Source organism: Diadema antillarum, unplaced genomic scaffold (assembly GCF_040938485.1).
Source record: "Diadema antillarum isolate AM-2024a unplaced genomic scaffold, OU_Dant_1.0 scf00000127, whole genome shotgun sequence".
In the NCBI taxonomy this organism is placed as follows: Eukaryota; Metazoa; Echinodermata; class Echinoidea; order Diadematoida; family Diadematidae; genus Diadema; species Diadema antillarum.
In genome coordinates, this window is record NW_027271016.1 from 1,538,586 (window position 1) to 1,667,500 (window position 128,915).

General features: G+C 39.3%; 1 protein-coding gene and 1 pseudogene across 1 annotated transcript; both read left to right on the plus strand.

Moving 5' to 3' along the window:
- The first annotated feature begins 18,972 nt into the window (after positions 1-18,972).
- LOC139720373 (dual oxidase 2-like) lies at positions 18,973-67,953 on the plus strand (annotated as a pseudogene).
- A 6,126-nt stretch (positions 67,954-74,079) lies between these two features.
- On the plus strand, positions 74,080-110,998 carry LOC139720352 (dual oxidase 2-like). The gene is made up of 32 exons (XM_071631720.1): positions 74,080-74,413; positions 84,753-84,875; positions 87,373-87,480; positions 88,191-88,283; positions 89,147-89,308; positions 89,956-90,137; positions 91,209-91,431; positions 92,200-92,363; positions 92,915-92,990; positions 93,466-93,562; positions 94,121-94,268; positions 94,818-94,914; positions 95,392-95,585; positions 96,312-96,490; positions 97,182-97,300; positions 97,726-97,884; positions 98,380-98,499; positions 98,998-99,131; positions 99,474-99,737; positions 100,489-100,705; positions 101,267-101,360; positions 101,883-102,055; positions 102,229-102,352; positions 102,717-102,973; positions 103,436-103,666; positions 104,315-104,458; positions 104,915-105,196; positions 105,517-105,746; positions 106,125-106,283; positions 107,004-107,159; positions 107,690-107,818; positions 108,770-110,998. The coding sequence occupies exons 1-32, from the start codon at positions 74,344-74,346 to the stop codon at positions 108,890-108,892; spliced, it is 5,031 nt and encodes a 1,676-aa protein (XP_071487821.1). The 5' UTR covers positions 74,080-74,343; the 3' UTR covers positions 108,893-110,998.
- Positions 110,999-128,915: the final 17,917 nt, after the last annotated feature.

The following is a 128,915-nucleotide window of genomic DNA, read 5'->3' on the forward strand; positions in this document are numbered from 1 at the left end:
CACTAAGAGATGCAAGTAGAGCGAGCAATCAGTCAAGTAGAGATGTCTATGAGACTCTAGCTCGAAACCTCAAGACATTGAATCACTTAGGTGCCTTGCCTGGCGGGATAAACATCTGCAGACTAAATGACGGTTGTGGTATTGCAGAAACCCTAGCTGCGCATGCTGCCAAATTAGTAGAGCAGATAAGCCGAAAAATTGTGCAAAATTTGACTGAAGCATGAAACTTTCACCAGTGTTAGTACATGTTATAAGATTCATTTTAAGATCGGGAGGTAAGTCTGAATTGACCTCTGATTACCTCCAAAGGTCAATGACCTCAAAATTTGATAAACATTGATATTTTGCGTCATTAATTAATGTTAAATATGGTAATGATGTACTAAAGACTCATTTTTCTTACAGTGGAATTGTCTTCATGTTCCATAGAACCCTGACAGGTTTACTTTTGACCTCTGATGACCTGCAGAGTTAAATGACCTCAAAATATCAGAATATTGATATTTTGTCATTGATTAATGATAAACACGGCAATGATGTACTAAAACCTTTTTTTAACAGTGGAATTGCCTCAATGTTCCGCAGATCCTTGACAGGTTTTTAGCTTTGACCTCTAATGACTCCAGAGGTCAATCACCTCAAATTATCAGAATTTTGATATTTGGTGCAATTGGCTGATGATAAACATGATAACGATGTCCTAAACATTCATTTGTGTTACAACTGAATCGTTTTCCTATTCCTCAGATCAAGAGAAATTATTTACACGTCTCTGCCTTTGACCGCTGAGGACTGTGACAGGTCAATGACCTCAAAATATCAAAATATTGAAATTTGATGTATGTTCAATGGTTAACTGTATACCTGGTGTGCTATTATGCATTATGCTATTAGCATTTATGCTACAAGAAGTGTCTTCTCATCCCACAGAACATTGGCCATTACGGTACCCTATGTATATCCAACTTTGACCTCCAAGGACAATGTGAGGTCAGACTTTTAGAATATCAAAATTTGTGTAGGACTGCAAATATTGATGTTTGGCTTCATTGGTTTAATCCTGAATGTTTAATCATGTACAAATCACGCCTTGACGTTATAATCAAAGTATATGTATGCATATTCCACAGAGCATTGGTTCATAGTAACAGGTCTCAGGAATGTGAGCGGTCAATTACTTCAGAAATGAAGCTTACGTGTCTTCATCAGTGATGGCAGTGACCTCAAATATAATATTTATGTTAGGGTTAGTTATGCAGACTAGCTTGCATGAAATTATGTGCAACATTATCCAATTTGCACTGGACAAAATTTGTACGCTTAAACATGGAAGGTGGGGAGAGGAGTACCATATTTTGGGTTGATGCTTAATGGTTTGTAAAAAGGCATATGGCAAACTAAGTCCCTTGAACTGGATGAAAGGATGACAGATGCTAACTAGAAAACAACAGGCCCACCTCATCAGGTGTACGTCACAAGCCAAACAACCCGAGTCGTACAGCACATGAGTTACGCAGCCCACGAGTCATACATCCCGTGACCTAAACACTAGACGAACAAGGTCAATGAGCTCGACATCAAATATAATAGGCCCAAAAGCTGAGCGGTCCGCGAACTCGACACTCGACGAAAACAAGGCCCACGAGATTAATATATGTATTACATCAGAAAGCTTTATCTATTCAGTGTAGGTCTTGTGGACCTCCCCCTCCCCCCATGTGTCGGACCCTTATGGGCCTGGTTTGCCTATACTATAAGCAGGGCTCGACACTAACGGTGACCCGGTGGCCCGGGGCCACTAAAAACGCACATCGGGCCACCAAAATTTCAGAAATGAAGATTTTGGTGGCCTGATCGGGCCACCAAAAAATGTCGGATGTTTGCCTTTGGGCCACCAAAAATAAAAGTTAGTGTGGAGCCCTGCTATAAGTGTCAAGCTCATGGGCAATGCTACCTAGTTTCGAGCTGGCGGGCCTGTGTCGGTCAGTGTCAAGCTCGTGGGCTTCATGGTTCCGATGAATAACTCATGGTCCTGGAGCATATAAGTGACGTCATGGACCATTTGGAAAGCGACATACTGTGAGGCATAACATGCATTCCACATGAAGCAACCCTGTGTCTTGCAACTTGCTATTGTCATCCAATTGAGTTTGGGTCATTACGTCAGGCAATTTTGGGCCTTTTTTTAATGACCTCTTTAGGTACCCTCAATTCAAAATAGGAGTGGAACTAGTATTTACTCTAATTGTCTTCTTTATGCTCGATACTCCTTAACACTTGGGCCTGGCCAAGAGTTGTGCCCCCATGCCCAAATATTGGTTGTTTCCAATATGCCGCCATCCGGTTTGCATCCAATGTGTGAATCAGGGTACGCTGACAGCGGGTAATATCACCTGCATGATCCGGTTAAGACTCTCTGCCAGCAAGTGATGATTCAGTGTAACCTGCTGAAATTGGTCTAGATCTATACCCTTGATCTCTTTCAAGACAGGGCAGCATCTGCGTCTTCAGTGAAGCACGCGATCGGCACACAGGATCTCCTCCACGACTTAACTGGATAGACATCCTGAGGTCAGCCCAGCGTTCTTATAGGTGCACAGCCACTGAATGCGATCAGTCATCAGAGTCTTGCAGTGGCAATATCTAAACAGTTTGGGTGAAGGCAACCTTGTCTCTATGATGAGTGCATTGCACATAGAGTACAGGATGCACGAGATGATATAAGAAAGCTTCTTTTTGATTCGCGGGATAGGCTACAATCCTTTCTCAGGTAGAGGTTCTGAATTATCGGGTCGTGCTCAGTCTGCACACAGTGAGCTGAACACCATATCAAGTATGTGTGTATAATGATTGTGTGTAATGATATGGGAAAAATGCATGGAAAATCAAAATACATGTTTATGTATTTTACGTGGAATCAGTTCCTGTCTGTTGTCTTGGCAGAAATGCACCAATCTTGCGATGCTGTTGTTTATTATTTTCCCTCTCCATCACGGGTACATATGGAACGTGTTGATCAAAGTTTTTGTGATGTCGGAAAATGCGAGGCTGTATTGCACGTGGCCTTCAATTTGTTTTTCACATTATATTGGCATGTGTAACAGACTGTAACTCACCAAGATGCCTCTTGAAATGTTTTGAAAAAAGTTCTGCCTGATTTCACATGAGCGGATGATTATCAGTTGTCTTTCTGCTATCATCTTGTGTGAAACAAAGTATTGTTTCTATTCAAAAGATAGCGTGCCAATTAATCTGCACTTATTGTTGGTGCTCTATAGGCCCTATAAGACAATCAAACCCACCTTCAGCCTAGACATTCGTAGGCGTTGTGGTGTAGAGGGGGATCTGAACATCTCTCATGAAGCGAGACTTTTCTTTTGTTTTCTTTTCCCCACTAACAAATAAGTTTAGCAGGAAACATAGAAGCATTCGCACATACTGTTTACATTTCCCATCACATGCTTTTAAATCGGAATTTTCATGTAATTTACACATTTTCCTGGAAAAGAATTACCAAGAACTTTTCAACACAACACATGTTCAAAAGAAACCATTTGGTTCATATATAATTTACTCTACGGAGTGATTCATAGGGGCCTACTTATCACCGTCCACGTACTCGAACAGTTTTCGCTAAAGATACAAGTATGTTTACAAGACTGCAAACATTAGAATGATTTGCCCCTTAACAAATCAGACTACATCTCTTGAAATGTCTTCAAACGTAAATTAAAGTAATTCCTCTTAAATGATTACTCTCTTATCTATATATATATATATATATATATATATATATATATGTATACATATAATACACATACTGTCCTACTTTAGTGGGGGGGGGGGGGGTTCCACAAATTGCTCAAATCCGATTTAGTGATATTTTCCTGGAAAAAAAATATGGCTTAGAAATCAATCCTGTGAGATATGTCATTGGAATCGCCAGCGCAATATTATTTTGTTCATTTATAAGAAATAAATCGCATTTGTCACTTGCTGCCTTTTGCCAGGGTGAGGCGGTACAGGTTTGACAGATCTGCGAGAGCATTATACAGTGCAATTAATATTTCTTCACCGGGGACATGGTGATGTGCACTTTACAATTTCATGTTCAATTCTCCTAAAGAGTACACCTTAAGTGGGGCGGCGGAATTGTGTGTGTGTGTGTGTGTGTGTGTGTGTGTGTGTGTGTGTTTTAAGTGTGGGGGTGGGGTAGGGCTCCGGGGCAGCGTTTTTGGCAAGGGTCAATGGTCGATTTTTTAATTATGCTTTTTCCGTTTTCAGTATGCACCAGACCAGATTAATAAATAGGACCATCCAATGCTCTCTATAGAACATCATCATGTTTACCATTAATCATGATGTCAAACATCAATATTCTGATAATTTGAGGTCATTTAACTGTCGAGGTCATCAGAGGTCAAAGGTGGAACTGCATGTGCTCTTTGGAATATATGAAGACAACGTCATTATTGTGTAAGTTCCCTAAAACTCCTTACTACTTTCTCCAAGCCGGCGACCAATTATTGTACAGAGGCGGATAGATATTGGATTGGTCTGTCACCTTCTCTCTGTACTGGTCGGGGGTTAAATACTCACATAGACACCAATCATCACCAAAATTCCAAAAGTAGAAGAAACTAAATATTGTTCCACAACACCAAATGCAAAATGCGTTAGAATGATAAAATTTACATGGATAACACCAATGCTACTAACGGCATATTTATTCCAACGACCTGCCTTCCTGTAGGTCTGAAACAAAAAAAAAAATTCTTCACAAACAAGTTTCTTTCCTCTCAACTTAGTTCAGCATTCCACTCATCACTTAGGAACGTCTTTACGGCTTTTGAGACCATTTCATATACCGTCTTATTCTATGGGAAATGGAGGGATTTAGTAGGGAGAAATGATGCTAGTAGGTGTGGTCACTTATCTCGACATCGGTACGGTCGACGAATGAGGTCCTCGTCTGCATGTCATTGTCGATCTCGTCAGTGTGGCTGGGCCGTCCGTTGAGTGGTATGCTGTCGCGCTCTCATTAGACTCTTCGTCACCATCACTGTCCACTTTGTATCAGTCTGACAGGGCGCTTCAACATCTCCGATGACACCAGTTGACTATTTGGAGTTTGTAATTGCACTCCAAATTGGCGTAAACCAAAGTTTTGTCTTATCGTGACGCACAGTTTCTCCTCATGTGCTGCTGCTCGCGGATTCAGTTACGACAGTCAGATCCTCATCACATTCACAGCGTCGATAAAGATTAGTTGATTGACTTGGAGAGGGCATGATGTACCAAGGAAGGGGAACTCCTGTCTTTATCTCTGTGGTCTCCAACTATTCTCAAAGTTCCTCAAAGTTCCAAAATGCTCTGCAGCCTTTGCTTCACTATATAGTGTGAAGCCACTCCCATTGTGCTTGCCACTATAACTGATTTCTCGGCTCAGACATGGTTTTTTTATAACTAATTTTACTAACAAACTTCCTTTCTCTAAAGCATGTCATTGGCTCAATCTTATATTGGGGCGTGGTGTTCACTAGAAATTAATTTCTTATTGGTCAAAATGTTCAATTTGCTCCTCCTATTCGTTTCTGTGAGAATTCAATTTGTAATGATTCATCTCAATTTCTGATTAATTCGCCACTGTCTGTTAGTTTCTTCATTCACTTCTTCTCTGTAACCACTGGTAAAGACTTTATTGTTTCTTGTATATCAAAATGACAAACCAAATGGATAGTGTGTCCTTATAACAACCAACGTCATCGTTGTTCTGGGTCGTTGTCCCTGAATTTGTCTTTGGAGTTCCTGTTTGACCCACTTCACTAAACAATAAATGCTAGAATAGAGGAATACATTCTGGTAGGAGGGCCACCTTCCAGCTCAGAGGGTCATTTATGTTTGGGGATCAGAGGGCAAAAACACGTCATCACGTTATGTCCCGTAATTTGGCGCGGGGCTTTGGGGATGGAGAGTGCTGACCACTAGCGGGGAAAGTAGCCAATGTCAAACTCATAAATTCCTTTCACCATAGAATTTTCTTGGAAGAGGGGGGTTTGAAAAAAAGGGAACAGCTGGAAGGAAGATACTAGTAAACGGTTTTAAAAACTCCTAGAAGAGGAGAATACTTAGCATATTGGTGTCACAGGGTGTCTAGGAAAACGACTGCAGTGATCTGTTTTCTTTTACTCTCTATCCTATTCTATTCTATTCTATTCTATTCTATTTTATCCTTTATTATAAACATGTGCTAGTAGCCATCTGGGCTACAATTGTGTTTGTTTTGTACATTCTTTAAAGATCACCAGAGGTCAAAGGTAGAGCCCTGTCTGTGCTCTTCGGAATATGAAGACAATTCTTTTGTAAAACAGATATGCTTGTTTTGTACATCTTAACCATGTTTGTCATTAATTAATGCCACCACAGATCAATATTATGATATTTTGAGGTCATTGACCTCTAAAGGTCTCCAGAGGTCAGAGGTAGAAACCTGTCTTTGCTCTTTGGAATATGAAGACAGTTTCATTGTAAAACAGATAGCTTGTTTTGCACATCTTAATCATGTTTATCATTACCTAATAACATCACAGATCACTATAATGGTATTTTGAGGTCATTGACCTCTAAAGGTCATCAGAGGTCAAAGGTAGAAACCTGTCAATGCCCTGTGGAATCAGAAGAATTGTAGTACAAATGAATATTTAGTGCAGCGTAACCAACGTCTAGGCCTATCTTTCACAAATGCCTTCAAACATAAATATTCTGATATTTGAAGTTCATTGACCTCTGAGGTCATCAGAGGTCAAATCAGACTTACCTCCCAATCTTAAGATGAATCTCATGGTATGTACTAACACTGGTGAAAGTTTCATGCTTTAGTCAAATTTTGCACAATTCTCATGATTTTGAGGGCTTAACCGCTCTACTAAATGGCACAAAACCTGTTATGTGCGGTGTAGCAGTTCACGTGTGGGCAGGGCGAAATCAAGGGCAAAGAAGCGAAGTGCACACCTCAAACTTGATGAAACTTACTCGCCTGTCAAGAAAAGACTTAGAACAAGTTTCGCATCTCCATCCATTGAACAGAGTAACGCTAGCACATGTTTCTTTTGTGATAGAATTATCAGTTATGACCAAACAGTTTGCAATGCAGCAACATTCAATCTAGATTCCAATGTTCGAATGATGGCGACAGAACTGAGAGATGCAAAACTCCTGGCTAAATTGTCAGTACGTGATATGACGGCATCAGGTGCTGATGTATATCACAAGAAGTGCCTGACTGCTCTCCACACCAGATACAGATCGTTTGTAAGAAAAAAAGAGGGAGCCAGTTCAAGTGAAACCATGCAACCAGAATCAGTAGCATTGGCCGAACTGATATCCAACTTGGAAGAAATGAAGTGTAAGGATGATAGTTACACTCTGATCAAGTTATCCGATCTTACCAAGCTTTACAACGAACGTCTGATACAACTAGGAGGCAATATTTCAAAGAAGATCAATTCAACTCACCTTATGAACAAGCTTCTCAGACAGCTGCCACAACTTGAGGCACATAAAAGCAATCTTGAAGTGGTGCTGACATTCAAAGAGGATATTGGTGAGGCTCTACTGAATGCTTGTAGACAACGCTCAGATGACGACGCAGTCATTCTCATGAGAGCTGCGCAGATTGTGCGCAAAGATATTTTGCAAAGGCAATATCATTTCAATGGATCCCTAGTTGAGGAATCATACAACAACGCCCCACCATCATTGACAGCGTTGATGCAAATGATCCTTGCTGGAACAAGTATACAGAAACAGACGGCGATGAACAGAAGCTTGAGCGTCCCTGTACAATCCTTGACCCAACTTGTAACGTTCAACACCGTAAAAAGAGGGAGGGCGGAGACTGCCGCAGGAGGCTTACGTCACAACTTGGAGCGTGAAACATCACTGCCCCTTTACCTGGGTCTCCTCATTCATAGCAAAACAAGAAAACGGGATCTCGTTGACGTTCTTTTTCAACGTGGTTTGTCTGTTTCCTACGAACGCATACTGCAAGTATCCACAGATGAGGCCAACAGAGTTATCGAGATATACCGACAGGACGGGGTGGTGTGTCCGACTGCATTGCGAACTGGGTTGTTCACAACAGGAAACCTAGACAACATAGATCACAACCCATCATCAGTATCAGCACGAAGTTCATTTCATGGAACCGCGATATCACTGACGCAACATGTGTCACAGGACAATCGAGGTACCATTCGAAATCATGAGAATGTTGCTGAGAGTGAGAAGAAAACGCGTCCCAAAGCCATAACCGCCTTGCCTGAATCTTATTGTGATGCCCCTCCTGCAGCATTTCCATCTCATCTTCCTATTCCAAGGAAACCCAAGACTCCGCCCACTCCAAGTGTGTCCATTGGACTACAGGACAAAGAAAAAGAGTGGCTTTCGTTTGTACAAAGTCTGCTGGAGATGAAAGCTCATGAGCGTGAAGAGAATATCTCCTGGTCAGCGTACATGGCACATCTACAGGATGAAGCTCCTCGGCCACCTGCAATTACTGGGTTGTTACCTCTTTTTCGAGAGAGTGCTCACACACTAACAATGGTGAAACATGGCATGAACCTAATCAAGCAGGCAACCGAATTAGTTAACCCAAGACAAGTTCCGGTTCTGACAGTTGATCAACCCATCTATGCTAGAAGATCCAGTGGACATGGCCAAGCATGTATGGTGAAGACAAATTTGTGGTGATGCTTGGAGGACATCATGTGGAGATGGCTTTGCTAAAGGTGATCGGCGACTTCCTCGATGGGAGTGGTTGGACTAGTGTAATGACCAGTGCAGGTGTATCAACAGAAGGAAGAGCTGAGAGTCTTCAGAAAGGTTCGCAAACATCGCGGCCACAATGGGCACACCAAGTCACCGCGGCATCACTGTACGCTTTGCAGCGAAAAGCATATAATGACTACCAAACGACATGTGCAACTGAGAATTTGCGAACATTTGATCTTTGGAGCCAGAAGATGGCTAGAGAGTATCCCCAGTTTTGTTACTGGAACAAAGTCCTGCAGTTGGAGTGTCTTCTTTTGGCATTCATTAGATCACAACGGGAAGCAAACTACTTGCTGTATGTGGAGACCCTCACGGCAATTATCCCATGGATGTTTGCCATGGATCACTTCCATTACGCCAGATGGTTAACAGTTCATGTAACGGACCTTCAGGAACTTCCCAACAATGCCGAGGACGTCTACCATGCATTCGTCGAGGGGAATTTCGTAACTCAGAAGTCATCACACAAGTTCTCCTGTCTGGCACACGATCAGATACACGAACAACAGAACTCCATAGTGAAAGGTGATGGTGGAATCATTGGGATCACCGAAAATGAAGCAGCTCTTCGCCGGTGGATGGTGGCTGGCTCAGAAATAGCAAGAATAGTCAGTGAATTTGAGGACCAGCTTCAGACTCAGAAGGAAACTGATGTCCGCCACCACGAACAATTGCCTAGTTTCCAGAAATCGTTTGCATCAGACCTCAGCAATGCAATCGATTCGTTCGAGAAACTAGGAAAACCTTTCAAAGAAGAGAGTAAGGACCTGTATGTGCTTGACAACAAGGTCATCATGCCTGATGAGGTGATTGCCGCAATGCGATCCGTTGAGGAAACTGACAAAGCACAATTTGCGGAATTTGTTGAGAAGAGAATCCAAGACCCATCTGTCGATTTCTATGAGAACATCAGAAAGAACAATCTTGCACTGTTTAAATCAAAGACAAAGAAATCACCTAGAAAGTCTCAGACAAACATCGCAAACGTGAAAAGTAATGTTGAGCTGTTCTCTCGCATGTACATTTCATGCCAAGCTAGGGATGGTGATCTTGACGCTTTCTTTGAACACGAGTGTCATGGTTGGCCCCCGGCACTGGCTGAAAATATCAGCACAATGCGCCCGGCAACCAGAAAAGCTGATCTTGTACCATGTCTGGAAGCCTTAGCACCACGACCTCATGATACACCCAAGACAGAAGTTTTCATTGTCGATGGGGCTGCCTTAGTACATCAGTTAGATCCCAAGAAGGTCAACAGTGTGGTGAATACATTTGGTGACTACGCAAGGAAGCAGTTCCTTCCATACATTGCTCGAAAATTAAACGAGAAAACAGTGAAGCGTGTCGACGTGGTGTGGGACACCTATAGAACGGACAGTCTCAAAGGTGGTACCAGGCTTCGTCGTAGAACTGGCACACCTCTCCATCTAACTGAACAGACATCCGTGCCACAAAACTGGGGCAGCTTCCTTCTTCTAGATTCGAACAAAAAGTCATTGTTCAGTTTCCTTGCAGCTGCTCTGCAAATGATGATGGTTCCAGACGGAAAGACACTACTTACAACACATGAAGACGAGGTTAAATCAAAGCCCACTTCTGATGTTTGTCAAATTCAACCATGTACACACGAAGAAGCTGATTCGAGAATGCTGCTCCATGCTTGGCATGCATATCTGAAGGGCTACCGAAGTATCACCATTCAAGCAACTGACACGGATGTGGTTGTGTTGGCTATCGCAATGGCGAGCAAAATGGAAGGTTGTGCAATGTGGTTGGCATTTGGTCATGGTAAGAACTTTAGGCACATTGCTGCTCACACTATTTCGACTCACATTAGTCCTGAACGCTCATGGGGGCTTCTCTTCCTGCACGCTGTTTCCGGATGCGATACTGTTTCTGCTCTCTCTGGCATTGGCAAAAAGAAAGTGTGGGACACATGGAATTCCGTGCCAAACTTGACGGAGGTCTTCAGTCGTCTCTCAAATGCACCAGCAGAAGTGACAAACAATGACATGGACAACATAGAGAGGTTGTTCGTTGTCCTGTACAGTAGAACCTCCCCTCTTAAGAAAGTGAACGAGGCTCGCAAACAACTGTTTACTCAGGGAAGCCGAAAACTGGAGAATATTCCACCTACAAGGGAGGCTCTTCGTCAACATGTGAAAAGGGCAGTTTTCCAGGCTGGTCACGTATGGGGACAGTCCCAAGTTGCAAACCCAGAGCTGCCTTCGCCTGCAGATTGGGGATGGGCGAAAAATGACGATGATGTCTGGCATCCATTCTGGACAGTAATGCCAGAAGCGTCAAAAGGGTGCCGAGAGCTGGTCAAGTGCAAGTGTAAAAAACGGTGTGCTGGAAATTGCAGATGTTCCGCAGCCAATCTACCATGCACAGAACTATGTGTCTGCTCAGGACAATGCTTTCGTGATGAGCTGTAGAAGATGAGATCGAGAAGGAGTTCCTTGTTCTCATTTGAAAATGTGACTGAAGAAGATATTGTGACAGCTGTTAAAAGTATGCCAATGAAAACTTACTCATATGGAATGGACACTATACCAATAACATTGGTAAAACCTGATATGCGTATAATTCCAAAACCACTTCGGAATATATGTAATCTTTCATGCATTTGTGGTTGCATTCGAGAACAATGAGAGGTCTCAAAAGTTATGCCAGTGTATAAAAGTGGCAGTCAAAGTGAGATGGGTAATTAAGAACCCATATCTATTTAATCTGTTATTACAAAGGTAATTGAAAAACTCAACTTTAAGCAGTTGTGTGATTATTTGAATAGAAATTATATCATAAACCCAAATCAATCAGGCTTCAGACATGTCCATTCCACTATGACTACTTTCCTTATTGTGTCAAAGAAGAAATGCTCCATAACTTAGATAAGGATGAAATGGTTGGAATGGTCTCCACTGACCTCATAAAGACATACGAAATTTTGTGAAGAATTCATATTATGTAAGACAAGAACAGAAGTTGGGAAAAGAACTCTTTCTATTCAAGGAGGCCAGAGTTGGAATCGGTTAGCTTATGATTTGAAATGTAGGCTCTCTCTGTCCAGTTTCAAACGAGCTCTTGAAATATCTCTTCTGCAGCCTAAGCAACTGCTCAGGATTGTTAGCTTATGATTTGAAATGTAGGCTCTCTCTGTCCAGTTTCAAACGAGCTCTTGAAATATCTCTTCTGCAGCCTAAGCAACTGCTCAGGATTTTTTTTCTCTCTTTTAGGACAATGCTTTCGAGATGAGCAGTAGAAGATGAGATTGAAAGGGAGTTCCTTGTTCTCATTTGAAAATGTGACTGAAGAAGATATTGTGACAGCTGTTAAAAGTATGCCAATGAAAAACTCATATGGAATGGACACTATACCAATAACATTGGTAAAACCTGATATGCGTATAATTCCAAAACCACTTCGGAATATATGTAATCTTTCATGCATTTGTGATTGCATTCGAGAACAATGAGAGGTCTCAAAAGTTATGCCAGTGTATAAAAGTGGCAGTCAAAGTGAGATGGGTAATTAAGAACCCATATCTATTTAATCTGTTATTACAAAGGTAATTGAAAAACTCAACTTTAAGCAGTTGTATGACTATTTGAATAGAAATTATATCATAAATCCAAATCAATCAGGCTTCAGACATGTCCATTCCACTATGACTACTTTCCTTATTGTGTCAAAGAAGAAATGCTCCATAACTTATATAAGGATGAAATGGTTGGAATGGTCTCCATTGACCTCATAAAGGCATACGAAATTTTGTGAAGAATTCATATTATGTAAGACAAGAACAGAAGTTGGGAAAAGAACTCTTTCTATTCGAGGAGGCCAGTGTTGGAATCGGTTAGCTTATGATTTGAAATGTAGGCTCTCTCTGTCCAGTTTCAAACGAGCTCTTGAAATATCTCTTCTGCAGCCTAAGCAACTGCTCAGGATGTTTTTTTTTCTCTCTTTTAGGACAATGCTTTCGAGATGAGCAGTAGAAGATGAGATTGAAAGGGAGTTCCTTGTTCTCATTTGAAAATGTGACTGAAGAAGATATTGTGACAGCTGTTAAAAGTATGCCAATGAAAAACTCATATGGAATGGACACTATACCAATAACATTGGTAAAACCTGATATGCGTATAATTCCAAAACCACTTCGGAATATATGTAATCTTTCATGCATTTGTGCTTGCATTCGAGAACAATGAGAGGTCTCAAAAGTTATGCCAGTGTATAAAAGTGGCAGTCAAAGTGAGATGGGTAATTAAGAACCCATATCTATTTAATCTGTTATTACAAAGGTAATTGAAAAACTCAACTTTAAGCAGTTGTATGATTATTTGAATAGAAATTATATCATAAATCCAAATCAATCAGGCTTCAGACATGTCCATTCCACTATGACTACTTTCCTTATTGTGTCAAAGAAGAAATGCTCCATAACTTATATAAGGATGAAATGGTTGGAATGGTCTCCATTGACCTCATAAAGGCATACGAAATTTTGTGAAGAATTCATATTATGTAAGACAAGAACAGAAGTTGGGAAAAGAACTCTTTCTATTCGAGGAGGCCAGTGTTGGAATCGGTTAGCTTATGATTTGAAATGTAGGCTCTCTCTGTCCAGTTTCAAACGAGCTCTTGAAATATCTCTTCTGCAGCCTAAGCAACTGCTCAGGATTTTTTTCTCTCTTTTAGGACAATGCTTTCGAGATGAGCAGTAGAAGATGAGATTGAAAGGGAGTTCCTTGTTCTCATTTGAAAATGTGACTGAAGAAGATATTGTGACAGCTGTTAAAAGTATGCCAATGAAAAACTCATATGGAATGGACACTATACCAATAACATTGGTAAAACCTGATATGCGTATAATTCCAAAACCACTTCGGAATATATGTAATCTTTCATGCATTTGTGATTGCATTCGAGAACAATGAGAGGTCTCAAAAGTTATGCCAGTGTATAAAAGTGGCAGTCAAAGTGAGATGGGTAATTAAGAACCCATATCTATTTAATCTGTTATTACAAAGGTAATTGAAAAACTCAACTTTAAGCAGTTGTATGACTATTTGAATAGAAATTATATCATAAATCCAAATCAATCAGGCTTCAGACATGTCCATTCCACTATGACTACTTTCCTTATTGTGTCAAAGAAGAAATGCTCCATAACTTATATAAGGATGAAATGGTTGGAATGGTCTCCATTGACCTCATAAAGGCATACGAAATTTTGTGAAGAATTCATATTATGTAAGACAAGAACAGAAGTTGGGAAAAGAACTCTTTCTATTCGAGGAGGCCAGTGTTGGAATCGGTTAGCTTATGATTTGAAATGTAGGCTCTCTCTGTCCAGTTTCAAACGAGCTCTTGAAATATCTCTTCTGCAGCCTAAGCAACTGCTCAGGATGTTTTTTTTTTTCTCTCTTTTAGGACAATGCTTTCGAGATGAGCAGTAGAAGATGAGATTGAAAAGGAGTTCCTTGTTCTCATTTGAAAATGTGACTGAAGAAGATATTGTGACAGCTGTTAAAAGTATGCCAATGAAAAACTCATATGGAATGGACACTATACCAATAACATTGGTAAAACCTGATGTGCGTATAATTCCAAAACCACTTCGGAATATATGTAATCTTTCATGCATTTGTGATTGCATTCGAGAACAATGAGAGGTCTCAAAAGTTATGCCAGTGTATAAAAGTGGCAGTCAAAGTGAGATGGGTAATTAAGAACCCATATCTATTTAATCTGTTATTACAAAGGTAATTGAACTTTAACCAGTTGTATATGATTATTTGAATAGCAATTATATCACAAACCCAAATCAATCAGGCTTCAGACATGTCCATTCCACTATGGCAACTTTCCTTATTGTGTCAAAGAAGAAATGCTCCATAACTTAGATAAGAGTGAAATGGTTGGAATGATCTCCATTGACCTCATAAAGGCATTCGAAACTTTGTGAAGAATTTATATGATATAAGGCAAGAACAAAGGTTGGGAAAAGAACTCTTTCTATTCGAGGAGGCCAGTGTTGGAATCGGTTAACTTATGATTTGAAATGTAGGCTCTCTCTGTCCAGCTTCAAACAAGCTCTTGACATATCCCTTCTGTAGTCAAAGCAACTGCTCAGGATTTTTTCTCTCTTTTTTTCTCTTTCTGTCTCTATTTGATATTGTCGAAATATTATGTTACTGTAGCTTTTTGTTCTATTTTCGTTTTTTTCTTTTGCTCTACTTTTTAAAAATGTTTCGTTGTTTTTGTTGTTACCTGACACTTGTCACTTTCTTTATTACTATTTATGTAGTTTGTATCTATTTCTGCTATTTTTATGTTGCTCAGATATACTCGGATTTGCAGAAGAACAGCTTTGCTGAAGCAAATTGCCGTAATTAAAATAAAATAAACTGAAACTGATGCCGAAACTGAAACGTATGGCTGCACAACTGTTGATTATATGGCCTACACAATGCATAAGAAACGTGTGCAGCAATGCTGCAACAAAATTTCCCTCTATATGCCATTTGGCACTCAAGATAGGGGATTTCATGATTTTCGTCTGGGCGGCCATATTGAAATTCAAGATGGCGGCCATGCAGCTTGCCGGACATTTTCAATTTATCCATTATTCAATCCAACATGTTAACATACTTTTGTGTGCTAAATGCCAATGGCTCTTCATTTACAACTCGATCAAGATAGGGATTTTCAACACTTTGTCTGGGCGGCCATATTGGAATTCAAAATGGCGGCCATGCAGCTTGTCTGGCATGACAAATTTGTCTTTTATTTACTTTTTTATGTTCACATACCTTGGTGCACCAAATTTAAGCTCCGTTTGTCATTTAGAACTCAAACTAGGGCTTTTCAACGTTTCTTCTTGGCGGCCATCTTGGAATTCAAAATGGCGGCCGTGTGGTTTGTTAGACATCAAATATCAATCCATTATTGAACTGAGAATGTCGAAATACCCCTGTGTAGCAAATACCAGTGCTACAGGTCACGTGGAACCAAAGATATAGGGATTTCGTCGTTTCGTCATGGCGGCCATATTGGAATTCAAAATGGCGGCCGACCCAGTGGTCAGATCTCTTGGATCCGGCAATTTTTGAAATCAGCGCCCCAAAATACCCCTATATGCAAAATTTCATACTTTCCGCCGGATGTGAGCATTTCGACCAATTTTTGTTACATATCTGCCCCACTATTAAGCATAATTTTGAAACAAAAGTAAATCCCATCCAAGATTATGTGCAAAGATGTAAACCTAAGCTGTATGTCGTGAAAATATTTCAAACTGTACTCTCACTACAAAGCTGATTTTATCATCTTTCCGATCACTTCCGACAAGTGAAACTAATATGGTATAATTTTCGAGTATAGTTCTTTATTCATTAATATGTTAGATTAGTGTAAAGTCATGTAAAAACGAGTAATTTTGATTTTCATTTCATCAATTTTTGTACAATTTTTATTCGCACATCCCCGTGCCTGTACTATTAATGTGCCGTTTGTTTTCTAAGAAGGGACGGCGAAAAGCAATTACCATCATAAAGACATATCTTCCTTTGAGAGTGACGAGTCATGATGCAATGCCACATGAATCAATTGTCTTCCTATCTCTGAGGCAGCTCCAGTTTAGCACATACTTCAATTTTTTCTTAGTGGCGGCATGAAACATGGGATCAAAGGGAATGAGACTGTTGTTACTCCATATCTCGAACCTCCTTGTTACTAGTAAATATTATGCACGCCAAAGCCGCAAAAGTACGGGTAATGGGCAAATCGGTAGCTAGGGAACTACAGTTTTGCTACAAAAACCAATAGAATTTCATTTAAATGAAAATCAACAGTCTGATTTACCAATCTCTGTTACCAAGCCGCCTTTCAATGTATTCTCCATCATCAAACCGAGCGACAGCTATCTGCACCGTGGACGAGGCAAAACTGCAGGAATTTTGTCACAAACATTTGCATATTCAGAATCTGAACTCGAAAAGTCAACCCAGAGCTCTTTCACGCTACTATCCGATAAATCTCTCATGTTTGGGAAAGGGTTATTCAAAGAAATATAGTTGTGTTTAACTGTTATCCACTGTAGATGAACGACAAAAGCTAATAGAATCTGTATACAACATCGTGCAAATAGAGCTGAGTATAGCGTCTGCTCGAACTCGCATCATTCTTGAGATGACGTCTCAGGACGTACGCGCGCCGTTCGCGTGATTTGACAGCATTTTAAGGGGCGTTCCCAGAGCTGTAGCTTCTCTCAAAATAGCACTTTCATTCGTCAGAATCATCAAAAAGTAGTCGTAAATGCGAAATCAGCACATAACATTACATAAAATTGGCCTAGACATGAAAATTAGTCTGATTTGGGCTTCAGGGCCCCATGGCCAATTTTATGTAATGTTATGTGCTGATTTCGCATTTACGACGAAGGAAGTGGGCGCTGCATACCAAGCTTGAGCTGCTGGGTCCATCCCAGTCGGCCTTCGTCAGCTTAACTATTGTTGTCTAAATTTTCCGTAAATTTGGATCTTATGGAAAAGGAGTGAAGACTCACCCCATCCTTTGCCGTGTTACTACACTCTGCAACGATGCATCGTCTAGACATGGTTTACAAGGTGCAGCTAAGATCTCCTAAAACAATATTTTTCTTGCAATCAAACGTTTGACAACCCAACGTCTTGCGAGCAATCAACACACGACAGCAGCGGGGTACGCGCACGGGTAAGGCCGGGTATACGCGGTACGGGTGCCTCGAACATTGGCTAAATGTTGTCAGCTGACGTCTGCTAAGAAAGCTTCATTCTTGAGATGACGTATGCGGTCACGTGATTCGCGTTTGTCGAAAGTTGACTTTTTTTAGGGGCGGGGCTTAGGAACTTGAAAATGTGCAATATCAGGGTGGCAAAAGTGGTTTCTCTCTCACATTGGTGCTTTCTACAAACAACTGGTGAAAGAATATCAAAGAATAAACACATCTTAGCCCTCTCAGAGCTCAAAATTGTGGATTTCAGGGCCCCTTTAAGGCGTTGGGATATGCTTGCTGTGTGTGGTGTGGTGTCTGACACCACACCTCTCACTCCCCTCCCCTCATCAGGGTACATCTAAGGCTTCAACCCCCCACCCCCCTCCCCCCTTCGGTGGTGTGGGGGGGGGGGAGGGAGGGCCCGTTTTAACAAATTGAGATCAGCATAAAGATAGTATTTGCCAAGTTTTGTGAAAATCGGTCATAGATTTTTCAAGAAGATGCTGACTATGCAGGAAAATTGCCCTCCTACCCTCACCCCCCCCCCATAAGGGCACCTTTGGATCCGCCATAATCAAACATGAAATCTCAGTCATTAATGTCTTCATATAGCCCTAAATAGGCTCTATCTTTTTTGGGTTCGACTAAGGAGATTAAAAGTTCAAGACCTTAGATAGGCCCTACTCTGAATAAGCCTCAGCGCCCACTCCTCCCCCCCCCCCCCCACCCGCCGAAAAAAAAAGATGGCGCTCATTTTAACAAATTAAGATTATATTACCATAAAAATGCCTCATAGATTTTTAAGAGGATGTTAAAAGTGTAGAAAGTCCCCTTCCTCCTCATCAATTCCCCCTCCCGATTAGGGCCCCCTGGATCCGCTATAATCAAACAAGAAAAATTCAGTATTTAATGTCTTCTCAGCACTAACTTAGCTTTATCTTTTGTGGTTCGACTAAGAAGATAAAAATTCCAGACCTTATACTCTATGGCTTCAGCTCCCCCCCCCCCCCCCCTTCGCCGTGGGGGGGGGGGTCTTTTTAAGAAGTTAAGATCATATCACCATTAAGATACTATTCGCCAAATTTGGTGAAAATCCGTCAGAGACTTTTCAAGAGGATGCTGAAAATGTAGAAAGTTCCCTTCCTTTCCCTCCGCCTCCCGCCCCCCCCCCCCCATGCATACAGGGCGCCCCTGGATCCGCCATGATTAAACATGAATTTTCAGTCATTAATGTTTTCATAGCACTAACTTAGATCTATCTTTTTCGGTTCGACTAAGAAGATAAAAATTCCAGAGTTTAGTTACTCTAAGGCTTCAACTCCTCCTCCTTCCCCCCCCCCCCCCAGCAAGGTGACTTATTCAAACAAATTAAGATAAAGATGTCATCTGCCAAGTGTGGTGAAAATCCGTTTTGGAGTTTACAAGAAAATGTTAACGGTATAAGGTTCATGAGCAGTTTTGTTAGAAATCGAGATTATATACACTGTATTCTAAAGGCCTACATACCATCGGTACGTTATACCTTTGAAGTACATGATTTTTACATTTCCCGGCAGCGTTTTTTACAATTCCCGGCAAAAACTGAACATTTTTCCAAATCCCGTTGATGTAATTTTCGAGATTTTTACATTTCCCGGCGAGATGTTTTACAAATCCCGGCGTTTTTACAAATCCCGGCAAGACGTTTTTTGCAAATCCCGGCGTTTTTACAAATCCCGGCTCCACAGGGTCACATAAGATGTGTTATGTATTGGTAATTGACATACAACATACGAACGGCAGCTTCTTAATAATAAGTTCCACCAATGCAAATGTTTGCAGTGTTATGAAAACAAATAAAAATGCAAAGCAAATACAAGTACAAATACAAATACAAATACTAATAAAAATACAAATACTAATACAAATACAAATACAAATACAAATACAAATACTAAACTTTACATGTAACTCCAAAGCGGTTGATTTAGTTCTAGGATAATGATCTGAAGTTTAACGTGATACGTCCTCGTCCCTCGTATTGTACACTGCCTGAGTGAAAGATGATATTATTCCAAGTGCCATCATGGACCAACTTAAAAATTTCTCCTCCTCCTCCTCCTTCTCCTTCTTTTATGGCATCTTCACCTTTTTTCTCTCTCTCTTTTTTTTTTTTTGCTTCCGTGTAAAGCGACTTGAGCATTTATTCGGAATAGAAAATGGCACTATAGAAATTGTTGCATGTATGTATGTATGTATATATGTATGGTCCAACTTTGTCTAAATGAAGCTTGTTGTCTTTCTAACTAAGATTTATCTAAATTATGTTACCACCTATATGCCACCAAATAGTCATAGATTCATCTTGATGGTGATGTATTCATATTCTGGCAGGTTTTGGTGACGTGTGCACAGGAGACCGGAAGTTGGAACCGCACGATTCCAGCGGTTGGTACAACAACAGAGCAGACCCACTGCTGGGTAGCTATGGTAAGAGATCGACGTCTTGTCTGCGTGTCCTTGCACTCACCCATATTTCTTTTTGTCCGAAGAGGCACTACACCCTTCACGTGTAGTCGACTGTGATAAAAGTATGAAGCAATCATAATTCAACAGTTCACATATTATTCATTCGGACACACAAGAAAAGAGAGTTATGGAATCTTTATAAATAAAATGTAGTATCTATAAAGCACGTCGAGGGTAAAATTGGTAACACTCACATCTCACAACGCCCTGACTGTTTCTTTATGGCAATAATCTTGTCGAAAAACATTACTTCTGAATTAGCGGTAGATGAAGAAACTCGCCCTTTAAAATGCAAAGTCAGTATTGCTATAATATAAGATATACGAGATTCGCTGACAAACAAACAAACAAAGAAACAAATTAAATCATGCATGTCACTTTTGTTTTCTTTTGAAGAACCGCCATGAAAAAGTATATCATAGAAATGTATGGGGATTGTTCGATTTTTGACTATTCTAAACACAAAATATTCCTTGGATTGGATGTTTTTGGTCACTCTCCATAAGTCTATCAAACATAATTATCACCATTCAACAAATACAGTCAAGCTTAAAGGCTCATTGTGACGCGTGTTTCCTGCACTTGCACCAACACTCACAGCGCTCACCTCACCTTTTTATACCAAAATATAGGTTTTCCCGGCCAATTTCGCACTTTTGTCAGTCCATTTGATAAAAGGTTCATTCAATTTAGCGAAAATCCTCGTCACTGCACATTCTGTCATTCAAAATTGCAAGTTGGTCGTTCAATTTAGCATTTCGATCAATGAAATTTGCACATGTGCCATTCGAATTCGTAAAACGAGAATTCAATTTGGCACGTGCTCTTCAGTCATTCAAATTCGCCAACACTGGCCGAAAGGGGTAATTCAGTCATTCAATTTCGCGTATGGGCAGTCAAATTCCTAACATGTTCATTCAAATTAACGTCATGTTATTTCTTTTTTGAAAAGGTGATAACATTAAGACTTTTTGTTTCATCCACTCACTGTTAAGCAGTAAAAGTAATTTTTACCATACATAACTCGGGTTTGTTGTTCTGTAGCGCCCCTTTTCTTTCATATATGTCATTTTAGGCCTACATGTACCAATACTACAGATTAAGTTCATCTTCTTACAGTCATAACAGCACAAGTTAGATACAGACGTATTTCTCAAGAAGACAGAAAAAGAATTATAGAAACATTTGATGATCATAACCTTGATTTCCAAGAACTGGCCGACACACTCGGAATAAAGCACTCAACGGCCAGATAAGTTGTGGCCACATGATGCACTAAATCTTCAGACTGGAAGAATCACTAGGCACATTGAAGAAAAAAAAAAGTGTTGCCAAAATCTCTCAAATAAGTACGAAAATATGAAATGTAATGACGCTTGCAAAACAGTAACTGTGTTGACAAAAAAGAAGAAGAAAGAACCAAAGCATAAACATGCGTGCTAAATTGACTGCAAAAGATGTTAAATTGGATGCGCAAAAATGAATTTGAATGAACGAGTGCGGCATGTCCGTGATCACGTGACTATATCATTCTAAATTGAATGAACGAATAACGAAATGGTGCTAGTTTTACGAATTTCAATTGAAAAAGTGTTAATTAGAATGACGCTAAAGGTAATTTGAATGCTCCAAAATGAATTTGAATGAAGAGATCATAAAATTGAACTACCGAACATGTCATCTACGCTAAATTTTGCTAAATTGAATGCAGCAATTAGGAATTGGACTGACAAAAGTGCGAAATTGGCCGGGAAAACCTATAATATATTGTTATCATATAGCACTGCCAACTAGCGTATAACTTTGTTGCTGTTGTTGTTGTTGTTGTTGTTGTTGTTGTGTGTGTGTGTGTGGGGGGGGGGGTTTCGGGGGGGGGGTAGCTATGTACAAGCAACAAACATTTTTTACGTTTTATTCTTCTTCTTTTTAGGCTGTCGTATCTTCAAGCTGTATGCCTACGACTGCCTTCTGCACTCCAATCCCACTGTACATTCTATCACAATTTAGTCGGATCACTGTATTGTGCTTTTATCCGGAATAGCTCTACATTAACGTTTGTTGTTGTTTCTTTTTTTTTTTGAATTCCGTGCTCGATTAGAAGCTGTAATGTGATCAGAAAGTTTTGATTGTTAACGAATCCTAATTTGGAAATGATTTATAAAACGGTAATAACTGATAAATCAACTGATTGATTCATTGGTGCCGTCAAGCTTGCATCGTTTCATTTTGTGTTGTGGACAACTGTGCTTTATTGCACTGCGTTTAATAGTCAAGATGTTAACAACAGCCTAAACTAAGCTGTTTTCAATATGTTAAGAAGTAGTATCACTGCGGGAGCTACTTCGTTGTAGTTTATTACTTTGTTTTCACTCAGGATATAAACTTGTGTAGAGCTCTTTTTTCCACGGTGGAGATGAATGATGGGCAACAATGTGAAAAAAATAAACAATTAGTGAATCTACCACTATTGGGCAATGCTTGAAAAATAATGTTCACATTTGTTTTTCTTTCTGAAAGCTGCCATTTACATCATCTTCAATTCTAACAAAGACATATTAATATATTATTCCTTTTTGATTACAAAAAAAAAGAATCTCTTCTTCTCCGTCGCTTGCCGGTGGGGTACACAGACGGGACTTACGCGCCGGCGGGACCTGACCGGCCGAACCCGCTGGACATAAGCGAGAGAGTTTTCAAGGGGGAATCCGGTAAACCATCTTACCAGAGGAAGACTGCTCTTCTGGCTTTTCTAGGTGAACAAATTAATCGTCTTAATCTCTTTTTTTAAGTAGGTAAATTAATCAGTCAGTGGCTATTATCAATTCTCTACTATTTGTTATAGGGTTTTTTTTCTAAGAAACGGGAAATGAGAATCTGATTTTCAACTTCTTTTGTCAGATATCTGTTTATTTCCCCTCTTCCGTTTCTGAAAAGTTATATCTGCAAATACGCACACACGCACAAACTTATGTGCATATATGTATATATATATATATATATATATATATATATATATATATATACATAAATATCTATTCTATGTGAATGCATATGTATTTGTATATATACATATATATACATATATAGTGAAAACTTTGAGCAAAGAAAATGGGTTTTCGAATCCCGATGAAAACCCATTTTCTTTGCTCAAAGTTTTCACTGTTTATTATTTGTTTCTGGTCAGTTTTCCCTTCTTTGTTTCAAAATACATATATATACACACACATATATATATATATATAGATCTATTCTATGTGAATGTATATATATATATATATATATATATATATATGATGAGCTTTCAACAAAAAGGCGCTAAATCCATTGAAAAATGATGGATTTAGAGCCTTTTGGAAGCAAGCTCTTCATATTAAGAAAAGGGAATAAAGACATGTATGCATACATACACACTCTGTACGAGTTTGAATGTAAATAAAACCACTGTTTAATCTCTTGTAAGATTGCATTGTGCATACTGTTTGCAAATTTATGTAGTGCACCTTTTTTGCCCACAAAATATGACATGATTTGAGCAGTCATAAAATCGAATTTGTGAATTCGACAAACGTCTACTCTATCACACTCGTTAGTTGGTGAGTCTTGGCAATGCCATTAATGAACTGATAGTAATGATTGTATAATGATAATAATAGTGAACAATATTGATATGAACATTGTTGCCAATGGTAACCTCAGTGCTGCTGCTATAAGTTTAATGAGCTTTACCGAATTTTGCATACAAAAAAGGAGTTTATGTCTGCCGTTTCCCTAGGGATGCGCAAACTGATCTTGGATGTACATAATAGTATAGTTCTTTTCTCGAATCCTCTTTGTTCTCTGCTCTCTCAGCCCAGCATGTTTTCAATGAGATCGTAGACGCCAGTCAAATCACATGTCCCCTGGAGTGGATGAACATTGACATTCCCGAGAATCTTCGAGATTATTACGACGGCGCGACACAGATTCCCTATCGTCGTACTCGCTATGATTTCGATACGGGACATTCATCCAACAGGCCACGGGAACAGGTCAGTAGGGCGGAGCGCGGCGCCAACCCTAGCATTGTTACGGCAATAATAGACATGAGTCTTATCTCAATACGATTTATAAACATATGATCATCGGTCTTCTTCTGATAAGCCATCAGAATGACTAGATATCTATCATCATAAATAATGTACCTGACCACTTTCGCTCACACATCAAAATACTTTACATGGCGAAAAAATCTCGTACCTATTCTTAGTAAGTTGCAATTGCGCAGACTTTCTTTTCCTGATTTATTTTAGCCATTTTATATCTACATCTGTTTAATATATTAGCCTACCATGGTTTTGAAAAAGAATAAGGTAACATGAATACGCAGATGTTTAGTGGGAAATTGTTGCTAATATTATACAAGAAACAAAGATATGCAAATTTGGTACATAGATGTTTAAAAGAAAAATGTTCTTCTGTTGATACAAGATGAACGCAGCGTCGCCTTGGTTGGACGGCACGGCGATATATGGACCGAACCGGGTGTGGGAGAACCAGCTGAGGTCGTTCCAGGGCGGTCGACTCAAGTCCCAGGTAATCGACGACCAGGAGTTCCCAGCGTTCAACTATGTCGGACTACCGCTGACGAACCCAGCTCCGGCCAGCGAGCACAAGATTTACGACGCCGAGCGTCTCTTTCGTAAGTTATACGTTATCATTCGTAACTAAAAAGATTCGTGCTACCCGATTGGTCTACTCTTCGTCAGAACGAGGCGTCCGCATTTGTTCATATTCATTGTTCCTTGTGTCATGTTCGGTAAAACTGAGTCATATACGCCGGTGAATTTCTACCGACAGATTTTTGCGCAGGGTACATGACTTCTCATCTTATTATTTCTCTGCACCAGTTTAAACCAAAAAGAGATGAATCACACGTGCATTTCATGAATCGGTGGGTGGGTACAGTCATCAACTTTAGAAATATTCTGAAACCCACGCGGCTACACTTATGGCGATTAAACCGTTCCAAAATGATCAAAGTCATGCATCCCATTCTCACCCATTCGCTCAAGCCTGTACATAAGATGTGAACCACTGCTTTCGCTATCGAAAAATTTTGATTAAATGCTGAAATGAATCATAAACAATAATTGACTGAGAGCTATTATGTGATGATATTGTGTATTTTGGCTGCAACGTAGTACCATTTTATAAAACAATAATGAGGCTAAGTACTTGGTCGGGATTTGAATAGTCCAAAACACAGGAGGCTTCGCCTCGTGTGTTTCTGACTATTCCAAAATAACTATTTGGGTGTTAATTCTTGCTATCATGTTGTATGATAGCGCAAGAAAAATACTAGCGCAAGAAAAATATTAGCTAGGGCAAATGTATTTGTATGGAAATTAATAATGAAGCGAAGAAGCTTTTCATAGGGAGGATATTTTCACAGCTACTTAACTTCGTTATATTCAAGCCTTGGCTTGGACCTAAACCCTTTGGCGTCCGTGAGCACGTTGTGAATGGCTTGACCTCGAATAAAAGAGACAAGAAACAGAACACTGAAAGATAATGGGTCAAATATTATACTAGTGCATGTTGTATGAAGCAATTCACCTGTCAGGAGCACTGGATTTTCTGTTTCGTAGTGCTCGGAAATCCTCACAGCAACGAGAACCCCGCTCTTCTATCCTTGGGAATCATCTTCTTCAGATGGCATAACTTTTGGGCCGACCGCGTGGCGGCGTGCTCATCGAATCAATCCGACCAGGAAATTTTCAGTCAAGCAAAGAAGTGGGTCATAGCTACCTACCAGGTACGTCACAATGACTTCTACAAATTGAAAAAAAAAGTCTGTCGTTTGTTGATTTCTCGTACTGTGATTTTGCACCTCGTCTTGCGTGTTTTTTTTTTTTAATCGATTGTTTGTTAAGTCAAGGTGTGCCGGTTTCCTAAAGTACTACTTTATATCCGCAATCGTGTGTGTACTTCCTCCGTCACGTGTCAGTAACCAATGTCAAATATGGTATGATGTAAAGTAGATATGAATCCACAGGCTCACACACACGAATGAACTATTTGCCTCATTTCATGTCGTTTGATTGTTCTACACACGTTCTCTTATTTCTTTTTGTGATCCCGCCTTCTCTCCGGCAGTTTTTATTCTTTCTTTCAGACGTTTCAGTGAATTTACCAGAAATGGTCATCCCCGCGTATTTGCATGCTCATGTCATATTGGCTGACAGGTCTGCTGTCGACTGAAATGAGGAAGACTGTGTAAATGTTTGATTGGATGAAAAAAAAAAAGGCGCGCTTTAGTCAGCACGCCGAGGGAGCACATAATGTACTCCCTCCAAATGGCTAGATAGCCATGTTCAATTGTCAGTGGCTCAGTGAGAATTATAAATCACACGGTCGATGGTTCGAGACCCCAAAACAACAATGGTTGGGCCCCTAGGCAAAGCACTCTGTCCTCAATACCTGGTCCTCCCGAGAAGATTCAAAGCCGCCAGTCCGGTGGTTGCTTGCTTAAAAGCATCCATTCCTTGGCAGTCACATGAAACATAATTATCTATCAAAAGTTCAACTTCCTATAATAACACGTAGCTTGTGTTTCTTTCGTCTATTACGTCATGATCATGATCCATAATAATTGCTCGGAATTGTTTACATCTCTATTCTTGTTTTCTTTCGCAGAAAATTATCTTTTACGACTTTCTACCGGCGTTCCTCGGGCTAAACAAAACTGACATGGACTTGCTGGATTACTCAGGTGATTCTTCTCCGCGATTGTGTATTCCTATTCCCTCATACCCGAACCTTTTGCTCTTTTGTTGTTACATTTAGGGATATCCCCAGAAATCGCGCCCTCTTTGTTTTCAAGGAAAACATGTTTGCCTTGTCTCGATAACAATGCTTACTTATACTTGATATTGGAAAACATGAAGGGTACATCGAACTGTTTGCAAACTTTGCACATCTTTGAAGCGAACCGGACGTGATCTCGCTTCTTAAATATTTGTTCTCAAGCATTATTTACAGTGATTAACCTCACTTTAACTCCTTTGCAAGGAACCATGGGACAATGCGAGAAGATTATTTGGAACATTCAGCCTACTGCAGTTGAAGGAACTGCGGAGTTAGTGAGTTTTCTATGAATGAGTCTTAATGATTTTAATTGTTTACTTTTGAGGACCACTTCCTTGACACAACTTCAAGACTTGCGTAAGCATGGGACTTGCACATTTCTTACAGCTAGACCTCAAACCACAACAACTGAAAGGCCTTGATGATATGAAAACGAAATTGTTGGATTCATTGTGACTATTAAAGTGACTGAATTGATCACAAGAATATCGTGAGATTATTTGGCCTTAAATCAAAGCAAATTTTGCGCTCAAAGGTGAAGGACAATTTGTTGTAAGGAGCGCCTTGAACAGGAATGAGGAAGCTAGGCATGCTTCATTTCACATTTTAATGTTTAGTCTATTTTCACATTTTACGTAAACACAAAAGGGAAAAAATGTACAAACAATAAGTACAAACAATAAGGTGGGTAGGGTTGTATACACATTGAACAGACTAATACGATGACGTAGGTGACGGGAAAACGGGAGTAGATGGGGGTTTGGGAGTGATAGTACAGTGTATGATTATTTGAACATGTTTATGCTATTTAATAGACAGAATATAAGGGGAAAGTTGTGGGAAGAACCGCAGCATGATAAAGAAACTGATAGTAGAGAGAACAATTTGGAAAGTGAAACAAAGATTAATGTTATACAGAAACAACATGCTTCCGGAAGGTCATCTCCGAGGTGACTTTGTCCTAGATAGGAACTAGAAAATGAAGAAAACGAAAACGAAAAGAAAATAAACGAAATGCCCTACTGTGACTGACTACTGTATCAATATTCATCTACATGTATATCTATCTATCTATCTACCTACCTATCTATCTATCTATCTATCTATCAGTATCTAGATATTCATGTTTATCTATCAGTTTATTTATTCATTTAATCATTGATTTATTTATTTATCTATTCATTTATTTATTCATCTATCTATCTATCTATCTTTCTTTCTTTCTTTCTTTCTTTCTGTCTGTTTATAATTATAATATATGATTATGCATAATTATGTATGTATACCATGTATGTCTATATAAGTATATACACATACATAGTATATACATAAAATATAAATGACAGTCACAATTATTTCGTGTTTTCAACGTTCATCTAGCCTTCCTAAACCTTCCGTGATTTAAATTGATATTGACTTCATCCCTGGGTCTGGCTCCCAGCTAACGATGACTTTGTTCCCTTTTCTTCCTTTTAAAAGGTTACAAGGCGTACCTCAACCCGGGAGTCTCAAACGAATTCGAGTCAACAGCGATGCGGTTCATACAGACCATGACTCCACCGGGAATGTACATCAGGTAAACAGAAGACGTGCATGTTATGCGCGTCATGGTTCGAAGGTCATTCTCAGAGCTGCGGTTTGTTGAAAATAATTGAGTAATGTTAACTTTAGGTAAACATGAATCATTGATTTCCAGATGTAATATATTGCATGCCTGAATGAATAAAGATGACAGAAAAATTGTATTTATTATTAGTAAACCACTAAAGTTTTAATCATCATTATTATCATGATGACGATAATGATGATAATGATCACTATTATCATTATCATTATTATTTTTGTTATTATTATCATTATCATTACTTTTATTGTGATGATGATTATTATTATCATTGTCATTATTCTTTTTTGACATTGCTTTCGAATGTTTTACTTTTGTATCTATTTATTTGTTTATTCATTCATTCAGTCAGTCAGTCAGTCAGCCAGTAATTCAGTCATTCATTAATTCATTAGGCCACAAAACAGACAATACATTACGACAGTACAAAATAGAATACAATTCATTGAATATAATAATCTTAACATAACAAATTCTCCTGCTGAATTTATACAGGTCCATAATTCGATGTGGTTGAGGTCATCTGAGTAGATGTACTGCATGACGAAAAACACACAGAGAGACAGAAAATACACGCCCACACATTCATACATACATACATACATATATACATACACACATACATTATACATTCATACAGGAATACAATCGGGCATACATGCATTCAATACACAACAGAACTAACAGACACCAACCGCTCCATTGTTCTCACTTGTTTGCTAACCCTTTCTGTCTTAATATCACCCACGCAGGAGCAATGTCAGCGACTGCAAATGGCTTAAGACTGATTCTGGATACTCCGGACTCCGGCTATGTAACACGTACTGGGACGGCCAGGTACTTTGCAAGTTTTAGTTCCAACAAGAAATCGAATAAGTACTCAAAATGATTTTTTTTTTTAAAGAGGGGAAGGGGGGGGGGAGGTATCTTCCAAGACACAGGTTAACATTGTTGTGGCTCAGTTTAAAAGTTTGTCGAACTTTGCTGACTGAGGTATAAAGACAGCTAATGTTCAAATGGATATAAAGCGCACAATCATGCAGGAGTTTAGAAAGTTTCGCTGCCAGCATAAAAGTGTCTGAAAATATCTGTCGTCACCTCGCTAATATAGACTGTGTGCTTATCATAAAGCTATAATACTGTCATAGGTTAGACATGGTAGTTCAACAAACGGCAGATTTTCACTTTATATCATTCCGCAATGAATTTAACCTCGTTGTTTGTTTGTTTTTTGTTTTTCTCTTTGTTTCTTTCTTTGTTTCTTTCTGTGGCTTCATTGTTGCACTTTGTCAGAAATTCTAGTAGCATGTAAGCAGTGTAGCTGGTACTTTATCAAACATGTTAGAATGCAAAGTAAGACAGTTCTTCTGTAATCTAAACCTCGGGAGAACACTTTGAAAAAATACCTTGTGGCTGTCTATACTCAGGGTGGGTTCTATTATATCATCAGATGGACGTCTTAGAAAGGCTGGATCTAAGTAATAATTTTCAACTTCTTCACATGCACCCAGAATATCAATAAACAATAAACAACGATGTTAACTTTCCGTATTAATGAGGCTTCAAGAGCATATAAAAATATATAATTTGATACAGCTGTAAATCGTTCGTTTGTTCACGCAATCGTCTTTTATGCCCTTCCATAATGATGATGATAATAATGAATGAATAGTATTGTCATAAAAATAGCTTTTTTTTCACTTAGAGCTGATACTAATTATATAGGATATTCATACAACTTCGTTATGATTCGAACATACAGTTTCTTTTTGAAAGTTTCTTCTACACCGTTGCATTGGGTAAAAAAATTCCTGTAACTAGTTACTGACTGATTTTATTTTACTTTATTTCCGTATTCACAAAATAGATAAAACTTTACAAAAAATCTTCTAAAAGCAATTATACATTGAAAAAAACAATTCATACACTAACTGAATTGTACAAATATAGACTAATCATCTCACAGCTTTCCATTATCGAAGTCCTTGCATGGATATCTAGATCATTAAACATCTTTTGAAAAGCGTATTCATTCCTGCGGATGTCACCTGTAGTGCTATTTCATTTGTTTCGTTCCATCGTATTCTTTTCAGCACCTCTTCAACTTCTCCATCTTCTTCCCCACCCCATTCTTCATTTTTTCTCCGTTTACATCCATTCCTTCTTCAGCTTTCTTACTTCTTTCCTGGGTGGGTTTTTTTTTTCTCTTGCTCTTTATTCTTCTTCTTTTGATCGTGAACTTTCTTTTTTTTAACTAATCTTATAGATTATCATCTCAATTTATTCAATCTCGATTGGCGATCTTTGAAAATCAAAGAATGTTTATCATTATTGCTTGAAAATAATTGATAATAAATAGCATCTGGCCAACTCTGTTTGTAGCCTATGAGTTTTGGAGCCTGTGATTGGTCAAAACTGGTCCCTTGATCTTTGTGGAGCCATGTCGTTACCAAAGTGCGCTCACATGCAGTGCCCATTGCTATTAAGCTACACCCTTTGTTTTGCTTGTTTTCATTATGACGCTAACCCGAACTACACTGTATAGTAACGGCATGGCGCCCAATTTACTAGATAGCCCGACTCTCTGCATGGTTATCACTACGTCGAGCAATCGAGTAGGCTTTCTGGTCGCGTGGTTTTTGCTTTAAAGGTACATTGTATTATTTGTGACTTCACCAGTATTTTCCAGGATGCACACAATGTATATAATAGATCAACATCTGTGCCATTCTTATAGTTTGATGGTGAATAAAATTATTTGGAAACAATCCTCCCTATGTTGCCATCAAATTCATCCTGCTTTTGCTTCTTTATTGTCTTTTTCGTTTTCCGTGTTCATATCTCTGGCTCGTCTCAAGACGGTCGTGTTGAAATACGGAATCGAATCCCTCATTTTAGGGCTCGCCTCGCAGGTCGCCGAGCGCGAGGACAACATCGTGGTCGATGACCTCCGAGGTCTGTTTGAATTTCGCCATTTTTGTTTGCCTCCCCTTCCCCTGATTACTGCTAATGTTTCATCAGAAAGAGTATGAAAAGTATATTGATAAAAATCATGTATAAATACGTATGTAAAAACGTATGCATATGTATATTTCATATGATCATGTTCATAATATAATATGTAGGTAGATATCGAAATAAATGTGTTGATACGATGACTAAACGGCAATAGCTGACATGTATGCTCCGTAACTGAAGTGTACAGAAAGCATCTCTTTTTTTTTTTTGGTTTGTTTTTTGTTTTTTTGCAATATCGCGGCGAAGATTCACATAAGAAAAGTGCGTGAACGAGCAGAAAAAGTATGGCACATGTTGCATTTAAGCACCAACCCTGTAGGTGCAATGTTGATAGGTCTGGTAAGGCCAATTGCTGTATTTGTTTGTGTGTGTGTGTGTGTGTGTGTGTGTGTGTGTGTGTGTGTGTGTGTGTGTCTCTTAATTGTATTCATGCATACTTCAACTAGCCCCGGGACTAATCATGATAAATTATAGTTAACAATTCCCATGTAACAATCATGCGTATCGTAATAAAAAGCATACCGAAAAGAATATCCCAAACTAGGATGAAGTGTAATACTCTAGCACTACATTAAGTACTTTAACACAGCATTTGGACTGAAGTAATCGACGGCCATCTTGATTGGTTTTCAGGGTATTTCTACGGACCGTTCTTCGGTTTCACTCGCACCGATCTCGTGGCGACCACAATCCAGCACGGACGTGACCACGGAATCGCCGATTACTACACGGCTCGCAAGGCACTGGGACTAAGCGAGAAAAACCTCACGGAGATCATCGCTCAGTGTTCTGGCAACAATTGTCCCATTTCGTTGGATGTAAGGCGCGAGCTTTAATGCCGAAAATGATTTTTCCATAAATGTTTATCCAGTGGTGTTTGAACTCATATTGAACCTCACAAGGACCGTTGAACAAGGGAGGGGGGGGGGGCAGGGGGCTGCAGAGCCTGCATATTTAGGCTTTTTAAAGAGAAAATCTCAAAAAGGGAAGAAATACACACCCCCTATATATAGCATCCCCCGAGACTCTCCTCGTCGAAAATAAGGGATAGGGATGGAGGCTTCAGTTTATCAAGTGAATTTTGAGGATCATTAAATTATGAAATAAATACTATAGGCCTAATGTCATAAACCATAAATTTAATTTCAGCTTATCAAATGTATTTTGAGGATCATTAAGGCATTAGATAAATATTAAGGTTATAGAGTTATAATTGCTATAAGCCCTATTCTTGGGAATTCTAGGCGAGCTTAACGTTTTGTTTATTTTTTTGAAAGTTGCAATTTAAGTTTCCAATTCAAAATTACTTTCATTTTTCAAGCTTCTTTGTGAATATTTTGCTTGTATCAAGGTTATTTTTCCACATGCTAGAAACACAGAGCGAAGGTAGCGTCATCAACGGATATCAATTTTTCATGAGATACTTGCATTTGTACATTACATTATTTATCGTTAAGTTCCGCCAAACGGTTAGTCAGTTTACCCTTTGTTTATAGCTTAAGATTGTCACCTCACACAGGTGTTGTCTAACCTGACAAACCTATGTGGAGACGCGCACGACGTGGACCTATTCGTCGGGGGCATCCTCGAAACCTCAGCCGACGGAAGCCCGGGCGAACTCTTCCACCGCTTGATCCTCGATCAGTTCCTCCGAATCAGAGACGGGGATAGATTCTGGTTTGAGAACCACGAGAACGGGTTAGTGATTGCTCATGGAACAGAAAGTTGTCAACAATGATAGTAATGACAAAACTCCTTCAAAGATATAAAAATCCGTATTATAGTCATTTAGAAACATGGGTGATATCGTGAATGGTTATTCAACGGTGTTCATGATGCTTTTTCTAAAAACTCTTTGATTAAGCATCAATATATTACGTAAACACACACACACACACACACACACGCACTTGTTAACTTTCCTCCACTAATCTTCAGTTTAATAGAGTTGAATGTCGCTCCTGCTATACTCTTATGTAATACTTAAGCAATTAAATGCAAGTTTTAATACAAAATACACAAATTTTAATACAGTCATGCATCACGAAGCGCCATTGAGACAATGCCATTAAAAGGACCTGTGTTCCTTGATAAACGACCTTTTTCTGCTTAGACATCAGAAATATGAAATATACATGCCCCGATTAAAGAACCAGGAATATGATAACAAAGACAAACACACAAATAAAGAACACCTGGTGTATATTGTGATGCTAACAACAAATCAAAGCCAAAGGCATTTTTTTTCTTTATCGTAAAAGGACATTGTGGAAAACGAATTGTCAAACCAATGATGCTAAACTGATATACATTTCTATATACCAGATTATTTACGGAAGAGGATGTGGAGTTCATACGATCGGTCGACCTGTGGGACGTCGTAATCAACACAACTTCCATCAGCGAAGACTTCGTACAAAAAGACCTGTTTCACTTTGTTCCAGGCAAGTATTGCGACCAATGATAATACTGTTTTGATAATATGACAGTTTCGTGACACTCCTCCACTCACAATGAAAGTTTACACCGCGTTGAAAATGTTGTGGAATCATATCATGTTAAGTCATTTACAAATGCTGATACTATGCACAGAATATTGCCTTTCTAGAGGTTTGATATAATACTTGACATCCTTGCGGGAGTTATATCTTCCTGGAAACGCGCAGCCTTGTTGGAAAATAGTATCGAGGGGAAAATATAATTCCTAAGGAACTGTCAAGTATTGTATTACAACGATAGATAATTAAGGCAATGTCTGGTTTATTATGTGGTGTACATATAAATACACATTACATTCTAACCCCGTCGGCAGTCAGTCAAATTCTTGAATAATTATGCATCAGTCACGTGATTGCATGATGACCAATCACCGACCAGTATTTCTTTGCACCATCTGATATAATCCAGAATGTTATGGTGGCGTTATAAACTGGAAGAAACAGGTAAATGATTGCTGATGACTGTTTTAGCCAACTTTGACTCGAGTCTTTACAACGTAAGATGAAGGAGTTGGCTTAACATGCGTTTTTTGTCTGGTATAGTCGTCTATTCGTTAATTTCTAGATATTTCCGTTACTAATCTATGCGCACTGACAATGAGCGAAATGCCTTGATCTGTCATAAAAGTGATCATATGAGTTATATTGCCCTGATGATTATATATTGATCTGTTAAAGTCAGTTTCCGTTCCTTAAAACCAGTACAATCAGAAATTAAAGAGACCCGTAGATTGTTACTATAACATTGTCTATTTGTACTTCTGTAGCTGGACTGTCAATTGTTTGTTTTGTTTGGTTCTTTGTTTGTCGATGTATTTTGGTTTGTTCTCATTGGCTGCTTCTGTGTGGGTTACCAACCCCCAGGCGATCAGTGCTACGGGGAAGCTGTGGCGGAGCACAATAATTCCGATCGCACGATCCGCCAAGAGAACCTTGCCCCTTGTGTGCCGCTCGCTCGCTACGACTACTTCACCGGTAGCGAAGTGTCGTTCGGTGTTACTTTTGGGCTCCTTCTCCTCTTCGTTGTCGGTAAGAGAACAAAAGTGAAAGTGATCAGCCGCTCCATGTACAAGTAAACAATTATAAAGAAAGTAAAATCAAGCAGAACTGAAAGTGTGAAAGTTGTGCGAAGAAGGACAAGTTATAGGATTATGAATAGTCACATGGGTTCAAGCAATAATAATGAGAGACAGTCATATATAATGGGCAAATAAGAGGAAGTGATGACGTCATCACAAATCTTTCACTTAACAGCATGCAAATCACTGCCAGATTCATTTTAACGAGATGAAAATGGGGGAAATGTATCCTTAGGCCTACTATGTAAGGGGGAGGGTTGTGTTTGTTGAATTATCGGCCAAAAACTATATTTTCAAACTAATCATATATTGACATAGAAGCAGTAGCATAACCGACATCACCATGTTAAACTGAAGAATTCAAAACTTTCTTCGTATATTGGGCATATAAACTGATTTCTCGTTATTATTCTGTCTGCTTGATAAAACCTCTCTGTGCCAGGGACTTTGGACGGTGTGTACAACGCAGTCTGGTTTTCTGTGCCAATCCGCACTGAAATCAAGTAGAGGGTTGTCCATTATAGATCGGTCACCTTGTTCATGGAGTAACAATAACCATGATGTCTACAAGGTCTGCACTTAACAAGTTCTTTCTTACTTTCGGAATCATCCCTGCTTTGGTCTTTTAGATATGTACCAAATATGTTTAACTCTCATTCTGATTGATCAATTTGATTTTCAAAAGGGGTCCTCTTTCACAGAATCCTGGCTAAAATCGTTTTTTTTTTTAATCTTTATACCCAATATTTATCCGCATCAGATTGGATCCAGTACCTCATGCATTTCACCACGATGCTTTTTGTGTGTTTTTTTTTTCTTTGAACGATGGAGAAGTGAAATTCATGAATACATACTCATCCACTATTGTCGCATAGGTTGTATCGTTGCCCTGTACGCCATTGCTACCGTGCGGACTCGCCGAATGGAGGCGACCAAAAGGAACAATCGCAGAACTGCCCGAAAGCATCACCCGGAGGACGTTCAGTCTTACGTTGGTAATGCAGCCTTTTCCTTCCTCTGTTCTTTTTTTCTTAAACAACAACAGCAACTGTAGACAGCAATTGCCAGTGAGTAATGCAACAAAGAGTAACAACCAACCAACAATAATGATGTAACTGATTATTATACTTCATGTGATACTCTACCTTTACTTCATACTTACTCGCATCTGAAATAGAAACAAAAAGGGAACAAATTGAACGTTGTAAAGCATTAATAACTTTTGACAATACCAACACCAACAACAAAACCAACAAAAGAATTATACCTATTCATTTGTTAATGCTTGTGACAGCTGTGGACTGGGCAGGATTCGATCAACCAAGTAAGGAGATTGAGGTCAGTCTAGGACCGGGGTACAACATCCGGGTGACCAGCCAACGAAACACCAAGCTCCATCGCACGCTCGACCTCCAGCACGCGCAGAGCATCACCATCTGCCTGAGCTACGACAGCAAGCAGCGCTACATCCTCCTCAGAGTCGACAAGGAGTACGACCTCGTGCTCAAGTTCCACGACGTCGACGACCGGCTGGAGTTCGTTAGCGACCTCGACAGCTTTGTAAACAGGCAGCGATTAGGCCTGAACATCGAACGCCGCGAGATGCGCGAATACGACCTGCTCCGCACGGCCGTTACTAAGCAACAGAGACAAGTCATCCTTGAGCGGTTCATACGACTAGCTATTACCTACGTAAGCTGGGCTCTGCTGCGTAAGAGATGAAATCAAACATAAGTCAGAAAATCAAGCATAAGTCAGCTATCAGCCAATCAGAATGGAGTATTCATAGACTTATGTATGATTTTCTGACTTCGGTTTGATCTCAACTTTTATGCTATAGGGCCCTGGTTACTCATCGATAACTGAAATGCATACAGTCGTCACTGCATCTTTTGACTCCGTTAAACGAGAACGTTGCCTAGTGCATGTGAAATCAATTCGAGAAAAATCGAGGAAATGTGGTGATAATCGAAGTATTAATTCAAACTAGAAAGTAAGTTTTGATGCATACATTAGCCCATAGTTTGAAAATTAGGAGGGAACACTTTTAAAACACAGATCATAAAAGAAAACGAAGAGAAGGCACAGACTGACAGAAACAAGCATTTCTGTCATTTTTTCATTATGCATTCAATCATCAATGTACAACCTCCTCAACTATTCCAAAGTTTTAGTCAGGCGATCGGAACTTTGTTAGTTTGTTTGTTCCATTTCCATCTGAGAAGATGGCTGGAAAGCCCAAATTCAGGTGCAATAGCTGGTCTTCCATGGGGTCCAGTTGGATGTATGAGACGGGACCACTTCATCGGGTTAAACACCCTGCCATTTGCGATGAATGAATCAAGCGGGATCTTTTACGTGCATGAGTTGTGTCTCTTTCACACACGGGACCTCCATTTTATGTCCTGTCCCAGGGACAGAGTGTTTTGCTTCTTACTAGCGGGGACGGTATAATTACACACAACATTGCTCAGTGGGACCCGGGTATCGAACTGGGGTCCGTAGGATAGTGAGGCAGACGCGCTACCGACTGACCTGACTCACCACCGTTTTACTTGACAAATAAATCAGTGTTACTCCCTCAGTTTACCTTCGTCTTTCTCTCTCTCTCTCTCTCTCTCTCTTTCCCGGCAGGAAGGTGACAACCCCGAGAACCTGATGGCCAGCATCGAAGAGATGGAAGACGGGAAGGACATCATGGAATGCGAGCTGTCACGCTACGAGTTCGGCGAGCTCCTCGCCCTTAGGCCCGACTCCCAGTTCGTGCACCTCATGTTCGAGCTCGTCGACAAGGACGGCAGCGGCTCCATCTCCTTTCGGGAGTTCCTCGACGTCACGGTCATCTTCGCGAAAGGTATCATTAAGTTTTGGCAATCGTGAATGTAAATTGGTATTTGATTTTAGCTTCTATCATGTCTGTGACGTCGCCTTTGGAGACCAACAATAGTCAGCAAGCGGTATCAGCCCGGTACATCGTGCTACACGAATGAATGAAGGCATCACTCTGTTAAGTAATCTTTGCTCATGGAAGCATATAATGAGCTATTGCAGCGAGAGATTATTGTTTGAGTAATAAAGCTAGTTTCACAATGCATGCTTCGTTTGAATTACAATTAAATCAAGAGATGTCAAAAACTGAAGGAGACAGTTTACTTTTGAAAGTGTTGTGTGTGTGCATGTAATTCTGTTTTTATTTTCAATTTCAATTAAAACTTTCTTTTTCATCATCAACAACAACATCTTGTCATGACAGCATGTTTTTATAAGCAATGAGTTATCTCATTATTAGTGTTCTCTTCGAGGATGTTATTGCGTCATACAGACTTAAAACGGTTGTCATACGGGCTCAAACGTTTGCATCTTCCTAGTATATGGCTATGTGACTGTCACTGGAACAATATTATTAAGCAAGCAACTACAGTAGTATTTCTTGAAAATGAGCACAAAAAAGTGTCATTTGAATTGACACCATAATGCGTTAATCATGACATGTTGACATAAGTGTATCTCTACAGATTGGTGCTCCTGCTCAGACCCATGGCTAAGAAGATCATTCTGTAAACTAATTTTGAAAAAAAAAAACATATGAAGAAGTCAGATCCAGACTATTTGCTACTTGTTCCCATTCTGCTATAATATATACCTATAAATGGCAGATCGTGCTTAGCTCTTATACAGTAGCAGGAAAATGATGTTTTTACATGACAGTGTTTTTTCCCCATTTGTGCGTCTTCAATCACACAGGCAAACCAGAAGATAAAATAAAGCTGATGTTTGACATGTACGACGTAGACAACTCCGGAGCGCTATCACGAGATGAATTCAAGATCATGCTGAGGTGAGGCAAAGAGATCGTAATTCATTCACTTTCCTCTTATCTTTTTTAATGGGGTCGTAATTTCAGCAACTATCGATTGCAAAGTATAGTTTAGATTTCGTCACAAAAATAAAAACGACTCAAGTGGTGATTGAAATTCGACAAAAGAAGGTCATGAAGCAATTTTATGTCAGTTGAGATTATCTGTATTCATGGCGTATGGCTAAACTCTCATCGTCGTGTATAAGGTTACCGGAAACGCCTTGAGCGCTTGAATGAAATTCCGATGAAATTTAAGAAGCTCTTTCCTCTCTGTCCTTAACAAATTGAACTGCGGCACTTGGTAGATACCAGGGTCCGTTCTTAATGATACATTTCTGAAAATTAGAAGAGCCACAGACACGAACAAACAAGGCTATCTGTGACTATCATAAAGAGATGACAAATTGTTATTACTCGGTTTACAAAGACATGTTGATAAGATTAGAAGTAATGATTTGGAATGAGTCAAATCAATTTAACTTCGATGCATTACTCCCCATTGTAACTATGAACCATCTATATACAACTGTCAACAATCCACTGGATGTTGTTAATTGGAAAGGCATTGCGATCACTCAGTCATTCGTTGGCAGCACAAAGCATACACTGTACGTTGACGTATCGACAACAGACAAAACTTGCCGTGTTTTAGAAACACAACAAAACAAACTGAAATTCTTATTTCACGTGAGTTCTAGTCTAACTTGTGAGCAGGATCGACATTCTTAAAGTTATCGAGTTCAACTTGACTTGTTCTTTGTGAATTCGTTTGTCTGGACATGAACATAAATGTAACATACAAGTAATAAACATAATACGATTAATCATTCTAATTCATTTGTGAGAGATTTTAACACGCATTCTGGATTAAGGGTGAATAGGAGATTTAAACACAGGAGTAAAACTGGGAGTAGAAGTAAGAGTAAAATCACATACTCTGTCGACGACATCGATGCCTTTGTACCCAGGTCCATGTTGGAGACAAACAGCGCTTCGCTGGAGCAAGAGAAGATCGACGACGCCATCGCCTCGATGTTCGCTGCAGCCGGATTCGAGGAAAAAGAAGAGCTGACTCTCGAAGACTTTAATGTTCTCATGGGCGACAACAAGGACAGCTTCGGAAAGTCCAGTATCAAGATCGGTCAGTCATGGGATTCAATATTCTGCCATCTCCGCCCGCCCTTCTCCTGATCTTGCCCTCACATTCTCCTTTAAGAACATTTCCCTCCCCTTCAATTCCCCCTTTATTTATCCATACCCCACCCCCTTTTCTTCAATATCCTTCCCCTTCTCACCTCTTGCTCTTACCATCCATTTCCTCCTTCCTCTGCCCCTCCTTTTCTCTTTGCTTTGCCTCCAAGCCCCTTTATTTCCCTTCCCTCCCTTCCCGTTCCCTTCCCCTCCCATCCCCCTCCCCTTCCTTTTCTCTGCCATCCCCTTCTCTTTGCGTCCCCTCTCATCACTTTTCCTTTCCCTTTCCATCCCCTTCCCCTTCCCTTTGCTTCCCTCCCATCCCCTTCCCCTTCCCTTTGCTGCCCCTTTCACTCCTCCATCCCATTTCCTCCCCCTTCCCTCCCTCCCCCTTCCCTTTGCTTCCCTCCCATCTCCTTCCTTTCCCTTTCCCTTCCCCCATTCACTTCTCCTTCCTTCTCCATCCCTTCCCATCCCCCTTCCCCCTTCCCTTTGCTTCCCCTCCCCTCCTATCCCCTCATATCCCTTCCCCCTCCCCATTCTATTCAATCAGTTTCCCTCCGTATCAAGACGACAGCCTTTCTACAAACGACTGTATTATTTCTATCGTTTTCCCGATCTCATTGTAAATGGCTTTGGTTTAATTTTCCATATTTAAAGGTAAATATTCCCCAAACAGCATTTGCAGGAATACATTAATATGTCTTACGTATAATGCTGTTGAATGGCCGTGATGAAATCATCCTTTATACATGTCACGTTCTTTCTCCGCAGACCCCGGCCGCGTGAAGAGGAAAGAAAATGGGAGCAAGAAGAGCAAGGATAGTGACAGAGGGAGCAAGAAGAGCAAGGACGGTGACAGAGGGAGCAAGAAAGGACGGATAAGAAGCGCCCTCTCTGGATACGCGTGAGCTGATTCGAAGTGACATGACAATAACCTTATGACCATTGGCCCGGTCCACCATTCTCTCGCCAAAAACAAAACAAAACAAAACAAAACAAAACAAAACAAAACAAAATTAAAAAAAATGAATAAGTGAATAAAAATCTCTCCTTTTTTCAAATGAATTCTTCATTAAAAATATAAAAAAAAACCCAGAAAACACTCTTGGCTCTTATGCAAAAGGAATAACAGACAGAAGACAGATATGAAGAAATTGGGAAAGCCTTGACAGAAGGCTAGTGTGGAGCCAAAGGTCAATTCATCAATGATGGCCCAAAGAGAAGATTGGATGGGAAGGGAAGAGGCTTGTGCTTAATATGATGCTGAGTGGCACTTTTACACGAGTATCCTTCCAATGTGATGGCAGCATATGCAGAGTTGAACGCATTAACAAGCCGCTGCAAATTTGTCAAAGAGAAAAATCAGTCCCTAACGATCGACGTCCCAACTTCCTTTAAAGGGGAAATCTACCCCAAAAATGAATAAATTTCAAAAGAAAGAGAAAAATATTTTCTACAGAACGATAGAATATATATATATATATATATATATATATATATATATATACTAATGACAAATATCGGATAAGATAATAAGGAAGATAGGACGTTTTGAAATTTCACATTTCACAATCAAATTAGCAAGTTGATGATGTCATGCTTATTCATTTCAAATACAGAAATGACAAAAATCTTATATTTCAGCTGTGTAAATGTAAGACTGGCCTTAAAACCTCCCAAAATAAAATAAAAGAACAAATGTTGACTAAATAATGTATCTTGGTGTGAGAACATGCTTTTACTTGCATTAACTGAAAATATGTTTTTTTTTCTTAATTTCACATACGTGTATAACATACATGAAAATTATGATTGTATGACATCATCAACTAGCTAATTCAAATATCTGTAAGGACTGACCAAGAACTGTTTTCCGAAAAAAAAAATGAAATTTCAAAACGTCATATCTTCTCTCATATTTCCTGTCCTATTATTGTCATATTTGCATTATTCTGTAGGGAATGTTTTTTTCTCCTTCTTTTAAGCTTATTTATTTTTGCGGTGGATTTCCTTTTTATGTAGGAAGTCGGAGGGATGGATGGGACAATGCAGTCTCTATTATAGACAACTGCTACTGTCGCATATTTGACATGATTTAGTGTTGATTGTTACACGTTCAGTGGGACATCTCAGCCATGAAACAATTTTCACACAATTTGTGAAGATTTCATACCGAGAACATTCCTGTGTGTGCTCTAACATTAGCATTGAGACAATTTAAGGTAAAAAAAAAAGAACGTATGCCTTGGTTGGATCAAATTGTGGTCTTTAAAAGGGAATTTCCCTCATTTCATTCGTTTGCAATCACGTCTCGCCAAAAGTCGAGACGAGTCCTCGGTTTCAAAGTCGGGAATTCCCTTGCATCACTGTGACATGCCGGCGTTTATCCGTCACCTAGCAACGGTTGACTTTGTCCCACCAATATTATTAACCTCACCACGTGATGCTTTCTAATATTGTGGAGCTTATATTGCAAGACGCTATGGGCCCTATGCCCCCTGGAGTGAATGAAATACAACGTGTCTGCGATCGAGATATTTCACATTTCTCGGTGTCACGGAGCCCAAGCTCTACAGTGTTCAGTGTTGACTTATCACCATGTAAACATTGCTCTTCAAAAAGGCAGTTTACCACATTAGTGCAAACTTTGCCATTATGTGACAAGCGTATTTGCATAGCAATTGACGGCATTTACAAGGGTTTTCTTCTTCAAACAAAACATCAATCAAATCGCACAATACGGAAATCCGTGATATTTACCCCTGCTGTATGTTTAGGATTTGTCAATTAAAAGAAAGGAATGCCTTTATAGGAATGCACCAATAAATAGTGACGTCATTGCCGTGTAGGGTGCGTAAACATTTATCAACTTAGGCGACATTCCTGCCTTCTTGTATCATCTCGAGACAGCAAAATTTTTCATAAGGAATCACCGTTAGAAATCGTGAGCAATGATTTCTGAGCCTCAGACTTTCCTATACATGGATTTATCTTTTAATGAGAAGACCCGGTGAAATCAGACCAGCGGAAAATGTTCAGTTACTTGTAATTACTGCGTGAATGTTTTTTTCTCTTTTTTTTTAACGAATAGTAGATGAAGAATATTCATTCACTTGTACATTCCGATATGCACCTAGTATATACATAAATATCCATGCCATAGTTTTCGTGACGACCTATGCGGTTTTCAAAATACATGAGTTACAAGTCAATTTCAAGAGATCTTCAATCACCATTATATGTGACTTTATTTACAGCATATTCATTTTGTGTTAGATATAATGTGATTAGTATTGGAAAATTGTTTGTTGTGTTGTATATACTTTGTGAAAAATGCAGAAATAAATCAAATCAAATCAAATTAAATCAAATCAAATCAAATCAAATCAAATTAGATTAGATTAAATTAAATTAAATCAAATCAAATCAAATCAAATCAAACCTTTATCTGCACATTTTCAGATTGGATATGCCAGTTTGGAGTTCCACTCTGTGCATGAGTAGAAAAAAAAGGTCATTCGTATCAACAGGAATGTTAGTTTTTAAATTCACTGGAATAAGCATCTGTGATGAAATGATTATTCATGTAATCCTTATAAATGCTGCTTGCCAGCACATCCATCTCACAGCAAAAAGTGGTATTTGGCAATATCAATAGAAAGAGATTGTTAATGCATGTACATCAAAATAGGTAATGCAAAATAATGAAATGGATGCTGCCCCAGGTGTAAATTGACGGATCATTCTTGTCATCTGGTCTACCCAAGTTCATTCTTTTTTTGAACAGGATTGATGAATCCCACGAGTTGTAGAAGCTTATAAGCTTATGCATTATGTTGCCCTGGAAACGAGTTAGGTGCCCCTACCTGACTGAGAAAAAAAAAAGGCCTTTGGCACTAATGTGCCCATGAGGTGACTCCGAACTGGCTTCTTATGAACTAGCTTATCAATTCTGCTCAGTTCACTTGACACTCGAAGTCTCTCTTCGATACCCATTGTTATCTAAGGTTTTAGATAAAAGACCTCTATAAAAGACTTTCTATTTTAACTCCCTCTTATACCCTCTTGCACAAATCGTTTTCCTATAATGTACGTAAATAGTTATCTAGAGTTAAAAGAAAATGTTAAGGACTATCAACTGTTTTTGTGTTGTTATTGTTAAATCATACAACTCTAAAAATTCTCAATGTACAAAAGACACTTATGTTCAGAATTTCACGAAAAAGGACAAAACAGTCAAGAATTTCATGTACGCCAATAAACGTAATGATCTTACCTACGAATATTCAAATCGAATGAGAATGGTATGAGTTTGTTAAAAAATATTGAATTCTATCACTTGTTTTTTAGAAACTTCCGTGTTTCTCTTTACCTCCTCAAACTCTATTATCTTCTCAATCTAGTCGTCGACCAGGGCGGAAGTCGAAGAAAAGTGACGTGAAACTGGAGACGGTGGAACGAGAATATAAGCGGAATAAACTCGCCCGTCTCTACGACGTCGTCACCAGCTACATCGAAAACAACAAGATGGAAATCTTCTGGTTCACCCTCTACTTTCTCGTCATGTGCGGCGTGTTCGTGCAAAGATTCCTGCGTACGTTGCTTATAATAGTGTTTCTTAAATTGACATCAGTCGGATAGAATCGTTCTCACGCAAACTTCATATAACTATGAAAGTATTATTAGAAAATCAAACGACAAGGACTGGAGTTTACGTTACAAGATATCTTTGTGTTAGTTTGTTTGTTGTTTTTGTTGTCGTCGTCGCTGTTGTTGTTTTGCTTGCTTTTTAATCTGGAACGCCTTGTTTTGGTTCTGCGGGGCCAGGTTTTGTTGGCGAACACCCGGTATCAGAAAAGACGTAGTGGTATCCACCCGCAGTTATGATTAACATCGATCCTTTTTCATATACTAATATTAGGCGCCAAAGGCGACACGGAATTGTGGTTGTACGAAAAAGGAGAGGCACTTTCAGAGTATATAACTTTTCACCTTTGAAGCAAGCGTGATATTAATTCAGATTATGTCTTTAAAATGAATAAAATCACGTGTTGTTGTAATGTGAATGTTCTGGAGTTAAAGGTTGAACTAAATATTCTTTTATTATCCGACATAATTTGAAAAAGAAATCTTCATCTTCGTCAATAATTAACCACATAATTGTATATGCATATAAGCTTCACTTCACACATTGTAGGAGTTTTGGCATTCGGGAGTCATCAGCATGTCCTCAAATACATTACTCATTCTCCCATTCTTTAACCACTCCGACACACAGAATACTCCACGTTTTCGGAGCACAAGGGTTCCCGGCGCATCACCAGTTGGGGTCTGCCCATTTCCCGCGGGTCGGCGGCGGCGCTGACTTTCACCTACTCCACCCTGCTGGTGACCGTCTCGCGCAACACCATTACGCGCCTGCGTGAGACATTCCTTTCCCACTACATTCCTTTCGACGCACATCTGTCATTCCACAAGATTGTGGCTTACATCTCCCTGGGCTGGTCAGGTATGCTCTATGTCGTTAATTATTAGCGAGGTTTAGATCAGCGACGCGAACGCTGAAGACGACGCTGTATAAAGGCTAAAAATGGTGTTCTGCACACATGCGCGAGACAACTGTTTCCGTTGTCCAACCCATGAGGCTGCGTCACCTTAGCGTTTGCTTCCCAGATATAAAGCTCGCTAATGATTGATTATACGTCAACGTAACCCCCTAAATTTGAGCAGTGATTGGAACTATCGACACCCATACTCATGCAATATCGCTTTTCATGTGGAAAAGTGTGTGTTCAGAATGATCATGGCAATGATATCAAGACTTGGGTACGAAAGACAAAAAAAAAAATCATTTTCTCACTTCACAATGCAACATTATTCTGTTATTTCACTGTTTCGCAATTTGATATACCAAATGATATTTTCTCATTACTATGTCCGCCATGATCCTCATCAAAAAAACAAACAAACCGACAAATCAGATATTGAGACAAACGGAGAAACGGGGAAAGGGGAATGTATTCTGTCATTGAAAGAAAAAAAATGTAACAGGAAAAAGGGAAGGACAGAAAGAGAAAATAGGAACGAACGGAGTAATGAATTCTACTCCTACACGTAGTCAGATCGACAAGTTTCACTCATCCCATCCTCCACCGTTTGCTTGTCCTCTCAATTCCTTTTTATCCTCCTTCTACCTCCCGTCTCCTCCTCTTCCTCCTTCTCCGCCTCCTCCTCTTCTTCCTCCTTTCTGCGCCTCTTCCTTGTCTTTCCTTTCGTCTTTTTTCATCTCATTTTTTAGTTTCACTTTTTTTGTATTCTATCTTTCTCACCAACTTCACCTGATTTATCATCTATCCCGCAGTTGTCCACATACTCGGTCATGCATCCAACTTCTTCCACCTGTCGACCCAGGCGGCGGAGGACCTCAACTGCATCTTTCCGGAGATTTGGTACAGGTAAGCACTTTGGCAGCCTTTGTGTTCATCTTCTGACGACAGTCTAGATGGATTTTTAAGAAAGATTGTGCTTACATCACAGGAATTTTATCTAAGTGAATGATATACACATGACTGTGCATGATAATCCCCATTGCTCTATAAAATAATGCTGTGAAATCACAATCATCGACTGGATTTTACTCAAAATCTCTTTTATATCAGGTCTCACATTACTCCAAAGTTTCATCACTGGATTGGAACAACCGTGACAGGTGAGGAAATCGGCACTCTTCCTTATACTCATAATTATCTTCATCAATTACGTATGAGCAATAGCGTCATGTATTCGGTACATAGTATGTGTTAATGTGGTCTCTGTGTGTGTGTGTGTGTGTGTGTGTGTATGTATGTGTGTGTGTGTGTGTGTGTGTGTGTATGTGTGTGTGTGTGTGTGTGTGTGGATGAAGTGTGTGCATATTATGATATACATGTACGTGTCAAGTTATGGACGAAGACATTCCAGTGTACATCTTCAACTAATCATAACATTTTATCAGAGTAGTTTTTTTTTTAGAAAGATCTTTTTTGTATAATTTGTTTTATCTCGTTATCGTCGAATTTAATTCAAATTGTTACATCAAGCATAATTATCAAAGGTGACTTTATGTTGCTTACAGTTCATGTGTCCCTTTTGCACTCCTGAAAATTAAATTCTTTTCATAAGCCGGTATATTGTATAGATAACTCGGACTTTTCCGCAGAGTAGTTACTCTGGAAACTTCTTTATGATGGAGGGGAGACAATACTGTAGATTTCCTGTGAGTTAACAATTCGGACTCCGAAAAAATGCAACTATTATTCTCGGTACAACAGGTAGGCGAATTTTCGTGTGATATGAGTTAGCTTTTTGTTTCTTTCTTTAAAACACCGAGGTGTAAAACCGTAAGATTTCATACACAATATTTGGAGACATATTCTTTAACAATACAAAATTTTATGACGTTTGCAAGGGTGATTTTACGACGTTCAAGGCTATATATTCTTCATCCATTGTGTCCTTCCATAACACTGTTTTGGCATTCATGGCTCTCATAGCACCAAATTACATGTTTATGGATTGATATTTTGTGCCACACAAAAGAATGACAAATGGAGAGGGGGCAGAGAAAACAGAGAGGGAAAGGGGAGTTGTGAAGGGAAGTGTTCTGATTGATTTCGTCTCACATGTGAATTACATAAACACAAAGAAATATAGAACAGACAGTGATGGAATTCGTTCTCTGGCTATGTCAAGTGTAATCCCCCCCCCCCCCCCCCCCCCCGCGAATCATTTGGCGGGAAATGAGGTATGGCAGCGACAAGCTTTGTCTTCTGCTCTGAAAGGCTCCATGGTTTTGGCTTAACCCTTTTTGTGCTCCGTGTGTTGATTGGCGCAGAAAACCTCATAGTGATGTGCACCTGTCCAAAGTCCATGACATGGAAAAGGTTATACAATGTGTTTCATGGCTAAAGCCATCAATAATCGATACACACAATAGCACAGGAGACCTGTCTTGTTCCAGGCCCATTTTAGACCCCCTTTGTTCTATCCCGAATAAAGTGGGCTATCCATTTTACGAAACATTCTCGAGCTTTATGATTTATCATCAGAATGATGACGCTTGTAGGAATTTTTCAATCAAATATGAAAGATTTATGATGATGTCGTGCTCTTTGTAGACCATTGTTATATCCAAAAATGGGTATAGGTGAAAACAGATGTTAATTCAAGGAAACACTCGAGGAAACGATTAAGTATTTTTAAAAAAAGTTTAATCACGTGGTTATGACCCTGCAGGTTTTCTTTTGTATACTTTTGGAAGAATCGATCCCTTACAGGGTTTATCATTTATTACGTGGACGTGTTATTATTACGTCCTCACATTCAAGGATATTGACAGCAAAGATTACAGTAGACAATACCTCAAACACACACACACACAAACGCACATTCACACACACACACACACGCACATTCACACACACACATACACACACACACACGCACATTCACACACACACATACACACACACATACACACACACATACTCACACACACACACACACACACAACTGTACTAGATTACCTTGACTTTCTTTGGCGCGATTTGAACTGCGTAAATAAATGCTATTTTGTACTTCCTGACAATCATGTTCGATCTTAATTGGTACATGTTGAAGGGCCTCCTATAGATTCGCTTCCCAAATCTCCAAATGGTGTCCATCGCCACGGACTGTAATCTTATTGAACTCGATCCTTACAAACGAAATTTTAAACACGAAAGTAATGATATTGGTCATAGTTATAGAAACAAGGGAAATGTTAATAATGATGATAGGAAATATTACCTTCTATATCTACTGCAACTATTACAACTTTTACTTCTACTTCTATTACTAGAAATGATAATAGTACTGACAATGACACGATATCCCCCCATAGCCTTTCCAGTACTATAGTAAACCATACTATTAGAAATTCCCAAGCATTTCCAAGTCCTTTTTATACACCTGACGCTAGATGGGTGTGGGTGGTATTGGCCAGTGATGTTTACTTTCAAAAACCTCTTTTCAAGTGTCAACTTTATCCGCCATACCCAGACCAACAATAAGAGTCTTTTTTCGAAACTCATGGACCCTCCCTCGTCCATCTCCTTTTGGTCGACAGGTGTAACGGCCGTGCTGCTGGTCATGGTCTGCGCGCTCATCTTCGTCTTTGCCACCCAGTTCTCCAGGCGTCGCGTCTTCCGCCTGTTCTGGCTTTCCCACCAGCTCTTCGTCGTCTACTTCATGCTCATGATCCTCCACGGCAGCGGGAGTCTGATCCAGCCGCCGTCGTTCTACGCTTACTTCGTCGGACCCGCAGTCCTCTTCACTTTAGACAAGATAGTCAGCATCGGGCGGCGAACTGTGGAGATCCCCGTGCGCAAGGCGGACATTCTTCCGTCAGGTGTGGCAACAATTAAATCCCTACTATCATTTAGTGATGATGAGAAAAAAACCTTAAAAATGATATTGTTTCAGAATCGAGGACATCAGCACATGAAAATGTAACCAGTAAAGTCTCCACAGTTGTACTACTGATGGCGTGTACAATTACCCTTCCATTGATAGACTTCTTGTTCACCCACTCTGAAAATTTCAAGTTCGGGGTCATGGACGTATTTTGCAATTCAGTGTTTGGGGGTTTGGGGTATGGCTCGTCATGTGTGGCCAGGAAAAGGTATATGAATCCTTCTGGACTGCAGCAAGCACCAATTTTGTGGTGTTCTGGCACATACACGTAGATACTCTGCTACAAAAGATCCTACGAGAGGTAGTGATTATTTCGTTCTGGTTGGCGACCGTTTGACAAAATGGTAAACCATCAATCTTTATTGGTCAACCACAAATCTTCATGTCAAGGGCCAGCTATCACTGAAGACCGGTTTTAAAAAGATCAGCGATCAATCGATGGCCGGTTGCCAACATTTTCATTACCAAAACGACCACACACACAAAAAAAAAACTTTTGCCGACCAATTTGGCAAGAAGTTCTCGATGCAGATCTCTTGTCGCCACAAAACGGTTCGCCAAATGGTCCCCTAACGCTGATCTTCATTTGCCCGCTCAAGAAAACGATATCCGAGAAGCGACACCCGTTTAGTGATTCCAGATTTCATAGAATGGTCGGCGAGCGGTACTCGCTTTTATATTTAACAGAGCACATGAAACAGTGTGAAACAGTGTGAAAACAGTTAACTGTTATACAGATAGTTTTCTTGGAAAATGTCTTAAAAGTAACCCTTTCCCCCGCATTTAGTAAATCCAAATGATACTTGAACAAACTCAGGCGAATTCTTAGATTTAAAATCTTTGTTATCCTGTACTATACCTGATCAACCACTCACGTACTGATATTTTGTTTTCTTATAGCAAGTCAAGCAATCGTGTCATTTTGACATTATCAGCATATCAGTGCAGTTTGCATGATTATGTGCATTGCTCCCTTGTCAAACTTCTCTGACCTTCTTTCTATGGATGCTCTACATTGACAGATGTCACCAACCTCGTGTTCAAGCGGCCGGACAGCTTCGACTACAAGTCCGGCCAGTGGGTACGAATCGCCTGCACCGCTCTGGGCGGCAACGAGTACCATCCGTTCACCCTGACCTCCGCCCCACACGAGGAGGATCTCTCCCTCCACATTCGGGCCGTGGGTCCATGGACCACTAACCTCAGACAGACCTACGACAGTTGCGTATCCCTGGGCGAACCCTTACCCAAGGTAGGTTTACCGTCCTGGCAGCGGCAGGAATAGCGTATTGCTATTCACACACACACACACACACAACTGCACTCGATTACCTTGACTTTCTCTGGCGAGAACACTGTCTTCTTTTTCATCCTCAAAAGAAAGACAGACATACAGACAGACAGAACGAAAGAAAGAAAAAAAAAGAAAGAAAGAAAGGAAAACAGAAGGAAAGAAAGAAAAAGAAAGAAAGAGAAGAAGAAGAAGGAAAGAAAAAAAAAGAAAGGAAGGAAGGAAACAAGAAGGAAAGAAAGAAAGAAAGAGAAGAAGAAGAAAAAGAAGAAAGAAAGAAAGAAAAGAAAGGAAGGATGTAAAAAAGAAGGAAAGAAAGAAAGAAAGAGAAGAAGAAGAAGAAAGAAAGAAAGAAAGAAAGAGAGAAAGAAACTCGTATATTATTGCGCCCTCTGTAGGATACTTTCTAAAGAAACCAGTCTCTCACTCTTGGGAAGATTATAGGGCCTACAATCCCATACCAATTCACAATACCCCTATCTAATGCAGCTTAACGTCCATGTTTGTTTGTTTTGTTTATTTAGGGTCCATTGCAAATACAAAGAAAATCTAAATCATACATGAATAATCAAAGATTACAAAATGAAAGGATTGTCCATTTCAGATTCACTGTTAGGATCATTCTGTTCTTCCATGGGGTCCAATATAAAGTTAACACTGAAAAGGAATTGTGCAAATGATGTAATAATGATGTATGTTTATGTATAATGTGTATGTGTATTTTTACACTTTTGTAAAATTATTTGGGATTCAGCCTCTGGCTGCGATCAATGATTTGTTGAGTAAAGATACCATTGATAAAAATAAATAAATACATACATAAATAAATAAATAAATAAATAAATAAATAGATAAATAAATAAATAGATAAATAAATAAATTTTAGAAAAAATAAATAAATTCTTCAGCTTTTGCCCAAAGATTTTTTTTTTTGCATATATTTGGTGTTTTCCTCAGATTTGTGTGTATTTGTGTATGTGCTTGTGCTTCGGTATCAAAGATAGATACTAGTATAATGGGTAGACAGATAGATAAAATGAATAAAATGGATGAATATAATATCGATTGGTGGATAGAAAGTTATAGGCCATGGGTCCTAAGATCAATAAAAAGAAGAAGAAGAAGAAGTGAGAGAGAGGGAGAGCTGTAAAACCAAGTGAGACAATGATATAGTCATCGGAATACAGTCATTGCGAAACGTTTTTGTGTGCAGTTTCTTACAAAATTTGATGGTTAGCCACAGTGACATAAGCGTTGATCTTATTTCAGCCGTGAGTGACCTTCAAAGGAAAACTGAGTCGTAGAATAGTGTATTGAAGTACACTTTTCATGTTGAAAAGTCTGATCAGAGGAGTAGGAAATATACACGTAGGTCCCTAGGTATACACTCATTCTTTGATCGTCATTGGTGGTGATTAGGATAAAGCACATGCTGATGTTTCCTTTTGGTAATTTTATGTGGGTATGCATCCGTTTTGTACCAATCTAATCTATCAAATCTATAGAAACCAATGAGAATGAGTCAGCCTTTCCTGGGTGTTAGAACACAACATGATTATGATGATCGCTCAATTCTGCAATTTGCATACTGTCCCTGCGATTTTGCTGAAACACGGTTGACTACGTCATGGGTTGAAAGTTCACTGCATGAAGCCAACTTATCACAGTCAAATAACCACTGTTCTCTCAAATAATATCTAGACATCTCATTGACCACTCGATTTGCAGCCACCATGTCGCCATTTTACCACGCACATACCATACACTAACCTGTGGAAGGAGCTCGTAACATCCACGTGATCTTGGTGACAGTCAACGCTGGAAAATGCGTGTATATCGCCATTGAGTGTACCTGGTAACATGGCGGCGCGGCTTCATGAGCTAACATGGGGTACTGTACAGCGTGGATGGGCAAATGAGATACTTCCTCCTATAGAATTCAGTGATTATACCAGGGCCGCACATGCTCCTGAACATCTGCTAAATTTTTGTCGAAACTCAACATTAAGCCAGTCAAATCTGTGGAAATTGGGCTAGTGACATATACGTTAACCCTCTTGGAATATATTGAAGCTGATTTTGGACCACCATCTCGAATCTTGAGGTATATTTTGGAACCTTCTCAATCCTGTCACGATGGTTTGGACCCGAGCAACCGCCCCTACGGACCCTAACTCTAATCCGGACCGACTCACTGGGGGAAACACGAAGAACACCGATAGCACCAACAGCAGGTCCTCTTCTGGTCCGCCATTGCTGACCACTGGTGCAAGACCAGACATTCAACCTATTGTGGAAGCTATCATCTCAGCTTTCACTGACCAGCGGCTGATGGAAGAGCGATTAGCACCTGCCCTGGGCCCCGCTCTTGCCCCAGCCTTACACAGTTGCTTCATGATAGAGCTTGAAAAGAGAGATAGCCAGATCAAACAGCTTGAGAAGAATCTCAGCATTGCCGAATCCCGCATCGAGGAACTTGAGCAATACTCAAGACGAAACTGCCTTGTCATTCACGGAGTCAAGGAAACAACCGGCGAACGCACTGACCAACTGATCTGCGATCTCGCGAAGGGGAAGCTGAACGTCGACATCAAACCGGAGGACATCGACCGATCGCATAGGATAGGTGAGCGAGGAAGGAATGACAGAAAAGGACGGCCACTTCATCGCCCGATCATCGTCAAGTTCTGCGGCTACGGACCGAGGTCGTCAGTCTACGCCTCGAGATCCAAACTGAGGTCGACTGGCATCTACATTCACGAGAATCTGACAAGTGAACGACAGAGTCTCCTGAGAAAGGTGAAGCTGAAATACAACCAACATGATCACAAGGTATGGACCCAAGACGGAAAAATCAAAGTCAAAACAACCAACAGACTGTTCACGATAGCATCACATTCCGACTGGAAAGAACACTGCGAACGGTTTTTGAAGTAACTCACGCGACCCATATTACCATTTCTATGTTTCCTTACTCCGGCCTAATTTAACTTTAATTTATTCGATGTAAACATAGGAGGCTGTTGAGAATCCAGGCAAGTGAACTTTTGAACTCCTCTTGAACTTTTCTCTCTGTTATTCTTTTCAATTCTGCCTGCCTCAAATTCCGCAGGCGCGCTTGTGGTCACGGTGTTATGTAAGCATTTATTGTTGTATATGTTGTAATGAAGTGTTGTGTCTGTCTCTCCTGTGTACGATGGAATCAAATCAAACTAGTATGTTCATGTGGTAGGCAGTGTCATGTAAAATGTTCTGGCATTAACCTGGACTTGCACTCTATCCATTGGAAATGTGATTTTTGTATATTGAGTGAGCTTCCTTTCAATCATTACATCGACGATCAAGAATTTCAGAGCACTTTGTATTCATGTTTCCATGGCGACAGAAACTCTATTTCCCCAAATTTAAACTCCTATGTGTTTGATGCAGTGCAAATGAATGATTATCATGTTTCAGGTGATGATATGGAGACTCCATGTAATCATTATTTCAGTGACGATTTCAATAAGAATTTCTGTAATGTGAATACTGATGAATATTTTTCCATATTTCATTTAAATTCCAGAAGTTTATCCGCTAATTTTTCAAGTATTTATGATTATATTTCAACGTTAGATCACAAGTTTTCGATCTACGCGTTTACTGAAACCTGGTTCAAACCATTTGTTCCGTCTTTGTATAGTATACCTGGATATTCTTTTATTCACAAACCGCGACAAAACCGGAGAGGTGGTGGCGTCTGCATATATGTTGACAGCGCATTGACATATGATGAGAGAACTGATTTGTCTTTCTCAAATGATTTCGTTGATACCATATTCATAGAGGTGAAACAGAAACGCGATAAAAACATTATCGTGGGAGTTGTTTACAAGGCCCCGGACACTGATTCTAGTGCATTTAACGACTTGCTCGAAAATTGTATCTCTAACATAGCTAAAGAAAATAAATTTTGTTACATTGTTGGTGATTTTAATTATGATATATTGAAATATTCTACACATTCCGCCACTGGTGATTTCTTGAGCATAATGTATGAAAATTGTTTTAGGCCTTTGATTACTAAGCCCACTCGTTTAACTCAATCTTCCTACACCTGCATTGATAATATATTTACAAATGTCATGGATAAACCTATTATACCTGGGGTACTTTTCTCAGATATAACAGACCATCTACCGATCTTTCATATTACAAAGTCACATTGTGCTCAAGATACCCACTGCCCGAAAAGACATTGTAAACGGACCTTGAAAAAAATTGTGTGTGATGATCTCTTACGTGAATTGTATTCTAACAACTGGTCATGTGTCGAAAACTGTAAAGACCCCAATATTGCATATGAAGCTTTTATGAATGAATTTGAGTCCATGTGTGAAAAACATACGGTAGAATACAATGAGGCATTTAGGGGAAAGAAATACACTCCTAGGAAACCATGGATGACAAAAGGGATTATGTCATCAATTGCAAAAAAGCAGAGATTATATCGGAAACATATCACCTCCCCTTCCAAAAGAAATGAATTTTTGTATAAACAATTTAGAAATAGACTTAATAGACTTATTCGATTACGGAAGCAAGAGTATTACACACGTTTACTGGAACGAAACAAAAATGATATTTGTAAAACTTGGAAAGTTATCAATGAAATTCTGGGCAGACAAAGCAATGCCTCTAGATTGCCTCAACGTATTCTGAAGGGTCACAGACTAATAGAAGATGATAAAATGATTGCCAATATATTTAATTCTTATTTTGCATCAATAGGTTCTTGTATTTCAAAAAATGTCAACAAATCCTCAAACCATTTTTCAGATTATCTGGGCAATCAAGTAAATAAATCAGTTTTCTTTTTTCCTACTGATGAAAATGAAATCATCAAGGTCGTACAACGTTTAAAAAATACTTTGTCTGCTGGACATGATGATATAAGTGTTGTATTTATTAAGAAAACTGTTTTTGCAATTGCCAAGCCTCTTTCTATTATATTCAATTTATCGTTAACCACAGGTGTTGTACCAGATGCATTTAAGATCGCCAAAGTAATTCCAATTTATAAGAAAGGCGACAAACAAGCAATAGAAAATTACCGTCCTATTTCTCTTTTACCTGCATTTTCGAAAATCCTCGAACGCATTATCTATAATAGATTGTATGATCATTTGCTCCAGAACAAAATACTGGCCAAAGAACAGTTTGGATTTCGACCTTTATACTCAACTGAATTAGCTCTTTTACATACCCTCGAACAAATCCTTTCTTCACTCGACAACAAAGAAACCGTGATTGCCCTGTACGTTGATTTAAGTAAAGCTTTTGATTCGCTCGACCATAGCATTTTGCTGCACAAACTGGAACACTATGGTGTTAGAGGTGTACCCCTCAGTTGGTTCAGGGATTATCTGACAGATCGTAAGCAGTTCACATGTATTAATGGCACAAACTCTAGTACTTTACCTTTAACGTGTGGGGTCCCTCAAGGCAGTATTTTGGGCCCTCTTCTTTTTTTGATATACGCTAATGATATAATAAATACATCAAAGTTTTTACAATTCATTCTGTATGCAGATGACACAAATATATTGTTTTCACATAGAGATGTAAATACTCTGTATAGTACTGTCAACACTGAAATGATGTACGTTTGTGACTGGCTCCGAGCTAATAAGCTACAGATAAATGTTGATAAGACAAAATATATGATATTTCACTCTAACAGAAGTTTTCGGCAAGATGTTTCATTGGTTTCGTATTCAGAAATTAAGATAGATAATCGAATTATTGATCAAGTCGATAGTATTAATTATTTAGGAGTTATTATTGATGATAAATTGACTTGGACTAAACATATAAATAATATTCATGGGAAGATAAGTATCTCTATTGGTATAATGCATAAGCTTTGTTCAATACTGCCGAAACATACTCTTTTTATGTTGTATAATGCCTTTATCTTGCCTCATTTTGATTATTGTAGTCTCGTATGGTCTGGAACCAGCTTAACTAATTTGTGTCGTTTATTTGTTTTACAGAAAAAAGCAATTCGAATTTGTTCAAACGCCAACTCTCTTGACCACACCGCTCCACTTTTCAAAAAATTGAATACTCTCACTCTGTCTGACAGTGTCTTAGTCAAACTTGGTCTTTTTATGTATAAATACTCGAATGCAATTTTACCTGACATTTTTGATGGTTCTTTTACACTGAACTGTGCATTACATAACATTGAAATTCGAAATAAGGATAACATTGTGTTGCCATTTTGTCGCTTGAGCATAAAGCAAAAAAATTCTGTTTTATATAAAGGTGCTAAGTTTTGGAATAATTTGGATTCAATTTTTAAGAATGTATCCACTCAAAGTGCTTTTAAGTCTAGATATAAACAATATCTTTTAAATGCCTATTGAATTGTATCAGTCCATCTTTGTTAGTCTTGTTCTGTCTGTTTGTTTTTATTTGTGTAATGTAGTAGCATATGTCTTTTATTTCATCTTATTTGTCTATGTTATCTGTAACTGTCATTAAGTAATCTGAATGTAACTCTGAATTTGCATTTGCATGTATATTCTTATGTATCCAACTCTCCTAAAGGGGATCACTTGTCTCAAGCCTTTGGCTTTCTTTGTGAACTCCCCGACACATTTTACTCTGTATATATTTCCATTTTTATGATTATCAATAAAGTGAATTGAATTGAATTGAATTGAATTGAAGTGAACAGGAGACAGACAACACGCCATATTTGGCAGAGAGTTATACGCACGCATCTGCGCACTTTGCATTTGCACGTGTATGTCTAAAAAAGTGGTGAAGTCTTTTCAACACACACACACACACACACGCACACACACACACACATTTGTTTTTCATATATACGAGTTTGATATCGATGTCATCTACAAAATTCGTCATTTGACAAAAGCAAATGCAAGACAGTGATCAATTTTACCGAAACGCGGTTATTATGTTCACAAACTGAAAAAAGACCGACTGATGTTAATTTTTAGTCCATCAAAATAAACAAGATATCGTAATCGTTTTTTCAATTTTGGGAGAAATTTCCAAGTCGGTAGAGTACTGGCTCTCTTGGGATAATGCATGCACATCGAAATAAGCGAAGACGTAGCCATAATCAATGATTGAGAGATTGGTGTATGGACAGATCATAACGAACTTGCGGCATCCGAGATAATTGAAAAGGAGATATGTTAAAACGTTCTTTATCAAGAGTGCACTGAAATGTTGCAGCACTAGCCTTGTCTGCAATGTGCTCGTGGAACTTTCGTCATCTTGCCCACAAGGTCCAGTGTTATGAATGTCCTTATCTTTTCAGCTGAAACAGACACTCTCTTTTGAATTATATTGAAATAAGTTTACTAAAAAAAAGAAGCCCCATCTCCCCATTACGATTTTCCCCTTCAACTGTTGTTGTTGTTTTTTTTTTTTTTGGGGGGGGGAGGGGGGTTGCTTTTATGTTTCATTATTTTCTATGCAAAAGTGGTCAACCGCTCAAGTTAAAGTGTCTTTAATTCAACGCTCGAAATAAATATATATGTGTATTAAAGTTTTATGTCCTTTCTCGTCACACATCTTGATAATGTACTTACATATATATTCATTGATTGTTGAAGAAAAGTGTGAATATCTTGCAATGTCGCACGTTTCTCTGCACAGATCTACCTTGACGGTCCGTACGGAGAGGGACACCAGGACTGGTACAAGTTCGAAGTTGCCGTCCTCATCGGTGCGGGCATCGGCGTCACCCCGTTCGCCTCTATCCTAAAGGACATTGTCTACCGGTCATCGACCACGGGGAAGTTCCCCTGCAAGAAGGTATATAGTAAACAGACGCTCATTTGTTTAGCCGAAGAATATTTGCTATCTGCTCATAGATATACAAGTAATATTTTTTGGTAAGTTTTTTTTGAGAAGCTGTACACGTAATGTCTATTTAAATCACTTTGGACCAAACATAACTTAATCACACCGTTTGTGCAATGATAAGCCTGTATAGTCGAGTCTATCAGCAGGGAGGGAAAATAATCTTGAAATTAAGCAGCTGAGTTAATGTTGTGATACTTCCTTATTACAACCTTTCCTTGCCTCTCCACTAGCACCCATCCCCATTTTTTCCTGGCTCCTTCGATCCGAACATTTCCTTCAAGGAAATTGTGAGGATTGATTCCTTGTCATCATTTTGTGCTTCTTCTTCCTCTTTTCTTTTATATTTTAGGGGTTAATCCGTTGAAACCGGTTGTGCTCACGGTAAACCCTCCAATTATCAATTAAAGTTAACACGCCCATATGTTACTGATATAAGCTTACTCCATAACACTACACTTGATTTCCTGTAGCCGCAAGTTCAGATAACTCACGTGATATACCTGGAGTGTAGTTCCGCTCTATGTACAGCTTAACAAATCATCCACATTTTATGGTCTTGCCCTGTACCTTTCTTTTATAAGCTTTGGTGTTCGTTGTTAGTACAAATTCCCTATGGTATAGAACAAAACTTTTGTTTCATTTGGGTCCAGTTTTGTCCCATACTATTGTAATCTTTTACACAGTAATCAGAATAGCTATTTTATAATTGGTTCCAAAATTACAAATACCTTCCAGGAAAGGTAGACTTACAGTGTCTGTCTCAAATCAGAATATTTGTACATTTGTCGGATAATTCAGTGAAGATTTCATGATACTAAACATTTCCATCTATATATTTCTCAACACAGGATTTATAGCTGCTAAAAGAGTTGTCAAATTTATCAATGATGACAAGATAATTTCTGCAGCACAACAAAATTGCCCTAGGACTTGATGATGGGTTGGTTGGAGACAAGTCATCCCAATTAAAAAGAAATCAAACGATAGCAATAGAAGAATATCAATACATGTATATAGATTCAGTAAATTCATCGGTGAAATTCTACAAGAAAATTTGACATTCCGTTCAAAAGTTATGATTTTTTCGAAATTTTGGTTTTATTCATGCGCTGTCATTTGAATGGAAAGGCTATCAAGATCTCGGTGTCACAATAATCCAACAATATAGAAAATATCATCTAAGATAAGTCCAGATATTTTCATCAATCTAGCGTGATGAAAGAGGTTTTGACTTACCCCCCCCCCCCTTTTTTTTTAAATTAAGAGAGGGAGAATTATTTTACTCTTTACCTATGGCACACTGCAAAAAGTCCGGTGTTAAATAGTGAACACCGAGCTGGTATTAAATTTTCGGTGCTCAGTTATGGTGTTAAATTAACACCTCCGGATGTCATTTCCAAATTTTAAACTGTTTTTGAAGAATTTCTTAGTAACTGCACTTCTTGTTGATTTTTAATTCAAACAAGACGATCAAGAATTTTACATTAAAATACTAGATTTTTGAAAAAATGTGAAAATAAATTTACACCAAAGTAACACCAGCTGGTGTGGTCTCTTATAGAAGCTGGACGGGTGTTAAACCATTGATATTAACACCAACAAATATCAAATCAACACCATGTGGCGTCGTTTTTGAATTAACACCAGTACAGCGTCAAAATAACACCAGGTACAGTGTCAAATTAACACCACGAAGTGTCAGGTGAACACTTTTCAACACCATCACAGTGCATTTTTAACACCTGTGGGTGTGGTCCTCTATTGTAGTTTGATCGGTGTTAGATTTAACACCCGTGGTGTTAAATCTAACACCGATGTTTTTACAGTGCAGTAACAAGTTAAATGTTTCTGTACTATTCATGAAAGCTGAATGCTTGCAAAGGTGTTCTCTTTATGTTTCCTTTGCATTGCTGCTTACTTTTGTCGTTACATCACACATTATGGAGACTTCTTATTCGTAACATGATCGATGATGGCACATAGATTTACACACAAAAACTTATAACTTCTGAACGCTTCGACTATATATTTTCTTCAAACTTCAGTGATTTGTATATCCTACCGTTTTCTGGCATTTATGGACTCCACATATGTATCAAACATTCTGGAATTGAGCGTTTTACCCGGTCTCTTTACATAGGCCTACATATCCTCCGCACAACTGACGTGATGCTCAATCATCATAGTACATGATCATAATCATGGATATGATCATAATCATAATCATATGATCATAATCATGGATATATTATATCCAAAATGATTGTTACCAGGCTACGCATGAATCTCCAAGTTTAATGCTCATGTAACGACCTCGCCTATAAATTGCGCAATTGTTACGTTTCCTTTTTCTGCTTGCCTGTTTCTAACGTAATTGAGAATAATCATGTGTGTTTGCAAGCGTTGTGAAAAAAATAATGGTAATTACATTGCCCGATGAATGGCAGAAATAGAAACGAAGAGAATTCTTCGTACCCGTTTGTTCAGTTAGCTCCCACTGAGTTCGAGGAATTACAAAAACTACTCGATGTCTTCTAAACATTCAACAAATAGTTCAAGTAATGAATAGTGAAATGTATATCATGTGCACCAAATTCGTACACTGAGATTGAGAAGTAAAAACTGCTCTGCCTAAGAGGGCATTTGGTTCGCACTCGCACGTAGACGTACGAATTCTATACAAGCTACGACACGTTAAACCACCGAGAGCTAGTTTGGAGGAAATATTGAACGAATCCTTTAATTCCCGGGCACGTTATTAATCAGTAGCCACCTATGTCTTCCGCCATCGCTCATGTAAACGTCTTTGTAGTGCCCTGATGTGGCCTGTTTAACATTGGACCCTAAGCTGTTGGATTAATAGCCGTGGTTTCCTGTGATTGTAACCTTGCGAACCGGCCCATCCTACTTCCTCGCAAAATATTTTTTGGGTACCGACTTCCTCATTTGAGAACACCGACGTGCTCACTTTAGATGGTCGAGAAAACGAAAGTGGTTCGAAGAGATCTCTTCTTAAAAGTCGGTGAGAGTAATCGACTCACACAGTTGCACGTTCCGCACGTAATTTTTTTTCTGGAGCTGGCACGATGCGTCATGATAGTGTTTCGATTCAGTGTTGCAAAACAAATAAGAACAGAACGTAAAGAAATCAAAGCTGGAATAGTACGATGCTGATTATTTGATTGGGTTTATTTTAGAAGACGTTTGCCGTGGTGTTATATTAAGGAGTTACTGCACTGAAGCCGAGGGTTTTTCCTATCTTTACTCTTTCCTTCCTTTCTTCGTCAAATCATTCTCTCAACTTTGCGAACAGAGAAAGAAGCTGAGGCTTCTGGTTATGACATCAGTTTCTAATATCGACGTAAAGCCACTTATGTTCTCCCATTCCCCAGACGTGAGCATGGAAGTCAATACAATTTATGACACAGAAATAGAATGTGTATATCTTTTACCACCTGTCTGTACTCCTTATGAAATTTATGTAGGTATAATGATTCATAAAATTCATTAATCTCTTTCTTCTGTTCTGTCTGTCTGGTAATGTCTGTCCTCTTTTGAATTTTTTTTTTCATATTTCACTGTTGTAACTAAGAAAGTTTAAGTGTTTGAGTCGATTTCATGAGTTGTTCACACTGTACAAGCATTTTTTTCTGTTCTGTTGTTCACACTGTACAAGTTCTGCTTTTAACGTCGGATCCCTCACTTTTTTCTCTCTCTCAGAACACAGATAATGTAACAAGTTTGGTTTGAATCTATTCACACATGATCTCAATTCGTTGATTACCTCTAATTTTAATTTTACAATCAATCAATGTGTGCACAAGAGCATTCGTGATCTTTTTTTTTTTAATATCATGATCTGTGGAAGAAAACAAATGAATTTAATTAGATAATTAATTACCTTCTAAATCAGGCTGATAAACGTGCTTGAATCCTGGCAAAGGTAATGAGAATTTTAACTATATAATTTCAAGGTGCAAAATCAGAGGATATCATTTTTTTTTTCAAACGTCGGATCGGACAGGTCTAGTTAAAATTGACCTTATTAGCTCACATTCCTTGATTGGACTGGCTGTGGCGTATTAAGTAGTGATTACATGTTTCTGTTATGACTGCTTATTTGAAGTACGATACAACCTTCAGCAGTGGAAGCATGTCATAACGAGGTCCTTGGAACCAGGAAACTTTGTTATATCAAGTAGCCAAGTTTTTTACATCAGTAATAGTCGGTGAACAATGTGGAGCAAGGCAAATTGATTTCACTCCATGGAGACTTTTTTAAAGAATAGTTTGTTATGTCAGGTATTTCGTTAAGTCACAGCTCCTCATATGGAGTTTGCATTATTCATTTATTTTTTTTCTGTTTTTATTTGTCTGGTTTTATTAGTAACTTCATTTATGATTTCTTTTTTTGTTTGTTTAAAAGAAATGTTAATTTCTCATACTCCAAAAGGGGTCGAAGGAAATTTTTCCAATGAAAGTTCAAAGTTCAAAGTTTATATCGGCTTGCTATTCAAAATAGTGACGTCACTGTTATTTTTTTTTCCCCCGGAAGGTTTACTTTGTGTGGGTGACTCGAACCCAGAAACACTTCGAGTGGCTAACTGACATCATCCGCGATGTCGAGGAAAACGACACCAAGGACATGGTCTGCGTCCACATCTTCATCACCCAGTTCTTCCAGGAGTTCGACCTCCGCACCACCATGCTCGTGAGCCCCTCTCAGTCTTATGAATGGTCAATGCTTAAACATGACATCAGTGTTTTCATCAACTCGCTTCTCTAATGAGCACTCAAACATCACGGGAATTAGCTTCTTTGTTTCCAACATACAAAGTAGCACTTCCCTCGATAGGAAGTTCACACTCTACTTAATCGATGGAAGTGGTGTAACGCACTTTCTACCACTTTCATTCTTCCCGAACTAGAAGCTCGCCCTGATTTAATTTTCACTCTAACAAAGTCCGCAAAAGAGAGAGCAGTCTTGTGTTGTGACAGACCAAACTAGGCGTAATCTTAATTAAGAGAAAACTTTTTAGCGAAATAGGGAAATGGTCGTTCGAGTGTAAACAGCTGTCAAAGATCCGAGCTTGGTCAAAAGCCAAAGTTAATGATCTTTTTTTTCTTTTTTCTTTTTTGGTCAATCTCTGATTTTGTATAAGATAGAATGATAAATACTGAAAACAGACCTTGCGTAGGAGTTCCGGATCACAGTTGCATAAGGATATAATTTGCCGTTGTTGTTGTAGTTGTTTATTCGGATAAGAGCCTGAACCTTATTTGTCACTGCAATTGATTTTGCTTGATCACGGAGTGACGTAGCAGTCTGCAAGCAAAAAGTAAAAAATATCAAACCCTGAGGGACGCAGCTCCAAATTTTCCGTCGACATTCCCCCGCCCCTCGCTTTCAACACTTATAACCCCTCCCACCCCCTAAAAATGAACACATCCCCTTGCTCGAGCGCGCATACACACACACACACACACACACACACACACACACACACACACACACTCATACAATTATAATTCGATATTTGACGAAGGAAACATTGTAAACAAATGAGCTTAACTTTTGCCTTTTCATTCATTTATATGCATGGCTTAAAGTCGAGTAATCATATGTGGATTGTATTGCTTTATCTGAGTGTCAGGCAGGTTTTTTTCTTTTTTTGTCAGTCAGAATAAAAGTCACAAGGTAATGTATGATTATGTTACGGTATTGAACTGAATCGATTTATCTATATTAAATGCGAGTCTAAAACAAAATGCACATTTTTTTTTTCAAAAACTACACTTACAACCCATCAATGTAATGCAAAATGCATAAACATAAATATGAAAGCGGAAAAAGAGCATGAGTTGGCGTCAATCAAAATGAAACTATTTGTTCAAAATCATTATGTTACTAGAAACGTAAAAGACTAACTTGTGGAGATTATTTAAGTAAAGTAAAGCAGTAGGGCCGGGTAAGCTCTGTATTTCTTTTTAGATTCACCAGGTTACTTTCCAGTTTTCACAGACAGTCTTGTTGCAAACATAATATGCAGCTGCCTACAAAAGAGCAAATACTCTATGATCAACCGTAGGACGCCATTCATACCTTTTGTTGTTGTTGTTGTTGTTGTTGTCGTTGTTGGCTGTATAGGGAATGAACTGAATACCTGAATATAAGAAAGACCCAAGTCCAGTAAGGATAATTTTGAGGAATTAAAAAAGAAACACACATAGATAACATTATGATATGTTTGGTTTTTCAATTATGCGAATGTTATGTATACAAAGTAAAATATGAAGCAGTAATTTAGATAATTATATCCATTATTTCCATTACAGCGAAAGGGGTCTCCAATTGGATGATAGCCAAAGTGGAGCTTGGGAAGTTCTCACTGTCATGAATTCAACTGTCTCTGCCTAGGCCTATGCATAATATAACACGGCCTCATTTGTAGTTCCATGGGGGGATTGTGAGATTTAATCAAATGCTAACGCACAGTGATATTACGCTGAAAAAAAATTTAAACATGTACGTCTTTTTGTTTAATGTATCTGTAAAATATTTTAAATTTCACCCTTGTCTATCTACAGTATATCTGCGAGCAGAACTTCTACAAGGTGTCGAGCAGATCTCTGTTCACAGGGTTGCGATCCGTCACCCACTTTGGTCGACCCGAGTTCGTCAGTATGCTGGATTCTATTCGCCAGAAGCACCCCGACGTAAGCCAGCCTCTTCTGCCCATAGTCACCTCCCTGCACAAACACACAATGCGTCCTTCTTTTCATTCCCTCCCCCTTTATTTCTGCACCTGATTCCCTCTCCCGTAGAAAGCAGAAGTCAGATTTAGATACATACAGTTTTCTCCAACGGGAATTAATTCAATTTGGCGTGTTGTGAAGTGGTAACAAAAGCTAAGGCATCACCGAGAGCGTTAATACCGTTAGCACACTCATCCTGTATTGTCACTGACAAAAGCTTCCAGTGGTGATGACAAAGTCAATGATAATATACTACGAACAATGATTACATTTCGCTATTCCGAAGGTTCGTTGATATGAAATAAGGTTCGTAAGGGCGCACCTTATTCTCTTTCACTTTAACTTACCAATTTTCTTTTTAACGGATTAACGAACCTCAATTTTTGGACTATCGAACCTTCGGAATAATGAACCTTATTTCATTTCTGGTTGAACGAACCTTAGGCATGACGATCATCACCCATGAACAATATCCTAGAGATGATTGGTCCTACAATGAAGTTAGAGACTGTCCGTCTGTTTACGTCGATGTATAGGACAATATTTGTCAATCAGTTGCGATAGAGACTGCTGTATTTTTCATCATGCGCGTCTTTTGTGATCCCCCCCCCAAAAAAAAAATAAATAAATAAATAAATAATTACACATGACAATATCCCCCTCAAAAAAAGAAGAGTTGTTCTGGAAAATATTTCTATCGCACTCTTCAATATATAAAAATAATCCCAAAAAAAAAAAGTAGTTACCAGTTTGGTAAGAAGGTTTCCTGAGTTATTTTGGGAACGGTGTTGTATCCACGTTGACCTTCGTGCCCCGGATGTAAAAGTGGTACCGTTGTCGTGGTGGCGTTTGATTTGATTTGATTTGATTTGATTTATTGGTTTCTGTATCATCATTGTACATACACATTCATATACAAACATAAATATAAGTTGCATTTTCTTCTTCATTGCCTTTGTACAATGCACAGCAAGAGTACGACAAAACATACAACAATGAATAATACAGAGGGGCAACAGCATAAGCGTGGCTTGATTTGCGTGCAGCCCCCGTAGCATAACATATATACATTGTACATCGGAAGGGGAATAGGAGGGAGGGATGACTTGCATAGAGATAGGATAGTTGAAAGGAGAAATGGAAAGGAGAGGTTTGTCTGCTTTCACTAAAGGTTTATACAAAATAAGATCACTTGTATCACTGATTAGCAAGGCATGACAAAATATTTTCTCACCGAGGTACAGGTGAACAGTTGATACATAATTATTATTACATAGTAAATTGAATGCGTCGATATTTCTGCGAAAGAATTTTGTGTATAATACATTAACAATGACAATGGAATTACTGATATCCAGAAAGCAACATTGTTTTTACAGCTTTACTAAAAGAATACATGGACTTTAAACTTCGAATTTCAGAAGGAAGAGAATTCCAAACATCGGGTCCGGTGTGTCTGACAGATTTCAGAGCCATCACTGTTTTGGGATTACATAAATTAAACTTATCAGATTGTCTTGTTGCGGTTGGATAAGAATGTATGTCCTTGTTTAATTGAAATAGTGAGTAAAAAGAAGATGGCAACTGACCATTATGTAAGCGGAACATAAAGAGTGAGTTTTGCAAAAAATTAATGTCATTTACCTTAAGTGTTTTGAATTCTGCGAATAAAGGATCTGAATGGTCTCGATAACCTGAGTTGGTGCATATTGCAGGGCCTTCCGAATGAATGGCGCTAGCACAAAGGAAACTAACCAAACCTATTTCACCTATGGAGAGCTATTCGTTGGGAGATTCTGGTGGCATTTCAATCGCCCGGTACTTCTGTCTGTCTGTTAATCTGTATCAGTACTGTGATATAAATACTATTGTACTACGTCTACTGCTCCATAGTGCAGTACTCATATCTCGTAGTATTCATAATGATATTCGTTCGGATTTAATGACAGGGATAACACAGAATACTTGAAATTGGAGAAAAACAAACAAGCTATCATTCATTATATGAAATTATGACAATTATCCTATCAACGGGCTTACTTTATTGCATTTTCCTTTTCCCCGCCGCTTTGACGATGCGTTTCAGGTGAAGAAATACGGTATCTTCAGCTGCGGGCCGGCTGCTTTGAACAAGACTCTCGGGGTGGCCGTCGCACAAATCCGGAAGGACAACGCTGGCATCGTGTTCGAGCTCCACAACGAGACATTCTGAGTTTGCGGACGTCATGGAGGTGCGAAAGATACACATCCGACGACTCATAGTCCTCCGTTTGTGTATTTTTTTTTCACGTCCTTTTCTTCCCGCAATTAAGAGGCTGTGATTCATTTTTTGAGTACGCGAATATTTACGCGTGCACAAAGTTGAGTGTTTATCGATATGTTGCGTTGTGCCTATCATAATTATGAAGCTGCAAGGAGTAAACGTCACTGGGGACGTTTTGATGTCGGAATCGTGGAAGGGTGGCCAATGTTGATAGTATCACATGACATATATCATCCTCTTAGATAAAAGATAAACAACAGATAGAAATCCTTAAATTTGTAGTTGTTTGAAAATAAAGCTTTTGTAGTCGAAATCTTGTAAGATGCAAATCATAATTTGGATGTTGGATTTATATGATATATGATTCATATTTATATGATATTGTTCTTCCAACCAAAGAATGGGTTTGTCTTTTGATTAGTGGCGCGAGTGACTCGAATGTATAGGCATATATATGTATATAGTTGTATATGAAGAGTTTGAATGGAAAAACAGATACACGCCATTTTGAAAGTTTTTAAGTATATAAGATCATCAAATAGAAAAAAAAATACATTCCTTCAATGATATTGCTCTTGTTACATAATATGAATTATTTCTAAGATGTAAATAGAATTTTTAAATGTATTTTAATCATTTTATTTTTATTTTCCTCCAGCTTCAATTTCAGATATCTGAAGTTAATAAAAATGGATATGACAGTTAAGTTTTTGCATTTGAACTCTTCATAATATTTGTAACCAACTGCCGTAGCTTGCTTAAGATATCGCCAGTAATGTAGAAATGTGTTGTAAGAAGAACTCGCAACATTCATATCGTCTTTCACTGTCTAACATGTCTATTATACTATGCAATGATCTTGGTATAAAATGGGGAGATTTTAAGGTGGTTTCTTTTTTATTTTTATTTTTTTGCGCGCATAACACGTGTTGACCAGTGTGTGTGTATGTCTTTGCCGTATATATATATCATAAGCACCAATTTTCGTCAGAATCAATCTTTGTTCATAAAGAAAGTTGCCTGTTCGTCAGTTGAGCCCAGATAACGTGATTAGTGTTAACTGCTTGGATACTTATCATTTGTCATGTTTGATGTCATTGTTTTTCCTTAAAGCGAGGAAGACAAATATGAGGGAATGTATCTATGAAATGTGTGTGTATGTTTGTATGTATGTTTATGCTAATCAGCATGGGTATTTTATCAACAGAAACTGTGACGAGTTGCGATCTACCATCTCGACTTTATAATCCAGTTATTTATAATCCAAAATCAATGTGATGCATCAAAGAAATGTTATACTGTTTATTATATTGAAAGCGTGGGGATTGGCTTGTCAATATTTCAAGAAGACTATACGGTCAAATGGTTAGCATCAAAGATTACAGTGATTATACATTATGTCATAATAGTATAGGTTCAGAGGGAAAATCCCATGAACTGTAGCAACAATTCAAAATTAATGAGCCATAAAAAATGAATTCTTTGGAAAAATCTACGTTCATTTTAGATGTTTTCATAAGTATAATGTGTGACCATGCGTCACAAAACAAACAAAAAAGTCGTATAACCTGATTTTCTGTAAGAATTCAGAACAGAGGAAAAGGGAAAACCCAGTCAATTTCTATTTTCTTTTTATGAACGAGCAATTCTTTCCTTAATGTAATTCTTAGGTTTGAGATCATAAAACGAATGGGAAATTATGTTTTTGTAGTGTTTTTCGAGGACACTTTTTTTCGGTCTGACGTAGGCTTTTTCAGATTTACGGATTCGGAGCACCTGAAATCCTTCAAACACTTTTCACTTTTAAATCTAATAACCTTTGAAAGTATTATGCTATTAACTTCGAAGTTAGTTCCCGTCATGAATATGTACTAAATGATGGCAAAATTTCAGTTCAATTTAATAATCCCTTCGCAGTGGTTTCTATGGAGATTTGTATCCTGACATTTGTACCATTCCTTGCAGAGAGCATGCACAGCTGGGTCAGATTACGCACTGGACCAGACCCTGAACGTGCTAAGCTTCCAAGTCTCTTTTCCCTAAGTACAGTCACTTTTCCAGAGTGTGTACTCTCATTCCATTAGTTAGATGGATTCGAAAAGTCCATTTGTATTGAATTATTTGTAATGTTGACAGCTTTGTTTTTTGTTTTTTTAGAATCTATCCTACACTAAAAACCCACGTCTGGCGACTTTTTGGTGGATTTGTGACGCAGGGTCACATAATAGGTGATAAGATTTTATCTATTTTGTTGAATTTTATGTGTTCATATTCAAAAATAGAGAGGGTATAGCCCTTTCATATACGTGGTCTTCCACATGGTCCTGTATTATAAAAAATATCAGACAGAGAAATTCTACAGCACAAATCATACAAACATACAAACACAGAACATGAAAGTACAAGTTAATTGCTTTCATCTGATTACGTGAAATGAAAAAGGAAGAAAGACCATAATTATGAATAATTGTCAATGTGTGGGGAAGAAATTCTACAGCACAAATTACATAAACGCAGAACATAAACGTACAAAAAGTATATTCATTGCATAAAAAAAGAGGAAAGAAGCATAAATAAATTGCATGTGCATTATTGTTATCTCATGCAATTGCACATTAAAATAAAAACGTTACTTCATTAATCTGTCGCTTAAAATTCCTCAATGTTTCATAGCATCTCCTTTCAAAAGGAAGAGTATTCCATGAAATTATTCCCATATTTACAAGTTTTTGAATAAAATTCTGTTTTACAGCGATGGACTTTAAGAAGTCTCTTATCAGTATTTCTCGTTTCTCTCTGAACTTTATCATCTAATGATACAAACTTACTGCTCAGTTGGGGGTAAAACATTCTTATTATGTACACATTTAAACACTTTAGAAAATAATTAGAAATATATGAAAAAAATAATTATTTCAAAGTACTAAAGTTCTGCAAAAAAAAAAGTTGAGGCAAACTAAACCAATTTAATTCATTTAATAAATCCTAAGACGGAATTTCCCACGACTTACGAGCCATAAAATACCTTTATAATTATGATAAAGTTCTATTCGATATTCTATGATACTATTGTCATGTCAGTTACTTAATTTCTTTAAATTGATTAGAAAATCTCTGTATAAGGAACGTTCTGGAAAAAAAATCATACTAAAAGTCCGAATCGTTTTAGTAAAAAAGTGATTTCTGTAATTTCTACAGTAATAAAAGAAACTCTGACGAAAGAGATGTAGTTTGTTTCATTTCAGCACATACATCTATTACTTGCTTACAAGGCTTGTGTAAATTGGCCGAATTTTGCGAGAGTCATGTTGGGCTATATATAGAATTGTCATTTTCTTTAATAATTTCTACATCTTTTATCAATGACAATGCGCGAAATGTAGTTTTCAGAATCGGTTGCTTCATGATGTGTCAATAATTGTTTGTGTGTGATTGTGTAGTTCCTTTCCATCAAAGCTAAAGTGGAGACTATATTCTTGAGAGCATTACTGATGCCGTGAAAGATGAGCGTGTATGTTTTTTTATAGGAAAGCGTGTGTCTTTAGTGTCTGTTACGCAGTATATTGAGTGAGTAGGAGACAGGATTGGAGAAAATGGAAGTTACCAAACTTCGTCAAATTTTTCAAGTTTTACCACGTCACTCTGCAAACAGAGCGATTTAGACTTTTAACTATTCTTTTGCCCTTTTGTGACAGATGAAGTCATTTCCAAAATATGTGAATGCGCAACCTGTAAGCTTGAGTCTAAAGCTCTAATCTGGTGGTGGAGAAGTACGTCAATGTCACAAATCGTACATTTCAAAGTTCAGTTGTTTCAAGAAATCACATCCGCCACGCCTTTGTCCTTTTTTTTTCCAGTTCGGTGTTTTCCCATAATAATCACCTGAAAATGCACCTTTCAATACAATTGCAAAAATTGCGCATTCGCCTAAGGTCGCACACTAAACAACAACTACACACACGCACAAACGCAATCGCACAAGGCACAAACACACACACACACACACACACATACACACATAGGGAGCAGTCATACAGAAAAACACACAAAGATGCGTCAAGCAAAACACGGGCGATCAATGGGGTGACTATGACGCATGTGTTATTTGCCTTGAAGTGGTTGTGTGTACAAACAAAAATGCCATTTCTCTTCAACACAATAAGATTGATTTTATTCTTGAAATGAAATACCAACCATGCGCTTCCTCATTGACACCATTTTGTATTCCCCCATTTTTATTTCTTTTCATATACTTTATCTGTCCCTGACATTTGCTTGAAAAAAAAGAAGAATAAACTTGCTGCATTGCTAGGAATAGTTTATATTGCACTTAGAGGAGAATTATCCTTATATACACGTAGATTCTGTAAGTGCAGAAGTATGAGAAGTATGTACATAAATTAGTGAAGTTCGAGAAAAATATGATGGTCCTCTTACAAAGAGTATAAAATAGATGTTATTGCGGTGATCGTCAGTTCTGACTATAAAAAAAAGCATGCTTGAAACATCAATGAAGATATGATAGATAACTTTTATTTCGGATACCTCCTGTCAGACATGCAGGACCAAGGATGTTTACATTTTCCCAATGATCATAGCCACTCTTGATTCATGGCGTCAAAGGTCAGCAACTTCATAGGAGGTATTTAGACGGCAATGTACACACAATCAACTCTATGCTCAGTGAAACCACTTCGTTTGTTTAGTGTGTCTCCCTGCGGTCTTCCTTCTACTGTCAACAGAGGGCATACTTTCATGTTAAGGCGTTAAAAGCCCTGTAATACCCTCTGTTTAGAGTACACATCATACAATATATTTACAATTAAACGTTACCCCACTGTTATATATACGCCATACACTCCACAGTAGTTGACGAAATAAAACCACTTGGTACAAACGTTACGCATGACACCACCGTCCATTAGACGCGTACGCACAGTGGCATCTGAAATCCAGCAACAAGTAGATTTGCACCATAATCTTTTAAAGATTATCATTACACAAAAGTCCCCATTGCTTTGAGCTGGTGCTCACTCCAGCAGGTCAGTAAGTATCAAAGGGAAAAAGCTCGGGGTATTGGGGACAAGCAGTATTATCACCAACTGCTCGTCTACTCTGCCATACCCTCCTACTCTCCCATTGAGCATAGCAGCAACTGCTCACAATCATACATTATTTATATTACTTATGAGTATCAAATCAGTTCGTACATCTGATCTCACATTACAGTATTGCCAAATCATTCAAGAAAAGAAATAAAAACTGGAACTTGCTACCACTTCCTTCATCCCATAACACACTCATCCCCCGTTTTTGTTTTGTTTTTATTTGCGTGGTTGTTGGTTTGCTCTTTTTTAAGAAGAAGTAGGAGGTGAAGAATACAGTAACTATGTGGTTTGTGAACGGCAAAATGTCTTGTAACTTCCACTTTAATGAATGAGCTAAGTCGGAATAATGCTTCTCCTAGTTGTTGTTGGTTTTTTAATAGTTTAATTCAAAGTACTAATAGCTGACCATTCGGTGTAGCGTGTACTTGTGCCACGCCCGTCGGCAAAGCAATTGGTACTTCAGTTTCTGTTTTGTCATCGTAGCTTTGGAGTGACTATACAAAAAGCATAATGACCATGACGTTGTTGAGTGACCTGCGAGCCATTTAGCCCCCTTCTATTATCGCAAAAGTTTTGCGTAAGTGAAGTTAAAAAAGACTAATCCAATGCCTCACCGAAGGACGTCATGCGGGCTGATGACATAAATTCTGGTCAACTTAGACAACAATAGTTTCAAATGCCCCCGAGGGCCTCAACTAGTTATTCAGAAACAGGATTTGATTCGTATAGGTGAAAAAAGGTAAACAACAACAACAAAATCAATAAATGCTTTGCGACTTTTCCGTCACAGGAAACTTGTCACGAACAATAGGAAATGACAAGCCCTCTTTTACCATTGTTATCAGTGGCGGATGAATATCAATCGGTGGCAGGCTTCACGAATACGCTTTATATGAATATTCACGATGGGGGCGTGTCTGTATCTGAGTGGGTGTTTCTCTCCTCTCTATGCCTCCATGATTCTGTGGAAGTTGGGATCGCAAATTAGCATACGATTCCGGTAGGAATCCAAAGAATTGCTTAGGCTGGAAGACAAGGGAGAAAAAGGCGAGAGGGACAGAGGGGGACAGAAGCGTGTATTCTGAGAGTGGATCTCTATTGAAAAGAAGGAATAGGCCCGAGCCGTATGTGTCTGTGATACACAGGCGGCTTGTTGACTGTGTGAACGATAGCGACTGGTCCTGCTGAGCTGTTGCTTGGTGCGACTACACACCCTTTCGTGCAGGGTGCATTTTATTCGACACCGTACTTCCCTGTTGCGATATCTCGTCAGCTTGGCGTAAATTGGCACCAACTCTGTCGGAGAGAGACCGACGACTTTCTCAAGATGGTTCTACCTCGGGCACGGGGTCCAGTACTCCTCATCGTCTTGCTGACGATCGGGGGAAGATGTTCAGGTAAGTTATGTAGTCATCACGACAACTTGTTGGCCTATATGTCACTCCCGTTACGAAACTTGACTTATCACAACCATTATTCTCTCACCCGTGCCAGGCAGCTCCTTAAGATAGTTTGTTTTGTACTGATGATATTATAATTCGGATCGAGCCAGCTACAATACGCAGTTTCAGTTCTCACGTATATGAATATATGAATATACAAACACACTTTCACAGTGTAAACACATACGATGCATAAATTGTGCAAGCATGCATGTGCATGTAAAAACTTAAAAAAACAAAAATCAGCATTCAGTTTCCATTCATATATATGACCCATTGCACAAGTTTTTGATGTGAATGCTCTCAACACCGCTATTTCGTATTTACTTGCATGATGTACATTTTATGTACTCTAACGTAATGTACTTTGAATACGTTATACTTCTGTATGATGAATGATAATCTGTCCTGAGAACACCTGTTTCATCACACTGCAATACCACAGTGATATACTGTATAAAGAAACATGAACTTTGGAAAAGTTTTTGCTCCACATGTTAATTGCTATGCTGACAGTCCGACAACCAGTAAAGCGTAGGCCTACCAATGGATGAAAGTGGATGAAAGTGGTATATCTACTCTGTTATAGTCCAGCAAGTGTCCAAATTGTAGGGGATGTCTTTTTCGTATCATTATGATCACGCGCCAGGGCATCTTACCCTGAGGATCACTGCCGCCATAAACTCAGTCCTTTTAATGAGAAATGATTTTAGATGTATCAGCGTGTTCCATATCGGTATTGAGAAATGAAAACAAAGTGGAGACACGTTTATGGAATGCAGTACTGTTCAGGTGTGAAACAGATAAATTCATCAGAAGAAAAAAGAAAGAAAGTGAACATTTAAGAAATAACGCAGCATTAAAAAAAAAGTATGTAAAATGAAGTCGAGATACTACGGCAACGGATTAACTTTACGTAATAGAAAACGATCAGAGAGGTAACATGAAGCGGAAGTGATTCATTTTTTCTTTCTTTCCATTCCTCTTCTGGAAAGTGCTGAATTCGCAGCTGGCAGGTTCCATACTCTGTGCAGATTTCGTAACCCGATCCTTCAAGTGGTACAGCACAGAGCGGAAACGAGTTTTAAGTGCTATTATAGTATTCAATGCATGTCCAATAATCAAATGTCGTATGAAGAGCGAGGTGTAGCAGAGAGGGGCAACAGTTCAAAGCGAAAAATAAATGGTAAATTCAAGATCTATCGTCGATTTTGGTACATGTATGTAACGGGGAGGAAGCAAGTTCCGCTTGATCACATATTCCAAATTACAATTGCGCGACATGTTCATTTTGTTTTATTTTTCAAGTTATAATACAATGCACAGATGCAGACAGACACACACACACATGAACATTCATGGTTCTGTGCATACTGAAAAAAAAAGCTAATAAGCAAAAATCAACCTTGGACTAACAGTACGTTGGCTGGTAGTCACATTCCTGTGCCTTCTTGCTGAAAAGTAATCATTGTTCCATGTTTATTTCCGTACGTTTTTACACTTCATACCAAAAGCGATCATGTTTAACTGACAAAATGGATACCGAACGAGACATTAAAATTACTGATGCTCAATCATCATGACACGAACTTAAAGATGAGTGACTGGATGCATTAAACTGGCGATGCTCGCGGAAGTCTCCCAATGTTTATCTAATCTATTTATTGACATACCTTCATGGATGAATGTTAAATTTTGCCTGTAATATATCCTGTCAATTCATTCCTTCTTCTTTTCAGTGTCTTTAAACAGAATTTGATGTGGGATAGCTGTCTATCCGAGTAACAAATCCCAATCTTAGAGAAACAGGCTCAGAGTTCATGTTTTTCTCTCCCCTTCCACCAATCGGAGTAGACTATCAATCCACTCCATGCCATGCGAGACAGCCACGGCTCACCGACCATAACTCCCCGTGCAAGTCGCTGTTATTTCCGTCTTGGGCATGGCGTATGTGCATTGTGAGCAAGAACTTATAGCAAGGCAGACCCACTGAAACTTTGTAAACTCACTCGGGCAGACTCAACCTCGACATAATGGCCTAAATACCAGCTTGTAGCTTGCCCAGCGTAGTCATTCAGGACTTCACAATGCAAGAATGCAAGAAATAGCTTTCTGTGTCGTGATCAACACGAAGGAGTTGTTTTCTACTACTATAATACTCGAAGTTGTTGTTGTTGTCGCGGCCTTATGTATTTCCTGTTTTATTTCGGCGTTGCTGGTTTGTCTATCACCTCCCGAGCCGTCGGCTCCAGGCAGCTGCGACCGGTGCCGTCGGCCGCAGGAGAGTATCCTACATCGAATGGCGCGGGTTTCGTCCCCTCTCCGCCTCCGTGTCGACGTCGAGGACGAAAAAGAAAAATTAATTAGCCACATGCATAATGCATTTTTGTGCGTGACGAAAGAGCCGGCCGAGCGTTTCAATATTCACGGAACCTGCGCTGGCCTCCTACTTTCTCGATCTTCCATCTTTTAGCTTGCAGAGACACTGGGGGATACTAAAGATGATGGTGCAGCGAAATCTCTGACATCTTCCGGCGGACGCGCACGCACACACACAATGTACCTCGCAGAACTCTACACACTCTACACTGTGTGTATAGTTCTGTGATGTACCTTTGCCTCCGCCTGTTACGTGTACTGAATGTATTGACGATGGTTACACGAATCTGTGTGTGCGTGATATGGACTACACGGGCATTTACGTACAGTTCGCCATTATTGGCGTCCCCAAATGAAAACAACGAACGTTGTTATGTAATTGTATTTTGCACAACTGCAGAATACTATATGCAGCTCAGGTACGTCATTTAGTTTGCTCGCCGTTTGCTCTCAAGTCCGATGTCATTGTACGCAGACTGTTTAGGACGCGGCTAAATCTATTTGCCGATCGTACCCTTCCATATCAGATTACACGCGCAGCTGTGTCCATTCGTTTACTGCAGAGCTGCTGTAATCATACATATTCATAAGATGAGCGGACGTAGAGGAAAACCTCGCTTTGCCGACCGCCTATTTTTAAAATTGGAAGTGGAAATAGAATGTGTGGTTCTATGGTCTATCAAACCAAGTTTTGGTGACAAAAAAAAGAGGGAGCAAATGAAGACGAATGCAGTGATGTATATATTCTTCTTTCTTCCATAACATGGGAAAAATATTAAAGAAAAAAAAATACGAGGTCGTGAGACCCTACTCCCACGGGTGCCTATTAAACCTGATGACTATGATCTCCCCCTCCCCAAATAATAACAATGATAATAATAATAATAATAATATTAATATTAATAATAATAATAATAATAATAATATTAATAAGGATAATGATAATAATAATATAATAATAACTATAATAGGAGCAATAATTGTAGGCCTAATATTGATTATGATAATGTACAGTCTGAAGCAGATGTAGTTCTATATGATATATCAAGCCAAGTTTTGGTGATTAAAAACAAAAAGGAGGGAGCAAAATTATGAAGACGAAAATATCTTATTTTTCTCTCATAACGTGGGGAAAAGAAACATGAAAAAAAAAACCACAAAACAAACCGAGGCCTTGAGACCAGCCGTGGATTCCCGCGGGTGCCCGCGTGGATGCAAGAGCAGGGGGTAATCAAAGTCATAGTGTTAATATCTTCCCGTTTCGACGGGAACAACCTGTGGGCAGAACTTTCGGGGAATCTCATTTGCGTTTTTTGGTAATTGTCCCTGAATGTTTTTATTTTTTGCCCTGCGGAGGTGGAAATGTGTGTGTGCGTGAGGGGTGAGGGGCAACAAGACAACTGTTGGACTTCAACGGGTGCAAATAACCCCTCGAAACTCAAGTTCTATAATAAAAGCAAGTAGTGGCGGGAATGATCCCTACCAATGGACCGGATCGCCGGGCATATACTACAAAAATGTATTATAACATTTCTGGGAAAGGTGGTCATTTAGAAGACAGCACATTAACGAAAGAATGAGAAGACTTTTCTTTTTATTTCTTCAATAAAAATGTGCAAAATCGTATTATGAGAAAAAAAAAATAAAACCCCTCAGACCCGTGGATTTCCACGGGTGCTTCTAGTAATAATATAACCAGGGAGGTTCCACCTCCCCGCCGCCACCCATCCCACACGTACGGACTTTTGATGGGTGAGAACTTTTCCGTGTATTGTGATGAGATTCCTCGGCTAGGAGTGTAATAACGTTTTGATTTAGTGAAAGCCGCCCTTTCGAAATCGAAGAATGTGGCTCGTTGCAAGTTAAATTACGAAAACTTTGATCTGGTGTAAATAGAACGCCTTTCTGCTTTTGACCTTCGCACACACACACGCGCGCGCACACACACACACACACACACACACACTTAGGAGTAGTACCGCCGCTTCGAGGTAGTGAGTCCGCCATTGTATATCAAATGCTGAATTCCTTTGCCTGGTGGTTACCATACATTACACACTTATTACGAGCGAGTGTTCGTGTATGGAATAATACGTAAATCGTCGCTGATGTAAGCCGTCAACTGATATTTGAGACGTTAACTCTACATCAGCGAACCATATGATTAGCCGCGACAGAAAACGAAAGTAGAGGCCAGTTCACATTACTAATTAGTTATGAAACTCAATGACCTTTGAAACGCAGACTTTCAAAAACATGGGATTAATCTTTTAATCAGAGCAGCAGTTGAAAGCAACCAAAGCACGTGCTATGTGAATGGCTTTTGTAATTTGGTTGAAAAGAATACGCATTCACCTGTTCGTTCTGATGATTGCACCTAGTTCAACCTGAATATTCTATAACATATAGTTTTCATTGTCTTATTCAAGGCGCGAAAATGTTCATAAAAGAACCTCAAATACATGTACCTTTATTTAGAGCAGAAAATCTGCAAAAATGCATGTTGACTAGATGGCCAATAGAGGGAGTTGGCAACTAGCTGGCGTCCGGTTTCCGTCTGAGGGCAAATCTATTATACTCAACTATGTATTACCGGAAGTGATCGCGCGCCCAATACCCATCGAAAGAGCAGAACGATAGGAAATGTGACTTGATTCGAAGTCATTAAAGTATCAAGTTAATCCATCAAGAACATAGCACGCGCACGCGCACAATTTACCACGGTTTTAAAAGTTACGTATGTGTGGAGGATGACCATAAAAACTTAAGATAACTTTTCGCGAACAGGAATAGTTTCTTTGTCCCAAAGTGCCATAGGAAGATGAATAGAGAAAGACTCCAGCCTCGACCCGATTTGAGCACGTCACTCCCGAAGGCCGATTTCGTGGACTGAATTTATTTCCACAATAGGCTAGAACTATTGCTGTTCTCCGCCACAGCTTTAGCTTGTGTCACCCTGCTTACTGGCCTGAATCACGCCAGCGAACAGCTTATTGTTGTTGTGGACTGGGCATTGTATAGAAAATATTCCTGAATAGATAGGTGCGTTGCAGCTTAGTGCATTGCCATTAAGTTGGACTGTACCCAAGTTGAATTTACACATCAGCAACAAATCAGTTTTGTCCCCATTTTTCCAAACAGAACGACAATATGAGGATTGGTTAGTTCTAACTGCTGATCTTACACATGGACTGAAATATCATCTTTACAACGAGTTTGAATTATTAACGTCGCTTGTGACGTCACACACATTGTCCTCTAGCACCCATGTTTAAGAAATAAACCAAGTCAATGCAAATATTAATCCGAAAAAACAACATTTGGTTGAAGCTTTTTCTAAAAGCCTCCCGACATGTTTTGCAAATTTTAGTCAAATCTTTCAATTAGATGCACCCCATCCCCTTACACTTATAGCCATGGAAATAAGAAACAAAGCAAAATAAAAAAAAGAGGAGAAGAAGGAGGAGGAGGAGGAGAAGGAGAAGACGAAGGAGAAGAAGAAGAAGAAGAAGAAGAAGAAGAAGAAGAAGAAGAAGAAGAAGAAGGGCAACAACCATCGATAAACACGGTTTCACCCGGACGAGCTAGACGTACCTTATCATACCGCCAACAGATGGCGCCAGTGATCACACTCCGATAGAGGTCCCGTTTCAATAATAAAATCGCAACGGCCTTTACACTCGGATAACTCCGTGTTGCAGTGTCATTTCAATACCAATGTAACTTCAGTCGACAGGTTGTTAAAGTTTAACCGTGAACATTTCAATAAGAATCGCGTTTAGACTAAGTTATATTACCATGTTTTTATTTCATTCAGAATGATACATTTTTATATATTTTTTTTTCAAAAGTCTGCCAGTAAGCCAGTAACATTTTGTCAGGTTAGTCAACACGTTATCTTCGTTCTTGCAAAATACAATGACACGTTTATTGTCAAGTTCCGACTGACAACATGTCTTGTTGCAATCACTGGTAGAAAACACCAATATCGCTTTACAACTCTGTTATAGCGTTAAGTATAGTACCTTAATATGTGATATTTCACAATTGTTATAAAGTTGTCTTTCATAATTGGTTAACATGCAGTACTTCAAGCGTAAATAACTGAAAATAAACGATAAAGACAAGAAAACACGTGTGTGCAGGAATGATATCGAGGCATGCGATGTATTAGTTTTACGGACATTCGGCCCTCTCTCAGCAATCGATATCAATCAATATCATCGAAAGAAACCTGCACCCTTTGTTATTGTCACGTTCTACTTTATTGAACGGCCTGTAAGTTGCAGACAGGATTACGCTACGGTTCTTTCCTCAGCAAGTATGTCTGCATCTACCCTCTAAATCACTACCCTGCATTATTTGTGCGTGGAATTTCACGCAAAATCTTCTGCAACAGCAAATAAACTTTACCAAGTACGATAACTGCATATGCCAGAATAGACAGTAACTGCAGCCATTTTTGTATCGTATTGTATAATCTGTGATTTTGCTTGATTTGGATCACGTATACTTTGGGTCCGATCGTATTTTCCAACCTTGAATTTTGGCACGGGGATCCCGGGCAAGATCATGTATGATTATAGATGAAAGTAAGCTTTTATTTCCCTCAAGTAAGGACTAAATCTAAGAAGTTAATGGAGTGAAACCGCTCAAATTTGTAGAGAAAAATCAAATCGTGACCCATGATGTTGCCCAGCGTGCAATCCCAACGTGTGAAAGTCACTATTACAGCCACCAGTAGTATAGACCTCTCTGAAATGAAATCTACCCTCAAGAGTCAATATCAATTCAAGTCATATTAGTCTTCACCTAGGATTTTACATTATGGTGTATTTACATGGATATTTCGATCTTTATTTTCGCCTTTGATGTGTTTGTCATCTATGACCTGCTAAAAGCAACAGCCTTCAAATTACATACCGGAAATTATTACCATTACCACACCCACGATGGTATTAGATGGTGAAAACACGCGCGACAGTCTTCATCAACAGACTTTGTTGTCCATCTTTCATAGAACAGTTGGCCTTTACTCGAGAGGAAAATATCAGCAATCCGTGCGAAAAACCACCATGATAATTCGTTTCTCATCGGCAGACCATGTGCTGAAAAAAAAACCCCCAAACCTCACAACATTCACTCACAATTCTTAGTCCGATTTCGTCACCAAAACATTATAATCGTATTTTATCAAGACCGCACTTTCCTCGTCCTCGAATAACTCAACACGGTCAAATATTGGAGGACAAATTCCAGCACCCCTTTTTGCAAAACAAACACCAGATAAAGTCGTGAGAGAAAATAACACACAAAGGAATAAAGAACTGCCCGCAAGGTGGCGCAAAACTTCTCGAAAAGCAGTGCACAGACAGAAACGCAATCTAACATTGGTTACGCGCATCAACATCGTATGATTATCCAACAGTTATGTAACTACCATCCACGGGAATAATCAACGAAGCGTGTTTTTTTTTTTCAAGCTAGCCCTTATTTTGGGAAAGGATAGCAGTTTATCCGTTAGTTATGTGTGTGGAGACCAAGAATGCAAATTCCTTTTGCAGCTTCTTTGCGTTGTTTTAGAAATAGTACAGACGGTTGGTCTTTTCAACGCCCTAAATATGCGCGAAGAAACGTGGACGAAAAGTGATAGATTCTGAGGGGAGATGAATTCAAACGGACTGGAATTCAAGTGCATTTTTCAAATCTACCAACTAACAGCCACTGATCACAATACATCTCAATGATACGTAGGTCAAACGCCTGCAGAGGGGATTGTATATTCTACCGTTGTTATGGAAACGGAGCAAGCAGAAGGTGAGGTGAAATTTTGGCGGATATATGACAACCCAGACACCTCAAATCGAATTCGCTATCGTGTATATACCAATCTGTGAAATCAGGCTCCAATGTCACGTCAAAATGCTGTATAACTGCATAATATTATCTGTCTTATTCTGTGATAACCTGTCAGTTCCTAAGGTGAAGGGACAAATGGAAGTTTCTCTAGCGTCATAATGCAACAGTACATAATGTCCTGATAGAATGCTTTGTGATTGGTTGGATTGGCACCACGTGACATTTATAGTTCTCGTTTTATGAGAGCTGTCTGTCTTTCCCTATGCCCTTTTCGCACTCTTGCGGGGGAAGTGTGTAAAGTATAATGTTATCAATGGTATTCCCACACTTCATTTTGTACTACAACAAATATGGCACGTGTTTCCAAACCTATATTGGACGAAAAGTATGCAAAACAAAACATAGTAAGTCCTCGTTCATCTCTAGGCCTTCTCTGGCCCCTCCTGTCATGCCGCAATGAAGCTCTGCTCGGACTTTACATTGTACAAAGAGGCACTAATTTTGTTGCGCGATTTATACACAATTATTCTCGTATATCATAGTGTATTCGAAATCGTGCCCAATTTGTAATCGTATATACTGAGCCTACGTGGTCCCAACTTCTCTCGTAGCCTCCCCCCTTCTCTCTCACCACCCCCACCCCCTCCCCTCCGCTCCCCCACCCCTCCCCCTCCTCTTTCTCTTCGGGTATATGTATTCATGTATGAATCTTTGTAATATGTGTACATACTATTGCATGTGTATGTGTGATTGGTGGATGCAGATGTACAGAAACATCACCATTAAGAGAGAAAGAGAAGAAGTATACAGTATTCCAGCTATCTGTCTTGTATATATATATATATATATATATATATATATATATATATATATACATATATACATATATTTATATATATGTATATATATATATATATATATATATATATATTTATAAATATTTATATATGTATATACTTGTATATATATGTATATATATATTCGCACTGTCATATTCGCACTGTCATCCCTGAAGAAGAGGAAGGATCCTCGAAAATTCGGATTATTCATTAAATCAAGATTGGCTATTAATGCATTCCCTGCATTCCTCTGTTGTGACTTTATTATTGCTATGTATATATATATATATATATATATATGTCTGCTTTCTTGTCTTGTTTATGGAATTTTCGTTTTTCTCGCTCAGCAGCAGGAGTACATGTATATCCGAATGATTGTGTTATGTATCTTCAAACTATTGATATAGCATGTTGCACCAAATCTCTCTTCTTCAAAATATGCAATTTATATCATGCAAGTCTGAAAGCAAAGAGTAATGATCCAACAACAATGTGAGATTCAAAGTGATCGCCGCATTTTATTTAACCCCATAAACTTGGCACTGCAAAAGGAACATTTTCGTAACTCGTTTATGGCACAGATTTCCTTTTGATGCATGTCACATCAGGTTCCTGGTAAACAATGGATTAATTCCAATCGTATTATTCCATGCTCTCAACCCTCTGCCACATTTGGCAGTCGGAAGATCAAATCTTCAATTATACCCTTCCGTAATTTTGGGCTATTATATATGATTTTCGTCTTTCTCTTCTTTTATGTGCACCTCATAACATCATATATATACGATGATTTCATCACGATATACAGTTTTCATTTCTTTTAATCATATAAATCGTATAAAATCGGTTTTTTAAACCTTTGTTGTTTTAAGTTTTTTCTTTTGTTTGTTGCTCCTATTCATTTTGAGGTCATTTTTAAATCATGTGTGCGAAAATTTATTAATTTTTCATAATCATGATTGTTTATGTTACATCATTATAATATTCACGTACTCACAGCATTTATTTTGAAGTCTGATATCACTACCGCAATATTCGTATTCTCATTTCTTCCGAAGTCGAGCAAACAAACCAACAACAAAAAAATTATTTTGTTTTCATGTACCATTTTTTGGTATACAAAGCATCGTTTCTCTGACCAAAGAGATTGTGTCAGATTGTACTCAAACTTTTGTAAATATAGTCCATTGATTGAATGTGATATCGTACATCCCCAGATGCGACAACACCCATGACTACCATTGCCACTATGGGCATGGTCTCTGACACAGGAGTGCCGACAACTGATTCCATGGTTACTACCAATGTCATGACTACCATGTCAACCACCACAGAAGCTGGTAGGACATTGGCTTTGCGGGTGAAAGCAAAATATAAAAAAGAAAACGCGCACATTATATGTCGCAGATGTAGATGATAATCATATAGTGGCGCTGCATAGTTGAAGAATTTTGTGCTTTTGTCTCGTTGCGAAACCTTTATTCCATGCACGTCAAATAGCAGGTAACGTTATGTTCATACCGCGTTTCATGTTTCTTTAAAATGTGTCGATATGTCTGTCCCCACATTCCCTTCCTCTCATGTGATTTCTCCCTCTCTTCCTTCTCCTTTCTCTATCTCAACTTTTCTTTCCCAAACTTTTAATCAACAACGACCAAAAATATAATGATAATAATAAAAAAAAAATCCGCCTGCAAATGATTACGCAATGCATGCTCATTTACGCTCATATTGTATCTACGGCAAAATCTTTCGATCATTGTTTGCTCATAAAAAGAGCAATTTTGCTGCATGAAATCTCACTATCCCCAACGCCCTCTTCAGACCAATTTACTGGCGACAAAGACAGCTGGATTCCTGGATCTTTTCCGAACTTATTTTAAAGATGCTGAGACTCTTTTGACAGCGCCCCCAGGTGACGGACTGTGCGCTGATACAGCAATCATGGAAATGAACGGCGTGAAGCAATATTGTTGTCTGCTTAGCGGTGTGTAGAGTTGTATTCTCTGAAATTCAAACTCCTCTACTCTTGGATCCGACATGGCAGGCTGTGAAGCGAAATTCAGGAGCAAGGCAACGTTTAAAACATCGAGACTGACCAGGATACTTGGCGAGCGGTCATGATAATTCATCGCATATTGTCATTCCTCAAACTGTTCATGTGCATGCTTTGTCATTGGGCTCATAGATACCTCTTTCCTACACATCCTCATGTGCATGAATATTTCGAAAAAGCGGTAAAATCATGAAAAAAAATACCATTACCATTTGTACAAAATGAAATGTCATTACGTGTCATGTTATAAGCTTATTGGGTTTGTGGGCTTGTGTTTATATTGGTACTTCCAGATATGCAAATTATGGTGACATCCTATACCTTTCGTTGCTTTCATGTTTGTATTGCATGTGTAGAATAAGCCAATTCGTCATTAGCTCACGCGTGCATTGGTACAAATGACATTTCTCTTTTTTTCTCGGTTAGTTAGGTACTTTAAAAGTGACATAATGCATAAGATGCCCGACGTAACAATTTATGGAATGCATATTCAAACAAAGAATGAACGTGCGTAGACCAGGTGACCAGAATGACCAGTCAAATTTGGGGAAGCATCCATTGCTTTGTTTGGCATTGCATACTTCAATAAACTTTTTTCTGTTTAATCTTGGCAAGACACCAGGCATATTGCCAGGTCGATAAACAGCTGGAAAGCATTATCTATAAAGATAATTATGAATAACCAATGCATTACAGATGCTTTACCCAGCTGCAGTGCCAAGTGAATTTAAAAACTATCGCGCCTGTTGGTACAATCACCTTTTTCTGCTTTTGTGCAAAATGGAACTACGACCTGGCTTATTCATTGTGATAACAAATTATTAACATGAATACAGCAGTGTTAGTTTGCGTTCGTTCAAAATGCACTCATCACATCTGCTGATCACATTTCGCATCAGCTTCAATAATCGTTTTGAAAATATATAGTATATTTTCGACAAAGATTGATGGTTGGGTCCAAGAGCTCTCAGCAACAATAGTGACACAAAGAAGAATAAAAACGCAGATTAACGCCCCTGGGAATGGAGGCGTGCAGTGGTAGCGAGGTTTCCATCCGTTGACAGTGGAAAGTGGACGGCATGAACATCTATCATTAATGTTTTGTTTCTTTGCTCTTTTCAAACTTTCTTTTTTTAATTCATCTTCATAGCGTGCATAATACTGAAGATCCGTTGGCTTCCCGAGATAATTCCTCCATTCTCCGTGCAATTTCCACGTATTGTATTTTTCATAATATATTCCATCTTTCGTCATTGGAAATTCAATGAACGTGTTGCCAGTGACACTCCTTGGCCCTGTTGCATAAAACCCTTACCGCTGGACTTGCCGCTCCTTTCTAGCGGTAAGTCTTCAAATTAGCGGTAAATTTTATAATCCTTGATGCTGATTGGCTGTGATGCCTAATTTTGACGGTAGTTACCAGTGAAATTCAACGGTAAGTTTTATGCAACGGGCCCCTTGTCTCGGGAGTGAATGTGGTCCCGTTCCCTCCATCTAAGTCTATTATTGTGAGCTACCATAAGCTAAACTCATGGCCGATATTTCTCAAGGCAAGGCCGACTGCTTTCAGGGGATCATGCAAGGGTGCCTTCCTAAGCAGGAGCATCATCGCATTATACCAAAGCAAAAACCCACAAGGGAAAAAAAGGAAAATGCATACTATTATAAAAGTCATGCCGCTGCTGCACAGTTTATAGGGAAAATAGACGATTTTAGAAAGTCCATAATCTTGCAGTCTCTCTTCACTTCATCTTTGATCTGCATCTTTCTAACTACCACAGGTCAAACTACCGAAACCATGGCAACTGTGGAAGTGACTGACATGCCAACGGACCCGCCAACGATGCCGTCATCGAACGGTTCAATCGTCGACGATGATGCCTATCTACGTAAGAGCTCTCCCACGCAATTCTTTTTCCCGATTGCGGTATTGATTATCGTCAATCCTTTATTTTATTTATTTATTTATTTATTTATTTTTATTTATTTATTTTTTTTATTTTTTATTTTTTTTTTTTTTTTTTGGGGGGGGGGGGGTCATTTGGTGTTATAGTAGCGACGAACAAGGAACATTCGAATAACTTTGACCAAACGATCAAACTATGGTAACATCAGGTGCGTTCACTATTCTGCGTGGTAACTCCTGATGTCAATGGTGCGTGGCAAGTGACGAGTATACCCTATTTCAGATATTCATTTTTAACCACCTATTATGGTTAGAACACAGTTTACGAACATTATGGTGTTTGTTGTATCAATCAGTAAATCATAATGATTTTGGATCCTATCATTGTCATTAAATGGGAATGATAATGGTAATTGTTCTAATAAAAAATACTGATATCAATATAGATATAGGAATCATAAGTTGTAACCATTATCATTCTTATCAATACTTATTGTGTGTTGTAAGCATTGACGTTGATGCATCGCTTTAAATTCATGGAAGTGTGTAGTAAATATGTTTTTGCCTGAAAATGCATTCCGTGCATGGAATCTTGTCTTTGACGTGAAACTCAAATTTGCTCTCTCTGACTGTTTATGGTTTATCAGCACTGTTGTTCTTTTTTTTTCTACGCCACGACTTTCTCTATAACAGGGTCTATTGGTGTCTTTGATTACCGCCATTGTGAGTATTCGGCATTCGACGGATGGTACAACAACGCAGCTCACCCCGACTGGGGTGGGGCAGGTAAGTCTCTCAGCAACGAGAGGGAGTGTGTGTGTGTGTGCGTGTGTGTGTGTGTGTGTGTGTGTGTGTGTGTGTGTGTGTGTGTGTACGTGAATGCGTATGCGTATGCCTCACGTTACCATCGATGTAATGAAAAGTGTATACTTCCAATAATTAACTTGTTCTGTATTAATGTATTAATGTATTGTGGTAATGAGTAAGTGAGGGGACTACACTATACAAGTTTACTTCTTAGCAGCCCCTCAATTTTCATTTCCACCAAGTCCTTAATGAAACAAAATGTATTATATGTTACAAGATATGTTATCATTTGACGTTTGTATTACGTATGTATATTGATTGGAAATGAAAATAAAACATGAATGAATGAGAATGAGAGGAAGAGAATGGCACGAAGAAGGAATCAACCATATAAAGAAATGCGAAGAGAAGGAAAAAGAGAAGGAATGAATGAGCTGAAGATAAAATGGCCTCAGAGAAGAAAAAAAGAATATTGTATAAGATCATGCTGAAAGACAAGAAGGGAATTTGAATGATAATTTAGGTTGCTTGTGAAGGGTGATTACATGTATGTGCACTACTCCGTATCCGCCTCTCTCTGTTTGTGTGTGGGTGTGCGTGTGTGTATTCATACTGGATACCATGGTAAACGTCGACGCAGTTTCACTGTATTAGGCGTGATCGAGAGCAAGACAGTTGTAAGAATTATAGAACGTGTTTGCTTACGATGTAGATGTTTTCTATAAGATAAATCTGCCAACACGATGTAAGAAATATTTTGTGTAATTTTCGTGTCAGACTAGACTATTGATATTGATTTGTAAGAGATGTTCATCTTGGGAATAAATTACTTTGCGTTGCAGATCTCGCGCTCACGCGTCGTCTGCCTGTTGCCTATACCGACGGTGTGTACAGCATGGCGGGCCAGGATCGCCCAAACCCAATTAGCATCAGCGAGAACACGATGCAGGGCAAGACTGGCAGACCGTCACATCTCAACCGCACAGCTCTCATGACTTTCTTCGGTGAGACACAGGTTTCAAATGAAATTTTTACCTGTCGTCAATAAACTTGCCCTTGCCACATGTGTGTGTGCGTGTGCCCGTGTGCGTACACGTGTCCGTGTCCGTGCGTGAACGCGAAAAAAAGTGTGCTTACAACTTTGAATATCGCTCCACCCAACTTGATTAGCCATCAATTTCGATTCTCCATTTTGTAGCGATGAATCTCCAGGTGCAACGGCAAATATACGTCTCATCTGCTTTCGATAGTATATGCCCGGTTGCTGCTACAATGAGTAATGATCAGGTGCTCGATCAAAGAGGATACGAAATACGTTAGCGAGGATGATTTATCATCAATATTTCTTAAAGGAACTATAGTTATTTTGTACTAAAGCACCATCTACTCTCCAAATGTAGCAACACTATTGCAAGCGGTAGGAATTTCATGGTAAAATCTTTAGGAAGATAGTTTGAAAGTTTGTAAGTACTGATTGATCAAGGCAACAAAAACAATCTCCCTTACATTTCCTAGCAAAGATCTGCTTCCGGCACAGACAGTGCCATGTTTTAACAATGCGTTGTACAATCTGACACGGAAGTCACGTAAGCTGACAGATTGGCAATGACGTTTTGATCTTATTACCGACTTCGGTTTATTATGCTTGCAGGTCAACAGGTTGTCGAGGAGATTTTGGACGCGCAACGGGCCGGCTGTCCTCGGGAATACGAGAACATGGAAATTCCCGAAGGGCATTTTTACCGAGATGAGGCTGATGTGACCATCATGCCCTTTGTGCGTTCCCGATACAGCTTCAACACCGGCTACTCGCCCAACGTTCCGCGTGAACAGGTGCGAAGGATGTGGCGTCACTTTTTGAAGGGAACATTGAGAAGATGTTTAAACTTTTGCATTTGAACATCTAGCACTTATGAATTGAATATTCATGGTACAGAGGTTCAGAATTTATAGTTATTACGATGAGGAATAACATCGTATTTTTTCTTCAAAATTTATCACAGATTACAATGAGCAGGGATGATGGCATAGGAGCTTCACATAGCAAGAGTGCATGTCTGGGTGCTAGGAAACAGAAAAAAAAACAAAGCATACATATATTCAGGATATATTTCTATTATACAGGAATTGGTATTATAAGTGAGCTTAGATCCCACGTCATAATCCTTGTTCGGTGCATTGCGTTTTAGGTTTATTAGAGTATTGGCTAATCTGCTTAAGCAATTTATTAAGAACCACAATGAATTTCACAAGTCTATACATGACACTAGCGGTGGTAACATCTTCTACATGATGTGAAATATGAATTATCTGGAATTCCCCTTTAGTCTCAGCTCCATGTTTAAGTGTGCTCTAGTTGGACTAAAGGGTTAAAGGTCAAGCAAAACACAATAGTCAAAGTTTGATTCCAGCCATTTTTCTTTATGTATACTCAATAAGAATTCATTTAAAGATTGCCAAGACCAAAAATTAGCAGTTTTGGACCCTCATTTACAGATTTACAGCCATTTGTTTAGTTTATATGCATAAATTTGCACAATGTATCGAATGTAAATTTGAACAATTGAGGAATAATCACCATTCACTTTTGTATATTACCTTGTAGGTGACGCTCGTGCCAATTTTTCTCGCGATCGCAATGGCCAAGATCTTTTTTTTTTTTAGGGGGGGGGGGGGGGGTGGTGCTGAATGAGCCCCTCCCCCCCCCCCCGGCTTCTAGGCATCAAAATAGCCTAGTCTTTTAAGGGTTAAATTCCGAATGCCTTTATTAGCTCTCTCAGATCAGATTTCGACCTGCATCTGCGCTCTCGTAAGCCTACCAATCTGCATGAATGTTTCACTTGTCCTTTTGTATGCCTGTCAGTAATTTGTATTGTCCTGTTTTGCTTGGTTTTATTCACCCAGCTGAACGAGATTACACCATGGATTGATGGTGGTCTGATGTACGGTGTCACCAAAGCTTGGGCGGACGCTCTGCGCTCTTTCGAGGGCGGCAGGCTGGCGGACAACAGCAGAGAAGGCGAGCCGCAATTCCCCGAGGTGAACACACTCGGGCTGCCGATGGCCAACCCGCCCAACCCAATCGACAACGGAGCTGCCAGACTGCAGGATGCCAAGCGATTTTTCAGTAAGTCCTTTGTAGTGTAGTGGCAACATTTCTGTGCTCTACCAAATAACTAACTAAACCCAAGGGTGCATTCCCAGAGCTTGCGAACTCTGCTTGCGAAAGTCCCGACAAATCTCTTATAACACCGGAAGCTGTCATCTGCATTAGCAAAACAAAACAAAACAAAAACAAACAAACAAACAAACAAACTTCTTAGTTCAGGAAGAGACTAGTAACATTTTCACCAAGTGATCTAAGAGTTCATGTAAATCGTCACAAATCTTTCTGTGGGGATGACACTAGGTAGATTTAGATCTGCGATGCTATGCTAGACAAGCCTCATCTCATCGGGTCTGACGACGTGAGATTCATAGGGGTATAGGGAACAGCTAGCTCGCGCATGCGCCGAGCAACATCATTTGCCTTATGGGCGCTTCACTTCCTTTAAAGTTTTTGCTCGACTGCCTTTCTTTTTTGTTTGCGACAATATTACCCCACAGTCTGACCGAATAAGATAGTGTGACTGAATGGAGCTCAATAGTTTGATTTTGAGAAACAATCAGTATAGCAAACGCATCTCTTTCACGCTCAAGTGAATGAAGACTTAATGAAAATAGCGAGTGAGGTTCAGCTGGTAAATGGACTTCTGCCAGCTACAAATCGTTTAATAATGTTAATGTATGATCTACGCTTCAACCTCATTCATCTTGAAGGTATTACTCCTTGGAGGACATCATTCGCAAAGATTCAGCTAGCAATTAACATTCTTTGTCTTCTTTTTCTTTCCAGAGTTGGGAAACCCTCGAGGAAACGAAAACCCATTCCTGTTGACTTTTGGCGTTCTGTGGTTCAGGTGGCACAACTACTGGGCTGATAAATTCAAGCGAGAAACCGACTGGAATGACGAGCGGATCTTCAACGAGGCCAGAAAATGGGTGATTGCCACTTATCAGGTGAGTTCTATCATCATCTTCACGCCCACTAATTTTAATCCGTGTTTGTTCCCCAATAATGGGGGTGGCTGGGTTTACCTCACAGCTCTCACAGCATTCAAACTCTCACGCCTTCTCGCCATCTCTCCCGATTTGGGGTCTCCTCCCTTCTCGAGCCCATAATTCCCGATATGATAATCGAACTAGGCTTATATCGTTCTTATCAGAGTCATGCAGGGTTATCTGTTCGTGCTATTGAAGTATAGACCAACATTGAATCTTTTACTTGGTAAATTTTCATAGTTGGCTGATATCTATATGTATTTGAGCACATCGCATAAAAATTGTTTTATTTATAATTTGTGTGTTCTCAGTAGGATGGTGACATGTACCTGTATAGCTCATAATGGCGTGTGTTTGCCGTGAACACTGCCTGCAATGAAAGGTCATCGTTTACATGGATAGATGAGTTGATAAAGACGCGATGCCATGATGAAACTTAATGAATCATATCTAACGCGTTATAATATTCCCGTTTAATTGTTTTTTTTTTGTGTGTTTGTATTGCGCAGAACGTCGTGTTATATGAATGGCTTCCAGGGTACCTTAACCTCAACGAGCAAGAAATCAAAGATCTGGAGTACGAGAGTAGGTAGCCGGATTATAACAGATGATAATGTCTATTTCATAAGTTACTTGAAAAGAAACACACAATCTCACACAAAAATCACTAAAAAGTTGAAATTTCTCAAACAAAGAAGGTTGTGACCGAGTATAACCTCATGGTCAGAAATCTGCTGCTTATTCCTGTTCATCTCTGTAAACAATTCGCCTAACTGGTCATATTTGGTTATAGAATTAGACTTTTTGTTGTCAGTAAAAGACCAGTCACAGTGGACATTTTGATAGTACTAATAATCTAATAATATTGTCCGTACATGGTAGCAGAAATGGTGTTATTTATGATTATTGTAATCCCAGGAACAATGTCAATGATAGTTACATTGAAGTGGTACTTACCATTGTTATGATAACAGCTGCTCTTATTCAAGTGATTGTCATCTCTCGTAGAAGTATCAATTGCAGAAACAAATTGATAACTGATAATCTCATCGACATGCAGACTACAAGAGCTACATACATCCGGGCATCACACACGAGTTCCAGTCAGCGGCTATGAGATTTGGACACACATTGGTTCCTCCCGGAGTGATGCGAAGGTATGGTAGGAAAGGAAAACGCAGCTCATATCCAATCTTTGTGTTACTAGGCGAAACATTTGGGAGGCTGTACGTTTAAAGCATACTCGAGCAAGAGTTGGTGACTTTGACATGAATGCAAGAAGAAAAAGATGTACTTTAGAGTTTCAATGACTCGGCAACAATGACACTTAAAGGAGAACACGCTTTGATGTGCTAGTTTGTTGTCAAAATGACTGTTCCGTTAGACTTTCATGATATCTTTTGAAATACACCGAAATTAAAGTGCTTGGACATGGATGTTCTCATTTAATGTGTACACAAATTGAAATTGTTGAATATTGTCGCAGTTTCGCAAAAAAAAAAAAGGATAACGGGCTGATATTCAAACTCAATTGCCCCGTGATTGAGGCCTCAGCATAATGATACTTTCAATTTTCTGTTTGCCTGGCTCAAATTATTATCAAGCTCGAGCATTAAGTGGAGTGAGGTGCTTCTTTAAACCGAAACTTAAAGTACCATGGGCAGAATATCAATGACAAAAAGCAGTAACAAAACTAACCTTTTGCCCCTTCACAGAAATTCATCCTGTCACTTCCGGACGTCAACGCTGAGGTCGTCTGGTCTGGGCGACGTTACCAACCCGTCAAAGGATCAACAAGATCTCGCCGCTGACTCCGTAAACAACCACGGTGTCCGTACGTGCAATGCCTTCTGGAACCCTCAGGTGAAACCCCAAAGCACACTAGTCTTCATACCAGCCTGCTGACATTTTTCCAGGCCTGTTATTTTTTAAAGAAACAAATGCATTCAGAAGACTATTAGTGGTTAAAAATCTTTCATGCCGATCGCATAGAAGGAAGCCCCATGTGCCACGCCCCTCCCCCTCTATCTTATTACGAATATACGGCAGTCATTTTTTTCTTATCTTTTTAGCTTGCTGGTTAAATCAACGATGCACAATTGACTATAATCGCTTCGACATGTCTTAATCGTGTATGCATGCAAACAAAACAAATTTCTAGGACAACGAAGTCGAAATGAATTGAATTGAATCAAATTGGATTGGATTGGCTTGAATTGAATTGAATTGAATTGAGTTGAATTGAATTGAATTGAAAAGCAGTATGTTTTTACGAAAGTCGTGTTTACACACACACACACACACACACACACACACACACAGAAATTTGTTCTCGTACGATATCCATCCAAACTTTCATGTTTATTACATTAACTTTGAATATTAAATGTCTTTGAATTTTTCAATCTCTAGCTTTCCGTGCGAGAATCTGATATTGAGGAGTATCTCCTGGGAATGGCGTCGCAAATTACCGAACGAGAGGACAACATCATTACGGAGGATCTGCAACGTACGTCTTCTTTCTTCTGCGTTTTATATCACAGCCTGTCTGCTTTGTCTTCTTTTTTAACTAGATGCCTTGAAAGCAAAACAAATAAAACAACTCTAGGCCAGGTTCGAGTCATTTGATAACATAATTGAAAATGTGACAAACAGGACAGGAAAATCGTTATCTAATTCAGACAAAAAAAGGATAAGACACAAATTGCATAGTGGACCCGCGGGATCTCTGTTGTGTACCAAATTATAACAGTGTTGCTGACAGTGGTAATTTGTAATCGAAAAGACCTTTCACCTATCAAAGGAAACTGGAAATGAAGCTAGAAGAAAATTTCTTGATCAGTTAGATCCAGTTGTAGAGTATACATTGCACTTTTAATGCAGAAACCTGAAAGGTGAATTTCATTGGTCAGAATGACATCACGCGTCAGTGCGATTTTTACGAGAATACTTACCTTGTGGGTGTCATGTCTATCTACTTTGACAGGGCGAGTATTCGGGCCTCTTGAGTTCTCCAGGCGCGATCTCATGGCCCTGAATATTCAGCGAGGGCGCGATCACGGTCTGCCCGACTACAACACGGCGCGTGTGTCACTCGGCATGACAAGAAAGGAGTCGTTTGACGACATCAACCCCGGCAACAGCAGCGACGGCCGAGTCATGTCCTTCATTAACAGCGACGTGAGTGGGCGAGTTCGAGTTGATGGATAAGCGACTTAATTTAGCGGGGAGTGAATTGAATTGAATTGAATTGAATTGAATTGAATTGATTGCTTTATTGTCCACAATGCGAATGTGGAAATGTGCCTTCCACCAGCGTTACACACAAGAGATACAAACAGATAACAACTGTTCATTGAATACGTCACAGATTACAAGTAACATGAAACATAAATGTTTTGCATTACTTGTTGCAGAAAAATAAAAGTAATGATGGACATAATGGTGTAGGGAAAGAGGGTTTTGTATATCTTTCTGAGTTTGCGGGTTTTTTTTTTTCTTCGAAGAATGCTTGATTACAATTATGGAAGTCAAAAGAAACACTTCTCCAGAAGGCGTATGTCACCACTCGTTTTGAATTTGGTGCCGGTATAGTGCCGAAGTATAGCCATTTTACGACAAAGAGATATAATTGACAATGTTTATTCACTTTTTTCTCTCTCCCTTTTATTTACGGCACTCTCTTCATTGCTATGTGCCAAGTAATGATTTAACATACATCATATTCTTGAGTCTGAGATAACAGAGAACTAAATTGACAATTGCTCAAACATAGGTATAATTTTTTAGGGATCCCGGCGAGAATCGAGATAGCGGAAAACAGAGATAAAAAGAGATCCTGTATTGAATTTATCCTGCGATATTAAATGTAGCATGCTTTGTAATTCCACTAACCTTTTGATGCAGGTTTTGGATGCTCTGAACAGAACGTATGAGGGCGACATCGACAAAGTCGACATCTGGGCCGGCGGTCTGCTGGAAACAACCAGTGACGGTCCTGGCGAACTCTTCCGCTTCATCATCAAAGACCAGTTCATCAGGTCCAGGGATGGCGATCGGTTCTGGTTCGAAAACCATCTGAACGGGTCAGTTAGTTCGTATTTGTTTGGGTTTTTTATCTCTTCAAACTCTTGCGATTTTCTCTTAAATGAAGGTTTTAGTTAATGTCTGTGCATAACTTATTATGTGTCAACTAGTTTTCGTGGTTCTGAGTAAAACAGTACCTATAGGGTGGCCACAGTCTACTCATAAAGCGAAACCATAATAAAAAATGATGCACTTTGGGTCATGTTTGAGAACTAATGAATACGGAGCTTACGAGTCTAATCTTATGTTAACAATTTCCCAGTTTTGAGAAAAACTTTCATAGTAAAATGGGTAAGTTTACATTTCATCTCGGCTTCCCGCTCAAGGCAAAGCCGTAGATATCAAGGGCTGTTGATTTTCTGTCCAAGGTATCAAAGACTTGGTCGTAATCAATGAATGTCATCATAAAGTAGCACGTCGTTAGATATGTCGTCGCTTTAGCCAGTCAGAATGTTATTATGTCCATGGAGACATCATCGTAGGTGATTCTGCTAGACAAGTTTGTTCTTATATAACTAGCTATCCTTGGACGGCTGTGTTGATAAACTGAAAAAAAAAACCCGAAGAAAGAAACTGATTTGGCTTGCTAGGGATTGGCTTTCTTCATTTCTTTGTTTCAATGTACGCAGTCGTGTACAAGTATGGCAATCAATCGTCATTACTCCTCCTTGCTTGTTTGAAATAATCCAGGCAATTCACCCAGGAACAGATTGCTTTCATCAGGAATGTGACACTTTGGGACATAATTGTTGCTTGCACTAACATCAATCCCGACGATCTGCAAAGAGATCCCTTCCATTATGTTGAAGGTAAGTCCATGAATACCGGAACAGGAAGAACAGAAATCCCAACGCAAAATAAAGGATAGAAGACGTTGTCATAATCATTAACCAGAGCAGTTTGGGTCACTGTATCACAGGGTAATAAATTGATGACATTGAACACATATCTGGGTTTAAATGAAGATGCAGGGGGATAAAGGAGCGGGTGCTAAAGGAGGAGGAGAAGAAGAAAAAGAAGGAGGAGAACGAGGAGGTGGAGAAGAAGAAAAACGAAACAAAAAGAAAAAACGAGACAGAGAAGACATCGAGAGCGGAGAAGAAGAAGAAACATTAGAATAAGTAAAATACAAATCAAAGTAAAGGGGATAACACAAATAAGACAGGAAAAAGGAGGAGGAGAACAAAGAGGAGTTTTTAACTACTTTGTGATTGTGCATCCATTTGATTTGTAGGAGACCCGTGCTTCGAAGACCAGCCATTCATTCCTGAAGATCGCACCATCAGCGAGGATGACATGGAGCCGTGTACCCCTCTGCAGATTTTCGATTACTTCACTGGTAGCGAGGTGTCCTATGCTCTCTCTTACCTCGCTCTTGGTATTTGGATTGTGGGTGAGTGTAACCAGACGATGATGCTATATGTGTCTTTCTGTCTTGTTTTTATTTATGTTGTGTGTGTGTGTGTGTGTGTGTGTGCGCGTACGTGTGTGTGTGTGTTGTGTGTGTGTGTTTACCACCAAGATTGGTTTGAGTAACGCAGCTGTCTTTGAAATCATGTTTCTGGAGCTTCAATCCAGATTGTGTGAACGCTTTCCACGTTTGCAAAACAGTGTGAAAGCTTGCCTATGCACGACGGTTACATGTAGTTCTGTGAAATTACTCGATGATATGAAACTTTATCAGCTCATATTTACCATATTCAATGTTTTCTTCATCATAATTTATGACTGATTTCCCATTTCATACCAAATTTCGGGGCCAGCCATTTCGCCCGAAATTAAGAATTCCATATTCGTATGGCTATCTTAACGTCTATTTCGAGGCAGCGTGACGCCAGCATAAAACCATCACCACTTATATTACGATGTCGTTCTCTCCCGCCCACAGGCTGCGTCGCCGTCCTACTCATCTTGGCCCACGTTCGGCAGCATCGTATCCAGGCGGCGAGGAAGCTGCAGCACAGGCGAACCCGGTCCCGAGATCCCAGCAACCTCAAGACGTACACGGGTGAGTTGTTATGAAGCTGCCTTGTTCGTTCGTTTGTTTGTTTGTGCGTATGTGTGTGTTTGTGTCTGAGGTATCGTAGCCGGCCTTTGGTGCTGTAGGCCTAATATAAGCTTCTTCGACCCCTCATATACTTGACAAAATTGAGTTAGTCTTGAACAAGAAAAGATGTGAATTTTCACCTGTTTTTGCAAGGGATATATAAACACAACACGCTAAATGGCGACTTTTTGTCATTTTCTCCTCTAAAAACTTTTTTTTTTATCAAGAAATTTGCAATCGCCGAGAGTCATAGAAAGACATAGGTAGACTGAACCAGGAGAAGGAGAGGAAGAAGAGAAAGAAGAAAAAGAAGGAGAAGTTTTGAGCACTTCGAACTGTTTTCAAACCAAGGATCTCCCGTGACCCGTCCAGTTCCTTATCCCCCCAAGTTCAAACTACTCCCACTAATACCTTTTTTTTTTAAAAAGTAACGCCTTGATTCTCTCACCCCGTTTATAGCTGCCGAGTGGTGCGGAAAGAAGGAGGGATCGCGTCCGGTGCAGGTCAAGTTGGGTCCCGGAAAGAAAATCAGAATCTCCAACGAGCGTGGTAACAAAGTCTATCGCACGGTGGACCTCAGCCATTACTCCAAGGTGTGACATCATTCTGTTTTCACTCGTGTTGACCAAAGAGATGAGTTTCTGTCTCGTCCAAAGCTCTTGCACTTTGTTCAGCTTCTTGAATTCTTCAAAATTGTGTTGAAGATGAGGATTACCCTCAGTTGGATTGGAATGTTGATTTGTATTACATTGGTTAAGGAATCGTGATTTATTGCCATTATTGCCATAATTTCAATTTAGCTCTATGAGCACAGGAAAAAAAAAAATGGCCAAGCAGTAATACTTCCTTTCTGAATGACAAAGATCCACGCTGTGGATATGTGATGAATTACCCATTTTGTAACATTTCCGCTCTTCCGTATCACACCTCTACAGGTCACTCTCCTGGTCTCCCCCGACGGTGCCCAGCGCTACGTGGTGGTTAAGTTTGAGCGCGAGTACGATATCGTCCTGAAGTTTGCCGATCCCGAGCTCCGGCTGGAGTTCATCAGCGATCTGGAGAGTTTCCTAGGCAGTGCCGAGGTCGGCGTGGGACGTGAACGGCTGGAGATCCGGGAGAAGGAGATGCTGGTGATGGCCGTGACCAGGGAACATCGGCAGAAACTCCTGGAAAAGTTCTTCCGTGTAGCTTTCTCGCAGGTGAGGATATACAATTTGGAGATCCCTGCTCGATACTTCTTTTCTACATTGGTCTGCTTCCAATATTGCTTTTTGTTCATAGTGTCTCCTTTAATGATGAACACCTTCAAAGGTGGTTAAAATCATATCCCGTAAACATGGAAATGACTCTTCTGTCACGTACTTGCACAAACATCTCCAATGTGTCCACATCTATTGATGATAGCGCAACATTTTCCGGGGCTATCTCCTCCACAATGATCACTAGTGTCGCCACAATATCAGAGCTCCTGCTACTTTAGGCACTATCACCACCACTTCTGTCACCACCAACACTGCTACTATCACCTACTATCACCACCACCACCATACCATCTCCATTTATACTTCCATAAGAATTACTATTTCCATTTCCATTTATACGACTTCCAACGTAAGCCTTCCATGTAATGTCAGCACTAGTTCCATCTCAACATTCCCCGTCGCTATATACTTTCACGACCACTACAACGACCACTTTCACGTACACCATAGCTGCTATCATCATTACTACCACCACAACCATTGCCTTCAACCACTATCACCACCGCTCCATCCCCCACATGACCATGCCCTTCTCTATCATCCCCACCACTATCGCCACCACCATTACCACCACTACCACAGCTCCTACATCTATCAGCACACTACCAACCCTACTACCGTCACTCCTGCTCCAATTGGTAGATGCATTAAAACAGTCTCTGTCCCCCCCCCCCCCCCCCCCGGTCAGGCCTTCAAGATCGACTTCGACCCCGACGAGGCCGTCAACAAGCAGGAGTCCAAGGAAATCCTCGAGTGCGAACTCACCATGACCGAGTTCGCCGAGGTGCTGTCGATGAAACCCGACTCCATCTTTGTGGAGCAGATGTTCGAGCTCGTAGATCAGGACCACAGTGGCACGATCTCCTTCAGAGAGTTCCTCGACGTCATCGTCGTCTTTGCTAAGGGTGAGTTTTCTTCTTTTTTTTTGGGGGGGGGGGAGGGCAAACAAGTTTAGCTTTCACTTTCTTAATAGACAATGTGTCTGATGAAAAATGTTTCACAATTCCATTTTGAAGATTCGAGTGCAATCTTTGGCCCACTCCATGTGAGAAATCATGCAGTTGGAAGCATGCGCGCTGGATGGACACATTGCTATCATACACGAGAACCTAAAGTCTTCTCCACATCAAAACCTCCATTCTTCTTAGTGGTGTGTGAGCATGCGCACAACCTCCATCCATAACTGCTTCCAAATGACACGGGTAAACAAAATTAAAATAAGAATAAGGCCGATGGCCATACGATAGATGTTGAAACTATCAGGTTAGTTCCATATTTCGTGGGACCTAGCAAATAAATGGGGAAAATCCGCATTCTGTAGATAAGTAACAACATGTCTCCATCAAGTCAACGTGAGAATTTGATGGATGTTATAGTATCATGTGGTATATTATTTCATTGTATTCGTAGAATGTGAGCGCCAGTAATATATCATCCAAAATTTAATGTTTTGTCTTCAATCTTAGGATCGCCCGAGGATAAACTGAAGCTCATGTTCAACATGTACGACATCGATCGTTCCGGACATCTTTCTCGTGAAGAGTTCAGGCACATGCTCAGGTGAGCTTCCTTCCGCCGACTATTAGTTTTCAGACATCTCTCAACAATCTCTCTTTTCATTACCTGGATATCTCAGAGAATCATGGAATTGCTTATGGGAGGATAAAGATAATCCAAATTAATCTAAAAACAGCAAATGCATCCATGCTGTGGATGTTGTAATGATCAGACTTTGAATCAATGAACAGTTGTACCAGAGCACGCAGTAAAACCTGATTAATTTTGATATATTGATTTAAACATCCTTGGTTATTTTGTATGTAGTATCCAGCTATTTTTGTAATAATCTGGCAGTTGATGAATATTCTTTGCCGTTTTGCTTTGTGCTCGGACAATTGCGATGATGATTGAGGTCGTGAGACTGAACCAGCCTCTGTGGTCTACCAGTATTTAGCTAGTCATGCAACGAAGGCGTTTAAGTGTTGGATCAAAGAGAGTGTTGGTAGTAATTATCACCCGGCTATATAGGTGTATACGTCATGCATTGTTCAATCTCTTTTTGTTTTCCATGTGATTGGTCAGGTCGATGATGGAGATGGTCAGTGCGAGCGTTGAGGAGCAGGAGCTTGATCGCGTCATCCAGGGCATGTTCGACCACGCCGGTCTGGGCGACAAGGAATCTCTATCCCTCGAAGACTTCACCCTCCTCATGGCCGAGCACAAAGAGGAGCTTAGCAACGCCAAGCTGGACATCGGTGAGTGACCCACCACCGGAATTAAGGATTTCCAAAATATTCGTGATAACTTTAATTTCTTTTTAATAGAAAAAGATGATGTATAGCGAGTTGCTGTAACTTGGTGTAATTCTTTGCGAAACGCTTTGATTAAGTCAAGGTTTTGACAGCCGTTTTTTTTAAACTGCTCACAGGTGAGGTGGCGCGCGTGTCGGAGAAGGAGAAGGAGAAGCAAGCTCCAAGCCGTGGAGCAGCTACCGTCATACGAAGAGGCAACCTCAACGCCAGGGCCCGACAGACCATCATCCGCGCCTACAAGTAAGAAACCTCCGCTGAGGCCACTGGAAATACACACAGCCTTTTATAGCTATAAATGCAGCAATAGTAATACTATGAACCTATGAATAACAACCCCGACACTTCTGGCTGATAATTCCACATGAAAGGGAATAGCGCTAGCCTTGTCAACACCCCCCCCCCCCCCCTCCATCAAGCAAGTGTAAGACAAACATTCGGTCATCTATTCCCAAGGTTAGATACATGGGCATATACTCCTTACACGAACCTTTCTTAGTGCAAATGTCAACATTTGATGAAATCACAGTCTATATCTCAATTTAGTGCAATGACATTCGACATGATATGCCAGTGAGTACTGATCATGATTTATGTGTTCCATCAGGGAACGCGATACCACGGGAACTCCGAAGGCCAATGGTGCCCCGAAGACCGCTCCAGCGACTGCAGGTCCCGTCTCCAGGAAAGCCCGCTCCAAGAGCGTCCGCGTCGAGACCGCCCCGCAGGAGGAATACCCCAAGACCGTCAGTTCCCGCACATACACGCAAATCGTCCGCTTCTTCGAGAACAACCGACTGCAGATCTTCTACGTGCTTCTCTACACCCTTGTCCTTTTTGGCGTCTTCATCGAGCGAGCGTACTGTGAGTATAGTTTACAAATTGCAATTTTGTCTTACTTTCCACCCTGTTTAATCCTATATCCAGTTACTCCACTTTAGTGTGATATTTGTGTACATATATTCTGTGACTATAACCCCTCTTTCATGATGAGATATGATAATCATTACTTGTCCCAAAATTGATACATCTTTCATCAGAACGTGACAAATGTCAATACTATCTCTCTATGCTCATAGATATCCGAATGATATGGTCTACCGTACCATCTTTCTTCTAAAGACATTTTAACAAAGAAAAAACAACGAAACTAAATCAAAAGTGATTGTAGTTGATTGGAAATCATGAAAAGTAACAAAGCTTGTGCTGCGACTACCATCATCTTGAAGGCCTGAAATGTAATAATAAGTATCCGTAGAGTTGCTTTGATATGAAGTGATTATCATGCTTTGTCTTTCAAACTTTTGACTTTCCCCCCCTCCCCAGATTACTCCATCGAGCGAGAATTTGCCGGTCTCCGCCGCATCGCCGGCTTTGGTGTGTCGGTGACCCGAGGTGCAGCTTCGGCCATGATGTTCACCTACTCCACGCTGCTGGTCACCATGTGTCGCAACACGATCACCAAGCTGCGAGAGACCTTCCTCCATCGCTACATCCCTTTCGACTCTGCCCTGCCCATGCACAAATACATCGCCATGTGGGCCCTGTTCTTCTCTGGTAAGTGCGAAGCAAGACCACACTCCTTTCCCCGCTCCCCTGCTACACCGCCCTCCCTTTTCCTCCTCCTCCTCCTCCTCCTCTTTCCCTTTCTCTCCATCTCTCTATTTCTCTCCCTCTGTCTCGGGATTTAAATCTACCAATTCTCCTTACATTGCGTCTTATCTTTTCTCATTGTTCAACTGTGGTAGAAATCCATCATAATCCTCATACCTTATTTGAGGCTCTATTCCACACGAAAAAACATATTTGGGAAATTCGACTCAGAAGAACACAAGAAAAATGACTTTACATTGTACATCATGCCACTCTTACTCTGCATTTTGTTGACATCCTCTTACTGCATTTTTGCTATTGAATATCCCCTTTCAATAACACCCTTTTCATGGATTTGACTACTGCAGATTTTTTTTTTGTATGTGTCGTGTTTAAAGTAAAAAACACTGGATATTTAGATGGGGTTCAACAATTGTGGTCATGCGATGATTGTATCGGTCGTGCGAACGTCATTCAGTTTTGATCGACTCACATTTTTTTTTTGTTGCTGTTGTTGGTGTATCAAAGTGAGAAATGTAACTTTGTGAAGGAGAGAAAGATAACAGAAGGACTGTGGATATCACGAGACCTTTTTCTCTTTTCTTTTTGCAGTGATGCATACCATCGGTCACAGTCTCAACTTCTACCACATCTCCAGCCAGACCGCGGACGATCTCACCTGCTACTTCCGTGACTTCTTCCACCGTTCCCACGAGCTGCCCAAGTTCCACTACTGGGCCTGGGGAACAATCACAGGTGCGACCACACCCACTTCCACGCCCACTACAATATCTACAAATCACATCGACATCGATTTTAACACGTGATGGGCGGTCGTCAAAGATTCATTTACATGTTCGTGCCTCACACATGCACGCATGTGCAGATTCACCACATGTGGCAAAATCGAAATTTTGTCTGAACCCTAACTAACTTTGTATGAATATCTTGGTGTGCTTAACAACTCGAATAAAAAAAAAAAACCAACCCTTCTAGTCTTGCGTTGCCTTTTTTCCCCCTGAAGTTTAATCATTCTCTTGTCCCCAGTTTGTGTATTGTGTTTGTTCTGGTCTTACTTAAACACCTTGATGGGGGGGGGGGGGGGGGGTCACTCTTGGTCAAAACTATATGGAGTAAATGAATAATTATCCAAAACAAATTGACTAATCTTTTTTTTTTTTTTTTTTGGTTCATTCAAATCCAATGTTGCAGGTTTCACCGGAATTCTGTGTGTTATGGTTTGCGCCGTCATGTACACATTCGCCTTCTCCTATGCCCGCCGCCGAGTCTTCAACCTCTTCTGGTTCACTCACAACCTGTGGGTTATCTACTTCATCCTCATGTTCCTGCACGGCTCCGGCCGGCTGGTGCAGCCGCCGTTCATGCACTACTTCTCCCTCGGTCCCCTCGTTCTCTTCACCCTCGACAAACTGGTCAGCATCAGCCGCAAGAAGGCGGAGATTGCCGTCGTCCGCGCCGAGAATCTCCCGTCAGGTGAGTCTCAAGCGGCTGCTACTTCCCCTCCCTGCACCTCCTCCCCATGTACAGCTACCATTCTCTGCCCTGCCCCCTCAACACAAACAAACAAACAAACAAACAACCAACCAATAGCTTTTTGCTGTCCCGTCCCCTAAAACTTTTATTTCTCTACCCGCTGTATGCTTTTTAAATCCTAGGAGATTGGTTATTTCCCTCTGCTGATAAATAATCTATCAATTGTTAATTTATAGTAAGAGTGCACACTGCGCTAGATTAATTGTGACATCAGTGTTCATTGATTTTTTTTTTTCTACTGTGATAAACTTCCTTGACAGACGTAACCATGCTTGAGTTCAAGCGCCCCATAGGATTTGAGTACAAGTCAGGCCAGTGGGTGCGAATCGCCGTCAAGACTCTGTCCTCCAGCGAGTACCATCCGTTCACCCTGACCTCCGCCCCGCACGAGGAGAACCTCTCGCTCCATATCCGCGCCGTCGGGCCCTGGACCATGAACCTCCGACAGACGTACGATCCCAACGTTCTACGAGAGCATCCCCTGCCCAAGGTAAGGGTAGACCTAGGCCGGGACTCGTGTAACATCTCACAATCGGGAGAAAGGGTTTTGCGAGAAAGAATGCTTATCTGGCGTACAACGATACGAGCCTGAGAACATGACATTATGCTGTGACATTCACAACTTACACCCATGCGTAAAAGTTCGACATCTTATTTGGGAAGATTTTATAGGAATCAAATTTTAAGGTGGTCCTGTGCACGCGCGACGATGAATCGATGGATCAATATTTGGTCCATGAATGTGTTTTGTCTCATAAGTGGGCAATAAAATCATGGCATAATTAGCCTCAATATTGCTAATCGCTCCAGCATCACTGTATCCGGTCACGTAACTCGTCTATATTACTCTCCTTGTATCTCACAATAGGTGTTCCTGGACGGCCCCTATGGAGAGGGTCACCAGGACTGGTACCAGTACGAGGTGGCTGTGCTGGTGGGAGGTGGTATCGGGGTCACGCCCTTCGCTTCCATTCTCAAGGACATTGTAAACAAGTCTTCCATCGGGTCGCGCATCTCCTGCAAAAAGGTGAGACTACATCGCAACATCATTCAACCACTGCGCCGTGATTACCAACACCACTTCTTCTCCTTTACTTTTTCCTCTTCTCTCTCTATCTTTCTCTCTCTCCGTCTCTCTCTGTCTGTATGTCTATCTGTCTGTCTGTCTCTCTGTGTCTCATCGTCCCAGTTCTTGTCTTTCCCTCTCAGAGCGGGATAATACACCTCACAAGAATTTTCATATTACGTTCTGGTCAAGAGTTGAGACTTAGATTTGCGTGCTCGTCTATATCCATTGTTCCTCGTCAAATTAACCGACTAAAAATGTCAGTGTTTATCAGAACATTGCTAAAAATAATAGAATTCAAAGAAAGGCCAAAGATTCTAACAGCCAAGGGCAACACTCCTTCATCACATCATACAAGATGCTGTTGATGACATGCTTTGGGCATTGTAAAAACGGTATGTTTAGCGCTCTCTAATGTAACCATTTTCTGCGACATTCTCTCAACACCAAAGTGACAGAGATACAGCGCTTAACTGCAGAAACACAAGCTTAAGCATAATTATCACGTAAAGCATGTGAGATCTTTGCCGGTGCGTGTGAATGCGCATGTGTGCACTGTGTGCGTGTGTAGTGTGTGTGTTTTGGCATGTAAGTATACTGACTTTTTTTGTGCTAGCGTATTAAAAGGTATTGAGAATATTGATCTATATCTTTATTCTTTTTTAATATTCTCAATACCAGGTTTACTTCCTGTGGGTGACACGAACCCAGAAGCACTTCGAGTGGCTGACCGACATCATCCGCGATGTCGAGGAGAACGACAAGAATGACCTCGTCAGCGTCCACATTTTCATCACCCAATTCTTCCAGAAGTTCGACCTCCGAACCACCATGCTGGTAAGCCCTCATCACTTCGGCTCGTTGTTCTACGTGGCTCTCCTTGCGAGAAGTCGTTTTCTTTTTTTACTTAACACCCCTCCCTTGCACAGCTGATTGAGAACATGGTTTGATTCAGCACACTATTGTAATTCTCAAACTATCATTACAGCAGGCCACTCAGTTATACTGCGTATGATTTAATTGATTTTATATAACGGCATAATGGCAGTCCATGTTACATAATATGTACGTGTAGGCCTATGTATGTCTTTAAGTTTATCTTACAACATTGGAATCTGCTGCACACAGTAAAGCAGTAATAAGATTAGATTGATTCAGAACATTGTTTTTTAGATGTAGTTACGTGTTGGCTTTTTATTTACTAGAGAGCCTTACATTGATATGCAAATGAACATTATAAATGTCAAATCTATGGCAGATTACGTTGTGAAAAGATGACGACGTTGCTAGGCGCATTCAATCTGTCATTAATGCACTCAATACCTGACATGATTCTAAACTAATCATCTTCTCGTTCTGCTCCCCAGTACATTTGCGAGCGTCATTTCCAGAAGATTTCCAACCGCTCACTCTTCACCGGTCTCCAGTCCATAACCCACTTCGGCCGGCCCCAATTCACCTCTTTCCTGCAGTCTTTGGAAGACGAGCACCCAGGGGTAAGAGTCCTAGTAAAACTTGGTGTCTCAATCGCCATCTTGCACTTGGTAGTGAGGGGCTTAACCCATTGATATCAATAGGGAAGGCAGTTGTGGTTGGTAAACTTGCAGCTATACAAAAAGTTTTTGTTTGTCGATTGTGGCTTATGCCATAATAGCACTGAGCCAGCACTACTTGCCTATTGACAACTTTGGATATTTTTTTTTCTTAAAGTCAGTAAACAAGTGTTGATTTGCTCCATTTAATGAAGTTCTTTCTGACTACAGTATTTTCAAAACAGCGTTCCTCTCCGTTTACTCGATAAAAAATGCCTACCCTAGAGAAAAATTGTTTTGCGAAACCTACTTTGATACCACTTTGATACCAGTGCATCCGCACCGTTCTCAACACTCATATGTTCCATGAATGCTTATTGTGTTAACATGGGCAACCATATTCCTGTTTCAAAAATTTGACTGATTTTCTGTTGCTGCAGTTCCCTCTTACTATTCTAAAAACAACGTAACTACATGGCAAAACTGCCAATAATGCGTGAATACTGCGTAGCCCGTACTCTAAGACAGTTTGGAAGTCCGGAGATACATTCGTATCAGAAATGGCATCATTGTCTCGGAAAGAATTGATCTTTGGAGGTAGCACTTCAACGGGTGACGGTAATCCGGCTATGGATGGAATATTGAAAGTGTCGGAATATTATGACCAGAGACCTTAGGGGATTTGTTCCCTGCCTCCCAAGAAGACATAATAATAAAATGGTGTCAGCTTTCGACGAAACACAATTTCGCGTAAATACGCATCTGGACTTGAGTAACAATTTGATGTACACGGTCAAAATACATAAATTATTATTAGTATTTTCTGCGTTTATGTGCCGATTAGTGATTAAATGATTTCAAGTTCTGCACAGGGAAACACGTCTCGATCATGTTTCTTTTGCTGGTGTTGTGCAGGTCGGAAAGATCGGAGTCTTCAGCTGCGGGCCCCCGGGAATGACCGGCAATGTGGAACAAGCGTGCGTGGAGCTCAACAAGTACGATGGAGCTGCATTTATCCACCATTTCGAGAACTTCTAATGAAACAATTCTCCAACGTTGGAAAAAAAAAGATTGTTAAAAGAATTTGTTACATCAATGCCGACACTGTCAAGTCCTTTCTTATGTAGTTTTGTTTGACAAGAACACCGAAGTACTAACGACCCGAGGGGAAAAAATATTGGTTTACTTTGTGCCTCTTTTAAAGAAGAAAAAAGATTTATGTTATGTGCGCAAAGAAATATTTATTGGTTGGCGGATGTGTTACGCTTGGGATGTACATAGAGTCGAGATGCAATATACGGACTCGTTTATTTGGATTTGAACATGGATACCGATTTATTTTGTAAAATACGACGTGAGCTAGAATGTTCTGTATATTCTGAAAAAAGTAATGTCCACTATAGATAATATCAAAATTGTGTTCTTCACATTGTGTTTCGAATGCCTTCTCATATGATTTAGCAATTTATTTTCTTAACATCCTTTAACTATCAAAAGTGGTCGTAACGTCTATTGTGTGTTTAGAAGATGATGATGGTGATTGCTTAGTTTGTTTAGACTGTGACTAATGATTTATATTCAGGTGATCAATCGAAAATAGACTGTCCCATATCTCCGCTGAGACTCACTTGCGTTACGCACATACCTGCGTCAACTGAGACTATGTTTTCTGATAATATGATAGAGATGTTATCCTGTGGTCTGTAACATAGAAAAAGGCGTCAAGCACTTGAACGGTTTCTTTGTACGAGATCTTGTCTGATATGTCGTTCCTGCTTTCTAAAGAAGAATGGAGACAAAGTATCAGGGTAGTGAGTGTGAAAAAAGGTAGAATATTGTTTATTTGCTCCAAAGGCAATTAAAAGGAGCAATTATACCGGCCACCAGATGTAATTGAAGGGGTACTATGGTAATGTGGAAAAGATTCGTGACTTTCAAACTGAAGTCCCGAAACGACACCTATCAAGTACTTGCGTTCGTGGACGAAACGTTTTTACTCACGGTGTCCCACTCGACCCAGGTGTAACAATGGGCACCCGGCAATACTGGGGTGATCACAATGGCAGGGCCCTTTGGTAGAGAGGTACCCTGGATAATACCTGAGTAAGATCATAATATTCTTATGTAAGACCATATGAAAGGAGTGTTGCCTGCCTGGTAGAAACATGTTGTATGCTATGTTGAAGAGCTTGAACTGATCAAAAGCTGGACGAAGAGTTCTATTTACATTCCTTTGGAAAAGGGATACTTCGCTCGTTTTTATCACGGAAGATTCGACTCGAGTTATTTAGTTAATTCTATTTGTATTTTGGCAAAGTGTGTATTTGTAACTGAAACGTTACACCGAGTACGGATACAGTATAACAATTCTGTTCGTAATGCAAGCTATAAACCCTTTGAAGTTTGAATTAAAATCCATAGACGAAGTGTAATTTTGAAAATCTGAAAACACATATGTATAAACATATCTTGCCCCTGTTTTGCAAATTCTATTTAGCAAATTCTAGTCATCTCCACTGATCATAATAACTTGAGAATTACGAGTTGATGTTTTTAGATTGATTAGCGATTTATGTTAGCTCGGCCTGATGGTGGATGGTAAGGTGAAAATTACAGACACCTTGATATTTCCGCCCCGTCTTCTCCGGGTGCGTGAGGCATCTGCCGTTCGCCGGATTCGGTAAGAACTGATTCATAAGATGACTTTGTAGATTCAACGAGAACATTGTGGCTTAATCAGAAGGTACTATATATCCTTATTGCTGGTGTTGCGTGTGATTTCTCTGAACAAGTTTCGTGCTTGATCTACGCACCCTTTGGGTACTTCGGGTATCGCTTTCTCTACACTGAAGTACTCAATTATGATTGTGTGACATTTTCGTCCGTACTAACGGAAAGCTGAAACTGCAACATAAATATATATGATGTCATTACCGTGAAATAATAGTAGTAGATGTACCGGTTTTAGATTAAAATCTTAAATGTCTATTGGAGTTAACAATTGCCCAAAGTTCGATGGGAAAAGGACATATGCACGTGTACATATTTATATGTTCCGATTTATTGATACTGCTCTTGCTCTTTCTTCATACTATATTTTGTAATACTGAAACCGAGATATCGAATAAACTCATTTTTGAAGAACTTTCCTTTGTGGGTTTGTTTGCTTGCTTGTTTGTCTGTTTGTTTGTTTGTTTGTTTGTTGTTTTCAATTCAATCGGTGCAAGGTTCATGTATTGCAGTGTATTCTCAGTTTTGTCCGCACTCTGCACACATGACGTATTTTCGACGAAATCATTAAAATAATACAAAATACTAAGGTACAAAATGTACTATTGACCTTGACATCTCGGTCCTGCGACCCCCAACCTTTAAAAAAAAACAACTCTCCACGGTCCCTGTAAGTGCGGACGTCCACTTGGGCGCGGACAAGCCCCGGAAAGGTTGCGGAAGCAAATTTTGTTATTTCGGCATCCTGTCCGCGACAGACGCGGAATAACTTTGTGAATCGGCTTGTCCTGGGACATTCCTAGGACTGTCCGCGGACTGTCCGCGGACTGACTGCTGACATTCCTAGGAATCACTCCGGAAGAGCGCGAAATACCTCGGAATATGCTAATCGTAGCCGGGCAGCGCGGAAACATCTAGGATTACACCAGGAATGAACGCGGACAATCAGGATGCCTTCCGGACAACACAAGTTAGGCATGCGGACAAACTGCGGACAATACCAGGAAAATGGAAAGGTATGAATTTGGCGCTGACTTTGACTTTTCCTCATTTGACTGCTAGCCGTCGTTGATGCTCCTTGTTGTGCTTCCGCAGTAGCAGCAGATATTATATTGATATGATTGGTCAATATTATTTGATTAATGTGACCACCAAAAGTCGAAGAATAGGATTGTCTGCATGTCGGCTGACGACTCATTTTTTTTTTTTTTGATTTGTCTCATCTGGGAGAACATTTTTTTTCTCTGCCTACAGTCACATAGATGATATTCGCAAACTTTTTCAACCACATATATATATATATATATATATATATATATATATGTACATAAAAATGTAAATGTATATACATATATATATATGTATATATAATCATGCTGATAAGGTAGTCCACGTGTGGGCAAGATAAAAAGATAAGTAACAAAACTGCAACAAAGTTCATGCTGTATTCACCAACGATTTATTTCTTCACAAGAAATATATATTCTTTATTCCTTTTTTTTAGACCTGTGCTTTATCCATCGTGAAGTATATACATGTTTTGTCTGATACTTCTGTAGAGCATACCAAAATGATCCTAATCATTATTTTTTTTTCTTTCTCTGATATTTACCCTTGTGCATCTCTAACCCTCTCTTATTTTGATCACTTTTGAACATTTTCAAGTCCGAGATTTTTTTTTTCATGCTTAGAGCTTACTAGCCTATTGTCAATGAAGTGTGAAAATAGGGAAATATTTTTAACCTACTTTAATTTACTTTTTTCTTTGGGGGGGGGGGTCAGCTGGGCTGTCAAATTGGACGATCGAGTTTATTTGCAACTAAAACAAAAAGAGAAGAAAAAAATATTAGGTAATAACAACTACGAAAATCACTCAGGTAAAGAATATTTCTGAAATGATTTGTGATGCTTAATGTGTACTTAGATATATACACTCAGCAAAAAACAAAACAAAAATAAGACAGAAATTTAACACTTTTTCGAGTTCATGATTTATTGCTTTTTCTCTCATTTCACTTGAATTTTGAAGTGACAGAAAATTCTTCATTTTCCTTTCTTTAGCTTTCATTGTTATTTTGGGCTTCAAAGATATTACATTGTAATGAGACCACATGGTATATCTTTGCAACTGAATTCATGCTTTTTAGTGTGATGAATTTGTCTTTTGTTCTAATAATAAAGTTGTATCATTAGAAAGCATTTACGTATGAATAACAACTTGTTCATGTTTATATAATACATTAACGTTTAGCCAAAAATTCTATGGTTTTTTTTTTTTCTGAGTGTACTTCCACCTACTTTTGTGATTTTTCATCTGGGCTGTCACATGGGACAACCTAGTTTGTTTGCAAATAAGATACGAAAACAACATAAAGGAAAATGTACTATAGTAAGTAATAGGAACCAGGAAAGTCACTCAGATGAAAAATAATTTCTGAAAAGATCAAATCAAAACAAACTTACCAGGAAGTTAGGGGCTGATTTCACTTCTTTCTGGTTGCTTTTGGCAGTCTCTACTACCTTATTCTTTGCCTTCTGGGACCGGAAATTCCTTAGATTTACCTGTTCTTCATCACTAGACGAAAGGTGTGCCTGTGATGGGGATATTTGCATGGGGGCCTCGCCTCCCTTCTTGCTCATTTTGCGTTTCATTGGCATGACGCTCGCAGAAAGTGTCGACATTTTCGAGTCTGGATCACAAAATTTCCGCATCGGTTCCGGACACTTGCATATACAGATCCGCATCGGCTCCGCGCTGTCCTAAGACATTCCTGGTGTCTTCCGCTTTCATTCGGGAAGCTTCCCCACACCGCGGGATTCTTTCCGGAGCGTGTGCGGAAGGAGCGGAAGGGTTCCGGACAAGCGGGACGTCCTCAGGACATCCTCAGGACAAGTCGCCGAAGGTGTCAGGAAGTTCATTTCCGCGTCCAAATTTTGGTCTCGATCAAAATTTGGACGCGGAAATTTTTCTCTCTCCCGAAGGTGCGGAAACGCCCGGACATGTTTAGGACAGCGAGCGGACACGTTCAGGAACGTGCGGACAGGTTGCCGAAGGAGTGCGGAATACCAAATTTGCATTCCGGAGCTTGTCCGCGTCTTGTCCGCGCCCTAGTGGACGCCTGGTCTAAATAACATCAATAATCATGATGTTGACAATATAAATGACAAAAATAACTGATGCTGACGAGAAAACGAAATTATAAATCATCATTATTAGAATGCATGATTATGTTTGCTTTAATAAGCCATTATGTACCAATGCACCGATGAGAATTTCTCACTTACATTAATCTGTTTTACTTCATCGTTTTTCTCACTTTGTTTTCATTGTAGACAAACGAAGTAAAAGGCTTTTAGTCCAATAAGTTTTGTCATTTGAAACCGACATAGTACTCTAATGAATGTTTCAATTCACATTGCACTACTCTAAAATAAGTTAAAAAGGTAATGACAAATGTGGGTAAAGAGTGTACACGAACACATGTGTGCATTGTATTATTTTAGATTAACATGAACGGGTCATTTAAGACTATATACAGCCACGTGTTACTACAATATGTCAATATTAGCGTAAGCACTGTAGCGAAATGGACCAACACAGGGCAGCAGTTTTTCACCAGTTTTCATTATTAGAGAAACGACCCTCCCTGAAGCCAGGGAAGGGGGAGGGGACTCCAACCTCCTTGCTGAAGTACGTCACAAATACACAAGCTTATATGCCTGCTATGGAAAGTAATCTGTGCGATCTGACACAAGAATGAAGATGATTTTTATCTCAATGGCATGACCATATAAGCTTCATAAAATAATATCTTAAGCAAGAAACTACCTAACCGATGGCCTGAAATCCTCTCAGAAGAACCATAGTTTACCAGTATAAAGTGCCCAGGCAGACGGCATCCCGCAGCAATCAGTAGACTTGCACCCGGGACCTCGTGGTTGAGAGTCTGTGGTCATATACCACAAAACCACCTTCTGAAATGTGGTGATAACGTTTGTCTAAAGAGATAGAATTCCATCATCGTACTAACGCAGATTACAGCAACATATCACGAAAGACTGAACATAATTTTCAGAGGCGAGTCGTAAATGCAATATGGCAAACACCAAGACAAGCACTGACACTGATTCAAGACGAACAGACTTCCTTCACTGGACACTTCAAACTTACGGGCTTTTCAAATGCAGTCTTCATTGTCTGACAGAGATTCAAGTAACTGGCACTACTGTGACATTTATAACCGAGTGTGTCCACAGATAAAAGTCGGAGAGTGGGTAAAATTAATATTCATGATTTTCGGCGCAGCGGGCAAAGTGGCAGTCTGACATTTTACCTTTTGAGGTGAAGCACTTGTCTACCTTTCATCGAATTATCGACAGAAAAGATAGGGGTGTTTTGTGCTTGCAATTACACAAGTGTTCACAGTCAATTCCTCTTTTTTTTCCCCGCGTCTTTTTTTTTTCCAGCCGCTGAACTCGTGATTTTTGTGATACGGGGGCATTATTTTGAGAGTGCCTCATGACCCCAGATACCTCATAGGTGGACAAACAATAGAGAAGACCACAATGATATATAGAAACATGTACGCGTGAAGAATAAGCGACAAGAACTCTTTAGATCTCTATAGATGCGAATCGTTGGTTGAACAGACTTTCTCCATTACGAGTTTGAAAGCAGGGAGGTGGTATGGACACGTTTCAGGTACCGACATTTCTGCCTTTATTTCTAGTAGTGATTTTTGACGCACTCGTACTAGCTATTGACGATGAAAGCTTATTACGTCGTTAAATATCCTTCTGGAGGGAGGAAGATACATTAACTGAAACATTCATACATCCATGGATTTACATTTTAACGGCTTTGATGCTACAAGATAAAAATGAACTCCACGGCGTCTCCAGCGGACCAAACAACGAGTACTCAGTACTACAACTGCTATAGCATCACGTATGAGAACTTTCGGATATTTCAAGCCGTGCTGACTGTCATAGCGGTGTGTGTATGCGCGTCGACATTGGCTGTCATTTTGATAAACAAGAGTCTAAGGACACAACAAAATATCATACCATTCAATATTGTGCTTGCTGACCTCTTGATGATTACCTCTATTTCACGGCTGCTTTTTCTTGACACCATATTTGTTCAGGTAAGTTGTTTTTATGCCTCCGCCACGTTTTGCCGGGTGTCTTTGCTATTCTTTCGGATTGTCCGTCCGTCTGTCCGTTGTAGATTTTGTGGACCACGTAATAACCTAAGAACCATTTAAGGTTCTCTGGGAAATGTTTTGGGCAAAATGAGAATGCAAGAATGTCACTTTTTCTTCCATATCTCGCAAACGGCTCAAGATAATCTCCATGAAACGTAGTACGTATAGGGCCTATACATGTATAGCCTGACATTGATTGTTTTGGGTGAGAGTTTCTTCACTTTGTCTCCCTCTACAAATTAAATTTGTTAAGATAGCAACTGCTGATCTGTGAATTAACAAATATGACATTGTCGGAAAAAGGAACCAGTGGGACTCGAACCTGTCATCTACTGCTTTTCGGGCAGCGACGATACCACCAGGCTGTCCCTGGTTGCCGGCAGTGACACGATGAACATGGAACAAATACCCAAGCTCCGAAATTCCGACATTGTTATGTTAATTAGTAGTCGAAGGCGGACAAGGCATATTAAATGAAAGAAAGATATTATTTAGATTTGCTACATTTGGTAACAAATTGTTACCAATCTGTAGAGGGAGACAAAGTGAAGAAACTCGCACCTGAACCTTCACCCCTCTGAATGATATCTTTCCGCGTGGTGGTAATGACTGCCTTTCTTCCTCCCTCGCAGATATGTGACACTTGGTGCCAGAAGGTTCTAGGTCTGGTCGCTACTTCTCCCACCTTCGCTTCGCATATCAGCATCTTACTGGTATCCGTCTACCAATATCTGACAATCCACGTGGATCCCTTTGGGACACGTGGACTCGTCACTACCGGGAGATGTCTGGCGGCCTGTGTCGGCTGCTGGTGTGTTTCAGCCATCATCTCCTGCGCCTTTATACCCTTTCCCAACGATTATAGCATTATAGCTTTTCCCGTGTCCTTGTCTGTGATCGAGATCTGTACCGGATTGTTCTACCGCGGTATCTACAGAGCCGTGTCTCATTCATCCGATACGGCACGTCGAAAGAAGGAAAACAGGCACATTCTAAAAACATTTTGCATAATCTACTTCACTCACCTCTTTATCTGTGTAATAAATATCATGTTGTCAATAGTAATACTCCATATTCGCGATTACCGTGTGATTGCTTGCTCTTACCATATGTGGCATGTGTTATCTGCTGTTACCTCTTTTACTAATTCCCTTGTTTATTGGTGGCGTTTGAAAGAATTTAGACGTATTTTGCCAAAGTGCAAGCATAAGAGAGTAATAAGTCCTCAGACTTTGCAGGAACTCTGAAAAATTCATATTGTCGTGGTGGGACATCCGGATATTTGCCGGCGTCTGGAGTGATAACATCCACCCTTACGATCAACGTAATTTTAAGAACTTTCTTCCACAATTGGCTTTGAAATTCCATGAAACTGTCAGATTTCGTACGTCTCAACATATCTGACAGTCAGAAGTAATTGTATATCTAAACAAATTTCGGTAAAGAATGGAAAATTGATTAGTCTAAAGGCCGACACCGTACTGCACTGCATTCACGGCAAGCTTAAGCGCCCGCATGGTCTAAAAACAGCATCGATGCTGTTGTGTAGTTAATTTCATTTTTCCTTGGTAATTGAAAGTGGCGATGAGATTTCCTTCAACATGTCTTTTACATCTTTTGACTTCAAGTTCGTCTGTCTTTTATGCAACCCTGATATTATATTCCCTTGATAAGCTGATATATAGTAGAGGTATTACTATAGAAATTTAGACCTCTCATCTGAATGATAAAATTGAAAATTTCTTTTTGATGAAGGGCGCAACAATACTATATACATTCTGTGAATCTATTTGGACCCCGAAAAAAAAAATCCAGCCCTTTTCCGGGTACAAAAGGGGAGAGCATTCTCAGGTGACATGTGGTTAGTTTTTACTTCTTTAAATAAAAACACAAAAACTCGGGGGCTATCATAGTAAAAAGGTTCCTTTAACCATGAACAATTTCGTGACGTATGCAAAAGGATAAAGCATCTAAAAAATTTCAAAAAATTTCAAAAAATCTTAAACCTCTCGAAATACTAATGACAGAATGAAAAAAAAAATCGCTCTATTCTAAAAAGAGAAATTTTAGGATACTACAGGAGAGCAGATGTTCAGACTTGGAATGTACATATATACAAGTATATAAACAAAACTGAGAAAAGGTAATCATTAGCATGGCTTGAATGTGGATAGGAGAGTAATGTCCAGTTGTGTATTTTCTATAACAATTCGAACACCGTCTAATAAGATTATGATTTCAGATGTTACAAGTGCATAAAGTTGTATAAAGTTTGTATAAAGTTATATCTGTTCTTTGTAAATAGGTCATGATAACAATTCCTTTGACTTACGATTTGTACTCGGACGATTGATGGTCGAATAAAGGGCTCCTTAAAAACCAGACACGCTTTTAAACTCGGACCTGCGTGAGCCGGAAGTGTGTTGCTTCAAGTAATAGGAATAACTGATGTCAACTGGTCGAATGATAATCCGGCTTTAACCAGTGTTAACTACTTAAACTTTGTTAAACGAGTTTATTTGTAAGAATCTCAGTGACACGTCGCACCTGGCAGTTCATGATTAAAAGGGAAGTCAATACGATTTTCATAATTTCACATCATGTACATGAATTGACAGCTCTGTGTATAGATATTTGTAGAATTTATTGTGGTCCCTGAGCAGAGAAACCAACATTCTGAACAACCCCAAACAAATGGCACAGGACAAGTATGCTGACAAAGGTGGCTCAAATATTTCAGTATGGGTGTGATGTTATTCAATTATCAATACCGTTTGCTTACAAGTTCACCTGGTATATGTATAAATTTATGCATACACATTTGTACTTTCTTCTTTCGTTCTACTTCCTTGAGCCCCAACTTATGCATTCTTATTGTGAGGCTGCCATGCCATCGTCTTTGTTCACTGTGATTTGTCAAAAATTTTGAAAACATTCAGATGTTCCTCGTCCAAATCACTATAAATTCTGAAACTCCGTACTTTGTATAAACAATTTATAGTTGTTCAAATGTCAAAGTCTGAAAATCATCTGGAGATATCTTCTATAAGGTCCATGTTTCTATCCATCGAATGACAACAGCTATTCTTGAATACGTAACCGTGGTAACTGAGTGAATTATTCATGCGTCCTGTATGGATGAATGTCTTGTTAATTGAGAATTTCGTCTCTTTAAACCGGAGATAAAAACGTGCTCAGCACATAAAGGACAAGATTGGGGGCAGGAAGAAGACAATGGAAAGAGAAAGATGGACAGAAAGAGAGAAAGAGAAGAACTTCGAAAATGGGAAATCAATTATGGGGCTCGCTGCTGTAGGAAAACACGCAGGTATACCACGACGACAGCCAGTAAACGTTAAATCCTTTTCACTTTAACAGGCGTGTAAACACAAAACACTTAAAAGATTTGAAATCGTCTTCATTACATTTACCAAGCGTAATCGACTGCCACGTGGGCAAATACTAATAATATGCCTGATTGACTTCAAATAGAGGAGGAGATGACTGTCTGAAAGAGAAGAGATAGAGAGAGAGGTGGTGATGTAAGAGAGAAAAAAGGATGATTTTATGATGTCGACGTCGACACGTGGTAGAGGGCAGATGTGATATAACAATTTCATTTACAATCGAAGTGTACAGTGACCATTTCCTGCCTTTTTAAATCGAATTATGTATAGTCTAAGTTGAGGGCCGTTGTGATATAACAATGTGATGTAACAATTTCACTTACATTCGTTTGCACTTCACTACTTCTATAAAAGCAAGGCAGACATTTTTCACAAAAACATATTCTGTAAAATGACTTTCAGTCCAGTTCATCGTTTAGTGCCTGTTTTTCTAACTTAAATAGAGGAGCTGGACATGTGATATTTATGAATTTGAAATATGACTCGTTCAACAACTATAGCACAGCTTTTGAAATTCAATATTGCGTACTTGCAATACATAGGCATGTCAATAGTGAAAGCTTACTTCAGCGAAGATCCCTCTGGAAGCAGAAATAAACTGACAAATAAATATTTTGATTGATTGATTGATTGATATTTCGACATTTTGGGATCTCAAGTCAACCATGAACTGGACGGTGTCTTCAGCAGGCCAAATACAGAATTCTTTTGGTCAGATTAGCCGGTCCATCATGTTGGACTGCTACCACGTTACATATGAGAATCTTCGAATCATTCACTCCATAGTTACAGTCATAGCAGTGTGCGTGACCACATCAACACTGGCTGTCATTTTTATCAATAAGAGTTTGAGGACACAACAAAATATTTTCCCTTTCAATATTGTGCTTGCCGATCTCTTGACGGCTTTATTTCTTTCGCGGACGCTATTGTTGAACACTCCGTTTCTGAAGGTAAGTTTTTCTTATTTTTTCCTGTTGTAGATTATTTTCTTGACTCCTAAAGGATCTATCAAATGATTCGGTAATCTCGCAAGGCCAGGGTGTGAAACATGGATGATCACCTATTACATATACACGCGCTATATTGCTGAAAAGAGAAGATAATAGGCTTTACCGCTACAGCGTCAATGAAATCAGTAGTTGATTAAAGTACTGTATCAAACCTGCAAGAGGTAGGACTTTAATGCACCCGTTTTTGTACCAAGTGACACATTTTGTTTCATTTCCTTCTACTTAGGTCCGAAAAAATGTCCGGTTGACGATTTAAGAGCAAATTTTCGCTAACACTAAAGGTACCCGTTGAAGGAAATGAAAGCCCAAATGTATAAATGTGGATCGAGAGATGTTACTGCAGTGTTTTGGATCTTGCAGGACATAATAATCCTCACATTTTATTCTACTCAGATAAGTTATTTGATAATGAAAAAAAAAAGGATGTGTGTTTGTTTGGTTAAAAAGATACCTGTTTAACAGCAAACATTACATTTGAAGTAAACAGTCTGTCCTGAAAGATACGGGTGAGATAGTTTGATTTTTTACAATTTTGAAATTTTTCATAACGCAAAATTGCCAAGTATTCGAACTTAGAAAGCTTTGTCTATTTACTTCGACAAATGATATGTTTTGGAATTTTGAATTGATTAATATACATGTTACATGATTTTTAGGACATTAATATTCTTATTAATCAAAGAAATTTGTATTTTACAGAAGAAGGGAAGGTGTCTTGGTAACACCTCTACTATCAAGATCCCACTCCCCAATCACTGATATCATAAACCTTACAGAAAGCAGACATATTATTGATTGGTCATTGTATATTTAATGTCACGTTATCATTCAGTAAAGCTTCCACCATATTTAATGAAGATGTTTTCATAGATGCTCACGTAACTCGTATCATGTCAGATCTTATCAATCTGCGTGTGTGTGTGCGCGCGCTTATGTGGGATGTTGTGTTGAAATTTTGAAATCACTGAGATAACGAAATTGAACAGACCAAAGGTAGAGATGACATTGTAAACCAAAGCTTAGATATAAATTTTGATGTTGAAGATGAGTGTTTTTTCTTTTCTAATCAAAGTTAAATATTACTGATAGTCTTTAAGGACGACAAGAAATTATAACGAATTCGTTGACAACAAAGTCACTGTAGAAATTCATGATGGATTATTGTCATTTCAATATATAATTATTGATATATATATATATATATATATATACATCTCCCCATTCAGGTGTGTGATGTAAATTGTGTGTGGGTTTTAAGTCTGGTCGGTACTTCTCCCACCTTCGCTTCGTACTTCAGCATCTTACTGGTATCCGTCTACCAGTATCTGACAATCCACGTGGATCCCTTCGGTACACTTGGACTCGTCACTACCGGGAGATGTCTGGCGGCCTGCGTTGGTAGTTGGTGTGTTTCAGTCATCATCACCTGCGTTACCATTCCCTTCTCTTACGAGGTTGCCTCCATAGTGTTCAACGGGGTGAGGATTCTGGTCCTGATTTTTACAGGATTACTCTACTGCATTCTCTACAGAGCCATTTCTCATTCATCCGATACGGCGCTGCGAAAGAAGGAAAACAAACACATACTAAAGACATTTTGCATAATCTACGTCTCATTCCTCTTCCTTTGTGTAATCAATATCGTATTTTCAGTAGTTTCACCCACGATTAAAGATGTGCGCGTAAATAGGTGTTTTTTTCCACGTGATCACGATCATACCTTCTCTCACAACTGTAAGCAATTCCCTTGTCTATTGGTGGCGTTTGAAGGAATTCAGACGTATGCTTTTCAAGCGTAAACATAAGAGAGCTATAGATCCTCTCATTCTATAGGAGGGGCATCTTCTTCTTATATTATATCATAAACTAATAACAAATATATTTACGGTATTTGTAATGCGTCATCAATGCAGATATCTTTCCTCAGGCGTAGACGGATACTTCTATAGGGCAAACTGCATGCACAGTTTTACATGATTATCAAAATGACAAATAGACTGGAGGCATAGAAACATCTACATGTATGTATACACTACTAAATCTCATAGATGCTCAACCAAACCAGGGAGGTGGCACCTCCCTGACCAAACCAACAACAAAAACAAAATTTCTGCCTCATTGTTTTCTGCTATTGTTTGCTGGTAAATGTTATCCAAATAACTCAAATGATTATAGCATTGCATGAAGCGATAGGAGCCCAAAAGTGCAAATGTATGCCGAATGGGTATAGAAGATTCATAAAATGGATGCCTGCATGGTAATTTGTCATTTGCACGTGATTTGATACGAAATTGCACAGATTCCTGCTGTGCGAGCAAAGTGTACCGGTGCAGAGTGCATATTGCTGTAAAGTTTTACTTTGAGTAGTAATATTACCATTTTTTTTACAAGTGGATCGTGTTTGGTTTAAAAAGAAAAAGTAGAAAAAGCATAATCAGATCTTGATAATTACATCAACGATTCATGGTTGAATTTCAGAAGTGAAGAGACAAACAGTGATGAGGCACTATCAAGTGTATTCAGGTAATTACTTTCATAAATCTGGATATAATGTGCCTTGTAAGCCCAAATAGATTTACGGTTCATAGTGTTTTAGCTTTTGAATTCAAGTCAAATGATCAATGGTGTCAAATAATTTCGAGTGGTGAATAAAAATTCAACGACATGTTCTTTATTGTAGAGTGATTCGGTTATGTTTGTTCAATATTTCAATAATTTATGGTTAGTTAAATGGTGTGTTCGATTTTTTAGAGTTAAAACATATGTGTTATCAAAAAAGAATAGAAAATTACTTCCTTTGTAAATAGATTGTGATGATAAACGTTGCCTATAACAATTTACATTCAGATGATCGTTTGGTAAATACATTTTTCACGAACCTGCGTCAACTGAGAACTTGTTTTGTGACACATTGATGTAGATGACGTCAACTGGTCGAAATGTAATTCATCTTCCACTAGGGCCTATATAAGCGAGTTCTTTGTGCAAGAATCTCTGTGATACATGTGAATAAGGAGCTCATGATCAAGGTAAAGATTCCTGTCCATCGAGTGACAACAGCTACTCTTGAATTGTAACTGAGTGAATTATTCATGCGTCCAGCTGGATGAATGTCCTGTTAATTGAGAACGTCTTCTCTTCACACAAGTAGAGACAACGTGCTGAGCATAGTATATTAAGCAATAAATTACATTTTGGGAACAGAAAGAAAGGTGATGGAAAAAATGAGGAGGGACAGAGAGAGAAAATGGAGAACTTTCAAAATGGGAAATTAAACATACAGGTCATTTTCAAATTCAAACTCAAGTTTATTCCGTTTTTCGACCATAAAAGAATAACATAACATACATCACTCTTTCTTCAGTGATAAAAGTCGTATGAAAAACAAACAAAGTGAATTTAACAGAGTAAAACAGTACTTGTATACTTGCAGTAAAGATACATTACAATGCCTGAAGTCAATTGAAATAAAGTGTCATATCAACGTACACAAGGCGAAAAACGGAGGGACCCACTGAAAAGATGAAGCTTGTAGAGTGTGGGCCCCTCGGGAGAGAAAGAATCAGTGAAAATATTGGTAACAATTATCGGCATCAGAACAGCAACGAAAATGCCTGAAACAACAACAGCGAAAATAGTTGTCACAGCAGAAAAAGAAAAAAAAAAAACAGAGAGAAAAAAAAATTGTTTAAAAACATTGACAAAATAGAAATAGAAATGGAAGCCCATAAAGAGTCAGACAGAAAAGGAAAAACCACATAATGACAACATTAACGTATAAAGGGACATAAAGCGACACTGGGACATTGACGAGGATATACTTAAACGCAAAAGACAGGCTACGACAGGAAGCAAGACTAGCACAACGGAGATAACGATACACGAGGGTTGGACGTATGGCAAGCCTTTTTTACATTTAAAGTTAATTTCTAATATCACAAATTCCATTTTTTGATATAAAAAAATCAAATTTTTGATATCAAGAATTCAATTTGTGATATCAAGAATTAAACTTGTGATATCACAAATTCCCGTAAGTGTAGCACATGAACTTAATTTGTGATATCAAGAAATCGAATTTGTGATATCACAAAATCCATTCTTGATATCACAAATTCAATTTGTGATATCAGAAATTCGAATTTGTAATATCTAAAATTCAATTTGAGATGTCACTAAATGAATTTGTGATATCAGAAATTCGAATTCTTGATATCAAAAATAGGTTTCACGTGAAAAACCAATGGTAATTCGTAATATCACAAAATGATTTTTTTGATATCACAAATTCGAATTTGTGATATCACGAAATAACTTTGTGATATCACTAATTTGAATTTGTGATATGAAGAATTCTTATTTGTTATATCACAAATGCGAATTTCTGATATCACAAATTCCATTTTGTGATATCAGAATAAGTTTCACGTGAAAAACCAATGGTAATTCGTAATATCACAAAACGATTTTTTTTTTGATATCACAAATTCGAATTTGTGATATCACTAATTTGAATTTGTGATATGAAGAATTCTTATTTGTGATATCACAAATGCGAATTTCTGATATCACAAATTCGAATATGTAATATCAGTAATTCACAGGGAATTCGAGCGTTAGTTTTGCGCTGAAATTCAGCTGTGAATTCGAGCGTTAGTAGAGCGCAGAAATACACGGGGAATTCGAGCGTTAGTTCAGTGCAGTAAATCCCTGTGAATTCGAGCGTTAGTTGAGCGCAGAAATACAAAGTGAATTCGAGCGTTAGTTTTGCGCTGAAATTCAACTGTGAATTCGAGCGTTAGTTCAGTGCAGAAAATCGCAGTGAATTCGAGCATAAGTTTAGCGCAGAAATACAAAGTGAATTCGAGCGTTAGTTTTGCGCTGAAATTCACCTGTGAATTCGAGCGTTATTTGAGCGCTGAAATACACAGGGAGTTCGAGCGTCAGTTCAGTGCAGAAAATCGCTGTGAATTCGAGCATTAGTTTAGCGCAGAAATACAAAGGGAATTCGAGCGTTAGTTTTGCGCTGAAATTCAACTGTGATTTCGAGCGTTTTTTTTTTTTAGCGCAGAAATACACAGGGAATTGGAACATTACTTTTGAGCTGATATTCAGATGGAATGTATACTGCTGCTAACTTTTTTTAGAAAAATGTTCAAAATACAAATAACTCTATATGAGAGATTTACACATCCATCATTCCCTAAATGATCATCAAGGTATATTCGATGAATTATTGATACAAATCAATTGTCTTGCAACATGTTATCATGAATTCAATGATACTATGTTCACTTAGGGCCTACGTTTAATTCATCGTTTTGGTTCTCAAATTGTCATCTATTACTACATTATTGTTAATTATGATACATTTTTCATATGTGAATCCCTTTTACAGTAAGACTCTTCCACCAAATCGATGATAATTATGTGTGGTTGTATGTGTATGTGTGTTATAAAAGCATACCATGTGTTTGTATTGCGGAGGACCGACCGAGGGCAATCACCCCTCTGGTCTGTGTATGTCAGCAGCGGAGAATAAGATAGAGAGACTGTGAGTCATGCATTGTGCGAGAGGGAGTCGTAAACTTGCCAAATGTCCACCACTGGTGTCGGCTGGTGGTCACATAAAGCAACGTGTTTCTCCTAAAGACATTTTCTCACTCCTCAAAATCAGTCCTCCAGAACAAAGGGGTGTATCCATTAAGACCAATAGTGTTGGGTGTACAGTTTGCCTGCACCAATATGTTTATGATTTTGTAAAATAATTTGAAGTGTAATTTATCATAGGCAAGTTTCTTCAAGAACCAAAACCGGGGAGAACAAAACTGGAATGCACAAGCCCAAAAGTCTTCAGACCAGAGCAAGAAGAGTGAAGATATCCAGATCTTATGAGGAGTTTATGCAGCAGTATGCATGGCAAACAAACAGTTAGAATTTGTAGTAAGAAAAAAGCAGTGGTACGAAGGACTTCAATTTTGTTAATCTGCGCAATGAGAAATTTCTCTTATTAACTCGGAGGAGTAACAGGGGGAGGTCGGGAGAGAGTATCTTTCACGTGACAGAGTAAAAAGAAACGCAAACAAAAGTTGTAAGTCAACCAGTCTCTGCCAAATCAGTGGCGAGAAATGGAGAAAAATAAGAATATGATAATGACTTTGAAGTAATTGACAACATATCAATAATGGCATTTTGGATATGTTGCTAAACGATTTATTTTTATCGATTCTTTTAAAACCAATTCCTAATCACTTTAAATGAAGACGAGTTTGCCAAAATTCTTCATTTAGGTTTTTTGTAACTATCGTTATATACTATGTAAAGATAACACCTGATATTTCATGTAGGAATATCTGAGCTAAACTAAGTTCTCGAATTCACAGTGTATTTCTGCGCTCAACTAACGCTCGAATAACCGTTTATTCATAGTTGAATTTCAGCGCAAAACTAATGCTCGAATTCCCTGTGTATTTCTGCGCTCAACTAACGCTCGAATTCACAGATGAATTTCAGCGCAAAACTAATGCTCGAATTCCCTGTGTGTTTCTGCGCTCAACTAACGCTCGAATTCACAGTTGAATTTCAGCGCAAAACTAATGCTCGAATTCCGTGTGTATTTCTGCGCTCAACTAACACTCAAATTCCCGTTGGTTTTCTGCACTGAACTAAAGCTCGAATTCCCTGTGTATTTCTGCCCTCAACTAACGCTAGAATTTACGGTTGAATTTCAGCGCAAAACTAATGCTCGAAATCAAATGATTTCTTTGCGAAAGATATGTGCTGAAATTCCATGTAAATTAATGATATCACAAGTTGGAATTAGTGATATCACAAAATGTATTTCTTGATATCAAGAATGTGAATTCGTGATATCTCGAATTGAATTCGTGATATCACGAATTGAATTTGTGATATCACGAATTGAATTTGTGATATCACTAATTCGATTTCGTGATATCAAAAATTGGTTTTACGTGATAAACCAATGGGTATTTGTGATATCAAAAATTGATTTTGTGATAGGCCTATCAGAAATTCGAATTTTTGATATCACGAAAGGGAATTCGTGATATCAGAAAATCTTTTTAAAAAGTAATTTGGCTTGCCATATGGACGATGGAAAACAAAAACAAGACAGAAACAAGACCAGACGGAAACAAGACCAGACATTACTACAATAAAACTAGAACAACGAAAAGGCGAGACAAACCTATCATAAAATCTATTCAGTATGATTGTCCGAGTGTCAACACTAGGCAGGACTTTACATATTGTTTATTACTAAAGTAGTCGCCTACCGCATGCGGACAAATACTAACAAACTAACTAAAGGAGGAGTGCGCTACTTCTCCTTGTAGAGTCAATCCGGCATGTTGAGAGAGAGAGAGAGAGAGAGAGATGGTGATGACAGAGAGAACGGGATGATTTAGATTGTCAGCGATGAGGGCATACTCATGCTGGATATGCTGACAACGAAATATATTAATTTCTTTTTACAAGCGGAGATGTTTCCTCCAGATTGTTTAGCTGAATTCTTAATAGTCTCAGAACAGGCTGTGACGACTCGCTACCATTCGTGTTTATCATTTTTCTGATTTGTCATCATTTATATCGTTGCCTGTTATCTGTTTTCAATATCGAGATGTCTTTCTTTACTGCACACGAGGAACATTTTTGGAGTGCTTGGTGATTTATATCCTTGAGGGATGGACAAAGTAAAATCGCAGAGGCCAAAAAAGAGAACCGGCTCTTGAAACCCAAATAAATGGGTTTACTCCTTCATGACTTCACTGACAAGAAGTTGAAACAGACTTTCCTTGTAGCAACTATCAGTTTCGTACGCCCTTGTATTTTTCTGCACTTTAAATAGAGGAGCTTGACATTGACCTTTCGTGAGTTCAATATTTGACTTGACACTTGTGCTGTATGTTGATTGGGAAAACATGGAATCAGCAAAGATCCCTTTGGAGTTGTTCAATCAACATACAGAAAGAGTTTGACTACTTGATATTTTGACAACTTTGAGATCGCAAGTTCATCATGAACTCGACGGTGTCTTCAGCAGGCCAAACGGAGCTTTCCACTGGTCACGTATTAACTCAGCCCTTCTTCACGTTCTTGGATTGCTACAGCGTCAAATATGAGCATCTACGAATCTTTCACTCCTTAGTTACAGTCGCAGCGGTGTGTTTGAACTCGTCAACACTTGCTCTTATTTTGATCAATAAGAGTTTGAGGACACAACAAAATATTTTTCCTTTCAATATCGTGCTTGCCGACCTCTTGACAATTATCTTTCTGTCGCGGACGTTTGTGTTTGGCAATCCGTTTATGAAGGTAAGTTTCTACTTTAAATCCTGTAGCAGAATATTTCACAGACTCCTAAAGAATCTATCGAAGGATTCACAGGTCTTGCAATGTCAGGGAGTGAGGTTGAAAGTGATACAAGGAGAAACTGTCTTTGTGACCATAGCTACACCAAGAAAAGACGAAGCAAGAAATATGTAAATAGGAATCCTGTTTTCAATACGCAGGGAAGGTGATAAAAGTAATATGTCTGATTACCGACGCCGTCTAATGCTGAATACAGTTCAGAAGGTTACATATACAAATGATAGCCGAAATAACGCATTTTCAAAGACGGCGAGTGTTAGATCGGATATTTCGGATTTTGTACCAGCTCACTGACTGAGGAAATCAGACT

Coding starts and splice junctions, on each gene's coding strand:
- LOC139720352 (XM_071631720.1), top strand. CDS start 74,344: ATGGTTCTACCTCGGGCACGGGGTCCAGTACTCCTCATCGTCTTGCTG. Junction 84,876..87,372: donor GTCAACCACCACAGAAGCTG/GTAGGACATTGG, acceptor TAACTACCACAG/GTCAAACTACCGAAACCATG. Junction 97,301..97,725: donor TCCCTTCCATTATGTTGAAG/GTAAGTCCATGA, acceptor TTTGATTTGTAG/GAGACCCGTGCTTCGAAGAC.